The 144179-nt window shown below is 42.7% G+C and overlaps 4 protein-coding genes and 2 non-coding genes across 6 annotated transcripts; 2 read left to right on the forward strand and 4 right to left on the reverse strand.

Moving 5' to 3' along the window:
* Nucleotides 1-41618: 41618 nt before the first annotated feature.
* Nucleotides 41619-54910, reverse strand: SARAF (store-operated calcium entry associated regulatory factor). The gene is made up of 6 exons (XM_024562758.4): nucleotides 54633-54910; nucleotides 50628-50806; nucleotides 46872-47289; nucleotides 44913-45042; nucleotides 44127-44281; nucleotides 41619-42433 (listed from the first exon to the last, which is right to left on the reverse strand). The coding sequence occupies exons 1-6, from the start codon at nucleotides 54730-54732 to the stop codon at nucleotides 42408-42410; spliced, it is 1008 nt and encodes a 335-aa protein (XP_024418526.1). The 5' UTR covers nucleotides 54733-54910; the 3' UTR covers nucleotides 41619-42407.
* Nucleotides 54911-59351: 4441 nt separating this feature from the next.
* Nucleotides 59352-69700, forward strand: LEPROTL1 (leptin receptor overlapping transcript like 1). The gene is made up of 4 exons (XM_053916604.2): nucleotides 59352-59622; nucleotides 65476-65551; nucleotides 67539-67725; nucleotides 68548-69700. Exons 1-4 carry the CDS (start codon nucleotides 59607-59609, stop codon nucleotides 68662-68664), a joined length of 396 nt encoding a protein of 131 aa, XP_053772579.1. The 5' UTR covers nucleotides 59352-59606; the 3' UTR covers nucleotides 68665-69700.
* An 8491-nt stretch (nucleotides 69701-78191) lies between these two features.
* On the reverse strand, nucleotides 78192-85903 carry MBOAT4 (membrane bound ghrelin O-acyltransferase MBOAT4). The gene is made up of 3 exons (XM_024562610.3): nucleotides 85598-85903; nucleotides 81398-81622; nucleotides 78192-79265 (listed from the first exon to the last, which is right to left on the reverse strand). The coding sequence occupies exons 1-3, from the start codon at nucleotides 85714-85716 to the stop codon at nucleotides 78302-78304; spliced, it is 1308 nt and encodes a 435-aa protein (XP_024418378.2). The 5' UTR covers nucleotides 85717-85903; the 3' UTR covers nucleotides 78192-78301.
* Nucleotides 85904-90155: 4252 nt separating this feature from the next.
* On the forward strand, nucleotides 90156-112290 carry DCTN6 (dynactin subunit 6). The gene is made up of 7 exons (XM_024562776.4): nucleotides 90156-90287; nucleotides 98396-98460; nucleotides 105493-105598; nucleotides 107262-107350; nucleotides 108522-108569; nucleotides 110058-110200; nucleotides 111858-112290. Exons 1-7 carry the CDS (start codon nucleotides 90265-90267, stop codon nucleotides 111954-111956), a joined length of 573 nt encoding a protein of 190 aa, XP_024418544.3. The 5' UTR covers nucleotides 90156-90264; the 3' UTR covers nucleotides 111957-112290.
* A 7528-nt stretch (nucleotides 112291-119818) lies between these two features.
* On the reverse strand, nucleotides 119819-120009 carry LOC112306805 (U2 spliceosomal RNA). The gene has a single exon (XR_002974988.2). It is a non-coding gene; the product is annotated as a U2 spliceosomal RNA (small nuclear RNA).
* Nucleotides 120010-122223: 2214 nt separating this feature from the next.
* Nucleotides 122224-122330, reverse strand: LOC112306814 (U6 spliceosomal RNA). The gene has a single exon (XR_002974989.2). It is a non-coding gene; the product is annotated as a U6 spliceosomal RNA (small nuclear RNA).
* Nucleotides 122331-144179: the final 21849 nt, after the last annotated feature.

Consider the following 144179-nt stretch of genomic DNA (forward strand, 5'->3'; position numbering starts at 1 on the left):
AAAGTTCAGAAGAGAAGATACACTGAAAATAAGTAAAACTTCTAGGAATAAAAAAATGTGTATTACCAAGCATGGATGGACCTGGAGAACATTGTGCTAAGTGAAATAAGCCACTCAGAGAAAGACAAATACCATATGATTTCACTTATATGTGGAATCTAATGAACAAGCTGAACTAACAAGCAAAATAGAGAGACTCATAAATGGAGAGCAGGCTAACAGCTCTGGGAAGGGGGCTGTGGGTTAAGGGGTGGAGGCATCAAGCAATAAAGAAAAAGGACTCATGGACATAGACAACAGTGTGGTGATTGGAAGGAAGGGGTGTAAGTGAAGGTGAGAGAGGGTATAAGGGGGATAAATAGTAATGGAAAAAATACAATAAAAACTTATATATATATATACATATATAATATATACATTATGAAATTCATCAAATGCATTAAATAGCTGAGCCAGCATGGGAAAGAGAGAATTGGTGTATGCCAGGAAAACCTGAGGAAATTGCTCAGAATAAATCTCAAGGAGACAAAAGAGATGAAAAGAGTAGGCAGAAGTTATAAGAAGATAAAATAAAATGGACTAACATACACCTAAAAGGAGTTCTAGAAGGTGATTAAAACAACGGAAAGTGGGATTGATTTTTATTGTTTAAAGACTCGAACGAATCCAGAAAGCTTGAATTCTAAATTAGTCGAATTGACACAACCAGATTATCCTAATTCACACTCTTCTCTCCCTTCTCTGAAGTCCTTTCGTAGTTACAACCCCTACATCGCCACGCACCATCTAATTATAGACTGTCTTACAGACAGCCACGATGGATTCACTCGTACCAGTCTTATCTCCCTAAGTACTGGACTCCAAAAGAAGAGGTCATGCCTTCTCTTTCTCTTGCATTCCCTGAAGTGCCTGGTATAACTTACTCTATATTTGAATTTAATGAGAGAAGTAATAAAATTAAGGCTAAAAACCTATATTGAATCCAGAACATAATTCTTTATTCATTTATCCTTTTTATAGTCAATACATATCCAACTTAAGAACACACACAATTCAACCAAGCCCAGCTGAGCAAGAGTTCAGCTAAACTTTCTCTTTAGCTAAAAATTCCTTTAATTATTCGTTCTTTTTAGTATGCATGCAGCAAGATTGCAGGCTGAGCATATTTTGTAAATCAAACTATAAATAGCTATAATAAATGTCATATGTAAATTGATCTATTTTCAAGGTTTCTGAGTACAACAGAAGATCTGAATAATTTTTTGAATGGCTGACAAATACTTTTTCTGACTTGGTATTTGGATATCTCCCAAACAACTGAGCAAAATTTTCCTTAAAATTTGATCTACGATTCTCTGTAAGATTAAAAATGGACATGAAAAAATTCACTCTGTAAAAAGGTAATTAAGAATGAAGTTCAATAGCAATGAAAAGTAATGGCTTGAGCTAGATATGTGGTCCCTACATTTATATAGTTTTATTCCAATGGCACAATAAAGATGCATGAGAGTAAAACAAAAGAATAGCAAGTGGACAATGCACACAGGCCCATCATTGAAAACAGCACTTCACTGCTGTCCATTTCAGCATAAAAACTTATTGGTAGGTCACGAGTTGAGGGGATGCCAAAGCAATAATCTACCCATCCTTCGTAACATCTAAAACGACCCGATGAAAGCAAGTCAAATCTTTAAAAGGTTTCTGTACCACTTAAATAACTGAATTCCTTCATAGAACTGCTTTATTCCCTGTATTGTGTAAAGATTAATTACTGAACAGGAATACTATACTGGCCAAGAAAGAAAAGCAGCCTGAAGAAATTATTAGATCAGGAGATACAAGCCAGCAAACCCAAAGAGAGGAAAATACAGAGAGAGCTCCTCTCGGTCTCTGTCTCCCACCAAAATTCCACATCCACGCGTGTGCAAACACATACCCAATTCAAGCCAAAAGAAAGAACTTCAGAATCCAAGACAGAAAATGACAAAGCAGCAGCTGCCTCAGTTGACTGGGAGATACATTTAGATTGCTTGCTCCTCACAAACAAAAACAGCTAGAAACATGAGGTCAAGCCCCACATGTTACTTTGCTAGTCTTACTAGTTAATTCTCTTTACTTAAGAGCATTTATTTTTGAGGGTGGCGCAGTTGAATTGGGTAAAAGTTTTGACCTACCATGTTATATTGAATCTGCAAGTTGTCTTGGTGAGAATCTAAAATAAAATCCTAAGTCCTAAATAAAGCTATACATGATATCACACTAACATGAAGTCAACCAGCCCAAGACCCTCAGTTATCCATGTACTCAGTCCGTGGGTGGGCCAGTCCAAACTCACCATCGGCGGGGGGGATGGGGTGGTGGCAATAAACGTGCAAATCAAGCAGTACATGTGAAATCAATTTGCTTATTGCTCTACATTTATCTAGAACAGGTTGCTGGCCTTACAACCTCCCACTGAGTCAGGATTTTTAGCCATGAAATTTTCGAACTGAAGTCTGTCTAACTCCTGATTAGCAACCAAGGGCTACCTCACTAAACCTCTTTTCGGGGATCTCTGGGACTTAATTCCATCAAAGAGTTCCGCCTTTTCCATCTGCTCACCATTTTATTTGTAAATGCCCAGACTTCAAACTCAAGAGAGGAAGTCTAATTAGTAGAGGGCAGAAGGACCTTGAACAAGTCAGTCTGGGGGCTGGGGACCTACATGAACAATGAGGAAAAGAGCCTCAGTCCCACTTGTGTCTTCACAGGAAACTGACAATTAAGTGCTCTGGGTCCTTGAGGAAAAGAGGCCTATGTACTAATTCTCTCTTGGAAGCATTCTCCTTTGAAAACCAAATCCCAGAAATGTCACTGCAGAAGCCAGCAGAAATTAGAAGACGTCTCCCAGCTCTGCCAAGTCTTAGAGGCACTGTGGGAGCTTGTTTAGAGCTGCCCTGGTGGCATCTAGAAAGGCAGGAGCAGAATTTCTTGTCCCACAAAACTTAAATGTGCCCCATGTATGCAAACTGCCTTTCGAGCTTAACACTTCCTATGAAGCCAAGGCCCTCAAAGGTACTTGAGGGAAAAATCCATCTTTTATAATAAATCACCCCTGGATCCAGTCTGGTTTTTCTGCATTCCTTTACAACAAATTCTATAGTAATCACGTATAGTTACTCATCACGTTTCTATAGGGCGAACATAAGTGAGTAGACTTCATGGGGTTCTGGCTCTGTTTTACATTAGGGGATCATCTGAGATAACATTTCTCCAAGTGAATTGCATGGATGTTAAAAGGGCCTCTGCGAGAAGTTTCCTGGTAACAGGTGTTTGAGAAACTCTGGATTAAAATAAGTAAACCAGTCCATTTTCTGGAGAAATTACACCTCCCTGGATTAAGATGGTGACACAGGTCATTCCTGATTTCAGTCTCCCTCAGAAGAAGACCAACTAGCAATTATCCATAGACAAGACACCACTCCGTAGCAATCCCAGAACCCAGGGGCGGAAGCAGCCCTGGAGCACAAACACCAAGAAAGACCTCGTTAGGGCCTTCACCAGAAACCAACCCTGCCAGCCTCTGGGTCTTGGACTTTCAGCCTCCAGAATGGTAAAAAAAACAAAGTCTGTTGGTAAAGCCACCCAGTCTGTGCTATTTTGTTATAGCAGCAAAGTAAAACCGGTAGATTGAAAACAACTAGAAGACATGTTAATTGTTATCTGTCTCCTACATCTCAGGAGAGAGGTTGGCATTTTGCTCCTGAGTCCTTCCAGTTCTACTAAACTTCCAATATGTAGGAACTGAGACCAACTCAGGTCACGCTGGGAGACTCTGCATAAAAATAGGAAGAACTGGGAAATAAAGCAGGTAAAAATGTCTTCCACCAGCAATTGGTGGAAAGGGAAAGTTAAGTTACTGACTATCCTTAGGGAATGGAAACAGAATCTCTTTGGCAGCAAGTTTAGACGGGAGTCCGAGTTCGAGGTTTAAATATTTATCTGCATTTCTTTTAGTCTCTTACACATTGGGTGGGGTCCCTCCGTGAATTAAAGCTCGGTTACTTTAGGTGATTACAGCTAACTGTTTTTCCCTTAGCTAGAAAGGTCAGGGAGAAGGAGGAGATACCCATGTCCCTGACCTCATCTCCTTTTATGTAAAACCACCCTTCTTCCCTCCTAGCTCATTTGTTTGATAAACAGCCGCATTCAATTTGACCTTGAGCTGCTCTGCCACAGCTTCTCTTCTGAAAAAGCCCTTCTGGGAGTTTCCACTCATTAAGAGAGTAGCCAACAAGACCCGAGGAAAGGTGAGTTTTCCCCAACAGTCAGACTTACGTCAACCTAGAGACAAGACCAGCACTCAAACAGCATTTTGTTCAGCGAGTATCATGGGTCAGGCACTCAAGAATTTCATACACATCAATCTCTATTATCCCAGGGGAAATTCTCCCCATCCCTGATATCAAAATCTCTCCTGTCTTTGGAAGCAGAATGTGTCACCTCCATTTCCAGGTGGGCGATTTTCAGATGGACCTGATGTGAGCAAGAGATGGGTGTGGAGTGCAGATCGGGGAATACATTGCATGCTTTGTCCCTTCCTTGGCTAACAGTGTCACACTAATGTTACAAGCGGCATGAAGACGTGGAGGATGGAAGAGCAAATGCTAAAAAGGGAGCAGAAGTGTTTGTGGGCATGCTACCGGAAATGTGGCTGAAATGAATAGTAAGGCCTCTCACATAGTGTATCCCAATAACAATTCTATCCAATCAATGTTACCTGCACACATGAAGAAATAAAATTTAAAATTTTTAAAGTAAAAAACCTTTCCAAGATAACATCTCCCCAGAAATCATTTTTATTGAAGGAATTTTTAATGTTTTTAACCCTGTTCAGCCTATTTCAGACTGACATACTCCTGCCATTGAAGCTGACGTTATCGGTTAGAGTCTGAAAACGCTTAGTACAGTTATCTATGTCTGGTATTCAGAGCATCTACTCTGTTCTGAGGATGACTGGCCCATTGCTTTCTTCCCCAGAGGCCCCCTGGCATGACTCAAAGGCCGTTGTTCCCGACTGTTGACTGACTACAAGAGGGGCGGTCTCAGAGGAGCCCCTCAGAAGGTCATCACCACGCTTCACTGATGGTTCGACAGAACTGAGCGTCCCATGGGACGAATGCTTCGAGGTGCTGCTATTTGCACAAGCCTTTTCCATGGGCGCAGGTCCTGGGTCCTCATTCCCACAGGTGCGCGAGCATCTTGAGGGGCCTGGCTAACAATTGGCCAACTTCATCCTGAACAGCCAGATGTTTCTCCTTTAACTCACATAAATATGCACACCCAGACTGCTAAGCAAAAATTTACTATTTGTAGGAAGCTGTTTCCACATGGGGCTTCATCCCTTTCAGGGGGCCCGGGGGCGCGTCATGGTGCCAGCATCACGGCGTTCTCCTCTGTGCTGGGAAAGCCCTTAGGAGCCAGCTGACTCAATGCGGGAAGCAGGGCGGGGTTAAATACCCTCCGGGAAAGTGGCCTGGGTGGCAAAGTCCCACTGGAGGGTTCATCATAATAACAAACCACCCAAAGAAGAAACAACAAAATGCCTTCTTAACACATTATGATGCAGCCATACAAAATAATTGTAAGCAAGTGTTTAAAAGAATGAGTTTGGTCTGTATGCAATGATACAAGAACTATCCCCAAAGTACACAATTAAACAGAAAACAAAAAAGCACAGTCCAAGTGCAGAAAAGTGCATATCAACCCCATGAGTGTTTTTGAAAAAGATAGGCATTTATAATGGTGCACTATTTTAATAGTGATGTGATCTTTGTTCTTGATATTTTCTGTTACTCTGTGACCTTTCCTCTGGGCAGGCAGCAGTTAGACTATTCTCTGAGAGCCCTACACAGAAAATAAAGATGTCAGTTCCTGGCTTTTGCATTTTTAAATAGCCTTTTGACACTCCTGGTAGAAATAATGGCTTTGAGGGGTTCAAAAGCCAAGTCTTCTGAGTTTTAAGAAGCGAGGCTTCTGAGATGCACATCATTATGTGCCACAAACCATAGTTGTGGAAGGAAGTATGCTCAGTGGCATCCGTTTTTACTCACTCTCAGACGAGATGAGGATTCCTTGGCCTAGTTGAGGACAGTGAGTTAAATGCTGTCAGGTCCTTAAGAAAGGGCCCTGTGCCCTGACACTGCCCTTCCCCAACATGTGCCAGCCAGGGAGGGCATGATAGACATCCCAAAGACATGGAGGCAGAGACAGCAGAATAGGCTGGCCCAGAGACATAGCCCTGAGACATGTCCCCTGTGTGACACCCACTAAAGAATAGGAAGAATCGGGTGTTTCTAAAGGGACCCAGAAGTAACTGCGAGGAACTAACAGACCTCAGAGGCCTTGAAGCCAGAATGGGAAAGGCTGCCACAGCTCTCCGCACAGACCGGCGACTAGACACTGAACAGGAACAAGAACCTCAAGATGCCGGAGAGGCAAGGAACAGCGAGGACTTGTGTTTCACCCACCCCACATGTTGACTCTCCGCCACCCGCAGTCCGCCAATCCCTCTAAGCTTAGTCACAGCTCCAGGAAAGGGAGGAGGTAAACCCTGAAGTGTCTGTGCTTAAGTTCATAACTCCCAATGGCAACTAAAAAAAAAGAACTAATTTCTGTAATAGAAAAAATATTAATTCCATTTCCTGCCACCTGGTAAGACCTGAAGTTTGCCACTGCTTATACTCGTCTACAGGCAGACATAGGTATTAAGGATTTCTGATATGGCCAACAGGAGTCGCCCCTACAGAACGGAGCTGGAAAGGAGAGGATGGAGGTTTGTATTTTTCATGTCCCCATTCTATACAGGTGGTTTTTCCACCATGTACAATAACATAAATGCCCCTTTTACTTAGTGGAGGTAGTGGGGTGGGGAGACCCTTCCTGGAATTCAAACCATTGGCTCCTTCAGAGCTCACAGAGTTGTGGTGACCCTAAGTGATGGTGTGTCCTCGGAAGGGTCCACCGGCAATCACAGAGTACTCCCTTGGAATCCTCTGAAGTCAAAACAGGCCTTTCTCCAACCTGGCCATTTTTTCTTCACCTCCATTCATTTAATCCAATCATTCCCCAGTTGCAATTATTTTAATAACATCATTCATAAAGTCAACGGATGTCCACCAACTCCTAACTGCCTACTAAAATTCACCCCTGATTCTTCAATGATGCGCTAGAATAAATTCTAGACACCGTGGAACTCAAACTTCTAATGTCCTCCTGGGCGCTCTCCTCTGGTTCATGGGGACCAGGGCCATCACTCACACAACTCTGACAACTACTGTGAGTCAGGACAACTCACCAGCATACAAAATAATTGGCACAAAGAGAGACCACAGTAAACCACACACATTGCAAAATGCATTCAACTCAGGATGCCATAACAGAACCGTCATTGGCTGAAAATATTTGCAGGGCAGTGCATTAATACCCATTGGCCTAAAATATAAAAGCCAGTGTATCTAGAGAAGAAAGTAGAGTTTAACAGAGTTAGCTCCCACTGGCTGAGAGTATTCTGTGGAAGGATGACACTCTGTACTATGTTTGGATCAAAATTCACAAGAGGCACTCATTATTTCAAACAGGCCTACAAGGAGAAAACTAGATTAGAATTGGTTGCTTTCTGACTAACAAGAGAATACACACAGTATATCTAGTGGAAAATCAATTAACATAAAAAACTGGTAAATTCATTTATGAGAGTGGTGAGTTAATTAACATCAGACTGGGGAGTTCATGGATAGCTCAAGTAAGCAAATTCAATTTTCTGTACAAACCATTTATGGCTTAAGGATACAACTACAGTTCCTACAACAAACACGTTTTCAACATTTAACAGCTTTCTCCTTAAAACATCACTTTTCCAAGAAGTAAAATAGAATTTATATAGTTAAAAAATAGAATGACTTAGAAAGCATTTTGCTTCTTCTCCTGGCATTGCGGCAGGCGTGTGGTAAGAAAGAAAACAAGTAGAGATGTAAACTTTAACAGGAACTTTGCCCCACCGGGTAAGGTGGTAGTAGTCCCCTCCTGCCCACGGTTCTGCTTTCCACACTTTCAGTTACCTGCAGTCCACTGTGATCTGCAAACATTCAATGGAATATTCCAGAAATAAACATTTCATACGTTTTAAATTGCATGCTGTTCTGAGTAGTGTGATAAAAATCTCACACCACTCCACTCCATCCCACTCCATCCACCCAGGATGTGACTCATCTCCTTGTCCAGCATCAGTGCCCTGTCCCTTAATCACTTAGTAGCTGTCTCGGTTATCAGATCGACTGTCACAGGATAGCAGTGCTTATACTCAAGTCACCTCTATTTTACTTAAGAAATGCCCCAAACTGCAAGAGCAGAAATACTGACAATTCAGATATGCCAATGAGAAGCCATAAAGGGCTTCCTTGCAGTGAAATGTGGGCACAGAACAGTAAGATATTTTGAGAGAGAGAGAACACATTCACATAACTTTTATTACAGTATATGGTAATAATTGTTGTATATTATTAGTTGTTTTCATTAATCTCTTACAGTGCCCACCTTTCACTTCAAGGAATTAAGCTTTATCACAGGAATGTAGGTATAGGAAAAACATGGTGTATGTAGGGTTCTGTACTACCCATGGTTTCAGACATCCACTGGGGGTCCTGGAATGCATCCTCCATAGAACCGCAGTTTTTGGTCACTGTACTCTGTGGTTAACAAAATGTAAGATGCTCTAAACTTCTCTAGTTTACCTCACTGAGACATGCCATAGAGCAACCTGAACTTAAATTTTCAAAGTACTTCACTCAACAACATAAATCCTATCAAGACTTCCCATAAATTAGAACTGATATCCATAATTTTTCCAGTTTTATATAAGGTTAATTCAAAGTTATAGTTTTTTTGGCTTCTTTTGAAGCTTATAGTGTTGCTTTTACAGTTCAATAATACTCAGAGAATGAGATTTTTATATAAAAATATATCATATTCTGTTTCCTGTAATTGATTATTTTACATACACACAGCTATTTTAGCAAAATGTTCCAGAGACAAAGAGCGCTGTAACAAGTTAGCACTGCAGAGCACAGCATTAAACTGTTATCCATATGGTACTTTTCTAATAATAAAAAAGGGCAGCCAGTAATTACACAAATAAATAAATTTTTCTAAAAGCTAATGCCATCATTAACATCATTACAGACTCACTGAAAAAGTTTTCAATAATATTCACAGTTAGAATCTCTCCAACTGCTCTCCAACTGTTCACATTTTGGTTGCCCTTCTTAGCTTTTATCCTTTGCTTCCCCGTTGGTTGATGCCCTACCGCAGGGGGAAAGGCTCCTTTCACATGTGACATGGCAGGTCTCTTAATGACTTCCTCCTAAGGACAGCGGGAGGAGGGGGTGAGTTACGAGGCAGAGGGAGCAGGGGGCACAGTGGCTCCCCTGGGGCTACCCATCCAGGGATCTCAATTACCCAACACCCTCTGGAGAAATGGTCCCTGGTACCTGAGAATGCCGGACCCAGGACAAGCCCAGTCTGGGCTGCGAGGCCAAGGAAGGGAAACAGCTTATACATGTTGGCATTGCCCTCAGTGCCCAGAGCGGGATGCTGCCCCAGGGCCACTGAACTGGCGTCTAGTAAATTGATCTAAAATTCTAAGATTGGGCCTGTAGTAAAACAAGGCCACAACACTGCCTAATACCGCCTCCTGCTTCCTCCCCTTTCTCCAAAAGCCACTTGCAGAAGAGACCTGAGGCCACTGATGAATGGAGGGTGAACCGGAGGTCACTGAAAACACCTTTTATTACACTTGGTCTTATCCAAAAGGCCAAAACACCTTTTACTAGTTAATGATAATGAACTCTCTGATAGAGAACTACCCTGAGTTATGTTTGAAAAGTAAAAGGAACTACCACAAATTTACAGATAAGTGGCTTTTAAAAATTTATATTTAAAGCAACTCCTCCAAGTAAGAAAACCTACCTACCCTTCATTTTAACAGAGGTGTCAAGAGGGACCACCATCAGCAATTTACAAGCTTGCATGTTTATAGTCAGAGATGAACTCCGTGCAAAGCAGACACAGCACCTATCCAGAGAGAGAGAGGACACACCGTGCCTCAGGCAGTGTCTGAGGCAGGAGGAGCATGGTAAGTGTGAGGTCAGGAGACCCTTCAAAGTCAGTCCCTAAGATGAAGAGACTTAGGATCTTAAAAGTACCAACTCCAAAGAAGTTGAAGCCACACTGCAATTAGCTAAGAAGACAGTGACAAAGCAACCTGGGTAGCAGGGAACTGCTTGTCTCCCCCTCAAGCCACCCCACAGAGGGAGGGGCGAAGGAGGCCAGCAGTCTCAGGCCGATGGGGCAGGGGTAGAGGCTGGAAGTGATGCGGGGCAGTGAGCTCTGCAGTGTTAAGGGAGGTAGAGGGCACTGTTGTGTTAGAAGGGGTAACATTCTCCAGGTGACATTAGGACAGAACTTCCAGAAGCAGGCTCCATCACTCTTGTTCACATCTATATGCCCCCACTACCAATGTCAGAATCTTCTGCTTCTGACCAGCTAGCCTCTCCTCTGAATCCAGTGTCTCAGTCACAGCTCCAAGCCTCTGTTCATGCTACTGCCACCACTTCTACCCCCTCTTGCTCCAGGACCCCAGCAGCTGCCTTCTCTAGGGGGGCTTCTACAAGAGACCCACCCACACCCATCTCCCTTACTCTGAAGGGCTTGAGCGCTGCATGCCCGCACCCCTCATTCTCTCTCCTTATCTACAGCAGAGCTGAGACCGAGTCCTATATTTTGCTTGTATGCCTGCTCAATTCCTAACAAGGACCTTTCCATGTAGCAGATTGCAATAAGTACTCATTGAATTAAAAGCACTGTGGAGCCAAAAAAAAAGTGTAGAAGGCTGGCTTGAGGGGATTTTCTGGATCATCCTGCAAGACTCGGCTCATTGCCACTTCCTTCTGTCTTGACTCAATACCCCCATTACAAAGAATCAAACACGCTCTTCTTTGTACCCCAATGAACCCTGTGCATGCTTCTATCACAGCACCTACCACCATACTTTTAAAACATGCTGACACGAATCCCACCGTCTTGCCGTACAATGATGAGATTCTTGAGGGCAGGCACCGTTTGCTCCATGTCTGCATCTGTCACATTTAGAACAATGACTAGGGGCTCAGACTTTGGAATCAGATAGGATGATGTTCTACCTCTTCCACTTATAAGCTGTGTGACCTTGGAAAGCTTTCACTATTTAACCTCTCTAAGCTGACTTGGTGGGTGGGAGGATTACTGAGACTCGTTATTAAGATAATCATAATTACTATTATTAATGCAAGTAGAGCATTTAATTCAATGTTTGGCTCAATCAATCAGTAAAATAAATGGTTGAAAGTTCGTAAAGGCTCATTTTTCACCCTCTTCTTGCCTGTTACTGCCTTTTCCAGGAAACCGTTCCAAGAAATGATACGTACAGCTACTAATTCTAAAACCCTCTTTTCCTGCTTTCAGATTCAGAGCACAGAATACATGGATCCTTGATTACAGAATTTCTCTGGCTTCTCATTCTCACTGTACCACCTGGGACAAGAGTGGTTTGCCAGTGTCTTCTGGCAGGGACTGGACCCCCATCACAGCCGTTGGCCCCGGCGTGATGTCACTTATTACTTTTCCCCTCACGTTTATGTCATGTATGTCCGTGTGTCATTCCCTTCTCTAGTCAAAAACAAAAGAAGAATCATAGTCATCCTACAGAATATTAAAAAGTATAGAAATCAAACTAGGACATTTCAAAGGGAAATTTCAATTTTCTTGAGAATAGTCAGTGTGGACTTTTGAAGGATCACTCTGACCTCCATAGAAGAAGAAAGAGTAACCCACACCAAAAATGCAAGATACATGATAACTTGTAAGATTGTGTTCTGCCAATGTGTTACAGTCCAGAGTTAAACACACACACAGAAAAAGTCAATTTTCCAGAAAAAAAAAGAAAAGAACAACAGGATTTTCTATCATGACATAAAATCAAGCCAACAAGTGAGAAAAATCATAAATTAAACAAGGAGACTCCAAAATAAATTTTGAAATAATCAGAATAATTTCTGAAAAAGAAGAAAAGTTAAACCACAACATTGAAAAATAAAGATATATAAATTAGTATTTCATAATTCAGCCAAGGAAATAAGATAACTGATATTTCTATAAATCTCTGGATTGTGTATATGCTAAAGTGTCAACCTCATCACAGTAGACAAGGCTGCCAAAATTCAAACCCAAAACAATCTGCTTTGCATCCCAAAGGGCACAGGGTCAACACTCCCTTCCCCAACCTGACTCCAGTGACAACATGTCACTGGTATATGCTTGCGGATTTCAAGGACCCAGAAAACCTAGCCCCCTGAATCTCAGATCTGGCCACATCAGCTCAGAGCTCCTCACCCACTTTGCTCCCTACTCACCACCCTGCTCATCCATTCCCTTCAGTGCTACCCAGGCCAACACTGTGGGTGAGCACAGCTAATGATTACGGCTAACGGGGGTGTTCACCACTGCAAATGCTGGAAGTCAACTTTGAATGGGACGAGTTTTGACTGTTATGAATGTAGGGTCAGATTTCTGTCTTAAAAAGCCATACACTTGTGGTAGTGACAAATGTCAACAGGCTGCAGATGGCAAAAACACAGTGTCAGGTTCTGACTCATTTAACATTTTTATTAGTGATCCAGGAGAGTGTAAAGGGAGTGTTAATAGTGTCTGCAAATGGCACTGTATGGGACAATGAGCACGTAAGAAGGTAATGCAGCAAACAGTCCCAGGAGCTCAAACAAAGGAAAACCGAAATCAACTTGGCAAAGAGAGATGAGCTAATAGGAACAATGAGACAAACCACAGATAATGGATGGGCTGGCTGGCCGGAGCAGATGATGGAAACTCTTAGAGTGAGTCATGGTCCATCACGCTTCTCACCACTCAGAGGTGAAGTCGTCACTGCCAGGCCACTGTGTCTATCTGGAGCTCAAACCGCAGTCTGGGAGGAGTGTGGGCTCTCAAAGCAAAAACAACTGGGATGATGAGTCCGAGGGGAGTAGGCACAAAGTCAGGACACTGGGGACTTAGAGGAGGAAAAGTCAAGGCCTTCTACAAAGGTCACGGGTACATGGCATGCGTTCCGTCCGCTTCCTTCGGTTGCTTAGCCATTCTTCCTCTGCCTCCTTCTTCATCACAAGGCTAATGGAATCCCAAACTCTTGCTGTCAAGTTAGTACAAGCAAAGCATGGTTTGGGGTCCAGAAGTATAAAACCAATAATAGCATTTGCCCAGGTTCTCCTCTGCTTGGCTCTCAGCTTCTCCATTACAGGCTCTAAACATGAAGAAAACCCCTCTAGATGAAGATATACACATCTGGGATTACCTCCAAGTCTCTGCTTTTTTTGATCAACTGGAGAACACAGAGCTTCCTCTCTGGAGGTCTGTGGGGGAAGCGCCAACAGCTCTTGCAAAAACTCTATAGAAAGAATGGTGTGGGGAGGGTGAGAGGCTGTGGGGGAGCCCAAGGCAAAGCAGCTCCACTTAGAATCTGTTTCATCTGAAGATCTACAGATTTCATTGATAATTTGCTATTAACAGTTATGGAAACTCTCTGTTGTCGTTGGTTTCCTGCCTTTATACTTCCTTCTTTATCAGCAAGCCCTCTTTAAACAATTAACTATTCATTAACACCATCACAGAAAATAAAAACAGTAAGATTAAAAAGAGGCAGGGGCAAAATGCTGTGAATTCCAACCTGGCCTTCGACAACGAAATGGTTTAGTTGATGTCTTAGGCATCATCTGAAATAAGCATCTTATAGTTCTAATCACAGAATCCTCCTTCCTTAGACTCCAGATAAGAAATAATGTTCCCTACTTTTTGTTTTTGTTTTTTCTTAAATGTTTGTGTTATTACATGACCCTTGATACTCAGAATCTTAAGGTATTATTTATCTTAATAATAACCCATCCCCTAATTTATAGAAAGAAGTGTGAAGAGGATGAATCTTCTCTTACTGAGTCTTTGTTTAGTTTTCCACTGGAAACTTGCAGTGTTCAAATTCTTGTGGGCAATGAAAGGGGGCAGAGAGATGAGGGGACAACTTTTCTGAGTCACCACAGGGAACCTGGGGAAGTGGTTACTTCTGGAAAGACACCCGGACCACAGTATCTTAGTCATCTCCACTTTGCAAACGAGGGAGCAACAACAGTAACCTCTAAGAAAAAACAAGAACTTAGCAGGCAGGCCAAGACGCCAGGTTTGAATTAGGAAACAGCCCAGAAGTCTTCTGTCAGCTGTCAGGTCAGCCCAGTCTGAGCCCAGCAGGCTTGTGATAGAGACTGGTTCGTGAAAAGCACAGCTGAAGAAAGTCAGTCTTCTTCAAAGGGAAACCAGCCTTACTTAGCAAGTAACAAATAAGGATATTTGTGGAAAATGAAAGGGAGAGATGGAATATGCAAAGCCAAGGATGGATTTCAGGACCTGGGGTTATAGAGACATGTAAGTTTTGTTTTGAAACCCCCCTCTTTGAGGTAACAATCCTCCTTGACACGGCCGTGATGGTTTCTGGTTTTCAAACCAACCCCTGACTCTCATTCAGATGTTGAAAAGTCATCTCAAACTTAACATGCCCAAAATCAAATTCATATTCACCTAGGCCTCCCCATCTCAACCAAGGACAATCAGTCATTCCAGTTACTCAGTTGAAAACTCATGAAGTCTCTCCTTTGACAGCACTCACTCTCTCTCTCTCTCCCTCTCACTTTCTCACACACACACACACACACACACACACACACATACTACATCCAACCCCACCAACACATCCTGTTGGCTGATCTTCCAAGTTCCCTGACATTCCCAATCTGAAGGCTTTTACCACATCCTCCCCCTGACCCTGATCCAAATGGGCAAATGTTCTCTCTTCTTCTACATTTGCCCTAATAGAGTCCATTCACTGCATGGCAGCTGGGACCATCCTTTAAAAATTTAAGTCAGAGCACATTATCTCTTTACTCAAAGACTCTCCAATGGCTTCTCATTTCCCTCAGAATAAAATCCAAAGTCTCTACCATGGACTATAAGGGCCTGGCAACCTGGCTCGCCTGCTGCCTCTTCCATCTCATCTCCCACCAAGGCGATCTTGCCCTTCCCACGCCTCCTTGCTGTTCCTAGACCTCACAGGCATGCATCCTGCTCAAGGCCTTTGCTCCCCCCAGCACTCCACATCCTCCGTATCTCTGCTTCCCTGCCGGCTTATTAGAGAGGCTTTCCTTTAACAGCCTACACGAAACAGCAACCACCCACCCACTCTCCCTTTGCCCTTTACCAGACTTTATTTTGCTATGAAACATTTTCACCACCTAGTGCATCTGATTATGTGTTTCTTATCTGTCTCTCCCACGTAAGAACATTAGCCTCGTCAGGACAAGTACTTGGTTTCACTGCTGTATCCCCGAGACCCAGAACAGTGATTGACACATCACAGAAACCCGGCAAATCCCTGACGAGTGAGTAATATCCGCCATTTCTCTGTCTATATAGTTTACTTGCTGTTTCCTTAAGGTTATTTGGTTTATCCATTAGAAAAGTCCTTTTAGAAAATTTCTACCTTATCTAGGCTGGTCCAATGGAACAGGGGATCTGTCTACACTTGGCTTAAGAGCAGGGAAGTAATGCTTAAGAGGCCAGGCATGGTGACAGCAGGGGGCATGCCAGGCTGAGAGTCAAGAAGGAATAGATGGAACTGGGGCAGGGGCCAGAGACAAAACCCAGAAGGAGAGGATTGGGCTCAGCTCCCCGAGGTTTGCCTCACAGGGACAGGCAAACCCAGAAAGAGTTAAGTGACTTGCCTGAGGTCACAGAGATTTTACGGCAGAGCTGGATCCACAAATCAAATGCCCTCACCGTGTCCCCATGTTCTTTCCCTCTGAAGTGCATCTACAAAGGGAAAATAATGTTGTTTTAAAAAAATTTTACCTTATTTTATTTCTGGGTGTTAATTGATGAATCCATTTCAACCCTTATCCTTTCATGTTCAACATTTTTTTTCAATTACTCACAGGAAGAGAAAGTCAAGTTTATCTAATTTGCATGTGACACAACATGGGGGAAATAGCTAATATAGTGAATGACAGAGCCATGATCAAAAAGATGTTGATGAGCAAGAGCAATGAGCCGAAACTGAAAAGATAAAATGTATCAGGAGTCCACAAATTTAACTACAAAAACATAGGAAGGAAATATGTTGTAACCATAATGCTTCTGAAAACTAGGTAGGTGCTTCAGGTCCCAGCAGAGGTTTACCCAAAGAAACCCAAAGGAATAGACAAGCCTACGCCCTACCCCCTGGCTCAGGAGATTCTGATTCACTAGGCCCAGATATCTGAGTGCTTTTTAAATGTCACAGGTCATTCAGAAGCACACCCCAATCTGAGGACCACCAGTCCACAGCAAGATCAGGGTCAGCCACAGTGTAACACGTCACCCACATGCATCAGTGTGCTCTTGGGCTGCATGAATAGAAATACAGACTCTAAAATAAAGGTGATCATACTTTCTATTGTATGTAGATCAAACTTCTTATGTATTCATTCATTTATCAAAGTTTGATAAAGTGCCTATGAAGAGTCAGGCACTGGGTTTACTACAGTTAAAAGGCAGGCGTAGCCCTGAGTTCACAAAGCTTGCAGACTAATGGGAGAAGGCCGTACTCGCCTCGCCAGCCTGCAAGTGCAGTGGGAACCACTTTACAAATATCACCCCAGATCTTGATGTTCCTCATCTCCATGTGTTTGCCTCACAAGAAGTCCAACCTATTCTTAGGATTCCTTTCCCTAGATATTTCCAACAGTCTCCAAGAGGATTTACCATTGTCCACAATTCACTCCAGATTTCTTCTCACTTCTTGGCAGGAGAATGCAGACTATACTTAGCCTAAGAAGCCAGACTCTATAACTAATAGCTTCAGTACTAACTGCAAAGGAAATTTCCACCACAGCTTTCTCCACCCACCCAAACATAGTTTGGCTAGGTCAGAAGGGGCTTCCTATCCGTCTATCCCTAATTCTAACCCCTCTAAACCTCTAGATCTGATAGAGAGAGTTGCCCGCAGCTCATCTCTTCTTGTATTTATAGTAAACTCCTCTTGGGGTTCCCATTCTCCTAGTCTGGGCCACCTCCATCTATCACACATGTTTCTACATCTTTGGACCATAGTGGATATCGGAGTCACATGCCCTCTTCCAAGGAAATCTCTTCAGCACCATATGCAAAGAAGTGGCTGCAAATAACCTCACTTTCCAGCATCACCTCCTCATCTCCAACCCCTTTCCCAGCCAAGGACCTGTTTGACCCAGAACACTGAAAGCAGAACTGGGTGCTAAATTTGAAACAGTCAGGAACAAACAAGAGTTTTTTCCAAAAGAGACTGGACAAGAAAGAAGGGTGGAAGGAAGGAGTTCGATGAGTTAAGCCTGGCCCCTTCTGGATCCGTAATTCTCTGACTGGCATCAGAAAGCCAGCTTTTGGTGGGGTGGGTTTGGGTAAAGATATGTAGTCTGGCTGACCGACGCACAGGGCTTAGACTGGAAAGTAGGAAACAAAAATGAGAGGAACAGTTAGGCCTAAGAAAATCTGTCTGGGATTTAGAAGACCAAGAGGAGCCCATGGACAGCCCCGTGCAGAGCAGAGACCTGCCCAGAGCCGGGCTGTGGTCCCATCAGTGGACTGACTGGTTGGTGAAAAGTGGAAACTAAAGACAAAGTAAACTGTGAGGATGTTGTCGAAGTGGCCCAGGTGTCAGACAGGGAGCACCTGAACTAGACAAGGCACAGTGAGAACCACAAAAAATGGGAGGGGTGGATTTGATGAAAGAAAGAGATATCACAGAGTAGAATTTTGAGAACTCAGCAATTGAGGAGATGGGGGAAGAAAACCAGGAAGAGGTTGGAGTCAGACTGACCTGCTTTTTTGAGTCCAGGTCTACGGGAGCAAAGCAATATCATCATCATCGGAAATTTTAAAAGGAGACAGAGATTTAGGTTGGGGGAGGAGAATTGGAGGGACTGAGACAAGTAAACAAAGAATATTTGTCCCATTTTGGATGTTTTGATATTGAGGTCCCGGTAGGCACCCGGCTGAAAATGTCTTAATCATGAAGAAAGTAGAAGTGATGTCCATGAGGTTGAAGTCAAAAAAAAAAAAAAACCCTCACTACATCCAATAAGCAAGTGACCTTTGTGACCCTGGAAAGAACAACTTCAGGAGAGACCTGGGGATGGAAGGTGGGATGCAAGGGTTAAAGAGGTAGTCAGTTAGAGGAAGTGGAAAAGGCAAGATAAATAACAATATACCCTTTTCTGCTTATAAAAACTAATACCAACGTATTATAAAAAAAAAGTTTCTACAGACATATAAAGAAGAAAGTTTAAATTTCCACATTCCCACACCAGAGATAAACACTATTAACATCTTGGGCTAGTTCCCGCTGGATATTTTTCTCTGCATACATTAGGGAGATTTATATTTTCAAACTGGAATCATACATAGTTTATATACTGGTTTATTCTTGATTGTTTTATTTAAATTACATCTGGAGAATTTTCCTATGTAATGAGTTGTCAAATGCTGTTTTCAATTTTTGAGTAATAGTCCAACTTTTGCCTAAACCAAGATGTATGTAAACAGGTAGTCAAGGTTATTTCAAATCTCTTACTGGTATAAATATCCGTCTTTCCTGATGTTGGAAGGAAAGACAAAGAGAGGAAGTTTGCTCCAGGCTAAGGCAGGTGGAGGGAAGGGTGATTTGAGAGGTTTTGTTTGTTTTTAATGTAGGAGAAACCTGAATTTGTTTGAAGGCAAACCCAAGAGAAACTGAGACAGAACACTGATTGAGGAAGGCTCTGGAGGAAAGGTGAGTTCATGGGAAAGGGGTGCTATGGAGCCTCTCCCCAGCCCGCAGAGGACGGTCCCCGGAAGACCCCACTCGATCACGGTCAAGTACTCCCTAAGAGAGAAAGATGGACCTGCTTCTTCCAGCCTCGCGGCCCCCCACCTTTCGGAAACTTGATTTCTGCTCAGCAGACCAGGTGGGACTGGGGAGTGATCCTCACAGAGCCGTCCTCGGGGCTAATGACGTCCTGTCTTCTGAGCTCCTCCAGAAAGAGGCTACCAAGATTCAGGACAAACTATTGTTTTACTTATTTTTAAAAGAAGTAAAATAAAGAAGGACCGCAGCTTCATCTCTTCCTGCAAAATGACCAACCTGGCTCCAGCAGCACAAGGCTATTTATTTCCTTTTCCCTGGTTTCCCTCCCGGGAGCCCGTGTGTCTATTCCCCCATTGCCTTTTTGGCCTTCCTTTGGTCCTGTCCAGTCCCATCCCAATCCGAAGTGATGATTACAATCTCCCAAAGCCAAGGTCTGCTCAGTTCCCGAGCACTTGAGCAATTCCTGCTGTTTGCTTTTGCGGCGCGGATCCCTCCGCAGAGGCTTTGTTTGCGTGAACCCCACCCGGGGGTTTTGTCTGAGCATCAGAGTATCCTCCACTGAAAACCCTTGAAATCTTTGTTCTTGAAAACATCCAAGTACAGCTTTGCCAGGAGAAAAGTAAAAGGCACACAAGCCTCTCAAGGGTAAACGTCCTTTGCAAGTCGGTTATCTGAGACTCTCATGCCAGAGGGCAAATGAAGCAGCAATTATTGGGCCTCGTGCGTTGGTGCAGGGGCCAGTTTCCCTGAGACAATGCCAAGGAAAACGAATGGGGAGATAGGGCAGAGCTATCGGTAGCCACGAGCACCCTCTAGTGTGCAGTCGGAGGCCTTAACTCCTCCACAGCCCTGCAAGCCGAGGATAAACATGAAATACTCATTACTACACAGTGGATATTCATCTGATAGTATTTTAATTTTTTATTGCATTACCGTTACCGACCTAGGTCACACAAAGAAAAGCTATCTCTTCTTTTGACAAGTCATTCAGAGTGAATAAGAGGTTTTTGTTATTTTTTAAGGGAAACTTGGGACCTTTAATTTACTGTCCAAAGGCAGTGGTTTCCTTGTTTCAACACTGAGCAGAGTTATTATCTGCATCTACGTGCTAACCACACAGTTTTGATGGCAACGTCCAGTACCGTCAAAGTGCAGGAAAATTGACACGTTCCTACCTTGCCTGCGTCACTGCATGTTGGAAAGCAACACGACAATACATTTATCGTGAAATCCATTATCTTTGGATCTCGATGCCAGGAAGTAATGCAACTAATTTTTTTTTAATTACACAGGCAAACTTTATTTGCAATAGCTTTTCACTATTAAAATCCTCACTACTGAGGATGATTTTTAAAACCTCTCTATGTGGTTCAATGTAAAAAGAAAAGACATTACAAACTGAATGTACAGTATAATTACAGTTATAAAATGTGTATATATATTATGGATATGTACCAATACTAGATTGGAATATGAAATAATGGAAACAGTTATTTTAAAGTGCAGAATGATTGATAGTCTGTTTTCCGTTTTGTTGGTTGTTTTTAATTTTTTAACTACTGCTAATTATCAGCTTAGAATAAAATTTTCAAGTCTGTAACCTCCTCCCCCAGGCAAGACTAAGCTGTTAACTCTCAACTTGTAGCTTGAGGCTTAATGGTCATTTCTAGACTTTTGTTCTTAAAGTGCAAGAACCCTATTAACGGAATAAAACACAATAGACACACAATAAAATAATTACTAAAAACATGACCTATTGAGAAAATCACATCATATGAATTATATGAATGTCAATGGTAAGTGCCCTGTTGATACAAATGAATTGGAATAGGAATCTTAAGAAAAATATTAGAATGCAAAATTGTATATCACACTTCTTAACAACACTTTAATCACTGGAATATGTGTACAGATCAAAGATGAATTTGAAAAGCCTCCTGTTGATGAAATTGGTACTGTTTGTTTCTATTTTGCTATAAAGTTTCTGTGGTTGAGAATTTTTTATGTCACCTGACTTAAAGGCTAAGAACACTGGGGTCCAGCAGATTTATGCTTAGCCCTGCCTGTCGCTCAGGGAAAGTTCCTGTGGTCTCCACATTTCCCACAGTGTTTTCACACGTAAGGACGCAGTAGACAAAATTAGGTGATTGTCTAAAAAGCAGCTTCACCCTGGCCTTTTAAAGACCATTAGCAACATCAGTTCAAGATTTCTGACGAAGATAAGAATTCCAGGCAGGTGTTGGCCTGTCCTTAACGGTTTGGTGTAAGCCACTGGAATGGTCCTAGGACAGATCTGAAATCACAAGTCATACTGATCTTAACTGATACCACAATGTTCCAAATATCTCTGGGCACATGATACGGGGGTAGAGACCCAGCCCAGGGAAAGTTTCACAAATGGCCGTATCATTCAAAGGCAGGGCAAAGAAAGGTAAGGTGTGTCCTTGAAGCAGGCTGTGGTTCAGAGACAAAGAAATCAATCTTGGCAATAATATTAACGTTCTCATAGATGTTTTCTGGCTGAAATTTGTATGCAAATCAATTTAAGGGTAGAAAGATAAGGGGGAAATGATTATTCACAACCAAAGTAAATGAAAAGCCTTCACAAAGATGAACACATATATTATAGTAAGAAATGAGCCCCCGGGGAAATTTGAATAGTGCAGCATGTAAAAAGAAGCATTCCACCTGCCGACAAAAACTGTACAGTCGTGACAAATGCAGCTCGCAACTTCCACTGCAGAGTGGGTTGAGTGTCCGAGCTGGCGTTCCCTTCAACTTCATGGTGCAAAATTGCATAGGAGTTATACTTCAGGGGAAAATAGAGCTTCCTTTTCTTCTGCTGGAATAAATTTCACAGTCACACTTCAGAACCAGCGTTCAGAGTTCTACGCTGCTTCTCTTTCCAATTCCAGCCTCCTGTCCCTGACCTGTTTTCTTCTTCTGTCATCCAAACCTTGAACAGTAAGAAATCAGAGAGAGGGCGTGTTTTCGAGCATACTCCAGCCTTACACAAGGACCTGGGTCTTTCCAAAGCTGTTTTCATTGCCTTTAATACACCTCTGAGAGCTCACTGGGGTCCTAAAGCTCACTTTAAATGGCTTACCTGGCAAGTGGAGAGCGATGGGATAAGGGGGAAATGGGGGAGCAGGTGACCCCAACCTCAAACATGAGTGTTAATCAGAGAGGGCTTTAGATGGGAATCTTTTTGTGGGAGGAGAAAAAGGCATCAAGGTGGCTGGTAGAAATTAATTGTGTTAAATTAATAAATTTAAAAGAAACTGAACATAACAGCCAGCCAGAGGATGGGGAAAAGGAAAAGAACTGTGGGCTGCTTTGTATCTGTGACTTCACAAATCAGAAGAACATCCAAGGAAGGCCGAGCTGCATGTGCCCAGTGCTAACTGACCTGGTGGTACAGCCCTGCCTTTTGGCAGTGGCTTTATGGTAAGAAAAAACCACATTCCAAAGAAGAAAACAGTAATACAAGTCTAGGCTACGTGCAGACTAATTGGTTCCATCTTGGAGGGGGAACGTCAAAAGAGGAGTCTGGGGGAATTTGTGCTTTAGGCAAAGAATGAACATGTAGACGATGATTTGTAAATTCAAAGAAGTTGGACTTCTGGGGGCTGTTGACTTTTGCTCCTCCCATTGGTCAACCAGGGATTAAACCATGTAACTATGTATCCACACCCTCTACTGTGTTCTCCAGGTCAACCTCAGCCTAGAAGAAACCACAGTCTGGGAAATGGTGAGAGATCATTCTCCAAGGGTCCTGTGTAACTGGCCCAGGTTAGCAACAATCTACACAGGATTGCTTTAACCTGTCCAAGCAGGTGCCAAAAGCAAACATCATTTCCTCATTGGTACCCGTAAAACCTGTCCAAGTGCCTTGGTTTGCTGATACCCTCAGTTCATTTTAAGCTCTACCTTAGGCATCCTCATGTCCCAGAAACTGCATCCAGTGGGCTCACATGCCAGGCCTCCTCTCTGAGGCCCACCAACGGAGGTTGTCATCTGAGAACTGAAGAGCCCAGCTCGACTGAAGCTGCCGTGGCAGGACATGAGGGAGGGGTCCTAGGCTCTCAGACAACTGTGGACCACACACAAGGTCCTGCTCTTGTTTCTGCCATCCACCTGCTATTATCTTCAAAGAAGTCTTCTTGTTTCTCTAACGCACTTACCTATTTATATCACTAAGAATAATATCTCTGCCCCCCTGGCAGTAAAAGACTTAAAACTCCTTGGGGGGAGAGAGAGAGAGAGAGAGAGAGAGAAACAGATCTGTAAATAGATTTACATATATAACATAGAGATATTACATAATTGTATATACTTATAATATCTATATATGATTGATAATTATATAATGTTAATATTATAATTAATACACAATTAATAATTACTGGTATAATATAATATATGTTGTTAATAATATAATTAATATTATATGGAGATATAACATCTCTCTATATTATATTATTGTTTCTACTTAAATAAGAAAATGGGAAATCTGTATATTATGTGTAATATATAGGTATATTTCTGTATAACATAAAATAGTCCCATATAATTTTCGTGGTTTCAACAAACATCTAACAAGAAGTAGAGGTTTAACAGAAAAACTGGAGGTGGAAGAGAAAACCTGAAGGAGTCCCACACCTTCCCTCTCCTTGGACCTTCGCCCCAGTGTGGCCATTTTCACACGGCCTCATTAGCAGTTCAGTCGAGGGCTCTGGTTGCAATGGGGGCTCTCCATGGTACATGCAGAGCCACAGATAAATTCCCCTCCACACCCATTCTTTCTGAAAGAAGTCGTAAGTCACTGAGATATGTGGTCCTGCAAAAGCGTATGGCTCCTACAACACACATCGTAGATGGTTTTGGTGCTGAGAGGCCAAGGACACAGCCCAGAGATATAGCACAACAGGCATCATAGATTACTTAGGGCTTTCACTGATTACTTAGGGTGTTCATCGCAACCTCCAATTACAACTGAAACTAGTCACAACTACGTGTTTTCTATACCTAGCGAGTTCCATTACCGAACCAGCCACCACTCTCAGAAGGCCAGTAACTCTATTCCCAGCAGGACAATCAAACGCGAGAGATGTGCTGCCCTGTCTGGGAAATCTCAAACACATTCTTTGACTTAAATAAATCAAAAGAAACAAACAAAAATCCATTGGGTAGCTTTGGGAACATTAGGCAAAAAAATATATTTACCTTTTCTTTTGAGGAATTACTAAATTCTGTTGCTGTTGGCCAAACTGGGTGTTTTGGGCAGCTACTTTAGTCGGTACTGTAAAAACTTGAATATTTGGAACTTGTTGAGACCTTAGAACCTGAAAGCCTCAGTGCCACCAGACCCCCCACCCCCAACCACGACGGCCCTACGGCTTCAGCCCTTCGCCAGCAGGCCCTCGCTCAGCATCACTTAGGGGAAAAACATTCAGTTAAAAAAAACATAATTTCTTTTCTGTCTGTGTTTTCAACTCAAAACAGGTTCTCATTAAGTGTTTACTATAATAAAGAAAAAATTACTCAAAATTGTCCAATTTTTTTTTCTTCCATTGAAAGACCTGAAAAGAGAATAAAATATGAGTAACTTTAGGAAAATTAATATGAAATTTTCAGTTGGCACAAGAGGTAAAGGATACTTCTGATTTCTTATCATTTTTTGTAAATATTTTATTTATTTATTTTTAGGGAGAGGGGAAAGGAGGAGAAAGAGAGGGAGAGAAACATGATATGTGAGAGAAACAGCCATTGTTGCCTCTCTCAGGCCCCCAATTGGGGACCTTGCCTGCAACCCAGGCGTGTGCCCTCACTAGGAATCGAACCGGTGACCTTTCAGTCCACAGGCCAGCATCCAATCCACTGAGCCACACCAGCCCAAATTGGTTTCTTGTCATCTTGAACAATCAGCTCAGCCTCCAGGGTTATCAGCCCTGGAGTCGAACAAACTTATTCCCCAGGCCAAGCCTGCTGTCCCCACACTCACCACTGCGAACTCACAAACTCGGGGACCTCTTCTCAGTCACAGACAGCTACCTGCAGGCTCTTGCCAATCCCACCTGCCAGAGAAGAGCAGTACAAATCAACGATGGAGGAGCCTGTGGACATGGTTTCCCCTTTTACAAACCTCTTCATTTTACGAGTAAAGAAACAGAGGCACAGCGACGCAAGGTCACAGAGCTCTAAGATCGCCTCTCCTGGAAGGCAGACAGAAAGAGCCCTCCGGGCCCCCTACAGCCAAAACCTGGTCACTCCAATTTTCCCTCTCTTGGAAAGAGGGTTACAGAAATGAGAGTGGATTCTCCTGTAACCGAGCCTACGTGCTTTAGAATCATCCAGGAATCCACTCCACAGCCTTGTGATGACAATATTTTTAGCCTGCGGCAGGCCCAGTAAAATGTGTTCACGAGCTGGAGTGGGGCCAAATGCCTTCCAGTGACTGAGAATGACTTCCCAAGAAGACAGAGGACCTCAGGTAGGAAACACGTGCTCAGAGGGTCACTGTCTCCTTACACAGAGCCCAGAGCTAAAGGACAAAGGGAAGGCAGCCACCTAAGCAGGGGAGCAGGTTAGGCTTTGGTGTAAGGATTCCTTTATACAGGTTGTAGGGAAGGAGGAGTTCGCTCAAAAGAGGAGATTTGAGGACCGTCCATCTATATCTCCAAGGTCCGGCAGAGCTCGCAGAAGATCTCAGCAGCCCAAGAAACCCAGAGGAGGCCTGGGCACTGGAGTGCTGGCAGGGGCAGGCCTGGGAGGTTGGGCTGGCCTCCTGGGTCTACTGCCAGAGAGTGTGGGCAGGACGGAAGGAGGAGGTGAGGCTCTTTCCAGCTGATTCACCACCTCCCCTGCAGCTGCTCTCTCTCTCCCACCCTGCCCTGCTCCACTCCCACCCTTTTCCTGGTTTGGGTTCAAACCTTAGCAACTAGCTCCAGCAGCTAACAACACCTGCCCACTCAAAAACCTGGCATACCGTCAAGGGACCCGCACAAACTTGACTATTTTGATAAATTTCATCGAAGCCAAGATGTTTATGAGAAAGAGAGAACACGGCCCAGCGGACAGGCTCCTTGGAGACATGGCCACCTCGCAAGCTCCTCCGCATTCGCTTCCTAGGGCGCCCACCCCCGCCCCAGTCGGTGGAGAGCACAGAAGCAGGTGGCAAAACACAGACTCTGGCAGATGCACCGTGTGCTCACAGCAGATGCCACGTCACTTTCCTTGCAGGTTTCCTGGCACTTTGTGGCCTTTTCCGAGCCAGTGCCTCACAGAGCTTGCTTCCTGGTGCGGGATCCGGCCCCTGAGGCATAATCATCCAGGATCTGTCACTCACCCCACATGGACTAGGGGCCCAGCGTTTTAGGGGCCACAGAAGCCTCTGCCTATACCTCCCCGCCCGTAGCTCCGCCAGGCCACAGAAGCACAAAGTCCAGGGAGAGGCCCAGACCGCGGAGGCCTCAGGGAGGAAGTCACCCTGAGCAATGACAACAGCCACAAGGAGGATTCCGGGCCCCTCTGGAAATCAGGTCTCCAGATCTAACCACCTCCTTGTCCTAGCCTGGAGAAGTCTACTGACGCCCTGTTTTCACACAGTCTTCCCACAGTCGCTTTTCCACAGGCTTTTCCCATCAGTCGCTTTGGTTTAAAAAAATTGGGTTTTTTTTGCTTTTGTTGTTGGAATGGCTGCTGAATATTGGATTTCAAATCACTGGAACTTTCTGTGCTTGAGGTCAAGTGGCTGCCTGCCCTCGAGGCACTGATGCAGCTTCATGACAGCGGAAAGAAACGTCATGAGAAACGCCCCTTTTCTTAACTTTTTAGTTAAATTAAATCTAACAAGACCCAGCTTTCCAAAGGTGATAAAAAGCCTAGTGTCTGTCATTTCGGAGGCTACTTTCCCCTTCACAAGAGCATAAGAACCCAAGGAGCTTGTATGATCAAAAAGAGGAGGAGCCTTATCATCACCCCGAGATGTGAGCTCTGTGTGTTCAGTGACAGGCAGTTTATTCCCTCCGCTGTGCCAAGTGCCACCACGAGGGAGAGTCCCTCGGTGACTGCTGTTAACGACACTCACAACCCTCCCCCGGCACTCTGTCTCACAGCCCTGTCATAGCCTCCTCATAGTTCCCATCACCGCCCTCAGCCAATGGATTTATGGACTGTGTTGGTTTTCCGTGTTCTCCAGAAGCATGTAAATTCCACGTGAGCAGAACCCTTTCCAACCTTATTTGCTGATATATAACCAATTAAAAAGTGCCTGGCACATGTCAGCGACAAATATCTGTTGAATGAATAACTCAGTTTGTCAGGTCTCCAACCTCCTCTCTTTTCTTATACTCACCGGTGTCTTTCTGACAACAAACCCCACTTCTAATGGACCTAGATCTTCAAAAACAGCATAGCTCAAGGATGAAAAATGGGAAAGTGTCTTTCATTTTTTCAAGTAGAGTCCACAACAGAAGAAGACTCAAGTTAATTTTTTAATCACTTACTACACACATACAGATATACCTATAATGTCAGGATTGTTTTAGAGAAATGAAGTTGACTAGGGGCTGAGCTGGGTCACATCACCAGACTGATCTGAATCCAACAATGTTCAGAGTGATGATTTGGACTTAGCTGAAGTTTGCTTTCACTTCTGTCTGCTACCCACAGAAGCCGTGAAAAGAATACACACAAGACGAAAGATATAGATAAGTTGAATACTCCTTTTTGCCTCCCTAATTCCACACAGGAAAGCCCTCAGAATAGACTTGTTTCATCAGGTCAGGTAAAACAGTGAATCTAACAGGACAGAACACACCAGAATCTGAGTCCATGGACTTTCACGGGAATTCCTAACCATGGACGTGAACTCCTGTTGCACAGGCATTACATCTGCGTCCTGTTTGTAACAGCACCAGTGGGCCAGCTTCAGGTGTGGGGCACCAGGCCTGGCCAAACCCGCTATAGAGATTATGGTAGAGAATAACTTGGTATCATCAAAAAATAATAATAATAAATTTTGGTGTTATTACTTGAGTCTTGATCTATGTTTCAAGAAAGGACAGAAAAAGATACTGTCAAACATACAAAGTGGTTTGTTTAAAGATTTGAAGAAGTTGAGTGGGCAGAGGGAAATAACCCACAAAGGCAAGCCCAGCTCGAAAGGAGGCTGTGAGCAGAGATTTACATCGAGAGACGAGAGCCATCTGGTGGAAAATATTGAAAGCAACCAAGAATGATAATAAGATCAGTGAAAATCTGCTAGTGAAATCAAAGCCCAAAAGTGGTGGCTGGAAGAAAGCCTAAGCTGCAGGAATGAGCTAGCGGCACTATTAAACTGGTCGACCTTGGATATGATTTAAGTCCAATACGAACCAAAAAAAGATAAATTGGTTTTGAAGAGCCTCAATTTTTAGAGGATTTGTACTTCACCTTAAAACTTTTCACTCTTGCCTCTCCCTTAACCCAGGGATATATATAGTATCAACCAGATTCCTTAGCCAGTCTTGATTCTCTACCTGATTGACCTCCAAGATCACACAGCCAGATTCCTGGCTATTTGTCACAACTTCACTGGCGGCCTGAAGGACTCCCAACAAGGAGGGAAGCAGAGGCAGCAGCACCCCTCACAGAGCTAGGATCCCATTCTTGACACAAATGACAAGAGTAAGATTCCAAATAAACTTGTGTGAGATGAATCAAAGGTTAGGCTGCCCTCCCTTCACTGCATATAAGTTATGGATATTTTCTTGTTCTGACTGGGTTTAGGAAGAGGTGTCTTTGGGCCCGAAACTGGAAGAACGGATCCTCTGTAGACACGCTTTTGTATGCAAGTGGGCATTGGTTTGTTTTAACACAAGAAGGGCTAACAGGCTATTGTGCACAGAGAAATAAACACCAAGGCTTAGTTCAGCAGAGACACGCTGTGAGGCCCAGTCTCAAAGATAAACACAAATAACCAAAAGAAACTAAAACATCAGAATTCTTAGCTACAACCCATGGAATCCACTCAGACTAGTCTACGCAGAAAAGGAATTTGCTGAAGAATATTAAATAGCCAACAGAATTACAGGGAGGGGTAGAACACCAGGCACTGAAACCACATGGGCAGGAACAATACACACCTACTTCGTAGGGGTTTCCGACGAACTGTCTTTGCCGTACTGCTTAGTCCTTAGGCCTCTCCAGGCTGAACGTGTTAAAAAGCTCCACCATCGCTTTCCCCAAAGAACTAGTCATCTGTCACCATGTTTGCCCAAAAAATCAATTCCACCATGTAGCAGAACTACTATGCATTTACCAAAACTATAACTAGATTGTATTTCCATTACAGGTAGGTGGGGCATGTGCCTGAGTTCTGGCCAGTAGAATGCAGATAGAAGTGTATACTTCTAGGAAGAGCTTATAAAAACTTCCTATAAATGGCCCTCGCCTCTTCCACTTCCTAATTCCCCGAGAGGCCACACAGAAGGCTACTCCACCAAGAACTCCCACGTCAGACTCCAATATGAGTGAGAAGTAAATGTATGCTGTGTTCCCGTGCTAAGAATGAGATTTATCTGATATAGCAGCTACTGTTACCCTGGGGATACCACTTATGCTGCTGACTTCTAATTTATGTCTAGGATGGGGCCATCGGATGGAAAGGATCTAGGTAATATGTTACACTCTACCTACAAGACAGCCTGGGGGTACAAGTTTTCTGACATCACTCTTGAGAAGGCAAGGTTCTAAATGGGGACAGTTTCCGGGATGCAGAGAGAACACTCTGAGCCATGATAAATAAATCATGATCCCTACAGAAAGAAACAAACAGTTCACAGAAAATGAACCCCACATGGCCAGTAGATCTATGAAAGGATTGTCATTTCACTGGTAATCATGGAAAGAAAAATTTTTACCAAAAGATAGACCATTTTATAACCATTAGATTGCAAAATTTTATAAATTATTTATAAATTGGGTAATGATATGGAGAAATGGGCCCTTTCTTACCACCTTGGTCAAAGTATAAATTATTGCAACCATTATGGAGTGCAAAACTGGACATTACAGAATAAAGTTGAAGATTTACATGACATCACAACCCAGCTAGTCTGCTTCTAGAGATATACTCAGCACTGGAGTGTCTGACACCAACAAACTGCTTTTACATCCCATTGGCCAAAACTAGTCACATGCAAGGGCCAAGGACGAGCATCCCTTCCATGTGTCCAGAAGGGGGAAGAAAACAAGAGATCACTTAGTACTAGAAATTCCTACCACACTTTTTCAAAGAACATCAATATCGAAGCCTTTCTTACATGAATCACCAAAGAAAGCCTGACTCCAAGACCTTCTCACAATGCAGAGACTTGATGGCATTGCAGGAATACAAGAACCTTATATTGAAATGGAACCCAAAGTTGATGAAACGAAATTTTGGAACTACATTTAAGATAGGTAGAAAGTAAATTCCAGTGATGAAATCTTTGTGATTCATCCCTTGCCCAACGTACACACTCAGGTACAACATATGACACCCTGCCATCTGTTGTACCTGAGAGTCCCGGTATCCACATGTAAAGCACTTCTCAAGAACCCTTAACAGTAACAGCACCTTGTGTATTTACTATGGTCCATCCCAGGAAGGCATCTTGACATCCATATGTTGGAAAGCAGCCAACAGGTAGCAATAATTAGGCCTATATGGATATAGATACAATTATCCAGCTAGTTCAAGTTCAGACAGATCTGTCCTGCTGAATTCACATAATCTCCTAGACAATTCTAGCACACACTCCCAGAAAACCTACTGCCATCCACTTCTATTATATTTCAAATAAAGGTGATGTTTTCATACCAGTTTAATACCTGGCACATAGGCTCTTGATAAATATTTGCTAACTGAACGGATCAATCCATCAGTCAATCTGGATAATTACATGCATACACCATTGGTATCTGGTTTACAAACTAAATTCCAAGGTAAACATGCAACCAATAAAATCACGGCCAGAACTAAATGGTTGTATATGTACAGGGCATTTTTGTCCAGATGCCAAGAGGAGATGGAGGAGAAAGATGAGAAATATCCCCACCAGCACAGCTCTATACATCCCACCGTCAAAGGCAAAAAGAGGCAGAAACAGATCTTCGTGCCAATTCAGTGAATCCAGAGACTGGAGGATTTCATTCCAACTGTCCTCATGAATGAGGTGAGTCATTTATTCTACATTTCTGTTTTGCCATCCTTAACAAGCAGGGTGAGGCAGAGGAGGACTGAAATTCTAATCAGCTTCTCATGCAGAACAGAAGAGTTTTTCTTGCTGAATAACACCAGGATCCCAGCTCTAAAGACCCAATTTTCCTGCTTGATTTGGAAATGGAGGCAAAGATCCATGTAGAAGAGAAATCACAAACATACTCACGTAAAGCATATACACACCCCAGGTCTAAGGGATTTAAGTCAAAATCCATCTTAATCTTTGCAGGAAGCAGTCCAAAAAATAATTTTCAAAAGACCATGGAAGGATCACAGCCTACTGGAACTACCTATAACAGCTACTGATGGGGAACTGCCCTAGGAGGATGCAAGCAAGAAGACAGACGTGGTTCCATGATCAAACAGCAAAGGCGGGGTCCACTCAGATGGCACCCACACAAAACTGGAAGTAATCCAAGTTTTTCCTCACACGCCTTCTTCTCACCTTTTTCCTCTTTTAATTCCATTTGCTACTTTGGGGTCCCCTTCTACTCTTGACTTCTAGATCTATGTCTATTAGTGTTTTCTTCACTCAAAGGAAAGTCAACTAAAAAAAACTCACTATTATTACATTACCGCCTCCTGAGTACTTACTGCCTATGCCATGCTAGCACTTTCTGCACCTCACCTCTTTCTCTACACCCACCCCCCGCCCCCCCCGCTACAAGAGAAACACTATTATTTCCTTTTAGTGAGTGAGGGAACTGGAGCTCAGAGAGGATGAATGAAGTCTTGGAGCTCACAAAGCTCAGAAGGTGCAACGCTGGTTTCAGTTCTGTTTTTACTACATCAGGTTCTCCCTTCATTCTCATTAATGAGTGGGGGAGACTGCACTTTAAAAGACCACCATCCCATATTGGGGAGATTTGTTTCCTATCGTGAATCCTTGTCTTTTAAGGACATCCACTGAAATATTTCCAGATGAAAAAATATGATTCTAAATAATCTTAAGGATGGTAACAGATAAAGCAACATTGGCCACAGTAGATAACTCTTCAATGCATTATTTTTAAATATCTTGTTTTTGAATATATTGGAATTTTTTCAAAATAAAATGCTAAAGGAAAAAAAAAGAAGAAAGACTGAGTTCAAGTTGAAGGTCAAAAGGCAGGGACAACCTTTCTAAAGAAGACAATGTATCAGCCACAGGAATCCCACCAGCTCTGAAACCCTGCTGCTCAACAGCAAAGAACTGCAATCCCTTTAAACACCCCTTCCACCACCTGCTCCACCTGAGTTTGGCCCCTATCTTCATCAGCACCACCATAAACCAGAATCTCTAGCCCTGGCTGGTGTGACTCAGTGGATTGACCACTGGCCTGCAAACCAAAGGGTTGCCGGTTCAGTTCCCAGTCAGGGCACATGCCTGGGTTGCGGGCCAGGTTCCCTGATATGGGGGCGTGCAAGAGACAACCACACATTGATGTTTTTCTCCCTCTCTATCCCTCTCCCTTCCCCTCTGTCTAAAAATAAATAAATAAAATATTTTAAAAACAAATAAATATCATTAACTAATGAGTGGATAAATGAAATGTGACATACAGTTCGGCCATAAAAAGGCATGCCATGCTACATGACGAACCTCGAAAACAAATGTAAGACGCCAAACACCAACAGCCGCATATTGTATGATTCCATTTATATGAAATGTCCAAAAGAGGGAAGTCCAAAGACACAGAAAGCCAGTCATTGGTTGTCAGAAGCTAATGCCTCCAATTCCTTGACCCTCTTCCTTCAAAGCAAAGCCCTAACTATGCACAGATTCCATATCACCTACCTCCTCTGGGCCTCGACCTGAAACAGTAACTATTACTGAAGACAACGCCCAGTTCAGTAGAATCGTAACAGCTCAAATTCAGAGTGACCCATCTCGAATTCACATTCAGCCACACCAGAAATCCTCCTAACTTTCTCTACTAAACCTCTCTCCCACTTGCCATTATTTCCTACCTCATCTCTCCAGTAAAACTCTGAATGCCTTCTTCTCTTTTCTCCGCAGCCAATGACCATTTCTCACACTTCGTAAAGAATGCAGAGCCCACCATGACAAGGGTCTCATGTTTTAGCCATCAAGCCTCGATTTGCAACTACTTTTCTTCCTTCCCCTTCTATCACCCAGAGACGTGCCTTCCCATTAATGAAACTCATATGTCTACATATGAGTTCTGCCCCGGGCTGAGTATTCTTTCCACTCACTTGCATTTCTTTACACCCAAGGTGTTAACGATGGCATTTTCTGAGTGATCGTGGGTGATCTAGTTTTGTTTCTTCTTTTATCTTCACTACAGAAGTTATCACAGGTGACTTGTATAATTTTTTAAAGAAGAATTTAAGAAAAAGAATGACCCATTGGCTTCTAACAGTGGTGATAGGTTTGGAGGTGCAGGTAATACCTGCCAGTCATTTGAGTCAACGTTCAGCCAAGAAGCTAGATAAGCCAAAGTCTTGAGGAGATCACATTGCTACAATATAACCATGTATCTCAAGCTTCTCCCATAGACAAATTCATTGTTACTAATTTTCTAACATACCTTAATCATAAAAACTGAGTTGAAGAGGTTACCTAATGACTGATGTCTAAAAGAGGGGTGAATTCAAAAGGAGCCAGACGGCACCTGAGAGGCTCGGGTGCGGGAGGGTTTACAGTGCGTCCACTGAGCCACTTTTCTTGTGAGTGAATCACAAGTGAAATTACAGAAGAAGGTGACAGGAATTCGGCTAAATTCCAAGTCCCATTATCAGGAGGTTATTCATCTGCCTTAAAGCATCAGCTCTCCGTTTGGCATTGGATGTTACTTCTAATCACGTATTGCTCCCTGCGGGCCACCAGCAGGAACTGTATCTTCTCCACAGTTACTAATCAGCTGTCCAGTGTTAACAAGGAGATCAGACCTAGAAGAAATGTAAATTCACTCACACTTCTTTCTCCTAATCACTCAGCAGGCCACCTTAGGAGCTCACTAACGAGGTGCCCCAGCCAACTAACCAGCTGGCTGGCTCCTGTTCTTAATGATCACTTCCAAAATGGGATTTTTTGTTTCAAAGACATAGGCCAGTTCAATACACTAAAACATATAATTCTTCTGCAACTTACCGGTAAAACTGTATCTAAATTAGGCAAGGTTAAAGTTGAATAACCAAATTACAATAAAGTTACCATATTTTTTGTACTATAAGACCCACTCCCCCCAAAATTTGGGCAGAAATGGGGGTGCGTCTTCTAGTCCTAATGTAGCTTACCTGGCTTACGGCGGTGGGGCGGGGCGGGGGGGTTGGGGAGGAGCACGGTCACAGCAAGCAGGAACAGGACCACATTTTTTGCTTCAATTTTTTTTTTCCTATTTTCCTCCTCTAAAACCTAGGCATGTCTTATGGTCTGGTGCGTCTGAAAAATACGGTAAATGCCCAACCAATGGGGAATTCAACTGGGCACAAAATCGACACCAAAGGACTTTTCCATCTCTCCCCAGAGACTGAGCCCTCATCTGTGTTTCTATTATCAAAGTTTCATCCGTCTGATATTTCTCTCTCTAACAATTTCAAAATAGGAGTCATGCTCTAAAGCAAGTATTGAGTTTAAGCTTATGAAATTGCCAATATTTGATGATTTTTGACCTTCCAGTCATGACAATTTCATATAGTTCCACTTAATTCATAATAAGCCCTCAGAGATTTTTTATATGGGTTTGAGTTTTTTCAAGCATAAAAATAAATAATTATAATTGTAATAGTTAACATGTTATTGAGATCTTTCTATATGCCAAGCATTATTTATCTACAGATAGATAGATAAATTCATTTAGCCCCCACAACATTTAACACTCATTTCACAAATGAGTGAAAACTGAAGCATAGAGAGGTCCAGTAAGTTGCTCAAGGTCACAGGCTGGCAAAAGCTGGATTCAAACACAGACTTGTCTGTCTACACAGGTGTTAAGCACTGCGCTGTACACTTCCTGCAAAGTTTCTGTTGATAATAAATGGGAAAACAAAGTAAAAAAGTGATCCTCTGATTTCATATTCCTTTGTGACCATTCGCACTTCTACTTTTTTACTTAGACCCTATAAAGGATAGAGTCATGCACAGGTACTAATAGTGAGTCTATGGTATGCAACAGATTTAAGTTCAGGACTTACAGCTTTTGATAAGCTCAGTTACACTGTATCACTTATAATTAAGAATCTACTAAGCTTTCCACAGTGTTAAGAGACTAGAAACTAGAAGACAGAGGGAGAGAATACATGCAGATGTACATGTGTGCTTATACACCATGCATCTGTGTAAGTGCGTGATATGTATGTAAATTAGGCTGGGATGATGTGGTATAGACAAAGACACTTGTTAGATTAAAATAGAACACTGAAGATTTCTGGTTTTATTAATAGAACTCAAAATTCTGAAAACACCTCCCACCATTAACACAGAGGAATGCCAGGAAACAAACAAAAAACTCTTTTTGAATGTATAGCTAAGCTCAAAAGAAAGTAATAGAAATTCCCAAAGACCAGATGTGAAGAGGTTACTGGAAACCAGAGCATTAGATGAGCGTGCCGATGGGGCAGCTGACCTGGGTTGGTAGGTGTATGTACACTTTGGCCAATCCAGGGAATTGGGCTGCTTCTTTCTTTTTTAATTTGTGGGCATATAGTTATTCACAATATGCCTTTATTATTCTTCCCAATGTCCATAGGACCTATAGTGATGTCCCTTCGATTCAACCATTTTAAATACATTAAAAACAGACTGATCTAGAGAATTGGGTGTTAATGTGCACATGTTGATAAAGCAAGAAGCCTGAGACTGTGCCAAGTAGGCAGTTGAAACTGGGCCCTACCTACCTCCCCTCCCCTGCCCCCAAGCACAGCACAGTAAGAGTGACTTTGGGCATCTCACCATCTGACCAGACTAGACTGGGGAACCAGTCCCGTATCTGGCCTGGAGCATGGTTTGTACTGGTTTGTACCGGTGATGCCTTCCGGTTAGCCCCTGCTGCTTCCTTACTACTTCCTCTCTCATGCCCTCCCACAACTCTAGTTTGGAGAGCAAGTAGTTTACCACAAAGAGCAGCAGGGGAGAGCAGCAGATTAGGGACTCTGCGAAAAGACTGAGAGTGGGAAAGAGGATGCCACACCCACCGCTGGAGCCAGCAGTTAGTTAACAGTGGTGGCTGGAAGAGGGGAAGCAAAGGAGCATCAAGAAGAGTTTACTCTCCCGTCTTTCCTCTCCCTCCTGCTGCCCCCTGTGCTGCACTACCAACCCCAGTCATCTAAGCTCCCCCAGGGCCTACCTGATAATGGCGTGAAAGGAGAAGGGAGGGTGGCCGAGGCGGGAAGAAGAAAGAAGTGAGGGAAACAGGAATAAAAGGCCGTAGAGACAGAAGAGGAGGTCCCCTGACTGTGAACCGTTCCCAAGAGGCTGAAACTGAGTAAGGAAGGTAGAGCGCTGGGTCAGTGCAGGTAGGGGATTATCAGATGGCCCAAAGGAGTACCGGATGGAGAATTTACAGGATAACTTTTTCAGAATACTTATGAAAGCCACTGTTACAAATGGAGATTGGAATTCATACCTTGTCATGCTCAGATACTTTGTAAGTGAAAGTAGAAGAGGTATCCTCTATCTAAACAGCTTGTCCTATTTGAACTCTAAGTTTTAGCCAGCGGGTGTTTTTGATGCTCTTAAAGATGTATACATTAATTGGAGGAAATCTGGCCACTTAAGATCTTAACTTATTCCAATGGACACTTAATTTGAAAACACACACACACACACACACACACTAAGCAGGAAAAAAAGTTTACATGGATTGTTTGAAATCAAGGTAACCATCAAACTTCCCCATTCCTCAACTATTCTTCCCTCTTATGCCCAAGCTTACAGGGTGAAGCAGGAAAGGAAAGCAAGGAGATAAAATTTGAGTTTCTTGCCCTGACTGGTGTGGCTCTGTTGGTTATGTGTTGTCTCCCAAAGCGAAAGGTCACTAGTTCGATTCCCAGTCAGGGCACAGACCTGGGTTGCGGGTTCGTCCCATGTCGGGGCATGTGAGGTGCAACTGATCAATGTTTCTCTACTTCTCTTTCTCCCTCCCTTCCTCCTCTCTAAAAATAAATTAATTTTAAAAAACAATTGCTTTTTCAAGTTTCATCTTATTTCTGAAAGGTAGTATTGGAATGGAGGCTGGCCAGTCCCAAGATCTGCAAAGTGAATTAGCAAGCTGGAAACCCAGGAGATTCAGTGGCATCATTCCAGTCCCCAGGAAGAGCTGATGTTTCAGTTCTAAGGCCACAGAGGAGGAGGAACAGCCCTCCCTCTTCCCCTTATTCCCCACACCTGGACAAGCCATGAGACAGTCTGTATGCTCCCTCCTCCGGCTCTGGCAGGAGCTCCCACCCAGGCTCAGGCCCTAATCACGGTTAAAACCCACTGCAAACCTGACTCAGAGATCTTCCCTACCCTCCTGGGAGACCTCAGTTACGTAAGTAATAAACCTTTTTATACCCTCTTGTGCATGTGAGGCATCATCAGTCTTGACATCCAAGCCTAACTTTGGGTGGGGGCCCATCTGCCTCTGCAGGGACCATAACAGCACATACTGAAAATAAGTGATTGTTTACCACTATATGTGTGAACCCGACTGTAAAGATAATAGACACTATTATCTATCTGTGCATTGTTACAATGCTTTAGGAGTGCCCGTTTGAAAAGAATTCATCCTCCCAGTAAGACCTCCTACTTGCAAAGACTTTCCAAACTATAATGGTTTGAATAACCCTAGAAAGTAGTTTCTCTAATCTATATCATCACTCCTCTCGTCAGCCCAGGGGTATTTGGCGGGCTATGGTATGAGAACAAAACTGGTATGCGACTCATGGCCTACCTGCTCACTCACTGTGCATTTACTCAATGCTACTGTAAGACTGACACTGCTCTGGGCAATGGGGGGCAGCAGAGTACAGACAGAAGCCCCTGCCCTTGCGGGGTTTATATTCTAGGGAGATGAGGTAGAAAAATGATAATAAATTATATAAATTAGAAGATAATAAATGCTATGGGGGGAAAATGCAACAAAGCAAGAAAGGTGCAAAGTCCTAAGGCAGAGATGGGGAGTTGGAAATTTTAAGTAGTTTGGTTTCATTACTGTTGATCACCAAATATATTTAGATTCCCATTTCCAGGCCCATGCTAGGGTTGTACTTCCCTACTATATTAAAGTTAGGAATAGCCGCCTGACTTGCTTTGGCCAATGAAGAGCAGAAGTGACGTGTCATTTCAGAAGGTTTAAGAATAGTGCATGAGCCCCAACTGGTGTGGCTCAGTGGATCCAGTGCCAGCCTGTGAAGCAAGGGGTCACCTGTTCGATTCCCAGTCAGGGCACATGCTTGGGTTGCGGGGCCAGGTGCTGGGTAAGGGGTGTGCAAGAGGCAACCACACATTGATGTTTCTCTCCCTCTCTTTCTCCCTCCCTTTCCCTCTAAAAATAAATACATAAAATCTTTTAAAAAATAGATGATCTTTAAAAAAAAAGTGCATGATTCCCCACATATCCTTCCCTCTGCTGCAGCAACTGCAAACACGCCAAAAAGAAGCTTCAATCAGCCAGAATCCCTGACAGATTGTGATGAGCTAAACCCATGCCAACATGTGTAAGACATTTGGTGTGAGCCATGTGGTGATTAGGCTAGTGAGATTTGGAGGCCTATTTGTTATGCAGAATAACCTGGCCTATCCTAACTAATGCAAGTCGTCAGAGTAGACCTCATGAAGGTGGCAGATGATGGTATGGTGGCTTGAACCTGAATGGCGATAGTGGAAAAGACGAGAAGTCATCAGAATCTGGATATACCTTCATGTACAGAAAAGAATTAAGTCCTACAAGACTGACAATGGGAGAACAGTGGCAGAAGACCACACTGGTTCTAACAGTGTGTCAGCAACATCTTGTGTGAGTAACAACTCTAATATGAGCAAACCTTATATTCCGGCAACAGTCTGGAAGAAAATAACCTATCTGGTAGGTCCACAACAGCATAAACAACCCATTAAGTATTAAAAGAGCTTTTGCGGCCCACTTGGACTTCTGAAGCAATATTGCCCTCTAGTGATGAAAGAGAAAATGAATTTAGAAAAAGCTAGAAAGTGGCAACCCATGTTGCAGAGAAATCTGTATTATGAAATTTTGGGTCTCTTTGTTCTGTGACAACATACTTTATAAATTTTTGATTAGGAGAGATCATGATAAATTCTTTATCAGGGAAAATAAAATCCATTATTGCTCTTCAAAGTGATCCCTAATTTCCAAGAAAGCAAGAATCCTGAAACCCACTGGTTCACATACCATGACTATTATGGGTCTAAGATTAGTAGTATTTGTAGTGATATCAACAACTCAAATATTTTGTCATCCATGAAAGAAAAACGATGAAGCTTAGTGAGTGTAACTGGGAATCCCTGAATTTAGATGTTTGGGATTTTTGTTGTCGTTGTTTTAGTCCATGTATAAATGCAGGATGGTGGCAAACTTCCTGGCTATAAACAGTGGCTTTTGTTAAAAAATCATCTTCCGAAGCTCAGTATGAGGTAGTAGAGAGATGTAGCTACCAAAATGTCTGTAGTAATAATAAAGTTTATCCACATCAAGTAACATGTCCACTGAACTTTGTATTGGCATAACCAGTACATTTATTTACTCAGCTTGAGAAACAAATATGGTTGCATCTATTTTTTCTAAACTGGGCCAGAACCCCAATACTTTAGAGCAGCTGGAGGCATTCCACCTCTCAAAGGGCCTCTTTTCTTACCCACACTTACTCAAGACCTCCAAGGGCATTGTCAAGAATACCTGAACATATTTCTTAAATGCCTTCTGGACAGCAATCTGAAGATCTGATCCACCCACCTGCAGACCCAATTTTCAGCTACCATATTGTTGCCACATTCTGAAAACTGGTCTTGATAGATTCTTTTTACTGTTCCTTTCGATCACCATCCAGGCATGGACCACAGTGGAGCCCTACCAGATTACAGCTCTCTGGTTCGAGACCTAAACGTTCAGCGAGCCTTTCCAAAGCACACCCACTGTGCCCTGTTGTAAGATCTGGGGCAATTCCAGTTCCAGACAGCCACAAATTAGCTCAAAACCAGATTTCCCCTAAGACCATCTGGTGACAAGCGAGATTCCGCAGCCTAAGCTCATGCTGCCCTCCCTCAATAAGAGCTATCTCTAACCATCCAAAAGGTACTCTTCATGAGGTACTCTGAAGGAGTGAAAGATATTTATACATTATCTTCCAATAGCCACCCTGGTCTCCAAGGAATGAATTACTTCCTCTTAAGCAACGTTTGATCTCTACATATTAAAAGGTATTAAAAGAATTGGCCTTCATCAAGCCACTTTTTAAAGTCCTGTTATACAATTCCCCAAGAGCAGTGGACGGTAATTACCATGTACTAATTTACTTAAGAGGAGCCACAAAGGGTCTTCCCGGCACAAAACTCTGCTTCAGCACGACTTTGTCCAGCCACGCAAAAGGACGGGATGCAGGCCATGTCGTTAAATGTGAGCTCCTCTTACACCCACATCCGAAGTTTGGTCTGGGCACTACGTTTAAGCACGGATCCTATCACTGTAGAAATACAGCCTACAAATCTCAATGTATGGACTAAAGGTCTCAGCTACAGCTAAAAGGTCTCTCTTGTTCGGATGGACGTCCCTCCTATCTCTTGGTAGTGACACAAACACATGTATCGAAGGTATCTTTGGGTGTTCATCATTGCTTTGTTGAAAATAGGAAAAATTCTGAAAGCATGGCATTTAACAATAAAGGAATGAGCAGCTTAAATTATGCTATACCCATATGACAAATACTATGCAGCTGTTAAAAGAATAAGGCACATCTATTCTTTGTGGAATAAAATCTGGATATGATGTATTATTTCTAGAATAACCAAAACAGTTAACAGAGATTACTCCTAGGCAGAGAGACCACATTCTGTAGCACCCAGAGGAGCAGCCAAAGGGAGCAGTACAGCTAGGCCTCTTTCAATAGGTCCCCACCTCCCCTCTCTTCTCTTACAGCGGTCAGTCTGTTCCATGATTCCATGCCACTGGTTCTATTTTGCTCATTAGTTTATTTTGTTCATTAGATTCCTCTTACAAGTGAGATCAAGTCTAAATGTTTCCTAAAAGGAAAAAATGAGTCTTTAGGGTTACATGGCTGGTAACTAAGGCAATACCACCATGGGAAATTATCGTTTAGGGAGACAGAACTTCTGCACAGACACCTTCACCTTTGGGAAAAATGGCTTAAAAAAAGGAACATCAGCTCATGTCCAAAGCAGGTAAAAAGAGAAAGAATAAAACCTTGTTTTTATTTTTTCTGTAATTTTAATGTAATTGAGACAGTGCTACAATATTTGAGATTCCAAAGAGAACTACATGCTTTTGCTATTAAAGACCATTGGAGAAGCATTTGAACTTTACCTCGTAAGAAATGAATAAGGAAGATTTCAAGAATTGTTGTCAGCACACAATCATTCACAACAACCCTCTAGATACTTTCCACATAACTATCACCAGAACCCCACCCACCACTGAAGGATTCAAAGCTCCTGAGCTCAAAGTGACCAAAACTCACAAGTTAGTATAATTAGTAGTCCAAAGCTTGGTTTAAATGTTTGAAGAACAGCAAGCACCAAATACTGAATACCAAATATATTATTGTTTCTATGAGGTTATAACTCATGAACAAAAACCAGGTTTAAATTTTCTTTACTCAGTGTCTATAAAGCCTTCATTCTTAATGCTTCTCATGGCATCACAGGTATTCGAAATTAAACAACTCATCTTCAGTATTCTGCGGTAATCATCACTTTCAAAAGTTGTAATAAACATCTGCATGTTACACTAACACAATTTTCTACATAAGTATTTTGTCATATTATCAACTCTTAATCTCATTAAGTGATAAAACACAAAGAGCTATACAAGACAAAACACCACCGAATTTTTAAATATTCCCCTTCCCCAGTTGTTAGCTGGTAGCACTTTTCTTTTTAAGAGAAAGTGATGAAATATCAGAAATTTTGCATCCAATGTTTGACTTCAACTTTTTATTTTCTTATCGTCTTCTGGTACCACCATATCCTAAATGAGAAGAGTAAAATTTATATTAATTTTTTAAATGCCCTGGAATTGCTTATAAAATTACAAGGATAATACATATTATTGATAACAAATGAATGAGAGAGAAGAAGGAAGGAGAACGAGGGTGCCGGTATAACAGGGCTATACAGGACACAGTGCGGTGCCTCCCCAAAACAGCCCTCCCCATCATGCAATCATCAGCAAGTCTACTAATCCTGCTTGCAGAGAGGAACTTTTAGTCCCGTAAACCAAAGGAGATGTGTTCTATGGTGGTGCCAATGTGGAACCAGCAATACTCAAAGTCTAAGCCAAAAGCAGGAAGGCCAGTGGAGCCCCAGCCGTGTCCTGCTATATCTCACCACTCCAGCAGTGAATACAAAAACGTGGGGGAGTTTCCGACTTCCCAGCACACCCCCACGTACACGTGCCGACAGGTGACAGAATGACAGTGTTCCCACCTGAAAAGTGTCTCAGTTTTTTTTTCAGTTTTCCTTTGGGTAATTTGGTAATGTTTTACGATGTTCTCTTTTGTCCTCTTGTCCTATGTAGTTGTATTTTTATATTTGTATATCCTCCCAATTACTACCTCTCCTTTTCTCCCCAAAGTAACCACTATCATATGATCTAACACCATAGGTCAGATTTGCTTGTTTTTAAAACATGAATGTTGTAATCATTATTGTATATATTCTTTTGTGTTTAGCTTTTCTCTTTTCATTTGGCAGAGCTATCCGCATTATTGGCTACAACTGTTTATTCATTCTCACTTGTGCACAGTATTCCATGTTATAAATATAACTCAGTCGATTCACCCCTTTTACTGCTGATGGAGAGGCCAGGTGGAGACCATGATGAGCAGGGATGCTGGAAACGTTCCCGTGCTTATTTCTGGTGTCCAAGCATACGCTCTGTTGCTATGTATCTGAGAATGAAACTGCTGGGTCTTGGGTATGCTTATGTTCAATTAGGTAACGCCAAACAGGTTTTCAAAATGACTGTGTTAATTTATATTCACCGCAGCACGATGAAAGTTTCACTCTTACATTTCAAAACACATTTAAATATATTCTACCAATTTTAAGACTTAATCTTTGTTCTGTAACTTCCCCCTGCTGAAGAAAACAAACTCAATCCACAGCACCCCATTAGTGCCTCGCTACCCACCACCTCCCATTCTCTGCTAATTAGCTGGGTGTTTAACTCCAAGTAACTTTTGTTTTTTAGTATCTATGCTTTTTGCAAAATGTCCTCTTAAAAACTGCAATAACCATTATAATCAAATTTTTGACAATTATTTAAAGTATGGCTCAATACATGTTTATTGAGTTTTGCTGAATTTAAAAAGTTCAAACTTCAACCTAGAAAATTCCATTTTAGAGCTTAAAGGACCCCCAGATTACAGAATTAAACAGATATGGAAACCAATGTCCAGGAAGGCTTTAGCCAAAACCTTGGTTAGTGGTAATATTCTAAACCAAATCCTTGTTTGATTTTCAAAGGATGTTTAGAATAACAGGAAAGAATGAATCTGAATTATATTTTAATCTCAGTTAATCATGCTGTTAATATTTCCGGTGGACATACTAAATAAAACCATGATTGCTAAATATATAGCTAATCATCTTCTTAAGATCCAAAACTATTTCTGTACTTTACTGCTATGTGATAGGAACTTCTATATTTTTGCTCTTACCTGATGCTGTTCTGGTTTTTGGCTCTGAACTTGAACATGCTGAAGAGCTACCTGGGCCTCCACGAAAGGGTGAGTAAGCATGGCTACCCCATGTGCTGGAGTATGAGGGATGATAAGATGAGTGGTACCAGGAGTCCGAAAAGGGTGTTGCTGCTCTATAAAGACAGAAAGGTATTCTGTCAGGTGTCAGGTATTCTTCTTGTGCCTTTCATTTTTAAATACCTTCCAATCCCTAAGCTATCAGAAAAAAATCTTTATCGAGTTATTTTTCTTCAATGTTCTGGTATATAGGATTAATATGAAACAAATATTCTTTTATCTTCCTGATATGTTACAGTCATTGCCATAGGGGGAGAAAGTGAAATGGAGAAATGGCTCTTTCTTTATGAATTTGCACTTGAGTAAAATCTAAACTTAAACTACCAATAATATTGAAGACATTCCAAAATGTGTCTCCAAGTTTGGTCCAGCCTTACTTCTACCATTCGCCTACCAAACCAAACTGCTGACTGCTCCCCAAATGTTTTCTCAAATGTCAAGTAAACAGTCTTTTTCCCATCTTACATTATGTATAAGAATGACAGAAGAAGAAGAAACACAATGAAAGAAAATAACATACACAATATTGATAAAAGCACGTATTCTTTCCCCATCCCCAAAGAATCTGATTTAAAAGGGTAATGTCACCCGATTTATTTTCCTTAACAAAACCAAATCTAGTCAAATTGTAAGCAAAACAAAGAACTCTCTAAAGAAAAGACCAAGGGAGATAAATGTAAAGCCTACCTATTGCTGCCAAACAAATATCCTAATATTCCCCCCGTTCCCAAGCCGGTCCAGAAACCTGGTCCTGAATTTTCATGTCCTTGTTGTCCTGTGAAAGCACTGCCAAAGCCGGAAGTCGCACCATAGGGTCCTAGAAATAAAAATGATTTGTTATGTATCCTCACTTAAACAAAACATAGCTTACAGAACCAAAGACAATAGGAAAATTTCAATTATTTCATCTGTACTATTTTTTAATAGCACTCAGGCCTCAACTTATAAACAAGTTGTATTCAAAAAGTATATTTGTAAAAAATGAGTTTATAGCTAAGGATATATTTCGGGATGAAGGGGATTTCCTATAGGGTCACATTTGCCCTGCTTAAGATGAGCTACTAGAAGATGACTCCCACTTGTCAAATTACTTCCTTTCTCCATCGTAAACGTCTCTAAACGCTCCAAGTGACAGCTATATAATGGAGGAATCCAAGTGGAGGCAGCCAGATACTTGTATCAGGTGGAAAGACAGGTCTTTAAAGGGACCAAAAAAGTATCTCTGCTCAGAGGAAGGTTTGTTTGTTTTTTTTTTAACTGATGAATAATACACTTGAAGGAAAGTGTGCTCATCAAACAGGTAAAGAAAAAAATGTGTACACATGCACCCATGCATGTTAACTACTACCCACATCGATTAAATACTTCCAACACCCAGAAGGCTAGAAATGATTAACGATTCCCAACAGATAACCAACCGCATCAGAGATAAGTGTTTCTGACTTCTCTCGCCATGCTTGTTTGGTTCACACTTGAACTCTTTATAAATAGTCCTATGGTAGGTATTCTTTTGTGTCTCCTACATCTTATCCATGAGAGTCAATCCTACTACTGTACCTATCAGGCTTTGGGCTTTTTAAAACTGATGTGTGGTATTCCATGGTGTTAAAAGAAAGCACAATTTGTCCTATTCTAATGTTAATGGACATCCTATTTCCAGTTTTTGGCTATTGTGCATAAAACTGCTATGAACATTCTTGTGCATAATTTTTTGTATGCATTTGCATGACTTTCTCTTAGGTGTGCATCCAGGAATGGAACTACTGAGTCATGGGGTAGGCATGTGTTTAGGAGATACCAACAGCTTTCCAAAGTGTTGTACCATTCTAACTCCTACCAGCAAGTTCCAGTCAACTGCTCAGTACTCTGTCTGTGCAATACTAACCATTTTAGCGGTTAATGTGACTTCCCTATGGTTTTAATCTTCATTTTCCAGAAAATTAATAATGCTAAGCACCTTTTCATACTTTTCTTGGACATTTGGATATCATCTTTTATTACAAAATGGCTATTCAAGTCCTCTGTCCATTTTTAAAACTGGATTGTCTGTCTTTTCTTAGGTTTGTGAGAGTTCTTTATACACTCTAGATACACGCCCTTTGCTGGATAGCGGTCTTATAAATATTTTCTCCAAGTGTATAGCTTGCCTTTTCACTCTCGTAAAGTTTTCTTTTGATTACTAGACATTCTTAATTTAAATAAAGTCTATTTTATCCATCTTTTATTTCATGGCTGGTATTTTTTGTATTCTAAGAAATTTTTGCCTATCCCAAGGTCATGACAAATATTTTCCTACATTTTTATCTAGAAGCTTAGTTTTTTATCTTTTATGTTGAGATCTATAACACTTGAATAAATGTTTGTGTATGATGTGAGACAGAGTTTAAGGTAAATGCTTATTACCAAATCTGATCAAGGTTTTCTGATTAAGATGATTTACAATTTAATCATGCGTCCTTAAAATAGTAATCACAAATATCTGTACAGAGAAAAGATCAGAAGAGACAAGAGAAGTTAAAAGTGAAAAATAAAATGAGAAGACAAGCCTGCTCTGGGTTCCCCATGCAACCATGTTCTACTTCAGAAACGACACAGGATTCACACCTCCCACCTACCCCTGACTGCCACCACCTAGGCAAAGCATACCTGTGAACCCGGGCTTGAAGCCTGGGGGAGGGGGTCCTGCTGAGTTGGTGAATCCCTGATAATGGTGTGAGTTTGGAGGATACTCGGAATACGGTGGAGGAGAATCTTGACCATCACTAAGGAACAACTTATAAACTCCAAAGGCAATAGCAAGTAACACCGCGATGGTAATCAGTCCACTGATGCCCCCAGAATCGGAGGTGTACAGCTTTTTATAATAATCAGAGAAAGAGTTAAAGCCGTGGTTTTTTCCAGATTCTCTCAATTTCTTCAGGCCATGTTCCGTGTAATCTAAGTTGTACTCCAAGCCGCAGGAACCTCTCAGTACATACTGGTCTTCAGAGGATTCATAGCCTTCACAGCTCACCACTGTTTTTCCAAACTTGTACGCAATATCTAAATCGGTCTTACATTCCCACTGTGAAGAAGAGCAGAAGTAGGTTATTAGAACCGGAAGATTTTTTTTCACTTCATATATATCACTTGGGCTATCTAACTGTCATAAAAGTACAAAATGAGTCAAAGGAATGATTAAATTCAGGACAATGGAGGAAGGCAAGCTAGCAGCCTGAAAGATACTGATGATGTTAATGTTCTACTTAAGCAAGGTGGAGGGTACATGAATGCTCATTTTATCACTATTCCTTATTCTTCACATATAGATGTAGGAATTACTTTGAAAATGTTAAGTATTCCCTAACTTACATGTTTCAGCAAATTTTCTAAATATCAACTTTTTACCACTGTTGTTCAAGATGCTTTCTTTTAAAACAGGGGTATTTTTAATGTTAAGGCTCAAAAATCAGCATCATATGTGAAGATCTGGTAGCTACATATAGTATCAGAGATAGTATATAACCTTCTGAGAAAAACTTTGCTACACAAATTGTTAAAAATCATGGACTAACTTTCCGGGGTCCAATACTGTAAGTAATTCTCTTACGGTTTTTTAAGATATTTCCAAAAATGCAAAAAGAATACACACTAGTCTCTAAAATTTCCACCTTAAAAAAAGAAGCCCAGGTTTGATTTAAACTCTATAACTACATTTTGAGCTGAATACGTAACATGCCTCTTAACCAATATTTAGAGACACAGCTAAAACAGATTTGATTGGTTCTATTGCCTTTCTGTAAGTTTTTCTGTAAGAGGAAAACAAATTATCTTCTCTCAAACTTCAGATAATACCATTTTAATTTTTATAACAGCTTTATTGAGATAAATTTACATATAATACATTCACCCATTTCAATGGTTTTTGGTTCATTCACAGAGTTGAATATACTAAAACTATCTCCACAATCAACTTGAGTGTATTTTCATTAGCAGTCACTCCCCATTTCCTCCCAAATCTCCCAGCCCTAAGCAGCCACCAATCTGTCTGTATGGATTCCCTACTCTGGACATTCCATGTAGTCCTAAATGAATGGCTTCTTTCACGTAGCATAATATTTTCAAGGTTAACACCATGTTGCACCATGTCGGTACTTCATTCCTTCCTATGGCTGAGTAACATTCTACTGTGCGGATGTGCCATATTTTGTTTTATTCATTCATGATGATGGACATTTCAGTTGTTCCTGCTTTTTCGCTATTATCAATGATGCTGCTACAAACATTTACGTATAAATTTTTGTGTGGACATGTTTTCAATTCTCTTGGGTATATTCCTGCGAGTATGGTTGGGGTATATGGTAACTCTACGTTTAACCTTTTGAGAACTGCCAGACAATTATCCAAATTGGCTGCGCCATTTTACTTCCTAACAGCAATGTAAGAAGAGTTTCTCCACATCCTCGCCAACATTCATTATTATGTTTTTTAGATTATAGCTTCCTATTGGGTGTTAACTGGTATCGTATTGTGGTTTTGACTTGTTTTTCCCTGGTGGCTAACGATGCTGAACATTTCTTCATGCATTTGTTGCTCCTCTGCCTACCTTCTTTGAAGAAGTGTCTAGTCAGACGTTTTGCCCACTTTCAAATCGGGCTGTCTTCTTAGTGAGTTGTAATAATTCTTTCTGTATCTAGATAAAAGTCTCCTATCAGATTCATGATTTGAAAAAGCTTTCACCCATTGTGTAGGTTGTCTTTTCACTTTCTTGATGGTGTCTCTTCGAAGCCCAAAAGTTTTACATTTGGATAATGTAATTTTTCTATTTTGATGTCCTTATTGTTGTTGCTATACCATTTTATTTTTTTAATAATTTTATTTGGAGGAAGATTTATAAGCTTGCTGATTTAGGTAAATTAAAAAAGCTAAATCTCTATTGGCATTTCATGTTAATTTTCATTTCCTTAATAGTGATACTAAAAGTGGCTCTAATTTTTAAATTTTTGGAATCAGAAGAGGCTCTCTTCTGCTGCTAAACATAAGTCAGTGTAAGATACCCCCCACACGTCTTTGCTCACGCTATTCCCTTCTCTATCTCTTCAGCCCTAAAAATCTTACCCTTCCTTCCTAATACAGCACATACTTTCTCGAGGTCTCCCCCAACCCCTCCAATGTTATCAGTGACATGACTTTATAACACTTTGTTGGCACCTACATGTAATTTGAATGCATATCTTAGCTCTTCTATTAGGAAGAGAGTTTCTTTAGAGTTATGATTCCATCTAATCCATTTTTGTATACAATTTCATCTGTTTAATGAATGACTTCACCATTAGTATCTTTTTTCCCATTGAGACTGTAAAAGTTGCCCTGGCTGGTTTGGCTCAGTAGATTGAGAATTGGCCTGCGAACAGAAAGGTCACTGGTTCGATTCCCAGTCACAGCACATGCCTGTGTTTCAGGCCAAGTCCCCAGTTGGGGGGGTGCGCAAGAAGCAACCACACATTGATGTTTCTCTCCCTCCTCCCCTCTCTAAAAATAAATAAATTAAATCTTTTTTTAAAAAAAGACAATAAAAGTAAAATGAGTGGGATTCTACTTTAACCTAGAGATTCTGTGAGTCTTAGCAATACTAGGAAAAAATGATGCCAAATAATTATCACGCAGTAAACATGAGCCCTCTCTCTGAACGGCACAGACCATGCACACGGGTGACCACGCTGACGGAAGGGGAAATCGTCAACAGGGGTTGCTTGCAAATGACTAGTTATCTCAAATCCTTTTTGAAAGCAGGCAGAGTACAAAGTAGAAATATATTAGTATCAATTTTAACTGAATTCATTTAATAAAATCTATTCCATTTCTAAATAACAAATTTTGGAACTTCAAGAAGATGGTCCACCCTAAGTACAAAATGCCAGAGTCCCAAAAACAAAATAAATAAAGCCCACTGAAATGTTTTTGTTCAGAAGTAGCCACCCTCAGTTCTAAAACAATTTTAAAATCAAGTGTTTGAAGCACAAAAGGGACACATGTACACACACTATTTACAACCAACAACTCCCTACCATCTTAACTTTATTTCTTAAGGGTAGGCTGGTATTCTTTGAGGAAATGACAGAAAAATGACAACCAGGAGAAATCCTCTATTCCCCCAAAGTATATGGAAAGTTTTAAAAATTTACTAATGTTCTATAAAATTACGGAACGGAAATTACAATGACTACTTCTGGGCTTTCAAATCAGTTCATTTCTTTTAGAAGATGTTTCTTCCAAAAAATAAATGACTGATTTATATTTACATAGTTTAGGTTAACCCGAGATTTTCTATATGTGCTTCTCAAAATTACTGAATAATGTCCCAATAAACGCTTTACTGACTACGAATTCCACTTAGACTGCCACCAATGCCATGAATGTTACCTGCACATCGTAACCATCCCAGCCTTTGTTCTGGCACTGAACGACTTTTGGGGTGTAAGAATCACACCCAGCTGTGCCCCCAACACATTTCAGCTGTGGGATCGGATCCAGCCGACGGGAGGTGGTGTAGCGGTCATGGTGGAGGGTAAGAGCCTTCACATCCCGCAACAATATTCTGTCTGGAGCAGGAAGAACAGAGGGTAAATGTCTTGGCAAATATAGAAGGTTACCCTAATAAAACTCTTGTCATTCTACAGACGTCATTCTCGCCTTTCGAGGATGACTGAGTGGAGACGAAACAGGCCCCAAGCTGTGCCAACTACACTCAAGTCTCTCACACAGACTTCAGGTGCTCACACTGTCCCTTCATTCAGGCTGGATGCCCCCCAGACTGCTTCTATATCACAAGTTCTACATAAATTTTGCAAAATAAGACCAAAAAGTTCATTAACCTGAAATGTACTACTGCACAACAACATTAGTGGTTAATTAAAATGACAAAAAATATACATCGATGTTCCTGAAGCACATTTAATGACCTAAATGTCTGTCAACAGATAAATGGATTAATTAAAGTTTTCACCCTGACCAGTGTGGCTCAGTAGGTTGGGTGTCCTCCCGCAAAGCAAAAGGTCGCTGGTAAGGACACGAGCCTGGGTTGCGGGTTTGGTCCTGCTCAGGGCGCAGTCACGCACGGCACATACGAGAGGCAACCGATGGATGTTCCTCTCTCGCATCTGTTTCTCTCCCTCTCTTTCTCCCTCCCTTCCCCTCTCTCTAAAAATAAATAAATTCCTCAAAAAAAAAATACTTAAACATACCAACATCAGAAGTTTCCCCAAAAAGGAACCACCCAAGTAACCCTACAGTCACCAGATCATCCCAGAGTAAAATTCAAAGTCCAAACACACCAACCATATAATGATAGCTTCCAACCAGCTTTTGGGTTCACACCCTTAATTTTGAGCAGAGAGCCAAGAACTACTAAAAACATGAGAAAAGACCCCAACGTGGAATACTATAACCAAGCCAAAACAAACCACAAAAGCAAGCTGGAGAAAAGAGACTGTACAGGGAGAAGAAAACTTTTTTTATATATTTTTAAATCTAGGATATCCTCAAGATATAAAACAATCGTTTTTAAAGGGAACACCCAGAGAACAAAACAAGAGCTTCTGGAAATTAAAATTACGGCAGCTTGAGATGAAAAACTCAATAGAACTATTAGAAGTTAAGGGTAAGAAAACCTAGAAGGCAAGGCAAAAAGATAGAAAGAGGGGAGGGAGGTGGATTACAGGACCGGATCAGGAACTCCAAAAACCCAACAGGGGTTTCAGAAAGAAAGGGTAGAGAAATTAGATGAAACACTTCAAGAAAAGCTCCCAAAATTGGAGGAGGAGAGCTGTCAGAGTAAAAGAAAAGAAAACGGCCTCAAATTAAAACCACACAAAGGCCCCTCGCTGGGAAATCTTAGAGCACTGCAGACAATAACTGCCAGAAGAAAAGGGGAAAAACAGGTCACATACAAAAGATAAAGAACTAGAAAAGCTTCCAACATCTCAACAGGCTAAAAAAAGAAAATGAAGAAATGTCTTTAAAAATTCAAAAGCTCTGACAACTCAACACCGAACAAACAATCCAATTAAAAAATGGGCTGAGGACCTGAACAAACCCCTCCCCCAAGAAGCCATACAATCAGCCATCAGATCTATGAAAAGATGTTCAACTTCAGCAGCTATTGGGGAAATGCAAATCAGAACTACAATGCGATGCCACCTCTACCAGCTCACAGCTGTTAGAATGGCCATTATCAACAAGACAAGTAACAATAAGTGCTGGAGAGATTGTGGAGAAAAAGAAAACCTCCTTCACTGCTGGTGGGAATGTAAACTGGTACAGACACTGTGGAAAACAGCATGGCAAGTCCTCAAAATTAACTAAAATTAGAGTTACCATATGACCCAGCAATCCTTCTGCTATCTACCCGAAAAACTCGAAAACAGTTATTCACAAAGATTTATGCACCTCTCTGTTCACTGCAGCATTACTCACGTGGCCAAGACATGGGGACAATCAAAGTGTCTTCAACAGAGGAATAGATAAAGAAGATGTGGTTCGTATTACTTGGAATACTACTCAGCCATAAGAAAAGATGAAATACTGCCAATACTGCCCTGGCTGGTGCAGCTCAGTGGATTGAGCACCAGCCTGAGAACCAAAGGGGTCTGGTTCGATTCCCAGTCACGGCACATGCCTGGGTTGCAGGCTAGGTCCCCAGTTGGGGGCACACAAGAGCAACCACACATTGATGTTTCTCTCCCTCTCTTTCTCCCTCCCTCCCCCTCTCTCTCAATCTGAAGAAGAAGAAATTCTGCCATTTGCGACATGGACCTTGAGAATATTATGCTAAGTGAAATAAGCCCATCAGAAAAAGCTAAGAACCACATAATTTCACTCATATGTGGAATATAAACCTGAAATTCATAGACACAGACAGACAACAGCATGGTGGTTACCAAGAGGGAAGGGAGTGGGAGGATAGTAAAGGATGAAGGGGGCCAAATATATGGTGACAGAAGATGATTTGACTTTGGGTAGTAGGCACATAATGCAACATACAGATCATGTATCATAGAAATAAGTAAACACTAAAAGAGCACATTTCTATCATGTATCAGACAAATGTACACTTGCATCTTATTTAAATAATAAATAATTTTCTTTTAATTCCCCTGACTCTTCATCTGTAAACTTCCTTTTCATATTTAAGAATTCCTTAAGGGTTCAACTAATTCATTTTTCATTCCAGTTTTTAAATTATATTCTAATCAAAGTCTATTTATATACAACTTTCTAGGAACATATAAGGAAAATGTACATTTTCCTTAACTTTCCTTATATGTTCCTAGACATGTAAGACATTTAAATCCAACTTGGCATTTCATTTAGTAGTAATAAAACACTCACATCAAATGGGTCACTCAAAGTCAAGTACTTGCAGATACACCTTCTCTCTCATTTCAGCATTTAAGAATAAAATGGGAAATTACAGAAATAAATCTGTTGCTTTAGTTCAAAAACATAGGCATTTCGTATCACCAAATCTCGTAGGCAATATTGGTACACTTTCCACCAGGCCTAAACATCTTTACTCCTCAGGACAGAAACATAATTTTAAATGTTTAAAAATCATTTTTAAGTCTAATTTAATAGCACACATCACTTATTAAAAGGAAATCAGTATATATATGATGTACAGAGATGTATACATATACTGATTACAAGAAATATGATTGATCCCATAAAAAATTCCTTAGATAATTCTAATAACAGTAATATAAAAGAAACTTCTCCCTAAAAATCATTTATCATGTCCCACCGCAAAAAAAAATAATAAGATGAAAATATTTCTTAAATTCTAGAGTACGGTGAAAAACAATGAGAAAAGCTGGCGTAACCCAACGTACTTAACTGTAACGATCAAAAGAAGAAGCCTGAGTTCGGTTCACATAAACATGATTCTGCTAACCTACCTACAGGCTTGCGGCCCCTTGGGTAAGTGTGACTCAGAAGCTGCCGGTGTCACAGGAACTGGCAGCCATAGCAACAGGCAGCCATGACAACAGCCAGAGTAGAAGACATCAGACAGTCAGGACAACAAAGCAAGATGCGCAGGTGAGTGTCGAGCTTTCCAGCCAGACTCCCAGGGTCAGGGCCGTAGCCCGGGGGAGGTGAAGGTGGGCAAATTTTAGGAGTCCAGGGAAGAAAGGAGACGTTAGGAATATTCAGTTGTCCCGCTCCATCAACTCCCAACAGTCCCCACTCTCCCCTCTGACGCCTGGGAAACAAGAAGGCCCCAGAAGGGCACAGATGAATAGCGAAGGGGCTGAAAATGAGGAATTAGGGCAGAAAAGCTCACGGGGCAGCAAACAAAAATCGTCGCCCTCGGGGCCTCTCAAAGCAGGCTAAAGGCGACAAGAAGGGAAAAGTGAAGACGGCACTCACCAGGGTCTTTCCAGCCCTGGGCAGGGCCCGCGATCAAAAGCAAAAGGAGACCGAGGAAAGGGCAGCGTCTATCCGCTCCGGGCCCCCCGGCCGCGGCCATGGCACTGGGCGAAGATGGTGCGCGGCTGCCAGGCCTTCGTGGACGAGAAGCAGACCTGTGGAAAGCCGCGCGCAGCTGCACAGGGACACCAGGAATCCCGGCCTCGCAGAAGGGACAGTCGATCGGCAAAGTCGCACCCGCTACGGAAGTCCGTGCGCCAGCCTCACGTCACTGCCGCTGCGGCGCGTTTGGGAACAGGGGTGGCCACCGCCGGCCCCGCCCCTGAGGCTCCGAGTGGCGGGGGGAGGGGGAGCCGCCGTCGGGGGCGGAGCGAAAGGAGCAACGCGATCTTTGGGCGGGGCCGAAGATTCATCGTGTTGGTGCTGAGGTTGAGGAAGAGTGAAACCATCGCAAGGCAAAGTCTGAGATGTATGTAGTCAGTGAAGTTAGGTATCTCCAAAACCTCAAAACCTCAGTAACCTTCCCGGGGAAGTTGGTGTGCCTTGCTCAACTTTATGTGTTCAGCACCTAGTTGGCTACAGAGAGAATTCGACAGAAAGATAACATGAAAATATATTGTCCCGTTTTAGAGGCTCAGAGCCTTCATATATTTCTTTGTACGAGGGGGCAGTAAGAACTTACAAAATATCAGGAGGAGAAACTACTGCCTAAAAAAAGAATCAGCCAGAGAGAACAATTCTAGGAGTGCAAAAGTATTATCTGAGGTCTGACAGGCCTAGGTTTCTCTCATTCATTCATTCATTCGACTTATATAGACTGAATGCCTAATATGTGTCGGGTACTGTTTTAGGCATGGAGGATACAGCCAAGGTCCCTGTACTCAGGAATCTTACATTGAAGTGGGATAGGACACACAAAACTAATATTGATAAATTAAGATAATTGGTAGTGATAAGCACATAGGTGAAAATAAAACAGGGTGGCAATAGAGCAGAGACTGGGAGAGGACTTGTTCAAGGATGGAGGATTTTACTGAGCAAGAGATTTCGTAACTTTGAGACCTGAATGATGAGAAAGAATCAGCCATACAAAGATCAGAGGAAGAGCCTTCACGCCCGTCTGGTGAACAGTGGATGCAAAAGCTGGGCTTTGTGTTTTGAGCAACTCATTCACTAATTTGACCATACATTTATATAATGAGCACCTACCAGTAAATAATAGTACCTGCCAGACACTGTCCCAGGCACAGGGGATCAGCAGTGAACATGAATAAAACAAAGTTTGGGGGGTGGGAGGGGCAAACAAAGCCAGTACAACTAAAGCAAAGTTAGGTAGGGGAAGAGTGGAGCAAGAGGAGGCAGAACAGTGGTGTCTTAGAGGGGGACCAAGCATGGAATAAAGATAATAGAGAATTTTATTCTCAACATGTTGTTTGAAGTAGGCATCCAGGTAGACATGTCAAATAGACACTTGGATATACAAGTCTAAATTTCAAAGCTAAGGTAAATTTGGTAGTTACCAAAATGATGACACCATTTAACGCCACCGGAAGAACTACAACGTCTAAGGAGAGAATTTAGATATGGCAATATCAATGTGGGAACCTGATTTAGATCCTGGTTTAAACAAACTACAAAATAAATGGTATTTATAAGATAATTGGAAATGATTCTTTAATATCAATATACAATGATATTAAAGAATCATTTTTCAGGATATATGTACTATGACTGTTATTTTTAAGATACTTTTAGAAACATTGAAATATTAAAGATAAAAAGTTATATCTGGAATTTCCTTCAAAATAATACGGGAGGTAGGAGGAAGTTGATGGGGAGAATAGATAAAACATTGACCATGGGTTAACTGCCAAGGGTAGCTGAAGGTTCATGGAAGTTTGTCATACTATTTGGAATACTTTTTTATATATTTAAAATTTTCCAAAATAAAGCTTTTTAAAAACTAAAACTAAAATCTTCTCTGGTGGTTCTCTGGCTTGATCTGTAAGAGGTAGTAATTCCAAATTAACAAAATTGTAGGGAGGATTAAATCAGATAAATATATAAAGCGCTAGGCACATAGCAGCTGCTCAATAAAATAACAGCTCTTTCTCTCAGCCCCATCCCCATCCTTGTGAATTAACTTCAGAGGACAGCAAGCCATCTGAACGAAAAGTTCTGAAACTATGAAAGATTAACTATTATATAAGAATACTTAGAGAACATTTAAAGGATATAACATTTCTAATGTTTAGGATTCACTTGGCAAACTGATGAAGAAAACTGCCCCAGCTGGGTAGCTCAATTGGTTAGAGCAGGGGTCCCCAACTTCCAGGTCATGGAGTGGACCAGGTGAGCTTGAATGTAATGCTCATGAATCATCCCAAAACCATCCCCCTGCCCTGTTTAGTGGGAAAGTTGTCTTCCATGAAACTGATCCCTGGTGCCAAAAAGTTTGGGGTCCACTGAGTTAGAGCATCGTCTGGATACACCAAGGTTGCAAGTTCAATCCCCAGTCAGAACACATACATGCCACCAATGAGTGCATCAATAAGTGGAACAACAACTCGATGTTTCTCTGTCTTTCTCTCCCTCTTCCTCTCTCTCTAAAATCAATCAAAAAAATTTTTTTAAAACTGACATTCTGCCCCTTTAAGACAATTATTTTCAAGCTTTAGTTTGCATAGGAAATCTTTAGGTTTCTTGTTAAAATTTCAGATTCCTGGGCTCTGCCCACAAAAATTCTGGAATATCTAGAGTGGTCCTTGAAATACATTGGGACGTGCTGTTTTTAAGGTCTCAAGTAACTCTAGACATCTGTAGCCCAAAAATAGTCCTTAGTGTCGTGAGTGTTTTCTTCCAAGAAACATTGTGGATCTCATGGAAAAGTACAAACTCTTAGGATTCAGTGACCACAGAAGCAAAAGTTCCCTCTAACCTAAAGAACAATCCTAGTTGCCCATAAATATTATTAAGGATGAATGTCTACAATGCCCAACCCATTATATTCACAGGAGGAAATTAGAGGACCAGCATTTAACTGCCACGGGGGTTTTTGGAAGCTCCAAAAGGCTTACTAAAACGTGAACTTTCCCCAGGAGCCAAGCCATGAGCCTATGAGATAAGAAGCGATCACTTCCCAATACACCACCACTGATCAGCTATCTCTCTGCTGTGTTCCCTTAATCATCCCTGTTTTTAAGGATGCGATACTGTGAAACGAAAGGTGTTAGAAGTGACTATTTGGGATGGAATCATTTACTTCTCCAGGAATCCCACCAACGCCCTTCAAGTTGGCTGGACAGCAGGATGCATACATCCACTTCAGTTTAGAAAAGAGGGCTAGTGATTCATAGACTGTCTAAATAGCAACATTTCCACAACATATGTTCAAGTGTGCCTGTGGTTTTGCTACCACAGTCCTTAAATGGAAATTCTTCATGGTACAGAAGGTGGCAGAATTCTTTGCACTAACTTGTACTGAAAAAATTCTCCTCCACAAGGGACCTATAGATTTACTTGGGGCATTAACCCTTAAGAAGAGACCTGTTTTAGAATGTTTTATTATTATTTTTTTAATTCAAGCCTGGAAGCGGTGGAAGGGAGCAGGGTGAACAATATCTTTAGCTCCTCGGTATCTCTCATTTTAAAGCAAGTTGGAAACATGTCTTCTGATCATTCCCTCAATAAGGTTTTATACACCATCTTATCTTAGTCCCATGACGGAGAAGATTTAAATTCACATCTTACATTACTCACCTCCACTTGTATCTTTTTAAAACCCTTCAAAAGATTCCTACTGCTCAGAAGGGGGCGGGGGTAGGGGGGACGGCCTCCTTCTATAGGCCCCTGCTGTATAACCACACTGCCCACCCCAAACCCCAGCAATCCTACTGACCTTCTCTCCAGCGGACCGAGCCCCACGCCCCCAGAGTCCGCCGCCCGAACTCACCACGCCCACCCCGCCCACAAACACACAATCCTTTCCCAGGGATGGCTTTTCCCTCTTCTCTAGTTACACATCTGTACGTCCCTCTGCTGTTCCTCCCTCCGGGAAATCTTTTGATTGATCTAAATCGAAGGCTTTCCTAGAACTATTTACCCATTACCCTAGCAATTATCATTGTTGTATCTCACGGTTTTGTGTGTGTGTGTGTGTATCTGGCTCACTGAACTAGAAGCTCCTGAAGACAAACCGTACCCAGTTTGGTGACCTCAGTGACTTGCCCTGTTGCCAACACATAATAAATGTTCAATAAATTTCTATGATGAGTTAAAATTAATGTATTTGTGCCTCTGCTTTTTTTCTTCTTTTCTAGCCCTGTTACTAACCGAAAAACCCGGCGATTCTCAGACTCCCAAGAGACTGGGTTTGTATAAAATCCACCCTTTACCGGGTCCCGCTGCTTTCTCCGGAGGTGGGTCTCACCAGAACCCTAGTTCTGAGTCGGAAACCGAGAAGCCAAGTGCAGACCAGACAACCAGCCGTACTTCATCTTTATTACAAGGCTGGGAGGAGAGAGAAATGGATGCGCCTTGAGAATCGCAAAATTCTCCCCCAAAGACACCACACCGCGCCTTCCGAAGGTCGGCGGCTAGTGGCGATCCCGGCTCATCAAAGACTCCGCGACGTTCAGGGATGCCGGAGGAGCCTCAGCATGGAGCCCCGCCTACCCCGAGTAGCACCGGGGGGACGGCGCCGGCACGCCCCGGAAGCGGGGCTGGGAAGGACAGCCCCCGAGGGCGGCGATCAGCCGCGGGGCTGAGAAGCGAAGGAAGGGGTCGGCCTCCCAGTCCCCAGCCCGCGCGTCCCCCGCGCCCCCCGCACCCCAGCGCGAGTGCGAGCCGCCGGCGGAAGTGCTGCGTCGCGCACTTCCGGGTGTTGTCTGGTGGCTGCTCCAGCCGCGCGTCGCTGGTCTCCCGGCCGCCGCCGCCGCCGCGTCGGGTCCTGGAGCCAGGAGCTACGTTACCGCCATGGCCGGCATCAAAGGTGGGCCGGGGATGCAGGGCGCGGGAGGGCTGAGTGGCCGCCCGTCGCGGGGGGCGGAGGGCCCCACGCGACCCCCGCACGCCGCCGCCCCGGCCGGAGCGCGCGCCGCGGGGTCCTGCTCCAGGGGCCGACCCCTGACCTCCGCCCCCGCCCGCGGTGTCGAGGTGGGCGCGGCACTCTCTGCGAGAGGACCGAGGGGACCGCGGCTTCTGCGTCAGCCCCCGCGTTCAGCTGATCTCGGCAGCCTCTGTCTCCCCACCCATCGCCCCCCGTGCAAAGAATGAAGTGGTCCGTGGTCCGTGTAAAGTCCCGCAGCAACTCCTTTTGCAGGAGTTTGCATCCGAGAAAGGGGGGGGGGGGGCAGAGTGTGCGGTTTGAGGGGGTTGAGACGACTAGAGATGCCAGTTACGGAAAATCAGTGTCATTTCCCACTTAAAGGCACAAGTGCGATCTTCGGGTGCTGAGCCGAACCGAGTCGCTCGGGAAGGATCAGCCCCGGAAGGGTTAAGGACGGTCCTTCCCGAAACCTCGGCGATCACCTTCCGTCGCAGGAGCCGCGCTCGAGGCTTTCCACGCTCCTAGGACATGCATTTTGATTTGTGGCGTTTCTGCCGTATACTGGACCCTGTAAGCGGCTCCAAAGTGCTCCGTTCCTGTTTTCTGCCCTCTCCCACACTTGCACGTTGAGACTTTTTCGCATTTGAAAGTTTTTATTTCGTTTAGTTTTTTAAAGATAAAATAGTGTTAAAACTTAATGAACAGTTAGTCGTTTGAGTGTATATTTTCTTTAGAAATAGGAATGTTGCGTTCTTTTCAACTGGTAGTTCTGTTATTGTGATTAGAAGCAGATACCAGTGAATAGCGTTTTCAGTTTGACGACAAACTTCACTGATTTCCTGACCTGAAACTTTGTAAAAGGGGCAGCGAAGCAGGAAGTGAAAAACTTTGATAGCAGTGTTTTTTCTGTGTATTTTATATCCTCTACGGGAGAACTTTTGAGCCTCTTTCCCAGAGTCACTTTTTTTTTTTTTTTTTTTGCTATTTGGTGTTTATTTTTAATTTCTGAAAACATTTTGTTTCCCATGTAAAACGTGGTCATCTGTGCAGCTGAAGCACCTTATAATCTCCTTTGAACCATAATAGACCTTTGCAAGTCCTTGTGTGAAAGGCACTTATGGTAGACGGCTGTGGTTTTTAGGATGTTGCCAGGTTCCCATTTCTTCAGAGTCATTAATGCAGGAGTCTCTTTCTTAAAATAACTGTAATTTCTTCCTGTAAACCTAGACAAATATTTACTGGGTGAAAGTGTCTCAGATGGAATTGTACTTAACAATTTCGGTTTCAGTAATACCTTCCTATTGTTATGATCATAATTGTTTATCAGGATATTTTCTTCCTGTTGGCCTAGTTATATTAAGGAGTGTTGCTACAATTGGAGTTCATTACTTATCTCTTGAGACGCTTGCCTATTGATTGCTTTGCTATATATTGGGTTTTTCTGGTAATGCCTAGGTTAGGAAACTGGTCCCCTCTACTACTGTAACTTCTTTGTAATCACTGAACCAGCACCCTGTCCCTAGAGAGTGTAGGTAATTGGGCTGTTCCGTCCCTAGGGTAGAGGCTTTGGGAAGAGAAACCAGACTCATCTAAGTTTCGTTTCCAAATGTTGCATCACTCAATTACAGTATAAATTTTTGTCTTGTTGATGTGTCATCTAGGACAAGCATTTATACACAGATGACGAAATTGGTATATAAATCAACCTAGTTGCTAATTTCATAAGACTGGAGAAACCTTACAAGTCTTGGGAAAGCACTTTTGATCAATTTACTTAACCCATTGACTTTGATCCCATATGACCAGGAAGTGAGATGTCACATAAAATTATATTTTTGACACTTGAATCTTATCTCATTTTAGTTCCTTATGTTTTTTAAAGAAGTTGTCTTTCATTAACTTTTGAAGAGTATACTCAAAGAATTTAGACTTTCCTTTCTGATGATAAGAATGTAACGATTGTTTTTCTGTCACAGAACAGTTACCCTCAAAGACTGAGTCCTAAAGCTACTGGCCTCTTGGCCAAGATGACCAAACACTGCTATGCTTTTTGAGAATTTTTCTGCCTGATTTAATTTTTTTTTTCAGTCTCCTCCCTGTCAGAGGACTGATCTTGCTTATATGCAGTTCATCTCCTCTTTTTTCATTTGTTTCAATGTGGGGAACAAGATCATGAAACTTACAAAATTTTGTGTCATAAGTTATAGGTAACTGATCTTTTCTGGAGGGGAAAGTTACTTTTTACTTAATTTTGTTCTGGGTACATGATTTTCTATTGAAAATATATTTATAAATGAGCATAGATGATTCTTTAAAATAAAATTTTTTATTATGCTGAAATTCACACATAATTGTATTACAAAACATGAATAAATAACCTCTGAACAAGAGCCTAAGGGTCTGTGTATAAAGAATGTTGGCTTTAGTGTATGGGCTCTGTGACATACATTTTGTCTCTTTAGTGGCTTTCATTTCCTCCAGAATTTGAAGCTGTATTCTGGGTAAAAAATGGCTTCTGAATAAGTAAGGTATTATTATATAGTATCTGTAGTGGTGAACTTAGCTGTTTGTCAATTACATTAAAAAAGTAGAGATGGTTTCTTACTTTTTCAGCATGTCTTATAACAAATATCTTTAGTGTTCAGAGAAGTACTTGCATTTCATATCTAGTCCAACTCTCATAGAAAAAAAACTGACTCTCAATTATAATTATTTAGACAGCTAGTAGGAGGCTGGTAGGAGATAGGACCCAGCATCTCCTGACTTTCAGTTAAGGTCTGTATCTTCTCTGCTGCATCAGGCACACTGTCTTCCCCTCCACACCCCTTCCTCTTCCCTTCTTCCGCCCACCCCCTTGGCTCCTTGCATTAATTCTGTAGCTACTTAATACTGAGTGTTAGGAGTGGGGCGTGAGCACCAACAACGGAAAGTCTTTTCTCTTGTGAAATGAACAGTGTAAAAGGAAAGACAAATAAAAATCAATGTAAGTGACAGCTATGGTAACTGAACAAAGGGGAGGTGTGCAGTGTAAGGAGAGCCTTGGCACATGCATGTCCCTCTGCCTGGAATGCTCCCCCAGGTACCCACGTGGTCCAGTTTCTCTCGTGTAGATCCCTGCTCAGGTGTCACCTCGTCAGAGATGCCTTCCCAGGCTAATGTATCTAGAGTACCACCCCCTCCCCCTTACCCTGCCTGGTTTTTTGTTTGTTGTTGTTGTTGTTTTTAAAGATTTTATTTATTTTTAGACCGAGGGGAAGGGAGAGAAGAAGAGAGAGAGAGAGAGAAACATCAATGTGTGGTTGCCTCTGGCGCTCCCCCTACCAGGAACCTGGCCTGCAACCCAGGCATGTGCGCCGACTGGGAATCAAACTAGCGACCCCTTGGTTCACAGGCCGGTGCTCAATCCACTGAGCCACACCAGCCAGGGCATGACTTTTTTTTATAGCACTTGACATTTATTTGCTGACTTTTTAAAAAATCATATTATTCTCTCACTAGGATATAAGCTTCATGAGAGTAAAGGCTTTGATTTTTTTTTCATTGCTCTATTTCCAGAATCAAGAACAATGTGTGACACATATCATGTGCTTAGTAGATATTTGTTGAATGAATGAATGAATGAATGAGGTAGGGACAATTATTCTACCTAGGAGGTTTATAAAAACATTACTGAGGAAGAAATGACTGAGCTGAGATCTGAAGGAACAGTAGAAAGTAACTTGGAGGAAAGAGGTAAGGAGTAGGACAAGAAGGCAAGCTTCCTGAGTGTGAAAGGGTCTTTTCTCGTTTATTAACACATCCCCAGCCCCTGTTACATATTTGGTGCTCAGTAAAATTTCCGGGGGGGGGGGGGGGTTGGGGTTTTTTTTTTTAAGATTTTATTTATTCATTTTTAGAGAGGGAGAAAGGGAGGGAGAGAGACATCAATGTGTGGTTGCCTCTCGAGTGCCCCATACCGGGGACCTGGCCTGCAACCCAGGCATGTGCCCTGACTGGGAATTGAACTGGCAACCCTTTGGTTCGCAGCCCGCACTCAATCCATTGAGCTGCACCAGCCAGGGCTCGGTAAATATTTTTGAATGAGATAAATGAGTAAAGAAGTGTCCGAGGTAGAAGACACCACATGTGCAACAACCACATGGGTGAGGGAACCTGCTGATTTTAGAAAAGGAGAGAGGGCCGTTGTCACTGGAGTGCAGAGGACAAGGGCGAGTAGCCTGCTGTGATTGATATGTGTTAGGGGAAGCAAACAGGGCAGATTATGAGGGCCTGTTTTGAACTGACGAAAGCAGATGGTACACTCAGTATTTTCCTAGTCGTTTGCATTGCATTCCCTTGTAAACTTCCTCAGTTGCCGTGAAATAAAAGTTTAAATATTTCTTCCTCCTTTATTTCCGTAACTGAAAATATTATGGCATTGAGGACTAAGAGTTCAGGGTCAACATGACCTACATCAATGATTTAAGTGAAAACTACATCTGCCAAGCTACCATGTCGATGGGTTTCCTTGATTATGCCCATTTTCATTCAGAGAAGTTTTATCAGTAGTAGTTGGCGGTATTTACCCTCTTTACTGTTAATTTTGGCTTGTATACATTATGTGTATGTATATGTCTTGGTAACTTTTAGACCTTCTACAAATCTTTGGAATTTTAACTATATCACCAAAAAAAAAAAAAAAGACAAATTATTCTCTTGGGCATGCAGTTGCAAAAATATGGGTTATATAGAATTGGAAATAAATTGATCACTTCTTTGTGTAGTTCTAGGCCATTGATTAACTATGCCTATTCAAGAAAGTTGTTTCTAGTCACTGATATATGTGAAGATACTTTGTAAAATATAATACTTTGTATGTGTGTGTAAATTGAGAAACTACATTTCAACTTAGAATGTATCTGTTGTTTGTGATAATGTCTTAAAATAATGATACCACAGAAGGATGTACCCAATATCCTGTACAATTTCTGATGTGCAGGATATTAGGGAAGGAAACCCCCAGCTAATTTTCCCAACTAATTAAAGATCTGTAACAAGATTAATTGATTAAAATTATTAGCAGATATCCTTGGACACTTTTCTCTTATCAGTTTTGTGCATATTGGGGGTATACATATGTACAAGAAGCAAAAGCTACCCTGGCTGGTGTGGCTTAGTAGATTGAGTGCCCACTTATGAACCATTGGTTCCCAGTCAGGGCACATGCCGGGGTTGCAGACCAGGTCCCTAGTAGGGGACGTGAGAGGCAGCTGATCAACTTACCTCTTGCACATAAAGGTTTCTCCCCTTCTTTCTCCCTGCTTTCCCGAAACTCTCTCTAAAAGTAAATAAATAAAATCTAAAAAGAGGAGAGGAGAAGCAAAAGCTGGAGAGATTTTCCCACAGGATGGGGTTTCTAAAGTCCAGTAAAGCCGACAGTGCGGAGTTTCTCCATATACTGCTTTTCAAAACCGTGATGTTCTATAGAGTAACTGTAATACTGATGTCTGGAGGAGCGTGGCTCTTGCAGATTGGGACACTCATTAGAAGTGGAGCCAGTAATGAGGGAATTTGGCGGTGTGCTAGCAATAGGTCAGGGCTTTGAAAATCACTATTGCTTCAGTTTGCCTTGAAGATACTACAGAAGACCTATTCTGAGACTAGGTAACTTAGACTCTGAAAGATAACTCACTTTTGATACATTTGCTTTTTTTGTGTATTGTTTTGCTTTTTGCTTCTGGGATTATAAGTAATGTTCAGACTGCTGATAGTAATAATACTTTAATTAGTATTTCTACTTGACTTTTTATTTTGCAGCTTTGATTAGTTTGTCCTTTGGAGGAGCAATTGGGCTGATGTTTTTGATGCTTGGATGTGCCCTTCCAATATACAAGTATGTAAAGTTTTTGTTATTTTGCATAAATAAGATAAAATTTTTCTACTTTTAAAGCTAAAAAAAATGTTTATGACTGTAAAAACAATCCTGAGAAATGTTCATTTACCAGGGTCAACATTTTTTTTTAAAGTCTACATAAAATTTATAAATATTTTAGGGTACCAAGATGCAAAAAAGACTTTGGGCTATTGTTGCTAGACCACTGCTAAGCCTGTTACTGCGAGATTGCAACATCGTAGCCCAGACCCACTACTCACTTCTGAGTACCTACTGACAAAATTCAATAGGAGAAAATCAAAAATATCCTTTCAGCAAAAAATGCCATAAGCAGAGTCAAGAGAAGTTAACTAAGGAAAGAAATTATATAAGCAGTTACTTTCCTTAGGGTAGCAAGAAATTTTAAAAGTTAATAGGATAAATTAGAAAAATATAGACAACTCAATAGAAAAATGAAACAAATAAGGAAAATGAAAGTATATTTTCAACAAATAGGTAAAAGAACTGCAAATTGCTTATATAAGTCCATGAAAATATACCCAGCCTCACTCAAAATTAAATGAAATTCATTAACGAAAATAAAAAAGATGTAGGCATGCAGGCAGTGTGTCCTGTACTGTGAGTGGGAGATAAACAAATACGAGCAGTCTTTTTGGAGGCCAGTTTGCCTGCAGCTCTCAAAATGTGTATTCTTTAAACTCACCCTTCCACTTCTTAGAACTACTCACACAAATCTGCGTGCAGGTGTTTGCCGAGGTGCGTAGTCCGGGGAGAGTGTGGGTGTTCGTGGCAACCTTGTTTATGCGAACAGAAGAAGCTGGACGCCTCCTAAAGGTCTAGCAAAAAGAAAATGGTTAAATTATGGCACATCCATCCATGGAAACATGAGGCAGTCTTAAAAAGAATGAGGAAGAGCTCTAAATGCTAATATGTAAAGTTCAAGCTATATTGTTGAATGAAAAAGTGCAGTGATTCATTTATATGCTTAGAGTTTTTCTGTATGCGAGTTTGGAAGGGTCCACAAAAAGCTCAATAGCAGAGTCAGAAAGAAAAAACGGGAGATGCGGGCAACTTTGAGTTTTCACTTTTTGTGCTTTTGTATTTATATTTAATTTTTTTTTCTTAAGCATACGTCCATTTGTAATTTTTTCTATTCTCAAAATATTCAGGGAAAGATTTTTAGTAACAACATAGATAAATCTTTGCTTGTCAAAAACCTGTAAGTATAAGCAAATCTCCACGCTGATGTGTATTTTATTTATGGTCATTTTAAAGGCTGTCTATTCTTTTTTAGCTTTTATTGTGAAATAATGATGGACTCTAAAGAATTTGCAAAAACAGTACAGAGCAGCCCCCTGTACCCTTCACAGTTTCCCTCAGTGGTACCGTCTAACATTAACTATAGTTATATTAGCGTAACGAGGAAATGCATTACAGTATCTAGACTATAAACGAAAAACCATCTATTTTTATTGTAATACATTCTGTATTCTAGCTCAAACTTTTCAATATTACTTTCAGTTCATTTTCCCTATTTTGATTTCAGTATTTTGGGAGCTCCTAGTGACCTAAGAAAAGCTTGGAGGCGTTCCAGCTTTATGCTGAGGCAGCATATCATTGAAGTTAAGGGCATGAATTATGAATTTTAAAACTCACTGTGATAACATCCCCATTTTCCGCACACCTCTTTCTTTACAACCTAAAATGAAAATATTTTAAATTTAGGGCCTTGATTCCAAATGCTATAATTTACAAAGCATTTTCTTTTAATATAAGAAATATTTTATTAATTGTGTCATAATTGCCATTAGGAATACTATGATTCTAAATATTGCTCATTGTAGTGTTCAGGTTTAGCTTATTTTTAAGCTAGATCATAGCTTCTGTACATAGCAATATTCCTTTGGTCCTTAGTTTTTAAAAGCATACTTTATGTGTAGGGAAATAACATAACAAAAACTACATTAACTTATTTTTCTTTTTCTAGCCAATACTGGCCCCTCTTTGTTCTGTTTTTTTACATCCTTTCACCTATCCCCTACTGCATAGCGAGAAGACTAGTGGATGATACAGATGCTATGAGTAACGCTTGTAAGGAACTTGCCATATTTCTTACAACAGGCATTGTGGTCTCAGCTTTTGGACTCCCTATTGTATTTGCCAGAGCGCACCTGGTAAGTGAATTCGTTCTTCACTAGTGTAAAGTTTTTCTCAGGAAGAAGGTTTTGTTAAAATGACATAAAAAAGAGATAAAAGACATGGGAACCTCGAGGATAGATATTTTTTTAAAAAACTTTTGTTGTTAACTGGTAAAAATGATACTGGAGAGCATGGCTCAGGCCTGCAGCACCATTGGCTCACAATACCTTGCTGTCGGAATCGGGCGAGGCAGCCCCTCAGCCCGGTGCTGGACAACCGTAGGCCTGCCCTGCACAGCTTGAAACATGAAGCTGCAAGGAGATCTTGGGTTCTTTGCAGGTGGGGAAGTACAGAAGAGAAGGCAGGTTACTTGTACTCCGTTCTTCCTCCCAAACTCCCCAACCAGATTCACTCTTCCATCTCCCGGGAAGCAGAGAAGGGACTGGCCACGCTTCCCTGTGGAGAGGGTGATCACTCCTCCTGCCCCTTAACAAGAATGTACATGAGTGTGATTTCACCTCTGATACTTCAGATAAAATTTTAGATTCACTGAAGAAGAGTTGGAGCACATTTCTTCATAAACAGAAAATTGTAGAATTCTATGCTGCCGCCTCATAGCCCAGAAGTCAAACTTGCTTTTGAATAATCATCTTCCCATGACCTTGTCTTTTTAAAGGAACCAGAGATAAATACAGTGATATAGAAGTACCATTCAGTGTTCAATAATGTGAAAGTTGTTATTATAAATCTTACTTGTTTTAGATATGATTGGCACACGACTAGAGCCTTGATTTGCTTTTCATTTTCTTTGGTTTTCCTATGTGTGTTAACTGAATATTTATATCTTGTTTCCGTAGATTGAGTGGGGAGCTTGTGCACTTGTTCTCACAGGAAACACAGTCATCTTTGCAACTATACTGGGCTTTTTCTTGGTCTTTGGAAGCAATGACGACTTCAGCTGGCAGCAGTGGTGAGAGAGATTGCGGAACTATTGTCAGATGGACTTCTTGTCATTGGTCGGCCATCCACGCACACAGGAGATGGGGCAGCACTGCTGAATGGTGTAGCAAGCCTCTTGGGGGTATTCTAGGTGCTCCCTTCTCCCTTGTATTGTAAGCATACTATTTTCACAGAGACTTGCTAAAGGATTAAAAGGATTTTCTCTTTTGGAAAGTTTGACTGATTTCACACTTACCTATAGTATGCTTTTGTGGTGTCCTGCTGAATTTAAATATTTATGTGTTTTCCTTGTTCACTTTTTGTTTTAAATCGATATGCAATGTTAAACATTTTTTAAATGTAATAACCATTCACATTGGTTAGAAATTAGATTTCCTCTGGCTTTACTGAGCTAAAGTATATCTTTTCTCTTAAAATTATTTAAGCTTCATTATTACAAAAAGTTATGAAAGTAAGTCTTCAGGCAGGATGACATCACTCCCGATTTTATGCAAGCGTTTAGACTGTTGGCACACCGTATAGACCATACACTCAGCGCAAGTACAGCTGCATTTATACCTCAGAAGGGCCGAGTATTAGTGCCCGCGCCCTCCATAAGGGTTGCTGGGTTTGCCAGTAAGCAGATGTTCTGTGAATTGAAAATTATTTTATGGAATTGCTGCAAAGGAGTGCTTTTCTTCTCAATTGTTTGAAGAATTTTTTTGTTGAACTGTAAGGTAAGGGTGTAGAAACAGATTTTTCAGATACGATTTTTATTTACATTTATGATAAAGAGTTGCAGATAGTTAAAGAGTTGCATTGTGGGAGGAAACGTTGAAATTTCATTTTTTGGATCCTGCTTCTATTTATAAGGGAAGTTTCTGATGCTCTGTCAGCCTTTCATGTTCTACCATGGGTAAAATGGTCATTCATGGAACTACTACTGATAAGGGAAAGTTACATGTTTGCATCGTACATACCAGAAAAGCTTTCCCTGCGCTCTCCTTTTAACTTATTTTATGCAATGTATATTTAAGTAAAATAACTTTCCAGTATCGTTTAATAACACTTTGAATTGGAGGTGTTTAACCCACCTGGAAAGAAATTGCTATGCCAGGCACTCGCAGTGCCCCCTGCCCCACAAGGCCTTGACGTGATTGACAAGCGACTTGCTAGTCCTGCAGATAATTCCTGCGTTAACAATTTAAGATTTAGACTGTGGTCATTGTAGTTCTTACTCTCTAAGGTTTCATCATACATTATTTAAAACTATTTAAGACAAGTTTCCTGTATACCTCTCAGTTGTTTTCATTTTTATTTCATCATAATAGAGCTGCTGTTTCCTCTTAAATGGCATTTATTGTGTGAATTAATGCAAAGTAGCCAAATCCAGCTGTACAGCAGCTTCAGACACAAACCTGACCGCAAAATTCCCAATTACCAGGCATAATCAAATTGTAGTGATTATTTGCAGCTCATAATTATCAGTACTTTTTTTCAGGCGCTAGTTTATGAAAATGTTCAAATTGGCCTGACAGTATTTTGTGAAGGACATAGATTTGTATGTTTATTCAGTATACTTATATAAAACATTGTGTTGCCTTCAGACAAAACTGAGTAATCACGACAGCTATCTTTAGTTATTTTATAAAGTTCATTTCTCAAGAAAACGGGAACAAATTTTGGGCTTGTTGATATTTTTACTGAAGATGCCTAAAAGCCACAGGTTTTATATCCGAACGCAAGTTGTTGCTTTTAGCTGTGAGATGGGAGGCAGAGTGAAGTGTCTGCGCGTGGTCGTCCCATTTACACATTAGACTGAAGGTGGCTTGCAGCGTTACAGTGCTGCGGACTTAAAGAGGAAGGTACCGGACCACAAGAGTTAGCTGGTAAAACCACTGGGAGCTCGGGGCCTGTGATCGACTCAATTTTTTTTTGGCAAGAAGTACATTTTCTGGTCCTTCCCCATTTTCCATTCTAAAATGTCAGTGCAGGACACTGCAACTGTTTTAGTCACGTGGCCACAGCCCCTTTTTCTAACGGCTGCATAGTCTTTCTGTGTACTAATTGCATCGGCAGCATTGTGTTTCTGATCTTGCACACTGGCTTGACATAGTGCTGTCTCTGACTTCTAGGCTAGTTACTTGAGGTACAGGTTTTCCATAGAATATGCACTGATACTTCATTGCCATTCTTCTATGGGAACAGAACTTTTGGTGATGAAACAATAAAGATTTTAAATACCTATTTTTAGTTTGTGGGTGTTTTTGAAATGAAAATGTACTACACACTTCGGTTTCTGAAGTACGTTGTCCATGTTAATAGTGTGATATAAAGCAAATATGACATTAGCTATAATGATAGGCTTGCAGAAGTTTCACTCCCAAAATCAAATTGAAACCATAGTAATAAATATTACAATGAAGCCCTGTGGTTTTGAGCTACAGTAAAAACATTGCTAATCTGGGAAAGTAGAATTTTTACCCAGCTTTTTAAAAAAACAGCCATAGAAGGTTTTGTTGACATAAAAAGATTACTGATCATCTAAAGTCAGGGTTACACTTGTTCTTAAATTTTCACAACTTTTTTATGGCTGCCATGTTTTAAAGTCTTTATCACCACTTATTAGAGTAATTTGGTTTTTGCAAACATTGCAAACAGTTAAAAGTAAAAAATCTGTGCAGTTCAATGTGAATAGAGAAAAAGTATTTTTCTCTTTTATCAGACATGAATCTTGTCCCAAATTATCATAATTCTGGTCTCATTATATACTTTATAAAAGTTCAGATTACGGGTTCTTAGTGTCTAATGTGATCTTGGGGACATTGTCAGAATAGTCCCGGTTTCTAGAGTAACTCTAGAATATTTATATAAAATGTGACTAGATCTCATACATTTCAGATCACTTTCAACTGATGCAACAAATATAACAAGCAGCCATGCAGCATTACTGTTAAGTAATATGTATGTTGTAAATCTCAGGATGCTTTAGGATATGTAAAATTGGTGGGAAATGCAAATTCGTATACCTCCCACATAAACCTGTATTGTCGTTTCTCTTGGGGAAGGTTAGAAAGCTCTTAGTCTATTGCAAGCCTCCTCATTTTCTGTCACTCCCAGGGGACAGAACATACCCTGTAAAATAAATATTCCAGGTAACTGAAGCTGAACTCAGAAAGAACTAACATTTGCTCATTGGAAACCCGAATGAAAGCGAAAGATGTTTGTTTATTGTCTGCCAGCGGAGCTGTGCAGGCTTTCGCAGAGGAGAGGTTTTTCGGGGGTGGACGAGATTTGCGTTCCACTGCTTTTAACCAGATGCTGGAGATCTGTGACCTTGGCAGTGCTTTCCTCACCTCTGGGCTACAGGTATGGGGCACTTCCCCTGGAGATCTCCTTAACTTTTGCTCCCCTGAGCATCCCAGGGATTTTGTTGTTGTTCTTACTTTTTTAAAGCAATCGACTTTAGGTGCCAAGACAATTCAGTGGGGAAAGAAGAGTGTTTCCAACAAACGTTGCTGAGACAACTGGATATCCACGTGGCAAAAGAATGAAGCTGGACCCTACCTCACACAATAGTAAAAAATTAACTCAAAATGGATCATGGACCTACATTATAAGAGCTACACTATGAAAGTCTGAGATTTACGTACGTGTAAATCTTAGAACCTTGGATCAGAATGGTTTCTTAGACTGCACTTCATCAAAAAAGTAAACCTTTTGTGCTTCAAAGGACACTGTCAGGAAAGTGAAAAGACAACCTACAGAATAGAAGATATTGGCAAGTTACATATCTGATAAGGATTAAGCATCCAAAATATATAAATGACTCATAACTCAACAGTGGAAAGACAACCCAATTAAGAAATGGGCAAAGCATCCCAATAGCCATTTCTCCAGAGAAGATACAAATGCCAGTAAGCACATGAAAAGATGATTAACATTATTAGTCACTAGGGAAATCCAAATGCAAACCACCATGAGATACCGCTTCACACCCCTGCAATGGCTACAATAAAAAAGACATAATTAGGTGGTGAGGATGCAGAAGAATTGGAAGCTTTCACATTACTAGTGGGGATTTAAAATGGTGCGGCTGTTGGGGAACACATTTTGCAGTTTCTCAAAAAGTTAAACAGTTACCGTATGACCCAGCAATTCCAGTCCTAGATATATAGCCAAGAGAATTGAAAATACCTACATAGAAACTTGTACATGAATATTTGTGATAGCTAAAAAGTGCAGTGTGTTCTTTCATGAAGTATGTGTTCAAATTTTTTGCGCATTTTTATTGTATGGGCTCTTATTACTGAGTTGTAAAGCCCTGTGTTGGATGTATGTATTATGTTAGTTTCCTCCCTTTCTGAGGTTTGTGTTTTGCTTTTGTAATATCTTTCAGAATGCACTTTTTTTTATTTTGATAAAACAGTTACCAATTTTTTCTTTTAAAAATGGTTCCTGCTTTTTCTGAGCTTGAAACATTCCTTGACTATGTCTAAGGTCATGAAGATTTTTCTTCTGTTTCCTTCTAGATTTATAGTCTTGTCTCAACGTTAAGGCCTATGATTCACTTCAAGTTATGTTTGTGGGTGGTATAAAATAAGAGTTGAGGTTCATTTTTATTCCCATGTGAATATTCACTTCTGTCACTGTTTATTGTTAAGATTGACCTTTCCCCTTTCAAATACTTTGGCACTTTTGTAAAAAAAAAAAATTAATTGACCATGTAAGTGTGAATCTACTGTATCTTTATAATTAGCCTGCCTACTCTTTTTTTTACCCAAAAAATGGTCTATGCTCAGTTCTTGGTATATTTATATAAACTTTAGAATTAGCTTGTGACCTTCTGTTTTTGAAAAGCCTCTTGGGTTTTTATTGGGATTGTACTGAATCTGTAGATCAATTTGGAGGAGAATTGAAATCTTAAGTTATCCATTGCTGCATGACAAGCCACCCAAAACCTATTGGTTTAAACCAATGATCCTTTACTTAGCTCACAAATCTGCAGTCTGGGCAGGGCTTAACAGGGAAGGTGCGTTTGTACTCCATGTGGTGTCCGCTGAGGTGGCAGCGCTGGGGACTGGCGGGTCGTCTCCCAAGATGGGTTCCTTATGTGGCTGGCAAACCGTTGTTGGCTGTTGACTGGGAGCTCAGCCAGGTTGGGGGCCAGGGCCTCTGTTTCTTTCTCTGACCCTCTGACTCTCCGTGGAAATTTGGCTTCCTCACAACAGATGGTTGGACTCTTAAGAGCAGATGTTTCAAGACAACTAGTCACAAGCATGTGGCAATTTTGTAACAGGTCCATTGGGAGTCACACTTCTGTGTGCTATAGTCTATTGGCCAAGCTAGTCAAAAAGTTATCCACCCCTCACCCAGGTTCAAGGGAAACAGCCATACACCACTCAGTGGGCAAAGTGTCAATATTATTTTGTAAAAAAGCACGTGGAAAGGAATATATTGTGTCCATCTTTAGTAAATAGTGTTTCAACTGAGCACATTATATCTCTTTTGTTTTTTAATTTTTCTAAGCAGATATTTTGTAGTTTTTACTGTACAGGTCTTATACTCATTTTACTATATCCGTAAATATGTCAGGTTTTCCAATGTCATGTACTAGCATATTCTCTCAAACCTGCAGCACAAACTGTATTGTTTCCATGGCTTGTTCCTGTTTAGGAAACTCTATCCAGGCCTTTAATTGATTTAACTTTAGATAAAAATTGTAATTTCAATTTGTGAAAAGTAGTGTGAAGCAAACACAGCAGGGTGAGGAGAAGGGAATGATGAGGTGGAGGGGGGTTAACTTAGACAAGGTGGTTCTTCCTGGGAAGGTGTCATTTGAGCAGAGCTATGAGTGATGTGAAGGGGCAGCCATAACTAGATCTGAGCACGAACATTCTAGATGGAGGAAACAGCAATTTCAGAAGCTCAGAAGCTGAACTGCCTTAGGGAGGTAGAAACTAGGTCAGAGGTGCATAGCTGGACTGCAGTGAAGAAGATGCTAAAAGGTGAAGTTGCAAAGATTAGCAGGTAAATTGCATTGTCTTTTGTAAACTACTGTATTTTGCGGTGTATAATGAGCACTTTTTTGCCCATGTTTTTGAGGGAAAAATAAGGATGCACATTTTTCATGGGTAAAACAATCCCGTTATAATACGCACAAAAACGTGGGTGCTCATTATACACAGGAGTGCATTATACATGGCAAAATATGGTAATCTGAGAGGTGGCATACCATCACCTCTGTCATATAATTCTTTGTCCCACGAACCAACCTTGCTTGAATGTGGGAGAAAGTGAACGCCAGGAAGAGAAGAGGGATGTTGGGGATTATCTTACCACAGTGATTTTTACAGGGTTTTTTTTCTTTTCATTAGATGCTAAGGAAGGCAAGTTCCTTAATTTGGCTTCACTCTGCCAAATGTACCCAGTAGTCTTTTGCACATAAATTTTCAAACTTACACAAAACCAGAATATATTGAACTTCCATGTCCCGTCTTTCAGCTTCAACAATTTTAAACATGTCCTACTTGTTCCATCTGTGTGTCCCCTGTTTGCCATACCTCAGATTACTTTAATGCAAATCTAAGACATTTCATCTTTGGGTCTCTCTAAAACATGACCCTTTTAAAACAAATACAATACTCTCTAAAACATGGCCCTTTTAAAACAATTTCAATATTACTACACCTGAAAAAAATTAAAAATAATGCTATAATACCCAGTTAGTAAACTCCCCTGTAAATGGCCCTTTTACAGTTGGCTTATTTGAATCAAGATCTAAACAAAGTCCACACATTTACGTAGCTATATAAATAGGAAAAATTTTTAAAATCAAATGTGTTGAGGTTCAGTTATAATTTAAGAAATGGGGAGGAAATTATCTGTTCTCTCCTCCCATCCTAAACATGACCTTGACTTCAGATCATTACAATGACTGTCACCCAGTAGGAGTCAGCGTAATGTTCTTTCTCTAGGAAAATGCAATTTTAAGCCCCAAGCAACCTAGAAACAAAGTTGTAGAAAATATCCTATTAGTAAGTTGAGGATGCCAGGAAACGCTACCCATATGTCTTCACAGTGGTGGATTCATCTAGGTCACTTGATCTAATGTACTCAGGTTGGCCATGCAACTAAACCAAGGCAACACCTGTGTGACACAATGTATACAAATTCCCAGCAAGGAAAAAATACAGAAATATGTAACTCTCCACTGTTGTAGCTTAGCAGTTCTTTAAAAAATAGATGCAGCAAAACCCCCCAAGTGAGATGAAGATACTTCCTTAGAGATAATCGGGCATCTCTGGCTATTCTTTTATTCCAGGACATGAGTACCAAAGCAGATTAATATTATTAGTATTCAACAATTGTTAGCTGCCAAATATAGACTTGAGAAATTAAAACTATTATTCAGGAAAGAGAGAGAGTAGTTAAAGGCATTATTAGCGCTAGAGAAATATGTATTCTCAGTTTTTTGATGAGCCACAAAAAATCCCTGTTCTTCTTATAGAGTGGGAAATAGTGTAAGAACTAGAATATACTAGCTCTTTATAAAGAACCCTAGGCAGTCAAGCAGAGTGATTTCTTCCTGGATAACGATGCGTGTTGGGAGAAAGATGCTTTATCTTTTCCTGTGTTGAAAAACTGACAAAGCACTTTACACAGTCATGATGCCTTCAAGTTTAAAAGTAAAGGACAGTTTTCCCACCTCTTGTTTGGGCACACTAGTGAACTTGGACCTGAAGAGGTAATGGCTGGGGTCCCAGCCGGTCAGTGCTAGCTGGGGACTAAAGCAGACCCTCTGCCTCCAGGATTAGTGTTCTGGCCACGTCACCACAAGGCAGCCATGCTGACATCAGAATCAGCAGTGGTCAGGAATCAAATACTAACAGTAATACCCATGTTACTAGACCATTTCTTTTGAAATGCTTTGGAAGTAGGTGCAGTTGGGAAAGGCCTCATAGAATATAATCACTACCCCTTCACCTCTTCCTGCCAAACCCTGAAATGAGAGAACCAAGTTTTCGCCCCATCTGCTATGTTACAAACACAGAGTCTGTTGGAAGGGACTTGAATCCGCAGTCTAGTACTCAGCACTTTAATCGGGATAATTACTAAGGATTGCCATTTATACTTTTACAGCAACTGGCTGTGGCAATGCCCAGAACTATTGGTCACTGTAGTGCCCCTAGTCTGTTCTTTCACACCCACAGAAGCTGCTTCCCCACCAACCTAGTCCCATTGTTAGCTCCCTTGCCCTTCACCCAGGCTTGACAGGCTGGCTGCCAGGCCCTCTGAGGTCACCAGAGAGACAGCTCATTGCTTCCAGCAGGTCAGGCACATGGGCTGAGTAGCATCCTTTGGGCAGACGTAGAAATTGGCTTTCTTGTCACCTTGCTATTGGAAAGACCTAATACCTGCCAGGACAAACTCCTTAAAACTCTCCATCTGAGCCTCCTTTTCCATGTGCTCGTGGAATTGAACAAGGATTGGTGAATCAACAGGTTGGATCAGTGAACTCGCCCAGTGCCTGCTTTATAGAAACAACATGGGTAGGAAAAAAAAAAAAAACAAAAAACAAACCATGATTGGATTGTCTCCGTTAGAGATGTGGATTGCCAAACCTGGGTTATCCGTTTACAGCCACGGCTGCCTCTTGGTCATGGCAGCTGCAAACAGAGGAAGGCCAGCATAGGTGAGTGGCTGCCTGTGCGTCAGGGGACGGAGCTGCCCTGTGACCCTGGCTTCTCTAAGATGATAGGTCAAGAGATGACCTGAAGTTTTCATGGAACGTTTACTAGGGAATGCCATTTAGGACACGAATGGTATCTACAGTTCTTTGGCCCTCTTAGGAAGGCAAATTTTGTGGCTTTCTCTTAAATATTTTCTAATGACACTTTGCCAGCATTCTGAGCTTTTCAGTTACCATGGCTTCTCCCGTTTTCAGGGATTTCTTAGTCACCAGAACCTCACACAGTACTTTCAAACAACTGGTTGAGGGCTGCTGAGGGGCTATATGGGTTCCTTCAGAGTAATTTGACTGATAAAAGGTGGAAGGCCAGGGGCCAGGAGGTAGACGCCCACTGGGGGCTGTTCCTATGGGTTGCTTAGCTCTAGTACTTACTTAGCCCACAGAGTCCAATTCGCCTGTCCAGGGCTGCTGCCTATAGGACAGAGACTGCTGACCCCTTCCTTGCATTTGTCGAAGATAAGCATGATTTGTCAAAATACTAACCTGCCTGGGCCAGAACAAGAATTCTAGTTCATGTAACAAACCAGTATAACGTGATTTAGGAATTGCTTCGTTGTCTTCCTAAACTCACATTCCAGGATCAGGCGGGCCAGTCGGACACTCAATTTGTGGGTGTCTGTGTGTTCAAAGAACCTTAGGTTGTAGGTATTGCTTTACTTTAACTTTGCTTCCACACCAACAGTGTAAACCCTAAGGGGAAAAAATCATGTCTTTTTCTCTTGTAGACCCTCAGTACCAGTATAATAGCTTGTCAAAGTAGACACACAAATTTCCATGGCAAGACATCTGGTACATTCGTCCAATACTGTTTTAAAAGCTTTTATTAAGGAAAGTTTCAAATATTTGCATCATCAACACACCATCTAGCACTTTCTAAATTCTGTTGCATGGATGTATAAGGTGAAGGCTGGGGAAAGAGGTCAGTCGAACTTACGCTTTCTCTTTGCTAATAGAAAAAGCAAAACACAGTAGACCATGGGAAAGACACTGTTGTAAGAATTACACAGCAACCAGAGAGAGGAGAGACTCCTGACCTCCACCGCCAGCATTATATAGGCAATGATGAGCTGGGTGTGGGCCCAGGTCAGAGTTCTGTAGAGCAGACGCATCGGCCAGGATCTGACAAACACGTTGGCGAAGGTGTGAACCAGGTAGTCAGCTTCCACCATCACAGCCCAGCAAAGGAAACCAAACACCTGGCCCGGGTGGAGGCCGTGCCACCAGGCAGAGAAGGCGAAGGTCTGCAACAGCGGCCAGGCCCTGCCTTGCTGGAATATGAGGCGTCGGAGCCACCGAGCTGTGCTTCGGTTCCACTTTCTCGTAAACAGGGATATCCTGTGGGTTGTTTCCAGTGTCCAAATGTCCGCATCAGGCATGCATCCCTCCTCGCCAGGGCTCTCACCAAACGTAGATGCAAAGCCTGCCGCATGGAGGAGGGAGTCATCCAGGAGCCAGTGGGAGTAGTAGGTGAATTTGAAGAGCCCCGCTGTGGCCCACATGACATAGACACACTGGAGCCTGTGGCAGTCGGCCAGTCCCCCTCCCGCACTGACCACTCCCCTCATGACCTCCCTTAGGCACTCTAGTCCCAGAATCTGCAGACCCCTCCAGGTCAGAGCCCCAAAAGAGTGCCTGGGACACAAAGAGCTGGCCCCCTGAACACGAGTCTGAAATCTCTGGAAAGAACACAGAGGACCTCCTAGGAGAGCAGGAAAAAAGAGCAAGTAGCTGAAATAGGGCAGCGCCTTGCACAGATGCTCGGACCAAGAGCTCCTGCTCCCGGTGCCTCCTGACGCTGCCTTCACTTTCCCCTCACAAATGTCCAGAGAGAGGGATGTGACCCTCTGGGTCAAGAGCATGAGGGAAGAAAGAGTGATGCAGAACCTGAAAGAGATTTATTTTTTAATGTAAAAAACATTCCATATTCATTTTATCCCATTCCAGCCCCTCACACATGCCCTCACAGCAAATGGGAGGTTCTGAACAACTAAGACCCATCTCACGGCCAGGAATGCCCCCACAAAGACTCTTGGGTTAACTCAGAACCACAGGTGACCCCAGGCAGGATCAAAAGATAAATTGGGAAGTCAGAGAGGCGAACAAAAGAATGACAAAGAATATTGTGGGGAAATATTGATAATGATATTTCTAATGGGCTTACCTTACAAAGATTAGGGTCAGGGACCTGGGAGAAATTTGCCATAGAAGAAACAAAAGCTTAGTAGTGAAGAGATGATAGGAAGTTGAAGATTTTAAAAACGAACCAGTCCTTGACTTTCGTCAGGGATTCGTGCCGAGGGCAGTGAATCAGGCCAGAGGGCCAGGGTGTGCGCTGAGTCCTTAGCAATGTGGGGGGTTCTTAACCGATCACCTGACTGTCCTTGCCTCACCATCAAAGTAGAGAAGGTCCCGCAGGCAAAATTATTGAGGAGAAAATGAAAATTACAGTGACATACTCTGCAATTAGGGGTGCTCTCCTCTGGAGAGAAAAGAGCATGTTTCCCAGTCACGGCTGTTCCTAACTGTGCGTCTGGGGATTTAAGGACAACTGACCTTTTCATTTGACTTATCCTAACAGCATGCAAAGTAGCCTCCAAATGCCACCAAACCCTGCTCACTCACCTTCTGTTAAGGGCTGAATGTGTCCCCTACAAATTCGTATGTTGAAGTCCTAACACCCAGTACTTCAGCATGTGACTATTTGGAGATAGGGTATTAAAGAGGTAAGTAAATTAAAATGAGGTCACTAGGATGGGCCCTAATCCAATACAACTGGTGTCCTTATAAGAAGAGGAGATCAGGACACAGATAGATATTGGGGGAAGACCATGTGAAGACACAGGAAGAAGATGGCCATCTACGAGCCAAGGAGAGATGCCTCAGAAGAAGCTGAACCTACCCACACCATGGCCGTGGACTTCCAGCCTCCAGAGGAAATAAATTTCTGTTGGTTAAGCCACCTGGGCTGTGGTACTTTGTTATGGCAGAGCAAACTAGTACATCTTCCCCTTTCAGCTCTGGCTCAGTCTTCCTCCTATCCAGCCAGATCCTGCTCAACTTGTTCCTCCTCCTGAAACCCTAATCCATCACATTCCCATCAGTACTCCCCTCCCTGATCCACCTGCCACTTTGCCTTTTCTTGAAAGAAGCAAACCCTGAAGCTTTGGTGAAATAGAAGCAAAGGATCCTAGGTTTGGTAGGGATGGCAAAGTGAGTGAATCAGTGGCAGGCTGGAGTCAGAGAGGTGAGCCACCTCGACAGGTCAAGCCCCACTTCTCTGAGTGACCGTGGACCCATTTCAATTGTGATGACAGAGGGAGCCTGAAACATAGGCCTCAAGATCACAGAGACACGTTTCCCCCAATCTTGGTGATGCCACTGATTCATGAAAACACTTCTCTAGGCTGTCATTAGGGCCCGACTTTTCTTTCCTAGACTGCGTGGTGTCCTTCCTTCTGGGAGGACAGAATGGCCGAGTCTCGGTGACAGTACAACTCTTTCTTGCCCAGCAGGTGCCATGGGAAGGCAGCAAAGGTTTACAGTGGATTTGTACCTTCCCTGTCCTGCTAAAGGGGAAGGCAGGCTGCTGGCTGTGTGTTTAAACCACCCACACAAGGTTAACAAACTGCTACATCACCGCCAGGCAAGCCTCTTGCCTGTGGGCCCTGCGACTCCTGGGTCAACCCCCTTCTCTGGCACAATGATAATTACAGTTAAGTGCCAGGCTGTGCTTTGTAGGTAACATGTGGTAGTTAGCAGCCATATAATTACATTTAATTCACTATCTCTAACATCAGAATCTTGCAAGATAGATATTGTTATACTCCCATCCCCACAAGCACGCAGACTATTTTTTCAGAAAAAGAAACTGAGGCCAGGAGAGGTTAAATGACTCGCTCTAGGTCACGCTGCTCAAATGTGGAAGAATTCACATTCAAATTCAATTCCCAGTTCTCACCACGGCACAAACAAACCCTGGGGCGACTCAGTACAACCAAATGGATGGACTGCTTTACCTTGCGGAAGGAGGTTCCTGCAGGTAATACTCAGTGTAGTGCAGACCCAGGTGACACAGCGTCTGCCAGCTCATCTGAAAGGAGAACGTGCACCTGTGGACGTCCTGCGGGCCGAGGGAGCAGATCAGAACCCCGGAGCACAGAGTGGGGATGAAGACAAGCACAGCAAAGGAACCCATGGCAGCCCAGGCCAGGACGCCTCCTCCAGCCAGGAGGAAGAGGTGCCTGAAAGAAAAAGCACAACCCGTGAGGCTGACTTAGAGCAGTGCGACACTGGAGTCACTTCAGATGTCACTCTGGGGAGCCGGATGGAAGCAGGCTTCACAGAACACCTAACAAAGTCTGTTATCACCCCCAAATCTTCCTTTTGTTCGTCTGAAGGGAAAAACCATAGGAGAAAGAGCCAGAGCCAATTTGTTAACAATTACCTCAAGAAACAAATCTTGATTCCTGCCTTAATGTCCCCGGGGAACCTCTTTTTGATGTTCATCATTCAAGGAGGAACGACACCTGCCCCTAACAATCCCGTGGGTGAGAGGTCCGGAAGGTTTCCCACTAGGAACCTCTTCGAAATCTAGTGGTGTGGAAGTGATGTCAGTCCGGCTTCGAGGATCTAGGAATTCTCTCTAGACATCATCTCCTCGAGAAGTAGCAACTGGTAGTTACAGAACAGTCACGGGGATGTAAAGTACAGCACAGGGAGTGTGGTCTTGTGATAACCACGGATGGTGTCGTCAGATGGGTACTAGATTCATTGGGGTTCTAACTTAGTGAGTTATTTAATGTCTAATCACTGGGTCGTACACCTGAAACTAATATAATGTTGTATGTCAACTGTAATTGAAAAGTGAAAATTATTTGAAGTCCAAAAAATAAAAGACGAATCTCTTCCCTTTTCACAGGGTTGCGTTTCCGGGAGGACAAAAAAAGACTCAAAGCCTTCCTTTGAGAAGTGTTTGAAAACTCAATTAGAAAGTCTTTACATCTGTCCTTAGTCCTCTCTGCTGCAACTTACAGATACCACGAGTGAGTGGCTTCTGACGCTGTAAATACCCGCATCAACGAAGTGCTTTGTGGAGCAGGCCTCCCTCCGAAGCCAGTAGATGCCCCGAGGATCCTCAGAGGCCGGGGAGATTTCACAGTAAGGAGGCTCGTTTGTTTCTCATTGGTGCCAAATTAATAAATCTGAATGAAGAGTTCAGAAAAGGTGCAAAACAGGGACTGACTAGTCGGGGACAGGAAAACAGAGTCAAAGAGCACTATGTTTCCCCCACGTCATGGGGCATACACCGTGGCAGCGTGGCACAGCGATGTGCGTGCCCTGGTGAGAACTTCTTTCTTGAGGGAGACTGGCAGTTGCTTCAGTGTGAAACCTATTACACAGGCCCTGGGCCATTCCTGTGCTTCTCTGAGCCTGTGCTGGGCTGACTCCCTGCCTGTGCTGGGCTGACTCCCCGCCACAGCCACCCCTGTTAACACTCGTCCAAGCCGTCATATTCCTGCCACCGGAAAACCAGGGGAACACTGACTCCTTACGCAGCAGACGTGGAAGCCTGACAATGCTCTACCCAGAGGCAACTGCCCTGGGGATCTGTAAACAGGGAACTGTCTGTACATGTACAAGTTCATGTTCAATGCCTACTGTACATGTACAGTGCAGGGTGCACAATTTTCTGAGTGCCTATTTCATTCTAGGCAATGTGCTAATAATCCTTTTATAGGAAATATTTTTATTTAATCTTTAGAATAACCCCATAAGATAGGTGTTATTATTTCCACTTACAGATAAACTTGGGAGAGTTGATTCACGCAAACAAGTACACTCATAAAGTGAGGGACCAGGACCCACCAGTCTGACTCCAAAGCCAGCAGTCTGAATTCTATGGGAATTTGCCCTGACCTTGCACTTGTTTTGCTTTATTGTTTGTGATTCTTTCTCAACAGAAAGCTTTTTTCACAACTGCCTCCCCCATCTCCTAAATGAAGATGGAACCATCAACCAGTTATGATACAGCTAGATCTTACTTAGAGACACCCCCTAGGATGTGAAATCCTAATTTCTAAAATAAGTGGTAAAGAGGTAGTCCTTTAGCAATGTATATTCACTTAACGAAAGGATATTTCACTAAACTTTTTTAAAAGTAGAAACTGTATACCCTGGCTGCTGGGGCTTAGCGGGCTGAGTGCCAGCCAAAAGGTTGCCGGTTCGAGTCCCAGTCTGGGCACATGCCTGGGTTGTAGGCCAGATCCCCAGTTTCTCTCACACATCAATGTTTCTCTCCCTCTCTTTCTTCATCCCTTGTGCTCTTGAAGCAGGGTGCAGCCAAGAGGAGGGCCCCAAGAAGGAATTTGTAATGGGGTCCAGGACTCGGGGTGTCCAGGAAATATTAGAAAAATGTATATAGGATGTCCTCACCCCCACAGGCCTGAGCCAGGGGGGATGGGACACATGGAACAGGGCCATTCAGAGCTGTTTTGGGTAGCAAGAGCTTTGCAGCTAACCTCTGGCACAGTCATTTAACATATCTATAACCTTTAACTGGTTTCATGGATATGTTAAATAGCTGTGGCCCTGCTTTGAGCCAGGGAGATGGGAGTGACTTCCACCCAAGGTGGGACTGGGAAGCAACTCCCCCTGGTTACAGGGCCTGCGTGAGAGCTTGGAGATGATTGGCTCCATGCCATGGGGCCACACCTGCCCAGACTTACTATGGCAGCCCAGTAAAGCTGGAAGAATACGGGGATGCTGGCAGGTGTAGCTGACTGTAGGAGGAGTCGGAAATGGGGCTGCAAAGGAAGATGGGCACTGGGATTTAAACGTAGGCCCGGCAGCCATAGAAAGAAGAGACCACGCGGCTCTGAAGTAAATGGGGAGGACCACAAGGTTTTGGGGGAGAAGGAGGAGACCACGTGGCTCCAAAGTAAATGGGGAGGACCACAAGGTTTTGGGGGAGAAGGAAAGAGGAGACCACGCGGCTCCAAAGTAAATGGGGAGGAGACCATGCGGCTCTGAAGGAAGGAGTGAACCACAAGGCTCTGAAGCAAGTAGATAGATAGAGGTCCATGTGGTTCTGAAGTGGGGAAAAGGACCACGCGGTTCTGAAGGAGAGTAGAGAGGACCACGAGGTTTTGGAGTGCTTCTTCTTGCCACGCGGCTTAGGCAGCAGGAGAGACTTTGCAGCCATAGAAAAGGGGAGAAAGGACTCTTGCTGGTGGGCCATGAGAAGGTGCCACATGGCTTTGGATTAACTGGAGATTGCAGCAGCCACACAGCTGATGGTGCCGGGAGCCTGAATCACGGACTTCTACTTCCTTTCCTGAGACACGGCACCCCGGACTGGGCACAGGGAGAGGGAAGGACTGTGCATCTGTGGGTATTCTAGAGGACTTTAGTATCTTATTGAAGACATTAAGCCATTACTCTAAGTCTGTGTAACTTTTAAATAAACAATCCCTTTCCTTTTCACCAGTCTCTGGCATTGAGAGACGTCTTTCCTCTGGCGGCGGGCATTTCGAACCTAGCAGGTGGGCGTGGGGGAGGAACCTCCAGAGATAGAAAGGTGGAATCCTTTCTGTAATAATTTATCGTGAAGGAACCACCCCCTGCCTCTGCTCTGTAACACTCTCTCTAAAAAATAAAATCTTAAAAAAATAGAAACTGTCTCTAATGTATTGAGTTTATTAGCTATAAGAAAATCCTTCCAATCAAGTTATAAATTCTCTAGTGACAATAATTTTTGAACCCCAGAATGAGATACAGCTAATCTAACAAAATTTGTTTTGACTTATTTCATTTCTCTAAAAAAAAAATCATAGGCATTTTTAAAATCACAGGTCTATATATTTAATAAAATTTAACTTTACTGAAAATGATAGAGTCCCATGAAATTAGGGTTGTTCAAGAACATATTTGGTGTAGGGTTGGTGTACAGATGTGTCCATCAAGGGCATTCTTGTACCACCTCCACATCCATCTCTCCCAATTTCTTTTCATACTTTCCCATTTCCTGTGAACCTGTCAAACTTTGGCTGACTCAGTACAGACACGATGCCGGTTTCTATGATCAAGTAATCATAATCGGTGGCAGCAATAACTTAAAAACAACCAGTGTATTTAATCTTCACATCTGCACTCCAATCTGTGCTTTCTGACCGGCTAGCATTCGCAGACGTAAGAACAAAATTAGCTATCAAACCTACCTGGCAGGAATGGAAAATGAATCCATGTTGCAGAGATAATTAAACAGAAGTGCAAAAGGAAAGGCAGCCCCTTGATAAAGTGAGACAGGATGGAGGAAAAACAGCTGAGGCCAAGCCATTATGAACCGGAACAAAAGATACTGTGCCTTCCTGTAGCAGAATCCTCAACCAGCTTCTCTTTGGTCTTTTTATAAGGGTCGGCAAGGCCTAGGCGAGCCAAAGGCAAACAAAAGCACTGGCGATGGCAGTACAAAAGTTAGCTTTCTGATAAAGCGAATGCACTATAGAAACCAAAACACATTTGGGGTTATATTACTTCATAATGACCTGTACTAAAAACATGGCTTTCAGAAGTTCTGGTTTTGTTTAGTTTACGTACCACAGTATTTGTCTTTCCAGTCATCTGACTGTCATATTTTCTTCTCTAAGTTAAAGAAAAATCTTACTTCCTAGTTGTGGACTGGGGGGAGGGGGATGAGAACATGAACATGAGGGAGGGAGGTGGGTTTTCAAAGAGTAGGAGGATCCCTCCTCCCAGCCCCCACTGTCCTCCTTATGCTACTTTTTTTTCCCCAAAGTTTGTGTCGCCACCCCTTATAAACCTATTTCTCGGTTAGCTCATTGCCTGTCCCCCACTACAAATGTGAGCTCTGCAAGGAAAGACCTTTTATTTTATTTTATTTTTATTGTTGTATCCTCAGCACATAGAACAGTGCCAGGCACATACTACGTACCCAAGTAAATACTTGTTGAAGTTAAAAAGGTTTTAAGGAAGCAAAAGTTTTTAAGGAAGCAAAAGTGTGGAGAGGAAACACTTAAAGAGAAGCTTCTCTTTGGGGTGAGGCAGAAATACAGGAGACATGCCTAAAGGCAAGACAAGAATAACAGGCCATCTCTTGGCTAGTGGAGTCCATCTACTGAGCCCAGCACCTTACAGCACTGTCTATGACTGGCCACTTTTCATCTCTGAAGACCCGTGCAAGAGCACGCAGCCTCAAATAAAGGACGGGGGCCGGGGGGGGGGGGGGGGAGGGGGCAGTATAACCCGGTACAAAAGCATCTTAAGGGCAAGGACCATGTCTTTTGTGGGAGACCGGTGCTGAACAGTAGAAATGCGAGCTTGAGTAGGACATGGCCCCTGCCCTCAAGTAGCTCGCAGTCTTCCAGGAAGACAGAAATGGCAACAAATACTCTCGTTAAAGAACTAGAGATGTCATGAGTCCACTGTCGTGGATAAATAAAGAAGCAATTGTCGGTAGAGATAGGGAATTTTTCAAGAGGAAGAGAATCGGAAATGCTTTTCAGTCGGCTCTGGGAGGATGTTTCCAAACAGATGGGTAGCTTATTCCAGGTCACAGATGGAGCAAAGACCTGGACAAACAGTAGAAAATTAAGGGGGAGGAGAGGGCTCCCAAGCAATCAGTAAGCTCACATCATATTAAACATATTAAAATGCAACCACCTTCCCCATTAAATATAATTGCTGGGTACAGAAGAACTGAATTGCAGTTGATTTGTTAGGGAAAAAGTTATGCTTTTTGTCACTAAATTAAATGTTCATTAATTCCTACTTACACTTTTCTTTTTGTATTTTGAAATTGGTACATTTTATTTCCAGGTCCCAATCATTTTGTAGGTCCCTGAAAGTTTATAGGCCCTAGACACTGTACCCAATGTTGATAAAATGGTCCTTTGTATGAACATGCTGTGATGGTTAATTTTGTGTCAACTCGTTTAGGCTATGCTGCCCAGTTTTTTTGGCAAACGATATTAAAATTCACATTTAAACCAGAAGACTGAGTAAAACAGTGGGTGGGCCTCATCAGATCAGTTGAAGGCCATAAGAGCAAAGACAGGTTTCCCAGAGAAGAAGCAATTCTGCCTAAGATTGTAACATAGAAACGCTGTCTGAGTTTCCTACCTGCAGATTTTGGACTTAAGACTGCAACGTTAACTTTTTTTCCCTGAATTGCTAGCTTGTGGGTCTAATTCTACAAAGTTCAGACTTGCTGGCCCCAATATGTATATCTATACCCATACCTATCTATTTACCCATCTCTCTGTCTCTCTCTATCACCATTGGGTCCGCTTCTCTGGAGAACACTGGCTAACACACATGCCATGGGAGTCTTCCAGGTTATTAATTAAACAGACATCTCTTGAAAATGAATACGTGTTTATACAGTTGGGGACAACAGAATGTTCTAAATCCATCCTGTGAGATCATGTGAAAAAACCAAATTATTTATATATATATATAAATATATATATATATATACACACACACACACACACACACATACACACACACACACACAGGTTTCTGTCCCCAGTTCCTGACACAGGGCTCCTAAAACCTTTGTAAATTCCTAATGATAAGAGCACTAGGAACATGTTCTGTTCTAAAGAGGCAACTCTGAGTGGGCTCCTGGAGGGCTCCCAGATGGGGGCTGAGCACCAGAAAGTCCAAGCCCCGATCAGAAGCATGGAACTGTCAGCCCTGCCCCTCACATTGACTACCTTGTTGATAACCAGAGGCCTTAGAGGTACTGTCTGTGGGTCTGGCATAATTTTTTCCCTTTGTGGGCAGCTTTGAGGCTAGTAGCTAATGCTCATATAGACCCAAATCTGAACTTGGTCTAATGTCAAGATCTGACTCAGTGCTTTCTTTCATTTCAGCTATTACAAATAGCAATAACCAAGGGATTGTGTGTATAGCATGCTTATTATTTGCACATGTTTATGTATTCAGTTAGCCAACTCCTCCGAAGTCGTGTTTATCCCCATCTCTAAATTCCATTGGTAACCTACACCTTTAGTAACTGATCACAGCACAGATGCAGGTCATGGATGACTAGGTAATATGGAACCCTGAGGACTAAGAAGGGCTCTTGATTGCTAACTGGGAAACGGGGGAAAAAAACAAAAAACAAAATACCCAAAAACAAAACCATAGCCTAGCAGTCATTTCTGCACAGGAGCCTTTCATGCAAGCTGCACTTTGCAGAAACGGCTCCAACCTGCCTGCCTCTGTGCTAAGCTGGCTGCCTGTCTGTGTTTCGGCTGCCTGAGACACCTCTTATAAAGCACTTCCAGGAGTGCTATTTCAACCAATTAGACTGAGGCTTTCCCCAACCAACAAGAGCTTCATGGCTCTGACCAATCAGAGAGGCTCTATTCTGACCAATCAGCGACCAGGGACTAGACTATCTATATAAGCCAGCTCCGCTATGGCTTCAAGGGCCCACTTTCCAGTGAAGGCTGCCTAGCTGCAGCAGCCAGGAACAGACTGGCAAGGGGCAGAGCAGAGCCGACCATCACCAAGCAGATCATTGCTGGGCACAGATCCCTAGCTGAAGAAGGGCCTGGGTATTGAGCTGTTCCACAGCTGTACTGTTTTTACAGCCATGCTGTATTGGCACCAACTGCCATGGGTTGACAGTAGCGTGAGAGATCAAAGGTTCCTCATCCCCTAACCTTTTATACTTTCTCTTCCCAAACCACATGTTTCCATGAGCCAGGGCCATTCCAGCAAATCCCACTTTCACTGACATCAGCTGTAATGAAAGAGCTGATACACTGAGTTCGTGACATCTGAGACTTAAAAGGGTCAAAGAGGGGTGGACAAAGCGTAGGTGAAAGCTGTCTGGGGCGGAGAGTTAATTTGGCTTCCTGGAGAACGAAAGTGTGATTAGAGAAAGTGGAAGAGGAACATGAAATTAAAGAAGAGAGAAGTAGGCAAGGGTTGACGGATACCAGACAAAGGTATGGAAAGAAGTTTGGGTTTTAAAAGGAATAAGAAGTAAAAACCAAACTGGATTTGGTTTTTAAAGCATGATTTTAATTACAAGCTTTGGTGGAGTGGGGGCGGGGATGGTGATTAGAGAGGAGGTAAAGTAAATGATGCTAAGTGGAAGGATGATAGACACCAGAGGAAGGACCAGCAGAACCTGCTGCTGAATCACATATGGAGAGGTGAAGAGTGCCTAGAATGACTTGAGTTTCTGGTTTGAGCGGCTGGATGAATGGTGGATTCCTTTCCTGGGACGGAGATCAAAGGACCAGCTGGTTGCAGAGAGGGTCAGGGGTAAATTGAAAGCTCCGTTCTTGACTTTGTAGGTTTGATGAGACTTTGAGGCAGTAGGCAATTGAATAAGCAGATATGAGGCTCAGCAAAGAAGACAGAACTTGAGATACTAGCCCAAGAAAGCCAGCAGGTTGCAGGTACTTAATTTATGGGATTGATAAACTCATCCAGGAAGAGATCAAGTCACTGAACAGGAAAAGGGCCTAGAGGGGAGGTCCTTAAGGAATAGAGACCGGAAAGAAGACTGAAAATGAACAGTGGAGCATAATGAGGTCATAATGATGTGCGTCGGAGAGGACTAAACGACTGTTTCACATCTGGGTCTACCGCTCCCGGGGCTGCGTTAAAAGCAGCAGATGGACACACACCTCCGCCCAACACAATTGGGCTCACCCAGGCGGAGGCGGAGCCCGGAGCCCGGAGCCCGGAGCCCGAGCTGGCCAGCCCGGGAGGGAAGGTCCCCCCACCCTTGCTCCGCCCCCTTCCAATCCTGCCAGGCTATGCAATTGCTGGTAGAGATCATCGCTTTATCCAGCCGCGAGTGTCGATCTCCGCTCCAATTGGAGACCCGGGCCAAACCATGGCGGAGAAGACTCAAAAGAGGTGGGTGTGCTGTTTGAGAAAAGCCTGTTCTCAGCTCTCTGCAAAGGTGGAACCCGTTCCTGGTCGCCAACGGGGGAGACTGAGATGGTGTCTTATCCCTGGACCTCGGCCAGGATGGCTCCTAAAGCCCAGGCCTGGCTTCCGCTGGAGGAGGAGGCTACCGAACGGTGATCTGGAGGCCTGGGAAGGGTCGCGGAAATGAGGCTGGAAAAGGTTTTTGTTCTTTCATTCCAAGCCCTCCTCGCCGTCCCTCCGCGACGCGCCTGCGCTGAAGGGGGTCTGGTGCGAGGGGCGGGGGCTGCATTGCACTGCCCCTGGTGCGGCTGTTCTGCGACGGCTGGTAACTGCATTCATTCTCCCGTGTGTGTGTGTGTGTGTTTCCAGGCACCCGCGTTAGTGCTGGCCGCAGCGCCATCCCTTCCTACCTGTCGTGGGCGGTGTGCGTTTGTGTAAACTGATTCGCGGTTGCCTGTCAAAAAGGGGACCGCGCCTGGGCTAGAACTGAGACATCCTGCCGGGCGTGGACGAGCTCCTTTGTAAACCTGTGAGGACAGGAATTGTGGCTTCTTCTCCAGCAGTCCCCATTGCTAGAACTGTTGTTGGTGGAAAGGAACAGCTTGGATGAGAGAAATGCTTAAGTCAGACTATTTTCAAAAGCAGCCGTGTTAAACATCCTCTGCCGACTCTTTGAAAAAGAAAACCGACATACGTTGTTTCTGGTACCATAAATTAAATAGTTTTTCTATTTAGGCGGTAACTAATATTTTTTCATAAGCTACAGAAGAGCAGATCTACTATGAATATTATGTACATTATACAGTATGTACGGTGGTGATGAACGTATTTATTGCTGACTTATTTTAATAGATCTTGGCTAACTAAGCCTCCTCCCAGCTGCCTGCTCTCTGCTCTGCCCAGCACTCAGAGGTGCAGTGGGTCTAGGCGATACACTGGTGAATTTAACTATTTCCTGTTTCACAGAGAAGTACGCTGATATTGACACAACCCCCACCTGGGGCCTCTCCCTTAGGCATAAAACTGAAGACAGTGGGACCTTTATGAATCGCTCCCATCCTCACTTGTCCAGGACAAGTTAAAAGTTAGACAATGCCCTTTTCATTAAAAATCACAGTGAGAGGGAGGCTGAGGGAATGAAAGTTGGAATGGGAAATAAGGCCTAAAACAAGAGGCATGTATAAAGCCTAATTTATTTGTCCAAGGCTTAATCAAATACATATTTTAACACACAAACCCACTCTAAATGAAAGGCATGAGAGAATTACCATTTACAATGGCGATACATTCACCACATCCTTCACCTCTTACAGGAAAAATACCCAGAATGACAGATGGTTTCCAGAAAACTTTCAACATGGCATAGTGGGGTAATATTTATGATAGGTCATTTCTTTAAAGGTTGAAATTAATGAAGAGTGATACTAATGAAAAATAATAGCGTCCTTGGTTAAAGAGGATTGTTGCTGAAGTAATGGGAGAAATGATTTAAAAGAACAGGAAAACTGGTCTTAATGGGAAACAGAGGAGTCAAAAATTCATTAAATGATGCTTAAGAGTTGCAAGAAACTATTTTTATATTTTTTAATCATTTTCCATTTTTCCTTTACAGTTGACATACAATATTGTATTAGTTTCAGGTGTGTGCCCCAGTGATTAGACATTACATAACTTACTAAGTGATCATCCTGATAAATTGCATAGCGATCTGATACCAAACACAGTTATTACAATATTACTGACTATATCCTATATGCTATACTTTACATTCGCATGACTGTTCTGTAACTACCAATTTGTACTTCTTAATCTCTTCACCTTTTTCACCATCCTCCCAACCCCTCTCCTCCCATCTGGCAACTGTCAGGATGTTCTCTGTATCTGAGTCTGTTCCTGTTCTGCTTGTTCGTTTATTTTGTTCTTTAGATTCAGTTGTTGATAGATACATACACTATTTGTTGCCATTTTATTTTTCATATTTTTATCTTATTTTTTTTAAGATTTTATTTATTTATTTTTAGAGAGAGGGTGAGGGAGAAAGAAAGAGAAGGAGAGAAATATCAGTTGATTGCTTCTCACACACCCCCAACCAGGTACCTGGCCCAAAACCCAGGCATATGACCTTACTGGGAATTGAACTAGGGACCTTTTGGTTTGCAGGACAACACCCAATCCACTGAGCTATATCTGTCAAAGAGGGCTCTTCTTCTTAAAGAAGATCCTTTAACATTCCATGTACTATTGGTTTGGTGGTGATGAACTTCTTTAGCATTTTGTTATCTGGGTAGCTCTTTATCTGCCCTTCAATTCTAAATGATAGCTTTGCTGGGTAGAGTAATCTTGGTCATAGGTCCTTGCTTTTCTTTCTTTGCATATTTCCTGCCACTCCCTCGGGGCCTGCAAAGTTTCTGTTGAGAAATCAGCTGACAGTCTTATGGGAGCTCCCTTGTAGGCAACTCACTGCTTTTCTCTTGCTGGTTTTTAGATTCTCTCTTTATCTTTAACCTTTGCCATTTTAGTTACAATGTGTCTTGGTGTGGGCCTCTTTTGGTTCATCTTGTTTGGCACTCTCTGCACTTTCTAGATTTGATGTCTGTTTCCTTCACCAAGTTAGGGAAGTTTTCTGTCATTTTTTCAAATAGGTTTTCAATTTCTTTTAAGAAATTTAGAGAGATGGGAAGGGAGGGAGAAAGAGGGAGAGAAACATTGATGTGTGAGAGAAACATTGTCCCTTGCACACCAACTGGGGACCCGGCCATCAACCCAGGCATGTGCCTTGACTGGGAATCCAACCTGCGACCTTTGGTTTGCAGGGTGGTGCTCAATACATTGAGCCACACCAGCCAGGGCAAGTTTTCGATTGCTCTCTCTCTTCTTCCAGTGCCCCCATGACGCAAATGTTGGTATGCTTGGTGTTGACCCAGAGGCACCTTAAACTAGCTTCATTTATTTTTATTTATATACTTTGAAAAAATTTTTGCTTGTCTAATTGTGTGTTTTTTGCTGCCTTATATTCCAAATTGCTGATTTTATTCTCCGCTTCATCTACTCTACTATTGATTCCCTGTAAATTATTCTTGATTTCAGTTAGTGTATTCTTCATTTCTGACTGGTTCTCTTTTATGGTTTCCATGTCCTTTTTCATGCTGTTGAAGTTCTCACTAAGTTCCTTGAGCATCCTTACAACCAGGGTTTTGAACTCTGTATCTGGTAACTTGTCTGCCTTCATTTCATTTAGTTCTTTTTCTGGAGATTCTCCTGTTCTTTCATTTGGGATTTGTTTCTTTGCCTTTGCATTTTGGCTACTTCCCTAGGTTTGTTCCTATGTATTAGGTAAAGTTTCTATATCTCCCAGACTTGGTTGAATGGCCTGGTATAGTCAGTGTCCTGTAGGGCCCAGGTGCGCAGCCTCCCCAGTCACCAGAGCCAGGTGCTCCAGGTGTACCCCTGTGTGGGCTGTATATACTCCCCTACTGTAGTGGAGCCTTGATTGCTGTTAGCATCAATGGGAGGGATTGACGCCCTGACCAATAGGCTGTGAGGACCAGTTGTGACGACAGCAGAGGAACTGCTTTGCAGGAGTCAATCCTATAGAGAAGCACTTGCTTCAGTGGGGCTTTGGTGCTCACCGAGTCCACCCCTGAGCGTGTCACTCGTAGAGATGGTTGGGTTGAAATCCAGCCTGGTCTGAAGCTGTCCACTGGGTGCACTGGCTCTGGGGCCTCCCAGGAGGTGCAGGGTCAGCCGCTGCCTGTGCCCTGCCAGGGGCCATCTGGAATGAACTACAGAACAATCTGCAGAGGGCTGCTACTTGTGCTGGCCTTGGAGGTGCCCAGAAGAAGCCAAGCTGCAAACCAAGGCCAGCTGCCTCCAGTGCCAGGCCTGGGGCCACTTAGCAAGAGGTATGGGGTATCAGAGGCCAGATGCTGCTTATTTGAGAGATCACAGGAAAGTCTGAAGCATGAGGCAAGTGAGGCCATTCGAACAGAAAAGCCACTGGAAACAGCTTGAGTGGAGCCGCAAGTTGGGTAGGGCAAGGGTCTCAGGGAATCACCAGGGCAGGGTGAGCAGTATGAGCCAGGTTGATAGATACTCAGATATGGCACCCACCTGCCAGCTCTGCAGGCGGTGGCGAGGTCTCAGAAAAGGCCTCTGCCAGCACTTCTGTCTGGCAGAAAGCTGCCCCACCCGTTCTCACCCTGATGCCAGACAATTCAGTTCTTCCCTGTATGTACCTGTTTCCTTTCAAGCTGCTGCCCCAGCATTGGAGCTCAGAAGCAGTGAGTCCTAGTAAGTCTAGGTGCAGGCCCTTTTTGAGAAACGGTCTGGGACCCTCTCACTCAGCCATGATCTTTGCTGGATTTTACAGCCAGAAGTTATGCAGACTTTGTTTCCTGACTAAGAAACCCTGGCTGGGAAGCATGGTGTGGGGCTGGGACCCCTCGCTGCCCATGGTGAACCTCTGCAGCCAAGATATTCCTGGTGATTTTAAACTACCATAGGTGGGTGTGGGACCAGTCCATTCTGTGTTTTTGCCCCGCCTACCTGTCTCAAAGTGGCTTCTTTAATTCCCTAGTTGTAGGACATCCATTCAAGCTAGATTTCAGGCAGTTCTGAACTACGGCTGTTCTGTAGTTTAGTTGTAATTTTGATGTGGTTGTGGGAGGATGCGAATACCACATTTACTGGCACTGCCATCTTGACCAGAAGTCCAAAAAAGTATTTTTAGATAAAATAAAATTGAAGGGGGAAGATGTTTGTGGGGATAATGATTTGGGGGGGGACATTTTAAGGAAAAGGGGATAAAAGTTCACCCCGAGTGAGGAAATGTACGCAGGACCTCTTTGGCACCTGGTCTTAAGAAAATGTTACTGGCCCTGGCCAGTGTGGCTCAGCTGGTTGGGCGTCATCCTGCAAACCAGGAGGTTGCGGTTGGATTCCTGGTCAGGGCACATGCCTAGCTTGTGGGTTCTGTCCCCTTTTGGGCGTGTGCAAAAGGCAACCAATCAGTGTTTCTCTCTCCCTTCCCCTACCGCTAAAAATCTATAAGCGTGCCTTCAGGTGAGGATTAAAAAGAAAGAAAGAAAGAAAATGTTTTCACCCTGGCTGGTGTGGTTCAGTGAATTGAGCTCCAGCCAGCAAGCCAAAGAGTAGCGGGTTCAATTACCTGTCTAGGCACATGCCTGGGTTGTGGACCAGGTCCCTAGTTGGGGACATGTGAGAGGCAACTGAACAATGTATCTCTCACACATCAATGTTTCTCTCCCTCTCTTCCCCTCTCTCTAAAAATAAATAAATAAATCTTTTAAAAGAAAATGTGATCAATTTTTACATTTACGTTACTGAATAGGGAATGTATTTATATTATTCAGAATGAAAATGATTGAAAAACGGTGTTTAATGAGAAAAACCTTTCATCTACCCTTGTGTCTGCTGTCCAGCTCCTCTGTCTGTATTACTCCTACAGGCAGTGAGTAATAGTAGTTTCTTATCTGTTCTTCCTGAGAAAATTTAGAAATATTCCAATAAATACTGCTATTCAGTTACACACTAGTCCAGCTATATTGGTGGCACTGGTTGTAAATGATGCTCAAAAGTTAGAAAATTTCAATGTGCTAACTAAATACAAATATTTTCTTAAAATGGCAAGCATGTCCTATGTAAGTTCATGTTAGGTATAATGAAAATTTGCAATCATCAAGGAGGACAAATTCAAAACATATGAATCTATTGGGGTGAACACACAATACAATATACATAAGATATATTACAGAATTATACACATGAACCCTATATAATTTTACTAACCTATGTCAACCTAATAATGTCAATAAAAAGTAAAAAAAAAAAGGAAATGAGACTTTCCAATGTTCGATTAATAACCAGATGGGATTAGAGAAACACGATATGAGAAACTTCAGATGCAGCACATGATATTGCAGTGATCCTCACAGAAGGAATCCAGCCCAGATATTCAGAGTGTGAAACTCAGGGGACCATTGTAACCGAGTAAACAACTGCTGAATTTTAAAAAATACCACTGGAAGCACCAGGACAGAGGAATGTAGAGGAAATAAGAGCTGTTCTGGCAGTGGCAAAGTCAGGATTGTCTTCTCCAAGTGCATGCGGTAATGGGGCGAAAGGCGTGCCCTTGTACACTTGTTTCATTTGGTCAGAGCAGTGTGGCTGCTTTTATTTTACTCCGAGTGTTCTTAAGGGGGACTCGGGCTTAGCTGCCTACATACCACTTCCTGCTGTTCTTTACCTCCCATTACCTGTCTGGCCTCTGAAGGGATTTCCCTGCTTTAGAAAAAACTGAAAAACACATTTTATTTTTCAAAAATAGGAATCTATTTCACAAGTAAAACTCTTGAAAAAAACTTGCAATAACAATTTTTTAATCAAACAAGTGTCAAAAAGACATCTGTATTATACTATCTACTGTAAGTTAAAAATAAGCATTTTCATACATGAATAATTATAGAACTTAAAAAATAATGTTGATATGAATGATTCAATTGCAATCTAGATTTCTGGTCATTGCAGGCTGTAAAACACTTGCTGAAATGAAAAAGAACTTCTTGAAAAATTTATAAATTAAGGTAGTAACATTTTAGTCAACAAAGCTTCTATTGTTTCACATGCTAGGTTTTAATAATATACTTAAAATGCAAAATTTATGGCTTAGAAGACAATTTGATAGCTTTTGTTTCTTATGAAGTTAGAACAAGGCCAGGCTCTTTGGTCTCCTCACTCCTACTTAGTATTGCATTGGAAGTCTGAGGCAGGACAGCACAGCAAGAAAAAGAAACACTAATCATAGAGAATGGAAAAGAAGAAATAAAACTGTTCCTGTTCACAATTTTTTTTTTACATGGAAAGTCCCAGAGAATCCAAAAAAAAAGCTACTTGTACTGAGTGCCTTTTAGCAAGGTCACAGGATACAAGGTCGATATACAAAATTACTGTATTTCTGTACACAAGTAATGAACGACTAGAGATCAAATTTTGAAAAACCCAAATAGAATGGTGAAGTCAAAATATCTAAATTGGCATTGTTATTTCATAGAATCTGAGAGAAGATTTAACACCATGAATAATTACTACTAAGAAAAAGTCTTAAGGAGAACAAGTTACTTAATGACTGCCAGTTTAATGGGAAAGTCATTTGGTGTCGTTCATGTCAGCAGGAGGCCCAGCCAGGGCAGCATTTAGCCAGACTCTGCTGCCTCAAACAAAAGATCAGAGCAGAGTATCAAAAAGTATCGATAAATTATTTAGCAATTACTTGTTTTGAACAGTTTGCACAACAATTTATATCATTTGATAGGGAGTTTTATATATAGTTAGAAAATAAATAGGAACATTTGTGCATTGCTCTGATTTCTATATTAATATTACTTGCTGTTTAAATAACTGGAATGGACATTCTTCCCCCCCATTTACAAAAAAGGGTGGCGTATTATATAAACTGTCCATTTTGTGGCTTTGCTTTTATGATTTCATTTAGTTTGGAGATCATTTCAGGCCTTTACATAAAGAATGATTTTTTTTAAAAGATTTTATTTAATTTTAGAGAGAAGGGAAGGGAGGAAGAAAAACATCAATGTATGGTTGCCTCTCATGCGCCCCCTACTGGGGGCCTGGCCCGCAACCCAGGCATGTGCCCTGACTGGGAATTGTTGGGCGCTCAATCCACTGAGCCACACCAGCCAGGGAGATTCATTTTTTTCATGAGTGTGTATTGGTTCAGAGCATCCTATAACTTATTAACCAGTCCCTTACAAATGGATAACTATGTCTTCAGCTTTTTGGTATTTAGAAATAATGCTGGTGTTAAAAGAAAAGGACCTAAAGACTCTCTTTCTCTCAAGCATTGTAATAATAAGGCATCATATGTGATTTTAACCCAAAGGATAATGTGCCAGCTGAGAAGTTGATAATATGTTAAACCTTACCCTCTTACAACGGACTTTGCATTTTTCCATCAGTTCTTTTTCTTAGCCTTTTTCCACCACAGTGTCAGGATAGCTTTTATAACAATATTTTTAAACCTTACCTGTGATAAATGTTACCTTTTTCTCTTCCTACAGTGTGAAGATTGCTCCAGGAGCAGTTGTGTGTGTAGAGAGTGAAATCAGGGGAGATGTAACTATAGGTAAGAAAATGGTTTACTAGTGTTGCTTCTCAAGAATTGATGCGATTTAATTTCAGTGCTTTACAGTATTTAGGTATTACGTTTGTCTGTTTTACTGATGTCTAATTGTATGGGAAAAACAATGTATTTCCCTCCCAGGCATGTTTCATATTTCTAAAAGAATGTAATGTGATGGAGTCTCTGCTTAAACTTCTGTCGGATAAACTAAAGAGCACTATAATAAGTCATTCGTTTATTTGAGGGACATCTTTTGTGTACCTGCAATGGGCCAGGCACTGTGCTAGCAGAGGGACACAGCAATGAATACAGCAGAAAAACGTACTGCCTTTGTCGAGCTTACGTTCTACTGGGTAATTATTAAGAGTGTGAACCACGCATTGTGACAGATTGGGTTAGCATCCTTGCACTTTACTTGCCGGGTTACCGTAGGCATGTTTCTTAACCTCACTAACCTTTATTTTCCCTGCCTGCGTAAATGTGGGTCTCAGGAATAGGTTCAGCTACATGTGGGCGTGGCTTACACCTGCAAAGGTTTATTCTCTTACATGAAAAATATAGAGATAGGCAATTCGGGGCTGGTTGGTTGATGGTCCAGGAGTTCCAGCCTTGCAGGCTAAAGCAGCAAGTGTGACGTTGATTAAGATAGTGTACCTTTCAGCTGGGTCAGCTTCCTTTAAATAGTCATCCTGAAAGTTCCACATAGCCCTTATTTGTTGTCTAATGCCTTGGATTTACCAAGTCTTACTGTCACATGTAGCTGCAAGGAAGGCTGGGAAATGTAATCTTAACTTGTCCCATTGCTGCCCTTTATAAAATAGGATTCTGTTACAAGGAAAAGGGAAGAATGGATATTCAGTGGCAACTAGCAGTTATTGTCACATGCACAATAGGAGTACCTACCTCCTAAGTTTTTGAAGGATTAAATAAGAGAATATTTGTGCAAATGATTGCCTAAAACCTAACGCAAAGTAAGCACACGATACAAGTTAGTTAATCGCACTGTTAAATCTTACTGGTGTAGCCTTGCTTAGAGATCAAGTCCAACATTGAAAACAAATGAACAATTCAACATGTGGCGACTTACTTATATGAGCATGATTTAAGTTCCTCCAGGTTGTTTTACGTGTTTCTCCTGGACATGGTCCCCTTGGAGCTTTATTAACATAAGCCCCTCCTCACCAGCTGCTGCACATTCTGCCTTGTTCCCGTGTAGTAACATCTTTCCTTAATAGGGAAAAAATGATAAATTTTAGTAAGTCTAAGCATTCAACCAATTTAGGCATCACATCTGACAAAACCAGTGAAGATTGTGCTAGTGTTAAGGAATATCATTAGGAATTGCCAGGTTGGTTTTATTGTAAATTGACAGAATTTCAAAGTTTAGGAGGTGACCCTGTTTACTTCCAGTGCTATGTTACCTCTTTGTTAACTCTTAAACCACTGGTAGATGTTTTTTTATAAGGAGAAATTATGAGGCCATATGTTTATCAAAATTCTTCTGCATTATTTCTATTCTGGTATTTTTATCATGATTTCAGGAATAATATCTAATATTAGCTCACAAGATGTTCTATAAAAGGAAAGTAACACTAAAATAATATAGTTAATTTTTTTAAAGATTTTATGTATTTGTTTTTTGAGGGAGGGAAAGGGAAAGAGAGAGGGAGAAGAAACATCGTTGTGGGAGAGATGCATCCATTAGTTGCCTCTCGTGTGCCCCCTACTGGAGACCTGGCCTACAACCCAGGCATTGCCCTGACTGGGAATTGAACTAGCGATCCTTTGGTTCGAAGGCTGATACTCAATCCACGAGCCACACCAGCCAGGGCATATTATTATTTTTAAATTATTATTTTATCCTCCCTTGAGGTTTCATTGTATCAAGTCCATTTTAATTAGGCTGCCTTGATTTGTGGGCCATGCATTATTTCCTGTAAATTTTATTTTAAATGCCAAAAACATTTCAGGAAGGAACCGTTAAGCACAGTCCTCCAGTCCTGTGCGTAATAGGGTGAAAGGCTGTCACCTGGCATCCGGACTCGGCTTGGTTGGAACATCGTAGTGTGAAGGCAGAACTTGGCACAGTGGAAAGGCTCTGCGATGGAAGCCCTTTGTCCCACTAAATTCTGTCTTTCTCTTCATTAGAGTTTTTAGTGTAGGTCAAAAGCTTCCCTTTTATTGTGGGAATCTTTTTCAGTAAGGCAGGACAGTAGCTTTGACTTGAGAAATTCATGGAGTATGAGGTTCTTACAGGTACTTCAGCCTACAGGTCAAAGTAATTTTAATTTTCAAAAAAAAAAGCTTTATTTCTTCAACTATTTATTGACATATGAAAACAAAGTCAAAGTTTGCTTTTTGTGGCAAAGACAGAGAGGAAAAATGTCCTTTACCAAACGAGGGGAATGGAAATTTGATGCAAGGAATGTCTTTCTGGCTATGTTGAACCAAGCCCAGCCAACCATTTAGAAAAATATTTCATCAACCAGTAAGGCAGCTCCAACTCTAGACACATTTATCCAAACAAGGAGATAAGCCAAATAGGGTTTCACCACATGTGGTTGAGAAAATACACACGCTACCCTGCCAGAAAAAGCCCCAAGAAGGTTCACAAGAGCGTCTTTAAAAAAAAACAAAAAACTTTACATGGTGACAGATTTTTATTTTTAAAGCATTTTAACCTTAAGATCCTTAAGCTTGGTTTGAATTCAGACCCATTCTGGGTAAAAACGCGTAGTGAGCACACTGAAAAGCAGAGAGCACACTGCGCCCATGCTTCACTGCTCGGGTCTGGAAGTAGTGCCCTGGTGCGGACCTCCACACCTAGCCAGGCAGAGACCAAGTTGAATCGGACTCATCACTCACCTGAGTCAGAACCTGCCTTTAAGAAGTTCACCAACCCAACATGTCACTTGTTCACATGTACTGCAGTTATTGATAGCATATTTAGCATCAGTTTGTGAGCTGGAATGGAAGCAGCCCACAGGCCCGGGGTTTGACTAGTGAGAAGGAAACTACTGCCTTGGGTGCGGGACAACAGCAAGCCCATGCCTGGGTTTGTGATCTTTCCCTCCACCTGGTGCGCTGCGGTCCCTGTGAGAGCCCCTGTCCACGAGCTTGCCGCGCTGGGGCGGACACACGGCCAGCAGCCCTGGAGCACGGATGCCAGCCTGCAGCCGCGACCCACCGGCCAAAGGGGCTGCTACAGCCACCTGGAGTGCTCACTGGTGCAAGCGTGCGTGGGCGTGGGGAGGTGGGACAGGGCACGTGTTCCGTGCAAATTATGGTATACGTGCCAAATTTGGGCTTTTTTTCTAACAGGAGAGACAATTTAAGTGTTCTTCCCAATCAGAATAATAAATACATAATTACATTCAGCCAGTAAAAAAAATTCACCAATCCAAAATTTTAGCAGCCACGTTTACTGCAGTACATGTATTCTAACCTCTCTAGTTTCAGCCCAAAGAAGACCCACAAGAAGTGAGGAGGGAATATTCAGTTTATTGTCGCCTATGACATTTGCTGGAACGTCACAAGTCAAAGTTGATAGTTTGACCTTTTACGTAAAATCAGCCCGGAAGCACCAGGACTTGTAGTTTGTCAGTGCTGCCGCCAGGTGGAGGTAGTGTCCTAAGCACAGATCTTAACTAACTTGTTAATAACGCCCTTCTTCCCAGGGCAAGACCCTCAGATTTAAAACCAGTTTTCCAGATATTTACTAACTTATTATTAATGATAAAAACAATAATAAGAAAACACCTGGTTAAAATATCTCAGGCATTATTTTTAAATATTGTATAAGGCATGAACTGGGATTAGTTTAATTTTTAAAAAATTGCATTTATCCACTTGGTTTTTTCATATAATTAACATGTATTACTATCATTTTTGAAAGGAAAAAGAGCAACTTTTAAAGACAAACAGATCCCAGTGGTACCTGTGTCTGTGAGTCCATTTGCAGGTATTTTCCTGCAAGTCTGCCTGTCGTCAGAGCCACACGGTGAGGACCAGCAGGCTATCTAGTGCCTCTGGCTACCTAACTAGCAGCGGCAAAGGGTGTGCTTTCCGTCCGTAACAGCCATGATGACCGCTTCGTCCTGTCTGCAATTGTTAATGCTAGTGTGGAAGACACCCTTATTAAATTTTTTATTATCTTAAAGTAAGCGACAGAAGTTTCTCTGTTGGTTAAAAGGGGGCATTACCCTGATGGTCTGAATACAGGAGTAAACCATACCCTTTTCCTCTGTGACTCAGACCAGGGGTTACTTTGCTGACTATGATAAAGGTATATTTTAGCTCTTAGTGTCAGACAGTGATGAACCTTTATTTTTTTTAAGAACTATGGGCCAGTCCCCATGATCTCCCTTTCAAACATTACTTCCTATAACTCACACTTCCACCCAAAGCTGTAGTTATACTTCTCATCTTTGTACAGATGAGAAGACAGCTTTTGTGAGATTAAGCACATAGCCTCTAAGTGATCCAGGCCGAGTATAGACTTTCTAGACAAGGGTGGGTGCTGGCGGGGGCTTTCGTTACAAAGAATTCAAAATAGATTGTGTCCCTTTATCATAGAACTTTTTGAAGTCAAGTGTAAATCTGTGATTGTGCAAACTGCAGATTTAAATTGGTTCCCACAGCTGGAACACCTGGAAGAAATATCTCACTTTGGCCCTGGCTGGTGTGGCTCAGTGGGTTGAATGCTGGCCTGTGAACAGAAAGGTCACCTGTTCTATTCCCAGTCAGGGCACATGCCTGGGTTGTGGGGCAGGTTCCCAGTCGGGGATCTGTGAGAGGCGACCCATCGATGTTTCTCTCCCTCTCTTTGTTGCTTCCTTCCTGTCTCTCTAAAAATAAATAAATAAAATCTATTAAAAAAGAAATATCTCATTTCAAAGGAATGCAATGTGTGTTTCAGTGTTGGTTAGCACCTCTCCCACCAGACTGAAAACATCTAAATGCCCATTATTAAGGAATAGGTTAAATGAATTATGGTATATTAATATGATATGAAATACTGTTCAGCCATTTAAAAAAATATCTACTTTGATGTACTTATGTGGGAAAATTACCATGACTTATTAGGTGAAAAAAATCAAATTATAGCATGATAAGTACTATTCCTTGGTTTTAAAAAAAAGTATGTGAAAGTATGTTAATCTGTATTTTTTCTCCTTCAAGTTGAATTTATTTTTTTAACCGTCAAATGAGATATGGCTTATATTCAGTAGTACTTAATTCTGGAATAATATACATTAGACTTTTAAGAATAGTTACCTCCAGGGAATGGGAATGGGACTAGCATGAGAGAATCTTTGCACTTTTTGCTGTAATTTTTTTGTAGTGAGCACATACTCCTTTGATAAGGAGTGTGTGTGTGTATTTTTTAACAAAGAAAAAAAGTCACACATGTTCACAATCATGGTCAAGTTGAGAAACTTCCAGGAATTTGAGAGATCCCGTCTTCTACCCCGAAATTTCCTGTCCTGAATAGGCGAACTTGCCAGGGAAATGTTATTTAGCGGCTGAGGAGTTGGGGAGCCAGAGGGGACAGAAATAACAAAGCCACACTGGTGGCATTTCTTAACAGACTGTGCATCCTGTTTTAGCTCCCCCTACCCTTTTCTCATCTCCAGCTCTTCATTGTTAGGGAAACAATAGCCTGCACTGGGGTTCCTTCCAGTTCTTTGGGTACCAGGAACATCTCCTTACTTACTGTAATACACTTGTGAGTGTGTGAGGTATTCCCAGTTTTTAAGATGACAAGCTCAAGTGGCAAAAATAGAATGTACGTCTTTTTATTTTCCTGTAATGTACAGCACTTCATCTTGCATGTCACAGGCAGATAACGATTATTGAATAAATTAGCAATTCATACAATTGAATGTCGTGGTCCGTGTCATCTTCCTGGCTCCCTCCCCACCTTCTGTCAACACTCCACCACTCTGTCCCGCTCTCAGGGTCTGTTACTTCCTGTCTGCTGGTTTACCAATAAAAATCGCTTTGGAATCGGGGATGGATAGAGTGGGCATTGGAGGGAGAGGCTAAAGCGAGGTTTTGTTTTCTCATCAGTGGTTTTGTTATCATCAACATGTGGGGACTGTGGGTAAGAAAGAGCGGGGGGAGGGCATGTGCTAGCATTCCAGAATCTGCTCGGGTGATGCAGGGCCTCCACCACCCTGATCAGGCAGTGGTGAGACCCCTTTCCTGACCCCTTCTGTTTGGGATTGGAGTCATTGCCTCAGGCCTCCCTGTGTCAGAGTCTCAGGACTCCAGCAGTCACATTTGGGACCTTCCATTGTCCCTCTTTAACCTTTAACGGCTGAAAAATCACATCTTAGACCGAACCACAGAAGTTCTGCCTCCTCCCCAGGGGTAAACTTGTAATAGGGATAGTGACAGAGTAACAAAGCTAAGGTTAGTGTCCGTATTTCCTGGCTCCCTTCCCCTGTTTCTTCTTAATCATTTAATAAAACACTAGCCCTGTAGTACTCTAGCCTAAGAAAGTCTTAGGTGGGCCCCGGCTGGTGGAGTTCTGTTGGCTGGGCGTCATCCAAAAGTCCCTGGTCAGAGCGCATGCCTCATTGCTCTGAGGGAAAAGGGGGTTAGGTGGATTACCTTCACGAAGGAAAGGAAGCTAATTAATTTTTATTGCCAACTATACCTAGAATACTGGGTCTGCAAACATTATCTCAGCTAATCCTTACAACAACCCTGCAAGACTGGTATTATCACCACCTCCATTTCACTGCTGAGATAACAGGGGCCTAAAAATAGAGGGCGAGCCAGGGCTGTCTGGCTCCAAAGCCTGTGCTGGCTCCACTCACCTTGGACTGAGATTTGGCACTGACTACCGATGATAACAGCAGGGGAGATAACAATTGTAAAGTACCCCGTGTGGTGCCGGGCACGCACTTCAGAAATTGTTCCTCCCAACAACCCCCCCACCCTGCCCCGCACCCCTTAGTCACTCCTTCACTCCCCCGTTTGACAAGGAGGCTCCTCCAATAATTTCTTTCGCCGTACTGTTAACAGGACCCAGGACAGTGATCCACCCCAAAGCGCGGATCATCGCGGAGGCCGGGCCCATTGTGATCGGTGAAGGCAACCTCATAGAAGAGCAGGCGCTGATCATCAACGCGTGAGTGAGACTCTTACAGAGAGGCTGAGCTGAGTCCCCAGGTCGTGTCTTTATTAATCTCAGCTAGCTGTAGGGACCTTTACGCTGACATCTGAGAAACCCACTGTTTTAGAACTAGAGAAGCCTTGAGGACCCTTTTCAACACCAGCCATTAGCAGAGGGGGAAGGGAAAGACCAGGGGAGCGAAGAGACTTGCCCAGGGTGGGGTCACTCCTTGGTAGGTTGGCGGCTGACGAGACTCTCCAGCTCTCAGTCTGATAATCTTCCCCTTAAATGTGCCGTCTCCGCTGTTCCTCAAGCAAACCTTTCCTGAGTACTTCCGACACCCAAGCGCGGTGCTGATCGCCCTAGAGAATCTCTTTTGGTTGGACTTGTTGGCTGAGACGTTCTTACTCATGTTCAGACTCATGAGCTTTGACAGGAATCTTCATATGCTTTGTAAGAGTAATGCCCAGAATTATATTTGAAAAATCTGGGGTCCTAGAGGCAATTTTTTAAACTTTAAAGATTAAAAACTAATAAAATGTTGGAACAGGTACATTTAGTGAACTAGGCTGTAATACCTGTGAAATTTTCATAAGCATTTATAAAGCTTTCGAGATAAAATCTTGCAAGAAATTCAAGTTTATACCTAATTTATAGCAACAGTGGGTGGAATTTGTAACAAAGACCTTGGGAAACTATTTAACTGATAAAAAAGAGATTTTTTTTGGTATTAAAGCTTACTTAGGATTTGGGAGTTTCTTACTATAATAAGTAGTTTCTTTTTAAAAATATATTTTTGCATCTTTAGTGTAAGTCAATTAACAACTATATTCTGCGGTAACTCGGCAGTCAGGAATAGATCGTCATTTTCAAATGACTCCTCCTCTTAGACCACAAACATTTTATGTTCCAAATATTTCAACTAACTACCTCTCAGCATAAAATAACTATTTTATGTAGATATCTGTTTACAAATGATTATTAAGAATGAAAATGCTTTAACTTAGGCATGATTTTAATTCCAGTTCAACAAGCTAAATACAAGTCATGGCCAGTATCTTTTTTGCCTTGTCCTGGAGAAGGCCCTCTGAGCTTTAAGTTTAAAAAATAAAAGGAATGTCCTGGCAGGGTGGTTCAGTTGGTTAGAGCTCGGGTCCAGTGGCCTACCGCCTGAGCTCCATTCCTCCCTCCCCCACGCCCAGCCCCAGTCTGGAAAAATTGTCTTCCACGAAACCAGTCCCTGGGGACCGCTGGGTTAGAGCATCCTCCTGCTACACCAAGGTCTCAGGTTTGGTCCTGGTCAGGGCACATACGAGAATCAACATCAGTAAGTGGAACAACAAATTGATGTTTCTCTCTGTCTCTCTCTCTCTCTCCCTTTTTCTCTCTTTCTTTCCTCTCTCTCAAATCAATGAAAAATAATAATAATTAATTACTTAATTAATAAAAAGAAGGCCGTTCTCCTACATGTACCTGTGACTTCTTTACATTTCAGTGGTTCCTTTTTAACTCTGAATCAAGTACAAGGGATAAGTAATTCATTTGGATTAAGAAATTACATGGCTGCATATTTTAAGCTTGATGGAGATTAAATTGAGAGAATAAAGTCAGATTCTAAAGCAGAAGAATTGCTAATTGCATTATTTAGTTTTTGATGATTTGTCTCTTCTTTTTATAGTCACCCTGATAATATCACCCCTGACATGGAAGATCCAGACCCCAAACCTATGATCATTGGCACCAATAATGTGTTTGAAGTTGGCTGTTGTATCCTTCAGAGTAATTTTAGATACATCATTCCCGGCTGTCTTTTAGTACCAAGACTCTTGGTAGAAATTGTCGTAATTTATATATCTAATATATTTATTATGTATATTAACTACATTTTTAGGGCTAGACCATCCAGTCCTTTGACAAGATAGAGTTGCAGGGTATCAGAAAAATTTTCCCTCTCTTCCACCGAATAACCCGGCAGAGGAAGGAAGTGCTCCACCTTCCGACGTGCGTGCACTCACTTGCGCACACAAACACTCTGCGCTCAGCATTTTGTGGGTTCCATCCTGTTCCTGTTGCCACAGCTTGTTGCCAGGTAGCAGTGGCTGCGTGACAGTAGAAACAGAAGCAGTGATCCTGGCTTCTGCCCCAGCTCAAGGACCACAGCTGCGTGCCTTTGATTCCTGTGTAATTGTGGGTCCACAGTATGATGTCTGATGCAAGGAAACGGTGGGTGGGGATGACAATATTTCATTCTTTCTTTTTTCCTCCCAGAGTGTCGCCACTTCTTTTGCTTGACTTTGCACTCTAAAAAGATAGTACAGCCTTTTTATGATGTCAGCGAAACATTATTTTATAATAAGAAATACTTGGAGGAAAAAATCTAAATGTTTAAGAGGAGCAAAATATTTAAATAAAATATAAAATGGACTGTTAGAACTATTAAGCAGTCACTTAAAATTATGTTTTTAACAATTTTAATGGTATATAATATGCTTATAAATTTAAAGGAACCAAATAAAGTGAGCTGCAAAAGTTTACACAGTTTGATTTTGCAGTTTGATTCCCAGTTATATAAAGAGAAACATATAATTATCTAACATACATCAAACCATTAACAGTTTTATTAAGTTATTGAGTGACAGGTAGCATTAACTTTTTAAAAACAATTGTGAAATGTGTTACTGTTAGAATTGGGATATAAGGTGCTCATTTCTTTAAAGGACACAGAAGTCATTTATTTATACTTAGACATACTTATATTTAGAGATTAAAACTTTACTTTCAGACTCCCCTGGGCAAAGAATTTTGGCCAGGCCAAGTGTGCATGGCTGTCCCCTTGCCTTGCCTTTGTCCTCTGCCCCAGTGCAGGGTAAGGCCCCGGAGAATCAGTAGGGAAAAAAGAGGACTCTATTTCCAGTGTTTACTTAACTCTGGCTTACAGATTCCCAAGCCATGAAAATAGGAGATAATAATGTTATTGAATCAAAAGGTAAGCTGTGTTGAGAGCTTTATTGTGGAAAATGATTGCCTCCTTTCTCTTTGTGGCATCTGGAGTACAACCTAAGTACAGACATACCTCACCCTGTCGCCCTTCGCTTCATTGCACTTTAGAGATACTGTGTTTTCGTCAACATCAAGGCCAGAACCTCCACCAACAAAAACATTACCATTTGCTGAAAACTCAATGATGGTTAGCAATTGTAGCAATAAGTTGTTCTGGGGTTTTTTTTAAATCCTCACCCGAGGATATGTTCACTGATTTCGGGGAGAGGGGGAGAGAGAGAGAGAGAAACACGGATGAACCGACAACCCAGGTATGTTGTCATCAGGGCTCAGTAGTGTTTTTTAATGAAGGTGTGTACATCATTTTTTTAGACATAATGCTAGTGCACACTTAACTGACTATAGTGTAGGGTAGACAGAACTTTTATATGCACGAGAAAACCAGACGCTGTGTGTGACTTGTGTTATTGCAATATCCGCTTTATTGCGGTGGTCTGGAAGCAGCCCTGCCGTATTTTCAAGGTATGCCTGTCCAGACTGTGGCGAAGTGGCGGTGTGCATGGAAGGGAGGTGTGGTTGGAGGTGGACCGAAATAGCTGAGAGACTTAATTCTTTGCCTTTAAGGAACCCAGTTCGGTAATGTGTTTCACACATTAAATTTAAAATTCGGCTATGTATATTTAAATCAGAACTGAACTTTATGGCAAGTTCAAATGAAAGCTGGCAAAAAGATTTCTACTAAATACTAATGTCAATGAAATTTAGTTGATTAATGTTGTTATAGAATCAAAGAAAAAAAATCAGTTTCTCTAGCCATTTGTTTTCTTTAATTTCAGGTCTACCACCCTAGCCAATCAGAAACACATCTAAGCTACTTACCACAGATGGGGCTGGGCAGGGGGTCGTGCAAAGTCACCACCACTGCTAGGAAGCAGCTCCAAGAGCTCATCCCACTAACGTCCAGAACGAACCTGAACAATGAGACTTCAGAATAATGCTTTATTTTTCTTGGCTCTGATTGGCATGAAAGAACATGCTTCTCTTTTAAATAATAAAATTAGGCTTTTTGTGAATCTACTTAATGGTTTTATTTTAATTTGGATTACCAGTTATTATTACCATCCTCATTGTCATTTTCTATTTACTATATACTTAGTATGTGTCAAACCTTTGCTCAGCACCATACAACACTATCCCATTTATTTCTCACAGTGAACTGTGAAGTAGGGTGGTCTTTCCATTTACTGATAAACTCGCTCAGAGAATTCGCAGTGACTTGACCAAGGCCATATGGCTAAACAGCAGCAGAGCCCTGTTTTGATTACTGAGCTATGCAAACTCTGAAATGAAGTATTTTCTTAATTTTTTTTTTCTTAAGCCAGTTTGCATTTTTCTACCTAAATCACCTTAGGAAAAATAGTGTTCTCATCATTTGATGTCTTAAATTGCAATTCTTCCCATGTCTGTACTGCAGCATACGTAGGCAGAAACGTAATACTGACAAGTGGCTGCATCATTGGGGCTTGTTGCAACCTCAATACATTTGAGGTCATCCCTGAGAACACAGTGATCTACGGCGTGGACTGTCTTCGTCGGGTGCAGACTGAGCGACCGCAGGTACTGGGACCTCTCTTTAAAGAGCTTTCTGTTTTCCCCGGAACACCACCTGTTTGCTTTAATAGGGCAGCAAGTCCACTATTTAAAAAGCAAATAGCTAAAATATTGTTTATTTTAAAGCATATAAATAAATGATAAATATGTATTTATAATGTAATATTTAAATATTTTAAATATAATAAACATTTAAAATAAAACATCATAGAAACATCTCTAAAATTAGAATTTATTTGCAGTGGAATTATTCAGTCTTTAAGTTAGTATTGAAAATATGTAAAATTTGACAATGACAAATTGATTATGGGAGAAGAAAATTCAGAGATGTTATCCTGGTCTCATGCGTTTTTACTGAAGATTTATCACAAAATCTTAAAATGTATTGATTCCTCCTAAAATACCAACCTTCAAGTGTTAGGAATACCAAATTTACACTGGACAGCTAGCTGGGATCCATTAATCGTTTACGAAGATAATTAGGGTGAAAATAAATACGTGTTGTAAATGTGCGAGTGTGTCTGGCTAATTTCCTGGCGTATGAGAAATGATCCCCTTCTAGTGACCAAGAGGAACGAAGAGTACGTATTTGGAGTTTCTTGTTAGAGTAGTAGATGGATGAGAACGGGCATTTGGGACAGAGACATTCTGATTGAAATCTGGAGCCTCACTGGTTGGCACACACAATATACTTCTTCAGTTCCACTCCTCCAAAAGAAAATATTTTTCAAGACATTTATCACTTTGCCTCTGATTCCTAGCCATACTTTATCAGACATTTAAACTCCAGTTCTTTCGGGTTATTCTATTTCTGTAATGTTTGGCTGTTATCATTACTGTTCTGTTGTTATAAGCAAGTATTACTTCTGTAGACTAAAAAAGAAATAAGAACCAATCCAGTATTTTTTCACTATCTTTCTACAGAACAGCAAAAATGATGAAAGAGGAGAAATGAAGCTAGAGCTGGGAAGGGAGATTAGAATGGAGTAAGAATATCTGAAATTTAATACACAGTGATATGCAGTGCTGCTTTCCAAATTTCAGTGATCATAAACATCATGCAGAAATCCTCATTACAGAAAGGATTCCCCACACATAATGAATCAGAGAGTGTCTAGGGCAAGAGCCAAAGAGTTGTATTTTTCCTAAGTACCCCAGGGAGTTTTCCAGTGAGGAAAGCCTGGGCAAGGCTGGTGTATGAAGCGTGGAGATCAGATGAGTATGCAGATGTGTGGTGTGTGGATATCGTGGAAAGCAGTGTATTCTGGGTATTTTACTTATGTTGTCTCATGTAATCAAAACTTGTAAAAAATTTAAATTATATTTTATTGTTTACACTATTACGGTTGTCCCAGTGTTTCCCCTTTGCCCCCCTCCACCCAGCCCCCTGTAATAGGAATGTTTTAACATTTTAGAGGTCAGGGTGAAATCTATAAAAGCAATATTGAAAACTGAATCGTATATATACTTTTATATATAAAAATCTTTTGGCTTTTCTTGTTTCCAAACTGACATATGTTCATTGTAAATTTTTTAAAAATGGGTAAGCAATAATAAGTCAGTGCTAATCACCTGTAATTCCATGACCTAGTGGTAATCACTTCTACCTGTACTCTTAACTTTGCTTTCCGTTAGTCAGTTCTTAATGATCTTTTCATTTCAGCCCCAGACACTACAGCTAGATTTCCTGATGAAAATCTTGCCAAACTACCACCACTTGAAGAAGACTACGAAAGGAAGCTCAACTCCAGTTAAGAACTGAGAAGCAGCTGTGACGCCCTGTCTCGGGAAGGGCCTCGGCATTGGTGTCCTCTCAGCAGGCCCCAGCACAGTGCCAGTCGACTTTATTTTGTAAAGCGGAGTTAGAGAGGAAAGGGATAGATTTTCACCGTGACTGTCCTCTATAATTTATATAAAGTGTATTATTTTCCTATGTCCTTGTTCCTTTTCCGATAATTTACAGATTTAGTTTCCTTTTATATAAAATGTTGGCCACAAATTTTAGTTACACAAAGACTACCTATGACAAGAAGGGGCATATGGTTATGTTTATACTCTGCCGTATATGAAACTAAATAAAAACGTTGAGAACAGGACTTTGGTTGAGCACGCTGATCAATGTTTCTCCTCGCATTAGCTTGCCCCGCAATCACCCTGATTTCCGTTACGCACTGGCTGTATCACAGCTAAGTGTTCTTTCCCTCGGGTGGATTTGCAGCTTTGTAAAGTTTCAAGTGAAATGTTAGCAGCTATTGAATTAATTCATTTTGTTTCAGAGAAAAATACGTTTTTTTCTTTTCAGTAAAACAAAAATGGTCCAGGAAAGATCCACTCAGTAGACCACACGGTCAGAAGAGAACGGTGTCTGATGCCTGTGCCACGTGGCCGTTGACCGAGTGGTCGTCCTGGGTTTCTGAGGGCAGTGAAGCTGAGAGGGATTTTGACACGTTCATGAATTTATGAAATTATTTTGGCATATTACTAGTTACTAATTATGGAGCTCATTATAACTATCTAATTACAAAATGGGCAAATTAGTGAGAGTTTTATTGTAATTTCAAGTATTTTTAATAATTTGACTGTATACATTTAAACAAAACATACTTTTCAACTTTTCAATTACTAGATATTGACTAATGCTGTTAAATACCAAGATATTTTCTCTTGAAATTTAATTTTTAATTTGTGGACAGTAAAAACTATTTTTGGATTTCTGAAACTGACAGGTACTGATTGGCCTAACTGTTCCAAATTCGAATGAGTCGGCTGTGGTGAAAATACTTGTGACTTGAGTTAGAAAACTGTACTACTGTGTACACAGTGTCTGAAAAAGGAGAACATCACAGAAGTACTTATTTTTGATCACTGGTATTTATTCATTTTTCAATGCCTGGTGATCAGCTCAGGGTTTGGTTGATCATGAAATATATCTTAGGTCTTAGATCTTAGATATAGCTTAGGGCCGAATATAATTTCAACTCCTTAACAGTTAAGGAGTAGTTAACTGCCTGTGATAAGAAAGGGCATACATCTACACAGTCCTAACAGTATTTCGGCCCTTTGAAGGCAACCGTGAGGCTGATGTGCCCCCCAGTGAAAATGAGTTTGACACCCCTATCTTAGATAAAAGGTGAGAAATTACAAAGCTGCCTTTGAAATGCTATGCCAGTTCTAAGACATTACCTCCTGACGAGCTCTGATGAGCTAATAGAGACGTCTGGTCCACTCCGTCCAGGGAGTGTGTGAGGGCAGCTGTGAGGCTGGCAGCGCCCAAGGACTTGGTTAAAAGCCACCCCCAGAGAATCAAACTAATTAAATCAACGTGTAGTGAGAGATGCCTCCTTGTTTCCCAGGGACACTATGGTTTTTAAGTCGTATTATCAATAATTCATTTAAGGAAAAATAATGTGAACAGAATTAGTCGATTTACCAAACAGAGTTTGGAGGAAACAAAATATGACGGTGCCCCTACAGTGTTCCACAGAGCGGGGGTTACACTCTGTGCACAACCGATGCACAAGAGACATGCACACTTCAGTGACGAGACGTGTTCTCTGCATCCAGGAGGATCAGTTTACCAAGACTTGCTGTGGTTTGGGAAGAACGTAGCTTGACACTTGTCACTTCTTATGGCTCCAGTTGCGAGCCCAACTGAACCTTCTTTCGATTGCTCACACAGCAGTTGCTTTGTCTTTGCTTCTCTTAAAGGTCTTAAACTGCATGAGACAAAACAATAGGAAAATTGTAAAAGAACTGTTTGGTGTTCCCGCTGAACTCAGTAGATTACCCAAAGGGGTCCTCTGTTGAGGCGGTGGGCCGTTCTGCCTGAAACTTCAAACTGGCTCTGGGTATTATTACTAATTAACTGTGGTGGTAAATGATGGTGGGTTTTTGTTGCTTGTACTTATAAAAGTAATATAATTTCACATTAGACAGTTTAGGGGATGGAAAGAAAGTACTTCTGGTTCCATGGCCCACCCTCAAGCACCAACACTTTTAATCATTTTGGTGGCTTATTCTTTGCGTGCAGTCCGACCATTAATGAAGGTAAGTGAAGGTCTCTTTCAGATACTTTAATCTTCCTGCTTTACAATCCCCAGGGTAGACCTGCTGTTTTATCACAGGAGAGCAGCAGCACACAGGATGGTTTTTCCCCTATTGCTTAGCAAATGGGTACTTTTGGAGAATTTACTACCCTTAGTAATCTGACTCATATTAAGGCTACTTTAGGCTTCAATATTTTATTAAACACAAACTAGGAACAGTTCCTTTCCTGCCTCCTTCAAAGGGATATATATTTTAATATTCTAGAGCAGTTACCAGGGGTAGACCCACTGATACTAATCAACTCCACATGGAGGCTCAGGCAGTACACCCTCCCATAGAAGCATGGCTGGACCTACTAGAGACCTAGCAAAGAGAGGTTTGTTGGAATCCTTTTTGTTAGCATTTCTCTCAAAAGAATTTCAGTACTACCTTTGTGTGAATTTGAGTGCTAAGTCTCTGAATTTAAGCTTTTTAAAAAAAGATTTTATTTATTTATTTATTTTTAGAGAGAGAGGAAGGGAGGGAGAAAGAAGGAGAAAAACATCAATGTGTGGTTGCCTCTTGTGTACCCACTACTGGGAACGCAGCCTGCAACCCAGGCATGTGCCCTGACTGGGAATTGAACCAGTGACTCTTTGGTTACAGGCCAGCACTCAATCCACTGAGCCACACCAGCCAGGGCTGTTCTGTGTGAATAATATGCCTGTAGCTCAAGGCCCACCCAATTTTCACAACCAGGAAGTAGGCTACTCCCTGATGGGTCAATCATTTCTCTCCCTAATTGAGTTGTGTGCTTTCCAAAAGTCAGTCATTCATTCCCAAACTTGTTTATGTAAGTTGTACTTAATAATTACATAATTTGATTCAACATTACTGAAACCATACAAATATGAGTAAAGAGAGTGTTAATCACTATGAAAATAACTTGAATGCTAGGGGAAAGTGTGATAACGACGGGTCTTTATCAGGTCTTTCTCAGGGGAAAAAGAAAGCTGTGCAATTAGGTGTGAGTGAAACAGACGTGGAAGTTTGGGTGGCGGAAAGGGTTGTCAAAATCCAGAATTCTGCCTGCAGCTTGCTCCACAAGTACCCTGAGTCCTCACCCCACTGTACCCGAAGTTAACGATGCTGTTTAATGTGTTAACGGATGTCTTAACATGCAGACCCCACCAGTAGACCCCAGTCAAAGGAAAGGCTTTTAGCCTAATATCAAAGGAATGATGGATGAATGGACTTGTGCATGTTTTAAAATGAAAATAAAGTTTTAAGGATACTTATTATAATTTTTAGATTCCCTGCTTTAACTGACTAAATACACAATTTGACTACGTAAGGGAAGAGAGCTTCTTACAGTAGAATTCCAGGAGCTTCCAGTCACAGGTAGGTGGGAGGAATGAAGGGCCTGGAGCTCAACCCTTGCTAGTGGCTTAGGCACACTTGTAAATAAATAACCTCAAATGTTAAAGATGACACATAGCGCCCTGGCTGGTGTGACTCAGCAGATTGAGTGCTGGCCTGCGAACCAAAGGGTCACTGGTTCAATTCCCAGTCAGGGCAATTCCTGGGTTGTGGGCTGGGTCCCCTGTTGGAGGCGTGTGAGAGGCAACTGATCGATGTATCTCTCACACATCAATGATTCCCTCTCTTTTTCCCTCCCTTCCCCTCTCTCTAAAATAAAGTACAATCTTTAAAAAAAAAAAAGATTACACATAGAGTCCCCTCTCTCTGGGTTAGATGTGCTTGATTTGCGGGGGGGGGGGGGGGGGGGGGGGGGCGGGCAATGCAGGAGATCTGAGAGAACAATGTCTTGTTATAATAAACCAGAAATACAAGATTCCACCAAAACTGGGACAGTTGACAGAATACAATTGAACTTACAAACCTTCAAGGAAAATAAAATGGTCAGACAAAGCCAATGTATGGAAAAGCCCAAGATTGCTTTGGGATAAATATAAGAATTACATTCAGAATGGGTATCTTCTGACCCCTCCCAGCAGGAATCTGCCATATTTCTCCCATTCCTCTGCAGCATCTGCTTAACCAAATGGCCTTCCCCTCTCTATTTCAGGAATAAGCCAACCCGACAGGACCCCTTTGGACATGATGCAAAGCCAAGAGGAAGCTTCATAAACCTTGTTCCAGGGCACAAAGTATGCACACACCCAAACTAGCACACACTGTGTGTCAACGCACATGGAGGCAACTTCAGTCAAACCTGAGCGGCTACCGTGTATGTAACCTGTTACGTGGCCCTGCAGCAGGTCACTGTCCCTAACTTACTACACTAAAGTATCAGCGTGGCCGAGTGCCTTTTTGAACTCCAGATTTTCTAAACAGGTCTAAGAGGCGGTAGGGAAGAACACTGGTGGGTTATTTCTGGGACTTTTTCCAGGGGGGATGGAGGTGCACAGAGGACATGTTAGAATGTCAGGGCAAAGGTAACAGGTGAGGGGAGGCAGAGGTGGAGAGAGGGCCGACATATTCATGTTCAAAGAGAAGTCTGGGAGAAGGAGAAAAAAACCCACAAAACCCCAACACAACAAAACCAAACCAAACCGAAGACAGAGGGGAAAAGGGTTTTAATAATATAGTATCAAAAAAGTAAAAGGAACACAGTAAATGCACAGACTGGTGGCAAGTCCATAGTCTATGGTGATAGGTCCTTCCAGCAGCAATGAGGTCTGTTTCTTCTCATCTGTTACCTCAAGGCTACCTGCAGACGGGGTAACTTCCACACGAGTCTCTCACAGGAGGGCGGGCAGGTTTCGATCGCTGGTTTCCCGACCCGTCTGAGCCGGGTAGGCACCCACCTCCGCACCCAGCTGCACGCGTGAGTGTTCTTGGCACCGTTGTCAAAATTCATGACATGCCCAGGACTGAATTACTGGCTCATATGGCACCTCTATGTTTAACTTCATGAGGAACTTCCAAACTATTTTCCAAAGTGGCTGTACCGTTTTACATACCCACCAGCAATGAATGAGGATTCCAATTTTTCCACATCCTCACTGACACTTGTTAATGGGTTTTGTATTAGCCACCCTAGTGGGTGTGAAGTGGTACCTTGCGGTTTTCAGTTGCAATACTCTGATGACTAATTGTGTTGAGCATCTTTTCATGGGCTTATGAGTCACTTGGATATCTTCTTTGAAGAAATATCTATTCAAATCCTTTCCCCATGTTTTGTTGGGTTATTTGCCTATTTACTGTTTAGTTGTAAGAGTTATTTATATATTCTGGATACAAGACCCCTCTTGTATCCAGAATACATGTATCCATCTTATATGTGACTTTCAGTTTCTCCCATGTGGGGGGTTGTCTTTTTATTTTCCTGATAGGTGTTAGATTATGGGTTCAACTGTGTCCCCTAAAAAGACATGTTGGAGTCCTAACCCCTGGTATCTCAGAATGTGACCTCATTTGGAGACAAGGTCTTTACAGAGGACACAAAGTTAAACTGAGGTCATTAGACTGGTGTCCTATATGACTGGTGTCCTTACAAACAGGGAAAATTTGAACACAGACATGCATAGAAGGAAGATGATGCACAGACACCCAGGGAGAAGACAGCCATCTGCAAGCTAAGGAGTGAGGCCCAGAACAGACCCTTTCCTCATATCCTTCAGATGGAACCGACCCAGCTGAAACCTCGATATCAGACGTTTAGTCTCCAGGACTATGAAACAACACATCTTGTTGTTTGAGCCACTTCATTTGTGGTACTTTGTTACAGCCGCCCTAGCAAACTAATACAATATCCTTTGAAACACGGAAGCTTTTAATTTTAATGAAGTCCAATGTGTATATTTTTTTCTTTTGCTGCTTGTGCTTTTGATACCATAACTAAGAAACCATTACCTAATCCCAGGTCACAAAGATTTACGTTTCCTTCTAAGATCTTGGCACCCTTGTCAAAAGTCAATTGACCACAGATGCATGAGTTCGTTTCTGGACTCTCGATTCCATCCCGTCAATCTCTACATTTATCCGTATGTCAGTACCACACTGTCTTGGATTACTGCAGCTTTGTAGGAAAATTTGAAATTGAGAAATGTGACTCAACTACATTTGTTCCAAACTATATTTTGATGTAGCAATAAAATATATGAGTCTGGAGCTCAGAGGAAAACTTTCTATCCCTGAGCTTGGTTTCTGGGACTTGTCTATTACCATTAACATCATCTTTGATAAGTGTATCACAGTGCACTTATCAGTATTGTGACTTTCTGCTCCATTATAAACTCAATTTCTCTATCTTGCTATATTAATATATTTCTAGAGCTTGAAAATTTCTATGTTGGTTTAAGTCAAAGGAGCAAGAAAGGTTTCTAGAAGAATCCTTATGTAAGTCATCTTGGATTTATAAAATAAAACATATAAAGACAGAAAGTAGATTAGTGCTGGACAGATGATGAAGAAAAGGGGCAATTAAGAAGTACAGGGCTTCCTTTGGGGGTAAAGGGAATATTCTGGAATTAAATTGGGATGATGGTTGCACAACATTGTGAATTTACTAAAAATCACTGAATCATACATTCTAAATGTTTAAAATAATGAATTTTGTTACATGAAATTTATCTCGGGATAAGAAAATTTCTACGTCAGAATTATCAAAGAATGATGAGACCCCCTCCATACACGAAACTAGAGGACAAAGTTGAATTTGTTGCTTGCTTTAATAAGGGAGAACTCTGCTGGTCAGGCATGGTCTCCAAGAACAGAAGAGACTGGTGACGTCATATAGGATTGTTGAGAAGTGTGGAATTCACGGGCTGGAAGACTTGCAGAGCTCTAAGTGCGCTGACATCATCTGCAGCAGTGTGGTTACTTGGGTGAGAAGCATTGATTGGCTGGCACTCGGAGGTATTTTTGTTGGAGTGGGTCCATTCTTATTGGCAGATTTTCACAAGCAAGAGCCAACACTGACTGGTAGGTTCGCAAAAGCATGTTTGCTTCAGCTAGTTGTCACTAAAAGATTGAACAGACTTAAATTCAGTTTTGGTGACTCCTTGTTTCCATTACTACAGAACAATCGGTGTTTTTCTAATACCAACCTCTTCCATTTCTCTAACCTCTTCTAATCTCTCCCTGGGGGTCTGATCAGCTAGAGGGAAAGGGCAAGAATCTCCTTTCACTACCTGCTCTGTGCTGCTTTCTTCCCGTGGTTACTCACCAGACTCTTATGTGATGCAGAGGAGAACAATGCAGCCCTTCTGTCCGAGTTCCTACAGTCCAGAGAGGGGGCCCAGCTACACACTTGATTCCGACTCAGTGTGAAGGGTACCCAGGGAGCCCCAAAGAGGCCACTCACTGTGTATGGGAGAGGGAGGGGGCCCACAGAGGAGGAAAGCCTTGAATGGACCTTGACCCTGACCCAATCCTGACCATTAGTCTCTGAGTATAAATATGCAGGACAAGCCAAGAGAAAAGACCCTTCAAGAGAAGTAACTTAACAATATATTGTGACTAATTTTCTATGTCAATTCATTTAGATAATAAATTAATATTTATTGGTTACTTACCTTTGCCAGGCATTTTGCTAAGTGGTTTTGGGTTTTTTGTTTTGTTTTGTTTTTTGGGGGGTGCACAGTTCCAGGAAGTACTGCAGTACTGGGTCGATGTGCAGAGTAGATGGAGCAAGCTCCTATGCCATCTCTCAGTTTCAAAAATTTATTCAATATAATGTCCTGGGATAGAGAAAATATCAGATAGTAAACTGATAAGAACAGATACTATATTTGATCTTAGTCAAAAGGACAAGAAACGAAGCTGCTAAGTGCTTTAAATGGATTATCTTACTAAAACCTCACTAAAGGACGAAATAACTTGCCCAAGGTTGTATGGTGAGTAACAGAGACCGGATTCAAATACAGGCAGTCTGACTTTGATAGCTACTTGGGCCCTTTAAGAAATTACAAGTTTAGCCCTGGTTGGTGTGGCTCAGTGTTTTGAGCACCAGCCTGTGATCTAAAGGGTCATTGGTTCAATTCCTGGTCAAGGGTACATGCTTGGATTGCAGGCCAGGTCCCTGGTTGAGGGCACACGAGAGGCAACCACACATTGATGTTTCTCTCCTTTTCTTTCTCCCTCCCTCCCCCTTTCTCTAAAAAAAATAAAAATAAAATAAAATAAAGAAATTACAAGTTTACTAGAGGTAACAAAAGAGTGAACTTCAGAAGAGGGTATTCAGTTTCAGTGGGAAGTATTCTTAATCACCCTAACAGGGCATTTATAATGTTTGGGGCACAGATCTTGATTTGCATTCCAAAAGTGTTTTAATAATGAAAAGTAGCACTGGCTGGTGTGGCTCAGTGGATTAAGTGCTGGCCTGCAAAGCAAAGGGTCATGGGTTTGATCCCCAGTCAGGGCACATGCCTGGGTTGCGGGCTAGGTCACCAGTAGGGGGTGCGTGAGAGGCAACCATACATTGATGTTTCTCTCCCTCTCTATCTTTCTCCCTTCCCCTCTCTCTAAAAATAAATAAATGAAATCATTAAAAAAAATAAAATAAAAGGTATTTAAAATATATTTTAAAAGTATATATTCCATAACTTAGAAGATAATAACTTCCTTGAATAACACTAATTGAGCCATCAGGTAAAGAAATTAAAGTAAATTTACAAAGAAACAATAATCTTATCCTTTAGGAAGAAGGTTATATCTAAATAGAAGTATAATGAGAATAACAGGTATATATGTATACTTATTTATTTATTGTTCTTTTTTATTGTTATTTTATTACAGTTGTCCCAGTTTTTCTCCCTTTGCCCTCTTCCGCCCAGCCCACGCACCACTCCCAGTCAATCCCCACACTGTTGTCCATGTCCGTGGGTCACTCATACACGTTCTTTGAGTGGGCCTTCTTTCCACCGTTATCCCTCTGGCCCCTCCCCTCTGGCTGCTGTCAGTCTGTTCATGTTTCCATGTCTCGGGTTCTAATTTGCCCACTAGCTTGTTTTGTTCATTAGATTCCTGTTATAAGTGAAATCATATGGTATTTATCTTTCACCGACTAGCTTATTTCACTTAGCATAATTCTCCAGTTCCATCCATGCTGTCGCAAAGGGCAAGAGCTCCTTCTTTCTTTCCACTGCATAGTATTCCATTGTGTATTTGTACCATAGTTTTTTGAGGGGGGAGGGGGGTGGGGGTTAGATTTTATTTATTTTTCGACAGAGGGGAAGAGAGAGAGAAAGAGAGGGAGAGAAACATCAATGTGTGGTTGCCTCTCGCATGCCCCCCTCATCCCCTCCCCCCACTGGGGACCTGGCCTGCAACCCAGGCATGTGCCCTAACTTGGAATGAAACCAGCGACCCCCTGGTTCACAGGCCGGCACTCAATCCATTGAGCCACACCAGCCAGGGCTATACCATAGTTTTTTGATCCACTCACCTACTGAAGGGCACTTAGGCTGTTTCCTGTACCTGGCTATTATAAATAGCACTGCATAAGTCCTTTTGAAGTGATGTTTTGGCATTCTTAGGGTATATTCCCAGCAGCAGAATCACTGGGTCAAAAGGCAGTTCCACTTTTAATTTTTTGAGGAAATTCCATACTGTTTTCCACAGTGGCTGCACCAATCTTCATTCCCACTGACAGTGCACTAGGGCTCCCTTTTCTCCACATCCTTGCCAGCACTTGTTGTTTGTTGATCTGTTAATGATGGTCATTCTGACAGGTGTGAGGTGATAGCTCATTGTGGTTTTATTTATTTTATTTTATTTATTAAATGAAGGGAGAGAGAGGGAGAGAAACATGGATGTGTGTGAAAGATACATCGATTGGTTGCCTGTCGCACAACCCCAGCTGGGGACCTGGCCTGCAACCCAGGCATGTACCCTGACTGGGAATCAAACCAGCGACCTTCCAGTTCACAGGCCTGTGCTCATTCCACTGAGCCATACCAGCCAGGACAGCTCTTACTGTGATTTTAATTGGCATCTTTTTGATGGCTGGTGATGATGAGTATCTTTTCATATGTAAAAATTTGGGACGCTGCATTAATTTGGGTGTCATCCTTGCTCAGGGGCCATGCTAATCTGCTCTGTATCATTCTAATTTTAGTATATGTGCTGCTGAAGTGAGCACTATATGTATATTTATATGTATATTTATACTATATGTATATTATAAATATACATAAATTTATATTTATGTATATTTATGTATATGTGTATAAATCACTCAGCACCTAAGTACTTACCTGTGGTCAATTGATTAGATGCAAAACGTGGTCTTTTACCAATTTTGTTTGCAGAAAATACCACTGTTTACGAAGTAAGCATTAGCAGAGTAATTTGACAAGAAAGGCTGTTGTCTTCCTTCATTGTAATTCTTTATAATTTAAGACAAACTAAAGCCTTCCTAATTAACCCCTCTTTATAAAACCATTCCAAAAATGCATTTCATTAATCAGAAGCCTGCCTCTTTCTAAAAGAAATTTGGAGTGGCTTAAGATAAAGAATGTGAATGCATCGACTCATAAAGCAGAAATGAACACAGCAAGCAGGAAAATGAGCAGAAGCAGATGTGCTGACCCTGCGAGCGGGCTAACCACCGTGACTGAGCACCCAATTTGGCTTCCGGAGCAGGTCTACAAAGCAGTTAATAGAAACCCTGGAACACGGTAAGGCTGCTCCCCTGGTGGCTGATATATTATAATTCATAACCACTATTACATTTCTCGTCTCAGATACCCATGTTATGTTACCACATGAAGTTGCCGCTACATCCACTTTTAGACTTTTAAAGTGATTTTGGAACCAGGAGCCATCGGATGGGAATCTTCCGGTACAACCCAGCACTGGGCTCTGCCGGGCCGTGTGGGAGCTCCCTCAGGACCATTTGAGTCTTGTGTTTCAGGAGATAAAAAAGAATGATTAAACTGGCAAAGTGCTTTCACCATATGTTTAGCTCTTTCATCTCTGACTGCAAAATGTGAAGGCAATAAAGTCCCCCGTATTTTGGTCTGAAACACATCTCCACGACTCTTGGTGGCCATGACAAACAAGAAAAAAAGAGTAAGTTAATATTGTTCTCATCACAAATAATGGAAAGTTTCCACTAGAAGACTCAAAAAGTATTTCCAGTGCAGGTCGGAGAGCCTGGAGAATCCAGCCAAACAGGGTGTTCCTCTCATCCCTCATCTGGACCTGAGATGGATGCACGTCCTCGGGAAACAACTTGCGGAGCCTAAGGCCCCGGGCAGACCCTGAGAGTCTCCGAGAAATGCCACAAGGGTGGGGGTCTGCCGGGAGCGGCCCCCCTGCTTAGAGCAGACAGGGCTCATCAGGAATGGAGACCTTAGAAATGCAGACCTTAGCAAAACTAGCAGATTCCCTCTGGGCCCAAATGCCAAGTCCCCTTTATATGCCCTCCTTAAGCTCTTCATTTTTGCCTTCTGCCAAACCCTTAGGCGGTGTCATTTTCATATTCACCTGGGATGATACCAGAAGGCAGTTTGGAAATCATTACCTCCCCTCAGGTATCCTAGCACAGTGCATGGTGGGCACTCAAGAAGTAAACAAATGAGAACCAAAAAGCACCCAGAACAAGAATGACCCTGATGGTTCGAATTCAGTTCGGAAAAAAAACTTTTTAAAGAGGGGAATGAGTGTCAAAATTCTTAAAGAGAGCCCCCACAGATTTCCCCACGTGCATCCTCCTCCTTCCAATTGTACCCATTGGATGTCCCCTCCGTCTCTGTGATTATCCAGCTCTCCTCGTCGCAAACTACCTCCAGCTACTGTTACTTAGCAATTCCGTCTTAAAGAGACTAAGATTTGGGGTTAGGGGAGAAACAGCAGATGGAATATATTCTCTTTTCTTAGTTGATAACAAGGGAAAGGAGGGAATGTGGACATGATCAATTCCCATCATTAATCAAATAGAAAATACTAACTTTCTAAACAGAAAATGTGTGGGTTAAATGCCTCCTTACTTTTTCTGGAAAATGTACATTTGGTCGCAATCCACCAAAGTGGATGTAATTTTACTGGATTTATCTCAGGCTAATCACTACCTTACCGTGCTTCATTCATTCATAGTTAAGCACCTCTAAAATCTACCTCCCATCCATTGGAATGTTTCTTTAACGAAGAAATAGCATTATTACTACTACATGTATCTTTACACCATGATTATGATAAGCAGAAAAAGAGAATGATTTGATCTGTAGAACCTTTACATCGTTGTTAAATTCTCCAACCCTGTCCCTTCACATTCTCCTTTAAAAACTTCAGATGACGATGAAACTTCATACAGGTATTAAAAAGTCTATTTGTTTTCACGTAGGAGAGAATTTTAGTAGACGTGATGCTGCTTGTTACGTGAACAGAAGTACACAGACTTTTTATGGCACTATATCGTGTCTTTGCTTATTTCTTTGGTTACGTAAAGCTTCCGGCTGACACATGGTAGTTGTTAGAGGTGCTTCGCCATGAAGACAGCAGCTGGCCTGCCAGGGCTGGAACATGCCATGCGGCTCTGCTAGTGAGCTGAGTACTTTTTCCCCTAACCGCTGAGTGTCGTGACCGCCATCAATCAGCCCAACACCCAATCTCTCAGCCAACAAGCAACAAATTCTTAAGAAGCTTTTTTCTGATTTTCCTCCTGGAATGTTCCTACACAAGATCAAAGCCATGTGCAGAAATATCTCTGCATGATATCAGCACTGATATTTTTTCTCAGTGCAAAACAAGAAAGAACAGCGCTGGCCCAGTGCTCCGGAAGATCTTATCCCAGAGATGAGCCAAGGGAGGTTGTATGACCCTTCTTGCTTTACCTCTGATCCTGGCGGCCTGAGCCCCAAAAGGTCAAGACGGTGGCCTCCCTCAGAGCCGTGAATTATGGGCCAAAAGCAACGTAAGCTGGGCCTGGGTTGAGAGAAGTTAGTACCCAGGGGCACAACAGTCGGGCTGTGACTGCCTCGCTGGCAGAGTGCCCAGCTCGTTTAGGCTGACACACCTCCTCCCTGCCCTGCCCAGTCCCTTTTGTCCCATGGTGCTTGCTTTCCCCACAGTCTTACTGGCTTTACTTGCCCCTCAACCAGCCTGGGCCATCCTATGACGGATTCCCAGCCTCTGCTGTGTCCCTGTGCTCTTTCTGACCACAAATTCCACTGCTACTCCTCCTCGGCCGCTTCCTCAGTGTTCCCTATGTTTCTGTCCTGGGACCTCCTTGAGTGATTTCACCTACGCCCCAAGCTTCAACTGCCTCCGGTACGCAAATTATTTACAGCTCAGATTTCCAACCCGACTACCTCCCCAGATTCAAGCTCCAGCTGCATTCCAAAGAGCTTGACCTTGAAGTCCTTCTGGCATGACATTCAATGTGTGCTTGCATCCAATGGCTCTCCCAGAAAATGCCTCAAGTGCGGGGGACTGCGGTGGGAGTCCCGCTGCATATAGCAGACAGGGCTTGGCACAACTGCAGACCTTAGAGAAACTAGCAGATTCCATCTGGGCACAAAGAACAAGTCTGTCTTCATATGCCCTCCTTCAGCTCTTCCTTTTTGCCTGCCGCCCAGCCCGTAGGTAATTCCATTCTTAGGTGCGCCCGAGATGATAGCAGAAGGCAGTTTATGAGTGTAAGCTCTCCTCAGATGTTCTAGCTCAGTACACGGCACAGGCACCTGTTTTCCCAAACTAGCAAACTTTCCTCCTTCCGGTACCATCAGTAGCCAGCTCAGCTCAGTTCTACATCCTGAATACCTTGCCACACTGCCCTTTCTCTCTGTCCCACTGCCTAAAGCAGGCTTCATCATCTTTTTCCTCCAACAGCCTCCGGATTCGTTTTTATACTGCCCTGCTCCTAGGCTATCTCATTGTCTTCCAAAAACACAAAATGCATCCCGCCTACCTACATTTTACGACTTCCAGTGGCTTGGAAGTAAAGCCCGACTCTGGTCTAGGCCTTTACAGCCGGCCCTCAGGTGGCTTTCCAGCTGCCTCTCCCATCACTTTCCCTAGCACCCAGGCCCCCAGCCACACCTGACCGCTCCCGCCCAGCACACCACTCCCTGGCAAGCCATTGGTCAGGCTGTCTCCAGCTTGGAAAGTGCTAGTCTTTGCCTGTCAAACATGCACTTAACATTTAAAAGCCCAGTTCTGACACAGGCCCACCGGCTGCCCCACCTTGGCAGAGGGAGTTCCCCCGGGGGCGGTGCACTCCCTCCCGAAGGGCAGGACTGGGCTGCCCTCGCCTCCTTCGCACACCAACCCCACTCCCTGGTGCCAGGCATTGAAACGCCTGTTGGTTTTCATTTCACCAGAAGAAGAAAGCTGAAAAGTCACAGATTGGATGCCTAAGAGTCTAATTACATTTTAATTATTTCCTCTCCCCACAACAGATACTATTTAAATGAGAATGTAACATGATGGCTATTTATTTGAATGTCATCCAGAAGCAAATAACAGACTCTTACAAGGAAGCTCCCCCAGTGGCAGCCTATTCCTGAGGTCAGAGCCACCTTCCCTCAGCAGTCACAGGCTCTTCACCTGGACAGGGAGGGTGGAGGGGAAGGTGGCAGGCAGGAGGAGGGAGGGAGGAAGAGGGAGGAGGGAGGAGGAAAACATGTTTCCATTAAAGGGAAAAAGGAAAGAGTTGTAAAACCTCCCAGAGTTAGGACCTTATCCCCCTAACAGGGTAATTTCACCTCCTCACGGGGGTCTAAGCATACAATTCAGTTAAACTGATTGAGAAGCAACTGGACTTAATAAACTGCAAAGAGCAAAGGAAACCACTCAGCGATCAGAGAAGGGTGTTTGGGATGGGGAGGCCCCGGCAGGCAGCTCTGTTTCTGCCCACAGTCTGGAGTGGTCTCTTCCCCGCCCCGGACCTCCTTCTTCCCAGGTGTTTAAGGAAGGCTGGCAGCTGCCAAAGGAAAGGTCGGCAAGGGACCGAGAGGAGAGAAGGTGGTGAAGAGGAGATGGAAATGTCAGTGGGTTTGCGGAAGCAGCACGGAGTGGAGCCTTCTCCTCCCTACCGTTTTCTCCTGTCGTGGAATCCCTATCGCCTGTTTCCTGCATGGCTTCCCCTGGTGACTGCCCTCAGCATCCCACCGCCACCATCACGCCCACCCTCAGGCTAATCAAATCATGTGTTTCCCCTCCTTCCCAGGGCCCTGTTTGTGGAGGGGCTCCGCCCGCAGGGCTCCCCCGGCTACCGTGGATGAGAATAAGTCTACCAAGACAGGATCTGCTCGGGCAGGAAAGGTGGCTGATCTCTCAAAGGAGAAGGGCCAGGAGCCAGTTCCTCAATGGGTTTTTATTGGGTTTATTTGCATAGGAATACAGGGTGTATAAATAAAGCTCATCAGTCATTGTCAGGCAGTAAGGATCAAACAATAGACAACATTCAAAGACCTCTGAGGGCTTATTTTGAGTCAGGGTCAGATAGCTAAAGGGCCAGGAAACTTTGGGGAAACAAACTCATTCTATGCTTGGACTCTTATCATTTAAATTGAGGGTATTAGCGAAGTAGGTTTCACAGGATTTCATGCATTCTTTCTTAGGCCTGATCCTCCAGGGAACCCGCCCTTTCCAGCACAGGGCCACACCCACCTCCGGCATTGTTTTAGGCTTAAGTCGGGCAGGGGAAGTAAGGCAGTCAAGAGATTAGGAGACTTCTTGCAGACAGAATGAGGGCTCAGGCTATGTCAAAGCCAAGGGGAGAGGGTCCATCACCCCCTTTTTCTATAGCCCCCCGAGTCCTTCCGTGAGGGTCCCTTCGTGACCATGCCTGTCAGGGCATCTCTCCCTTGAGGAATCTTACCCGTCATTGGCTAACTGGTCAGGCTCAGGGCCAAGCAGGGTGAGGTAAAAGGGGGCAGAGGCTGCGCCCCTGCGAGGGAGTTAAGCTTTGTCTCCTTCGTGGCTTATGGTCCCAAGGCCTCTCACTCGGCCTTAGCTATGAGGGGGCTACAGCTTCTGAAACCAGGCAGAACAGTTCCCAACACCCATTCTTATCCCAAGTGCTTCAGCCAACATTCAGGGGCCTCCAGCCCTGACCCGGCCCGCTTCTTCAGCCCAGTCTCCTGACCTCCCCACCTCGAAGCCCGGTTCATGGGTCTTTGCGTGCCACCTGCTACCTCGGTGCACTTGTTTACACCTTCCCTTTGCTTGGAATCTTTCAAGATTCACGTCAGATGTTGGGTTTTCAAGGAAGACATACACACTGACACACACATACACACTCAGACACACAAAAATAGACACACTCATAGCCACACACAAGTATACATATAGACACACACGTACACACGCTACACCACACTCGGACACTGAGCTTAAATCCCTTCTCTGGGCTCTCATAGCACCTTATCCGGACCGCTGCCACTGAACTGACCGGCTTTTCCTGACAAATCTGTCCTCCTATCTCAGTGATAAATTCTTCAAGGTCAGAGACCATGCTCTTTGAAACATTAGACACCTGACTTCCCTCACGCACTATCCAGTTCAGCGATTTCAACTGCTGTGCCACAAGAAGGTTTAAAACATGCACTACCTATTTGGTCAGGGGCACTGACCTCTTTTCCCTTAGGTCGTCAAATTAAAAAATGACAACAGCCAACACAACAATAGCCATCCTTCTGAATGAATCAAAACTATACCTATTTTTTGTCAGACCGGCAAAAAATATAACATTTTTTTGGCGTGCCGCAGTTTTAGTAATGAGTATATGTGTGCCATGAGATGAAAGAGGTTGAAAATCGCCTATCTAGTTAGTTCCCAGGGAACCGTCAATAAAACTTCGCTAAACGCAACCCGACAGTAATTCCAAGGCAGGCCAGAAGGGCTGGGAAATGGGATGGCTCCCCCAGTGACCAAACCTAAAATTTATTCCTCTCTAAATTCTGGGACGAGGACGGATCGCAGCCTTCCATGGCAAGTGACAGTCACAGCATCATCCCACTTTCAAATCGCCATCTTACCCCTGAAAACACACAACAAATTGTATGTTTACAACTTAGTCATTAGCTGTTAGATTCAAGGCCATTCCCCAGCTTGAGATATTCAGCAGAATAAACTGAGTCGATGCCACTTCTAAAGAGCCAAAAGGAGACAGCAGAGACACGTGCGTAAAGCTTCGTTTAGCCCTTATTTCACTCCCCCATTTATCTCCTACATGAAAACCCTTCAAAGGCAGAAGCTATGTCTAATTATTCTTTATTTTTTCCACAGCTTCTAGCGGAACACTTTCAGTATAAACAGCAAAGCACTGGAGAAGAAGATGGGAGAGGATGGAAACAGGCCCTTTGGATTTTCCGGAAGAAAAAAAATCACATGTAACTTGGAAATTTAATAAAACCCTCCAAAGTACATGATGCTACTTTACGTAATTTGTATATAACTGACTTAATGTAATTAAGCATCAATTCGAGCATCGTGTTTATTTACTCATTCCTTTTTAATTAATTAATTCTACTTTAATTGTTTTCTTTATTTATTCTAACAAAGAATACACTTTAATTTAAACCTGTTCTAATTATTTAATTATTAATTAATTTAAGTGTTAAGTAGTAAGGATGCTTCTGTTTGTGTCACAGCAGTCTTCCTAGCTGTGAGGTCCGCTCACCTGTGCCACCTAGTAGTCAGGAACACAGGCTTTGGGGCCAGACAGCTCTGGTCAGAATCCCAGTTTTGTTACCCACCAGGTGTCCACCCTGGGTCAGCCTCGTGAACCTCACCATCCTCACCTGTAAGGAGGAGCACAGCCCAGACCTCACAGGGAGGGTGGGCACCGACCACTGAGCTCACTGCTGGGCACATAGATGGAAGCCTAGAAACAGTTGCTATTTTATTGTTGTTTTCATTGTTTTGTGGGTCTTCAGAAAACTTGAAATGAGAGCAGAGACTCTAGATTAGAGCAGAACACCGTTGAGATATTGATAGGGTTGGCAATTTGAAGAGGTATAATGGGAGCAATCACATCTGAATATATGTGTAGGACAAAAGCAAAAACAAATTAGCAAAGCAACTTGTTAAAACCTAAGTCGGGCGTGTAGACAAGACATTTCCTTGGCAGAACAGGGTTGGGGGCAGTTAGGGGTCTAGGCTTCCCCAGCCTGCCCACAGTTTACCCCATTTTGACCTGGTTTCAGCAGCTGGCCTCTCGGTCAGTTGGGAGTAGCCCACGATCTCACCCTAGGCCTTCACCCCAAAGACTCTAAAATCCAATGGGGAATTCCAGGCTGCTCTCTCCCACACCTCCCCCATGCTCCATCCCTCTTTAGTGATGGCTGCGCCAGTCTGAAGCATGCTCCCTCATTTCTTTCATTTGGTCAATTTATTCCATTAGAACACATGATTTGGGTATTGAAGGATGAATAGAAGTTTGCCAATCATAACTAAAAGATTGCTTTTTCTGCAAATTATAGCCATTCACCCCATTTGATGGATGCCAGTCCATCTGCCCAGACATTTTAATGGACCAAGAGCTGGGGCAACACGCTGGTTCCAGTAGAACAGCCTTGTGGGACCAGCGCCCTGGGACTCGTGCGTGACCTACAATCTCAGTTTCCGTGTCACATCGTCCAAAGCAATTAAAAATACTTTACTCACCGATTGACACTGAACTCCCTTCTCTGCACCCAATTAAAAATATAATAGTAACAACTGCCTTAGATCTAAAATAAGCCCGGAATAGAAACAGTCTGTTTAAAAATCAATAAACTTTTCCTAATCCCTGCAGTGGAAAAAGAGACAGGCTCCTCTCTGTCTTCCCTAAAAAGTCAGTATTTATACAAAGCATTATGTTGCCGGATTCAGAGACGCAGAGGTGCCCGAGCTTCCACGCGGCTGCCTGTACCCTCTGAATGCTGCATGACTTATTTGGCTATAACTAATCTCGGCTCCGGGCTTGCTTACATTTTTGGGTTTCCCTGTCGCCTGGAATGCATCTCAATGTTCTCATTAGCGCTGTCTTCCCGGCCCAGGCCCTCTCTCTCCTTTTGTTGCTGTTACTTTCTGTCCTGCCAGTAGTAATCTTGACTGCTCCCAGCAGGCAGCCAGGCCCTGGTGTGTTCCCCATCACGCTGACACTCTCAGTTCCCGTGCCAGACCCAGGCTGACTCCTCGCCCCTCCCCTCCCCGCACCGCCGTGTTCACTGAGGCCTCTACAGTAGGCATTTTTTAAACTCTTTCTTTCTAAATATATTTTATGCCTTTTATAGAAGACTACAGAGAAATATACTGAGAAACCCCCCGACCCAGAATTAAACACTATTATTTTTCTAGCATAATCCTTATTTCATTGTGTGTTTCATTTAAAAAGTAATGCATCTCTTGATATGACATGATGAGAATGTCACTTACCTGCTTTCCCCAAACCCCGTAACCCCAGTCTAACCATGAAAAAACATCAGGCAAACCCAAATAGAGGGACCTTCTATAAAACATCTGAACCGACTCCTCAAAACGACTAAAGTCATGAAATGAGCTAACTCTGAGGAAATGTCACAGTCCAGAGGCCCCTACGGAGACATAATCAGCATCTGAGATGTGGTTTCCTGGATGGGGTCTCCGAGAAGAAAAAGGACATTGAAAACTTTAAAACTCCTGTTAAAGAATTGGACCTCAGTGTGTAATGTATCAGTATTGGCTCTGTGGTTGTGACAAATATATGGGGGCAAGATGTTAATAACAGGGGAAACTGGATGCTACGTGGGAACTCTCTGTATTGTCTTTACCTTCTTGTAAATCTCAAACTATTTTCAAATTTAAAGTTTATGTTTAAAACGGGCTGCATGATCATTGCGGGGAAATTCAGACAATACATAAGTATATAAAATCAAAGACAACAGCCCTTTGCTCCTATCTCCCACCTCAGGGTTGGCACCGGCCTTGTTTTCTGGAAATGTTTCCTCTTTATTGCATAGTTGAGCTCACGCTACAAATGCAGTTTTGCATCCTGGCTTTTTTGTTGTTTAGCCTTACAGCATAAGCGTTTTCTCATGTCCTTAAGAACTCCTTAAAGACCATTTTATAGGTTGCGTCATATTCATCGCACTGTTCTCTTGCCTAAACGAGCTGTGATCCAGCTCTCATGTTCCCGTGAAATTAACTTTCATCACCGATGTCTTAGAATGTGTCCTCCAGCAAAGACCTGCTCTTCTGCTTTCTCCAAGCAGCAAGGACAAGGGCAAAACCTTCACCATGTTCAACTGGGGCCCCCAGGAAGCTGGTCTGGTCCAGTGTGTTTCGGCTGGGTTCTGTGTTACAGCCCTGCCTTTCGTGATCTCTTCCCTCGTCTTTATTTCTCATGATGTGGGGACCCATTATGATAACCTTGGTGCTGTCATTGCTGATGGCTCAAATGTGGAATGCTTGAACTGTGATGTACTGGATTGAATGGTGTCCCCCCCACTCAGAACCTCAGAATGAGACCTTATTTCAAAATAGGGTCTTTAGCCCTGGCTAGTGTGGCTCAGTGGACTGAGTGCCTGCCTGCGCGATGCAAAGGATCGCTGGTTTGATTACGGTCGGGACCCAAGCCTGGGTTGTGGGCCAGGTTCCCAGTAGGGGGCATGCGAGAGGAAAGCACACATTGATGTTTCTCTCCCTCTCTTTCTTTCTCCCTTCCCCTCTCTAAAAATAAATAAATAAAATCTTTACCAAAAAAAATAGGGTCTTTACAGATGCAATTCTGTAGGATGAGACCATACGGAGCCAAACGTCTACAAGCAAAGGGGCACCAAGGATGGCTGGCAACCACCAGAAGCTAGGAGCAGATTCTCCTTCAAAGCCCCTAAGAAGAAACCAACTCTGCCAGCACCTTGATTTTGGACTTCTGGCCTCCAGAACCGTGAGAGAATAAGTTTCTGTTGTTTTAAGCCACCCAGGTTGTGGTACATTTGTCCCCCCTCATCTGCTGTTTTGCTGCCCACAGTGTGTTACCGCCGATGAAGGTGGTAACCAGTTTAGCATTAAATGAAAAATTCCAAAAATGCACAATTCCTAAGTTTTAAATTGGGTGCTATTCTGAGTAGCGTGTTGAAATCTCGCGGGATCCCGCCCCATCCCGCAACACGATGCATCGCTGTGTGCGGGGCTCCACGCTGTGGATGCTCGCCCTGCGTTCCTCACGTCTACATATTGCTGTTTTCCAGTCTACTATCTCGCTGTCAAAGTGCTTATTTTCAAGTCACTTTTATTTAATAATGTCGCCAACGTAATGTCGCCAACGTGCAAGAGTAGAGATGCTACTCAGTCGGATATACCAAAGAGAAGCCATAAAATGCTGCCTTGCAGTGAAAAGGTGAAATTACTTCATCAGGCATTTTATCACCTCCCATCATCGCAGGAAGGGTGAGTACAGTACAATACGATATTTTGAAAGACAGAGCGACCTTATTCATGTAACTTTTATTACAGTATATTGTTGTAAATGTTCTATTTTATTACTCACTGTTGTGCATCTCTTACCATGTCTACTTTATACATTGGACTTTATTATAGGTATTACATATAGGGTTCGGTACTATCTGTGGTTTCAGGCATCCGCTGAGGGTCTTGAAACGGACCCCCATGGACAACGGGGGCTAAAGTACTTTCGCCACCCATACAGTGGGCTGTGGTCTCAGTGGGACCTGGGTCTGAGCAGAACTCTGGAATTTGTGTGAGGACAGGGGCACTGGTTCTCACTGTGAGGGCCAGGGAGGTATGTGGGGGCACCTACAGAGGTCATAGGTTCCAGGCTTTGAGTGAAAGTCCAATCAGAGGCCAGGTGTTTTGGGTCATTTTCCTTCTCTTCAGTCATTCCCACCTGGTGGCCATTTCTTTCTGGTCAGACAGAAAGACCACAAAGATAACTTTCTCCCTTTTATCCCTTTTATCTGCATCTATAGTATTTCTTTTTAAAAAAAAATATTTTATTTATTTGTTTTTAGAGAGATGGGAAGGGGGGAGAGAGGGAGAGAAACATTAATGTGTGGGTGCCTCGCACACGCCCCTTACTGGGGACCTGGCCTGTAACCCAGGCATGTGGCCTGACTGGGAATCGAACCAGCGACCCTTTGCTTGGCAGGCCTGCACTCAATCCACTGAGACGCACCATCCAGGGCTGCATCTATAGTATTTCCAGAAGATTTAAGTCATTTGTCAGAATATACTCTTAATTTACAAAGCATCCAGGTTGCAAATGAGTAAATTTTAAAAGCTTTGCCTGACTGGTGTGGCTCAGTGCATTGAGCGCTGTCCTGGAAACCAAAGGGTCACGGTTCAGTTCCCAGTCAGGGCACATGCCTGGGTTGTGGGCCAGGTCCCGGTCAGGACCCGTAGGCTGGGGCTCATATGAGAGGCAACCAATGGATGTTTCTCTCTCACATTGATGTTCCTCTACCTCTCTTTCCCCTTCCCTTCCTCTCTCCCTAAAAATAAATAAATAAAATACTTTTTTTAAAAAAAGAGGGGCGTTGCATCTGCCACAAAAACTGATTTTGGATAGAGAGATTCTCCTTAGAGGAGAGGCTTAAATTAAGATTGATGAGAAAAATGTAAATGGGATGTTGGCAATAACTCTTCAATGTGTGAGACCTGAGGACCACTCAGGTCCGAGGAGTACTTTTCTTTACAGAGCTGTGAAGTACCATGAGGTCCTGAGGCTAGTGTGTGGTGAGGGATCAACTCTTCTTCTGGGGGTGGTGCTAGACAGGGGAGTCTTGAAGAAGTTTAATGACTTTTAGTACAACTGTGGGGTCAGAACGGCAAGAAACATCACTTCTCAGTCTCTCCCTGGGCTGTTTGTTGTGCATAAAACCTGAGGAAAGAGGGTGAGGTTTGCGGGCAGAAGAGAAAGCCCCTGTGGTTCGCCACAGGAAGGCAGGCCACACCTGCGGAGATGCGCCTCGGGTCCCCCGAAGGGCCCAGCATCACTTTTGGTGTTAGGTGTGCACTGCAGCGTAATCTCAAAACCTAGTGGCTTAGCACAGGATAAACATTTATTACCGTGTAGTGTTCGTAGGTAAGGAATTCAGGGGTGAGTTAGGAGGATAATTCTGGCTCTGGACCTCTCTGAGGTTGCAGTGAAGAGGACTGCCAGAGCAGCAGTCATGTGAAGGAAGGACTGACGGAGCCTAGAGGATTGCTCCCAGCAGGCTGGCTCACTCATCACACACACTGGTGCTGGCTGTTGGCAGGCGGCCTCAGTTCTCGCCAACTGGACTCCTCCGTAGGGTTGGCTTCCCCCAGAGCCAGAGAGATCAAGAGAGACTCAGAAAGATGCTGCAATGGCTTTCATGACTTAATCTCAGAGGCCACACGCTGTATCATTTCCACAATAGCCTATTGGGTACACAGGTTGGCCCTGTTCAGTGGGGGGGGAGGGGTACAAAGCCAGGAGGTGGGGATCATTGGCTGCCTTCGTGGAGGCTGGCTGCCACACTCTGCAGAGCTAGGCCATGCGAGGAACTGCATCATTCGGTCCATGGCTGACTAAGTGCCTGGAAAATTAACTCTGGGCTTGCAAAAACTGTATTCTTTCTCAGTCCTCCAAGTGAAGTTTTCAGAATATGCACAGCCACACTGGGAACCTGGGAAAGAGCCTGAGAATTATCCCAAAGAGGTCAGAATTCCAAGGCAAACCTCACGCTACTCTCACTCATCATTCCCCCTGTCTTTTTTAGCCATTTTTTATGGGAATCTTGCACATCATTAAATGTGTAAATCTTGGGTGTACATCTGCTCCGTTTTGAATAACGCCCCACACCTTCATAACCCAAACCCCCATAGAGATGTAGAAAGTTCCCTCATATTCCTTCCCAGTCAACCCTCCCACCCCCCACCCCACACACACACATTCTCAGGCAGTCTGCTCTGATACCCTTCCACTACAGAGATGTATGTTCCAGTTATAATTCCAGTATAAATGGAATTATACTCTTTTGTGTTTAGTTTCTTTTTTATTTGTCATGCACAAGTGATTGGCTACCCCTAGCATTGTTTTTTAAAATTCCAAGCTACAGAAAACTGAAGTAGTACAATAAACCCTCATAGACCCTTGGCCCTGATCCACCAATTGTTAAAATTTTGCCACACTTGCTTTCTTTCAGTTTCTCTTTCTCTTTACTGAACCCGTTGAAAGTTGTAGATATCAAGACTCTTTCAGGTTGTGCTCCCGAGAACAAAGACATTCTCCTACACAACCACAATCCCATGATCATGCCCAAGACATTTCACATGGATTCAGTAGTATTACTCAATATGTAATCCGTATTTAACTTCTCCAACAACGTTCTTCAGAGAAGGGCAGGTACACATTGTAGGAAGTGTGGTGGGGTCTGGCAGTACAGGGCCAGCTGTCCTGACCTTGACCCCTTCCTCTTCTCTCTCCCCCGTTCTCTCTCCCTGTGCCTTCTCTGCGGCTCTCTGGCGTACACTCAGTCCTGGCTTAGGTAGTCACCCAATTTCCTGCAACTGCTCAGCTCCTCCTGGGCACTCGATTTCAGCAATATTTATAGGAACTTGCTTTCCCTTTCTTTGGCGGCCAACCCCTCCACAGTGCACCCCACATACCCACACGTGCCCCTCCTGAGGGATCATGGGGTGAACCTCAGTAATGGACAGGAAAAAGCTTTTGTCCGTTCCTCGAGGTACTGTAGACACTGGAAAATAATCCCCCTCTTCATTTTTTTTTTTTGTGTGTGTTCAGGTCTAACCGCTGACACAAACCCCCCTGCCCTCGGCCATTTCCCACAACAAGGCACAGAAAAGATTTCCTGGGCTAAGAGTAAACACATCTTTCCGCACCCCTGTGTGTGCCGCACCGGCAGCCTCAGACTCGGGTCTGATTCTTTCCCACCACCAGCCCGACCCGGTGAGTCTCCGCTAGGGCGAGACAGGAGCCATGCAGGCCATGCAGGCCAGCACCGTGTTCAGATGTAGATTCACAGCCCTCTCAGAGAGCCCTGCAGTCTCTTTGCTCTCAGCCCTTGGGAAGCTAACGGGGCCTCCTACTGAACCCCAACCCCCCAGGGATCCCTCCTGGGAAGAAATATGCACTTTGCTCCAGACAGTAATTGGTCATTCTAAGTATTTATGCTCAGTTCTGCCCCAGTCCCCTGCATCAGGGCGTTGCCAGCACACAGAGATGAGCCTCTCACGGCAGCTTGGAGGCAGGAGAAAGATGGGTGCAGGCACGGGGTTCACAGAGAGCCAGCAGCGGGCTGCTGGCCTGGCCCATCTGGCAGAGCAGCATCTGGCAGATCCCAGCAAGCCCTGCCCACCTGCCCACCTGGGAACAGTCCGGGGCTGTGCAAAAGGAGCTGCATATTTACTTTGAAGACTTTATTCTAGCCTTGGTTACTGCCCATGTCTGAAAGCCTGGCCTCATGGACAAGTGGCAGAAGTTCCTTCTGCTTCCTTGTCTGGTGGCTGGAAGCAAGGAATCAGAAAAGTAACTCTGGTGCACAGAGGTGTGCAGCTATCAAAGCAGATCCCAACGCTCTGGCAGAAAGCTCTGGCCCAAGCCTGCACCTGCCTGCTGTTTGTAACTCAGTTCGCTGTAGGAGTCCCTCCCTCAGAAAGCTCTGCACCCTGCTTGCCGGGAAGGCCGCTCTCGTGCTTCCAGCCGTGCTGAGTGCCTTTCTGTAAGAACTTCACGTAGTTGGGTTTCCAGGATGAAGTCATGTTGTTAGACGAACCCGGGAGTGGGGTGGGGAGCAGAAATTACCAGGAAGGTTCACCTGGTATTTTGAAAGTCAGCTCAAAAATACAGTCCTCTTGTCATGTCCAGAGGCCGGGAGAAGAGTTGTAAGGAAAGGGTTACAAAATTGAGAGGAATGAGAAGGAGCCCACCTTGTACCTTCAAGACTTCACCAAGCCCCCACCTCCCTTTTCCACGTTCAGACCCTTTCCTAAGGGCCATCGCTCATGGGGTGCTCCCCTTTCTATGGGCCCCGGTGCACTTTTTAAATCTGGGTCATTCCCTCGAATGTTTATTCATATGTTGTATTACAGATCTAAAGTGGTTTACAAAAACACAAAATAAGGATAAAAAACTCAGGTATAATATTGGTGCAGAGAAAAGCACAGTTTTATACAGCTGCTAAAAGGGGGCCAGAAATTTTCTCTAAGTCTCCGGGAGGCCAAAGCTAAAGGGCACACCATCCTTGCAGGGGCCGCACAGGGTCCTTACGTGTGATCAGGCTGGTTTTGAGGAAGAAAACATCTCTGAAAACTGAGAACTGAAAAAAGTCTCCCCAGTGGGCCCAGCCAAAGGGCCCTGCTGCACCTTCTCATCTGAGAACACGGGTAATTTTTCATGACAGTGTGGGGTGTTTGTTTTGCTTTGTTTTTTTGGTTGCGGTTCTGTCTCTTTTTTTTAATCAAAGTCACAAATTGGCTCAAGTAACATTGTCATGGTGACTAATTCCTTTGGTAGAAATGAGAAAAGCGTAAGTCAGGCGCAAATGGACAAGGAGGAATCACGGGGAAGAGGGAAGGGGTGGGAAAGGCATTTTACAGCTTATCAAGATCAAAGGACAGAAATGCAGGTGGAAAAAAACAAGCCAAAAAACAAAACCTAAATGTCCAGGCCAGGAGTTTGCTGCATCTAAAGTTTGCTGCACCTCCACTACGGCGTCCATCACGGTGACTGGCCCAGAGTAGTGCCAAGTTGCTCTTATATATCACATTGGCATTAGCCTTCCTATTTGTAACTTAAAAACGTGCATTTAGCAACTGCTTGCTTCCTTATCTGTTCTTCAGTTGACAGAAGAATTACAAAGAGCTTGATGAGGCTGCAGTGTTTCAATTTGCCAGCAGGTGCCGTCAGCTAACACGTTTCAGAGAAGCCTGAAAATGCAAAGTTCGTTGTCCCTACTTTAAAACTTTCCATGCCTACAGGCTGGGTGGAGGTTGGACAAAGGTGGGAAAAATGAGGACATCTGTAATAGTGTCAGCAATAAAAATTTAAAAAATAAAAAAATAGCCCTGGCTGGTGTGGCTCAGTGGATTGAGTACCAGCCTGTGAACCAAAGGGTCGCTGGCTCAATTCCCGGTAGGAGCACATGCCTGGGTTGCAGGCCAGGTCCCCAGTGCAGGGGTGGTGGTGGGGGGGGTGTCATGCAAGAGGCAGCTGCACATTGATGTTTCTCTCCCTCTCTTCTCCCTCCTTCCCTCTCTGTCTAAAAATAAATAAATAAAATCTTTTAAAAATAATTTTTTAAAAAATCTTTTCATGGAACCTAAATGTGGGCAAAGTACAGATTCCTAACTATGGCATCTTAGGCCCTTCAGACTTGATCTAACTCACTTTTTATGGCCTTAGATCTTCCCACTTTGGGCACCCATCCAATCAGCAGAAGTTTACTGAACATGCATCTTTTGTAAGGAGCTATGTTGGGTGCTGGAGATGAAAAGAGAACAGAGACGTCATCTCTGCTGTGCAGAAGGTCACTGCCTACTCCGCCTAGGAAAGGGCTAAGCTGCTATGCTAAAGAGACAGCCACACACACACACACCGGCTTAAAGAAGATTTGGTTCCTTTAATTCTCCACCTGGTCAGGTGGGCATCTGGCTGCTTCCCATCTTGTCGAGAGTCATCATCCGTAGATACTCGTGTTGTCATCCATAGGCAGTTGTCCTTGGTCGCATGGGCAAAGCTGGGTCACATGACCACATCCTTGCTTCAGCTTGGGAAACGGGGAGAGAAACAGTGGAAGAAAGAAATTTCCTTTTAAGCCAGAAACACAGAGGGTACGCCTACCCTTTACTCACATTTCATCCAGGGCGTGGACCTGGTCATGTGGCCGCACCTAACTGCAAGCAAGGCTGGGAAATGCAGTCCCGAGCTAGGCAGCGGCACGAAGCTGGCAGTCTGGTCAGAAAGCATCCCTTTTTCACACAACCAGACTTCACTTTTAATTGATTCATGTAACAATTTTGTATCTTCTAGATTTGCTATCAATTGTAATTGCACTGTCAGGGTTTAAAAATGCCAGTTCATAGAAATTTGTGGTGACTAGAATGTCCTGTAGCAGTTTACTATGCACAGTTCATATTTCGGAGACATATTACTGCCCATCAGAGGTGACGAGTATTATCACAATGACAAGTGAGTTGCTAAAATTCCAGCAAAATGAAACTTAGAATCAAGTTTATTTTCTACTTATGAGAGTATGACATTTGAGTTGGCTTCTCTATGCTGTGAAAACAAGAGAGATATGGAGGGATAATACCCGTATCTCTCTGTCCCTAGGTGGTTTCTGTAAGTTACACTCAAAAACCCCAACTTGAACTCCTCCACAAAGCGTTTCTTGGCATCTTCAGGCTAAGTTAACTTCTCCATTTTCTGAACTTGATTCTTAAGCTATATCGCTGCAGTGCATTCACCTGTTTATTTACTTACGTGGAAGAGACTGCTAGTTTTCGCCAATTTTTGTTCTTGCCCTCTTCCTCGGTAGTTAAACTCCCCTTCCCCAAGCTTTGTGTTTGGTGTGTGGCTGAATGGAATAAAGCTGACATTTGTGAAGTTCTCTTACTATTAGGTGTGGTCATGTGATTAAGTTCTGGCCAGTGAGATGCAAGCAGAAATAATGTGTGACAGCATTCAAGAAACCCTTTGCCATTTCTCTTTCCTATTCCTGCTGGTTGGAATAGCAATGTAATGGCTGGAGCTATGGCAGCCAGTTGAGACCATGAGATGATCTTGGGAATGGAAGCCATGCACATTAGAGTAACAGGAGAGAAGCTGTGTTTCACAACACTATAGTGTACAACACTATCTCTGAGTTACTACATATATTATTTTTGACAGAGTTTTTGTTTAAGTCACTGGTGTTTTGGGCTCCTTTGTTACTCCCAGCTTAACCTAATCTTTACCCTGCAACTCTTGTCCTTGGAACTTTCCAGTAGACTGTGAGCCCTGGAGACCAAGGACTGATTTTTTAATCATTTTTACATGTCTAGTGTCCTTTCTTCAGACTATATTCGTATAAGAGATAGAGTTCACTTTGACCCTAACCAGACTGGTTCCATTCTGCAGGGGATCTCATGGACCTACTGAGTAACACTGTTAGGCTTTTCCAGTCCACTTACTCTCTTACTCTCATAAGCACGATTTCAAACCCACTCTGCTCTCCTTAGATCCCCTCACGATCAGCAGGTGACGTGGCTCCCACTGTGCAGTGAAATAAAAGTGGTTGAGACAGCAATTGCCTCTTCTTCCCAAAACCAAACAAAAAGCCAACCTTTTCCTCTTGTCATGGCAAGGGTGCTGTCCCTCCTCCCTGAAGCTACACTCCTGCCTTGAATCTTGACCAAGGGCCCTTTGTATGAACATAAAACTGCCCATTATCCCTTCTCTCTCCTGTTCTCAACCTCTGGCTCCCAGGTCCTTTCTATTAATTCCATAACATACATGAATCCTTTCCAAAAAGAACAAAACAAAACACACACCCTTGACACATCATTTCCACTTGTATCCCCTTTGCAACCAAACTTCTCCAAAGAGTGGTCTACATGTACTTCCTCCACAGTCTCTCTTCAACCCCACCAGCAGCATCACCGAAGATGCTCCTGCTGCTAAAGCCAATGGATGAGCTTCCATCCTCATCTTAACCTCTCAGCAGTGGTGAACCATATTGACCATTCTCCCTGGAGATATCTACTCCTTTGGCCGCCATGCATCCCTCCCGTCACCTGGCCTTGTCCCTTCCCTCTGCAGGCTCTTCCTCTTCGGCTAAGCTGTTATAATAATGACTGAGCCAAAGGGACCTAAAGGTACTAGTTGAACTCTTTCTCGCTCTATCAGCTCTCCTTTGTCACCTTCTTTATTATAAAAGCCTCTGGCACCCTCTATAGGTGGACAACTCACGCACTTATCTCTCTAGCCCAGACTTGATAGCCTGTAGCCAGTCTGACATATTATATCCTCCTTTGCAATCTGCAAGCCATCACAAACAGAACACTTTGAAATACCAAACTCCAGACCTTCCCTCCAAAACCTGGCATTGCTATCCCTCATGTTGCATACGTCAGAAATGTAAAGGGTGTTCTTAGTACTTTTCTCATCCACACATCCAGTGTGTTCCTAAATATTATTGATTTTATCTCCAAAAGATCTCTTGAATCTGTTTACTTCTCTGTTTTATCATCAGAATCACCCAAGTTCAAGCTCTCATCTTCCATCTCCTTGTAATAACTTCTTAACTGTGTCTACCTATGCCCACTCTCACCCCTTTCCATTCTGTTCTAAACTGTTAAAAAATAAACCGAGGCATATTAAAATCTTGAGTTTATTTGAGCAAAAATAAAGTCACATCGGGCAACATCCAGCCTAGCAGATAGAAAGGAGCTCTGCGGAGCTACACAAAAATGAAAGACTTTATAGGCAGAGGGAGCAGGACAAAGAAGTCATACTAGGAAAAAAGCATGTTGGTTGTTGCAGAATTACTTTCCATTAGGGATGTCAGAGGCTTAACTGGCAGATTGTCTAACTAGTACTGATTAGGTAGGTGATCCTGACTGACTGGGTGAAGATTCCATTTGTGGGAGAGATGAAATTGTAATTAAGTCTTGGTTTGATGATGTGGGACTTAGCATAAGTGACTCTATTTTGGGTCTGCTGTCTTGTTCTTAACACCATACAACAGTAAGAATGAGAGTTTCAAAACACAGATCAGACCATGGCAGCCTATATTCACGCATATGCTTGAAATGCTTCAACAGCTTCCCATTGCTCTTAGGATTGAGGAAAGGCAGCTCCTTAAGTGGTCCACAGGCATCTTCATGGTCTGGTCTGTTCCTCCCTTTTTCTCCAGCATCCTGGCATGCCACACACTTCTCCTACACTCCAACCTTTCTCATTACGTCATACTTGCCATGATTCCTTCCAGGACAGGGCATTGGCATGAATCATATGCTGAGAAACTGCTTCCCTCCCCACTTCACCTGGTAAACCCTTGACTTCGTTGTTCACATGTCACCTTCTCAGGGAAGCCTGCCGCAAACTCTCTGGCTGGGTCTGTGCCCATTATTACTCATGGGTGTAACTCTCCTTCCTGTCCCACTTGTCACAGGTATAATCTTCCATTAGTTTGTGTGGTGGGTTGATTGATGTCATGTTCATAGTCACATCCTCTTTGTGGTTCTTTTCTTCTCCAGTTAGACTGATCACCAGTGTCCTGGAGGCAGGGCCATGTCTTACACTCATTAATCTCCTTCAGAGGGCCTGGCCTGTTGCTGGGGTCTAGTTGTGACTGAAACGCTTCATAGGTTCTAAGCCCCTTTTCACAAAAGTATGGGTTTACATATGAGTAACACAAACCCTTCCTTACTGGTACCACACGTCCTTGTGTATCACAATGCTCCTGCCCTATACCTAGGTAGTTTCAACAGCTGCCTATCAGCCTGTAAGTCACCAGAGTCAGAGAAGAGGTGATTCATCCATCCGTTTATGCTCTTATACAGGTATTTAATCAGCAAATGTTCATTGACATCAGGCAGAATAGTAGGCAATGGGGGATTTGGAGATGAAGAAAACACAGTAGCCAATGACACAGAAGAGCCAGTGAGGAAGGAGCACAAGCTGAAAACCAGTTCGTATTGTACCAGGCAAGCCCTGAAGCAAAGGGCAACATGTGCCCAGAGGGTATGCCTTTATCAGTAAACTCAGAGGGGCAGTTTAAGGCCCTGGCCAAGGGCTAGTTGCTTAAAGTTGTGGGAGAGAAGAAGAATGCACTATGAAGTGAGGGCTGGAATTAAGAGAAGACTCTGAGGGCCCAGCGGAAAGAGGAACTTAAACCAGTGGAGAGCTGAGCAGGCCCTGAAAGGAATGAATCACCAGACTGAATTCTTTCGGCTCAAGGTAAGCATGGACATTCTCCACCGACTCAATTGCTTTGTCACCAGGGAGCGCACAGGGAGAGCAGGTAGAGAGAAGGAAGAGGGAGTCCTTGACGGAGGAAAAGAGGCCCTGACGCACACTTCACCATTTTGC

This window comes from Desmodus rotundus, chromosome 13 (assembly GCF_022682495.2).
Source record: "Desmodus rotundus isolate HL8 chromosome 13, HLdesRot8A.1, whole genome shotgun sequence".
Taxonomy (NCBI): domain Eukaryota; kingdom Metazoa; phylum Chordata; class Mammalia; order Chiroptera; family Phyllostomidae; genus Desmodus; species Desmodus rotundus.

Coding starts and splice junctions, on each gene's coding strand:
- SARAF (XM_024562758.4), bottom strand. CDS start 54,732: ATGGCCGCGGCCGGGGGGCCCGGAGCGGATAGACGCTGCCCTTTCCTC. Junction 45,043..46,871: donor CTTCAAGCCCGGGTTCACAG/GTATGCTTTGCC, acceptor TTTTATTTCTAG/GACCCTATGGTGCGACTTCC. Junction 44,282..44,912: donor TATTTGTTTGGCAGCAATAG/GTAGGCTTTACA, acceptor CTGTCTTTATAG/AGCAGCAACACCCTTTTCGG.
- LEPROTL1 (XM_053916604.2), top strand. Junction 65,552..67,538: donor TGTGCCCTTCCAATATACAA/GTATGTAAAGTT, acceptor TTCTTTTTCTAG/CCAATACTGGCCCCTCTTTG. Junction 67,726..68,547: donor TATTTGCCAGAGCGCACCTG/GTAAGTGAATTC, acceptor TTGTTTCCGTAG/ATTGAGTGGGGAGCTTGTGC.
- MBOAT4 (XM_024562610.3), bottom strand. CDS start 85,716: ATGGCTTGGCCTCAGCTGTTTTTCCTCCATCCTGTCTCACTTTATCAA. Junction 81,623..85,597: donor TCATTTTCCATTCCTGCCAG/GTAGGTTTGATA, acceptor TTTTTCTTTCAG/GCACCTCTTCCTCCTGGCTG. Junction 79,266..81,397: donor CAGGAACCTCCTTCCGCAAG/GTAAAGCAGTCC, acceptor AATCTCTTTCAG/GTTCTGCATCACTCTTTCTT.
- DCTN6 (XM_024562776.4), top strand. CDS start 90,265: ATGGCGGAGAAGACTCAAAAGAG. Junction 90,288..98,395: donor GCGGAGAAGACTCAAAAGAG/GTGGGTGTGCTG, acceptor CTCTTCCTACAG/TGTGAAGATTGCTCCAGGAG. Junction 98,461..105,492: donor CAGGGGAGATGTAACTATAG/GTAAGAAAATGG, acceptor TACTGTTAACAG/GACCCAGGACAGTGATCCAC.